This window comes from Stegodyphus dumicola, chromosome 11 (assembly GCF_044657685.1).
Source record: "Stegodyphus dumicola isolate Sdum_Otavi_A_Nest chromosome 11, ASM4465768v1".
Classification (NCBI taxonomy): Eukaryota; Metazoa; Arthropoda; class Arachnida; order Araneae; family Eresidae; genus Stegodyphus; species Stegodyphus dumicola.
Genome location: NC_140778.1, coordinates 110,578,896 through 110,723,074, shown reverse-complemented (window position 1 = coordinate 110,723,074; position 144,179 = coordinate 110,578,896). Strand labels below are relative to the sequence as shown.

The following is a 144,179-nucleotide window of genomic DNA, read 5'->3' as shown; positions in this document are numbered from 1 at the left end:
TCATCTATATTTACATCTTCGTCGATCTTCTTAAACTGTCCCCAAAATCCTAACCAATTTCGGGTCTCCCTATTGAATTTTTGAAGTTCCAACTTTGGTAATTTAAAGTTCCTTTTCGTGGAATTTTCTAAAATTCCAGGTGTAATTACAGGAGTGGAATTCACCATTTTGTTTTCTACTTTTGTTTTTAAACTGATATATTTATCACGATATGTTTCATTCGTGTCAAAATCAGCTAAATATTCACTTTCGTTTTGACCTTCCAATAAAAGTTCGGAAATTTGTGACTGAACTTCATCTAATCTGTTCAATTTTCCTTCCAACTGTAAGCTCAATACTTGAAGTTGATTAACTTTCACGTCAGGCTTTAGAATTTCAGCATCTAAAGTATTGGCAGTAATCGTAAATGATTGCCTTAGTGGCTTACGCTTTTTTAATAAAATTTCCATGATTTTAAATTCAATATGTCCAATATATTCAAATAATAAAGGATATAATCAAATAAATAATAAACTCACTTGATAAATTCCAATACGAAATCGATGTTTCGTTTTCAATCGTTGTTTCGTTTTCTTCAAATAGCCATTCCGTCCTGTCAAAGGACGCCAGTTGTTTGAAATTAGATCAATTTCTTGACTTATTTAATAACTTCTGACGAATGGTAATATATTTAGCACAGAAAACCTTTTTAATTAACAACGAACTTATTTATTTAGCATTCTAAACATTACAAAAGAATAACATTCCATGCGTTATCACGCTCAAAGCATATGTAAACAAAACATCACTGTTGCCACGAAAAATCTACATTATAATGAACATGTTAAATTATTGTGTATTAAGTGAGTTCGTGCACGTTCCTGAACACGTCCAATCCTAAGTGACGTAGCTCAAGGTAGTCTACTCAGACCGACTATATTCAACATCTTTATCAACGACATTCCAAAATCGCCCAGTGTTATTCTAGCACTCTATGCAGATGACACGGCCATCCTAACAAAACACAAACATTTGAATGTTCTGGTTCACAATATTCAGAGTTATCTCCATAGCCTTGAGCACTGGCTCATTACTTGGAAAATTAAAATTAACGTCGCTAAATGTGCTGCCATGATATTCACACGCTCCCGAATCCCGTACCCTACCATTAATATAAAGTTCTTCGATGATTATGTCCCCTGGTCAAATTCAAATAAGTATGTAGGAGTGATACTTGATTCCAAATTAATCTGGCGTCTTCATACTGATTATACACTCAATAAAGCGAAGACCGTCAGAACCCAACTTTACTCCCTTCAAGACCGAAAGAGCCCTCTGGCAATCAAAAAAAAAAGCTCTTCTCTATACTTCCATCATTTGACTAATATTTTGTATGCTTGCGCCATCTGGGGTGCAGCTGCAAAAACAGACATGAAAAACCTTCAAGCCTTCCAAAGTAGGACCCTACGTTTAGTCCTTAATGCAACCTATTATATCCGTACTGATGTGATTCATTCGGTTCTTAACATTAAACCCATAGACGTTGTTATTAAAAAACTTACTCAAAATTTATTCCTCAAAATTGAACAGACTAATAACCGCGCACTTCAACAGTTACTGCCCTACGATCCTGCTATTTGCAGCTCGCAGAAAAGACCTCGTTCCATCACGATTGCAGCAGTCATCCCCATTCCAAAACCGGGACAAAATTTAAACTTACCCGTCAATTACAGACCCATAAGTCTGTTATCCTCTCTCTCAAAGATCTATAAATTTGTCTTACTTAATCGCCTGAATGAATTCTGTCGGGATCAAAATTTACTAATCCCGGAACAATTCGGCTTCCGACCTAAACACTCCACAGTACACCAGTTACTCCTTGTAGTGGAATTCATTCATGAAGGCTTTCGTAAGCGAGAGAAAACTGGTATTCTCTATTTAGACGTTGCCAAAGCCTTTGACAGGACTTGGCATGACGGAATTATTTACAAGTTCATGCTGCTTGGTTTTTCGGCTCATCTCATTAAAATTATTAACTCGTACTTGACCGGACGCAGTTTCCGCGTGCGAGTTAACCACGAATTCTCCTCTTCCCGTCCAATCTATGCCGGCGTAGCTCAAGGTAGCCTCCTTGGACCTTCAATCTTTAACCTTTATGTAAATGATATTCATAAGGCCCCAAATATCGATCTTGCTTTATACGCAGACGATACAGCCATCATTTCACAACACTCCAACACCCTCCAGGTAATCTCCCAATTGCAGAGTTACCTTTCGGCCTTAGAACTCTGGCTCGGTCTGTATAAAATCAAAATTAATGTCGCAAAATGTGCCGCCACTATGTTCATCCGAAGAAATATCCGAAGTTTACCTAATTTAATGCTCTTCGGTAAACCCATTCCCTGGGTTTCTTCTTATAAATGTCTAGGTGTTTTACTAGATTCAAAATTAACTTGGCAGCCTCATATTCGCAAAATCATGGCGGGTGCAGCAGCTGTCAAAACCCCCTTACGCTCCTTTTTCGCTACAAATAGCGACCTTTCACTTGATAACAAAATCCTGCTCTACAAATCTATGATAAGGTCTGTTCTTACATATGCGTGTCTCATCCGGGGCCCATCTGCACTGACTAACAGAAAACATGTTCAAATTTTTCAATCCAAAATGCTTCGGCAAATATTAAAAGTTCCGTGGTTCGTACGGAACGAAGAGATTCATAATGACCTCAAAATTATGCTCATTAATCGCTATATACAGCGACTTTCGGAAAACATTTTCAAAAATATTCAACATGTTGCTAATCCTGTGCTTCATAGGCTACCCATATATGATCCTGCTGTTGCTTCTTCCCGGAAAAGACCCTGAGCGGTTCTTAACCAGGAATATTCAGCTCTCCCATTTAAAAGGGCTAGGTATGAGCACACTGACGGCCATGTGAATAACTACCTCTCGTTCCTTAATCCCCCCCGCCGCTAAAGTTCTTTAATGCACACAGCATTAACCCGAGGAACCCACTTTAACGTTTCTTTAATAAGAAACATCACAGTCTAAAAGGACTGAATTAAATTATTATAACCTTTGAAATGCCTTAAACTGCAAAAGATTTTTAAATACAGCTCTTTTCTTCCTTTAAAAAGGAACTTTCTCAGGCGTTTAACAACGTCATTTTCGGCCTTTAAATACCGCATTGAATAGCGATCAAAAACGAAACTTCTCCGTCCCAGCTGATCACTGGCAGAACTACTTTTTCGACCTGTAACCAGGTTCCCCCCTCCCTCCCACCCCTGAAGAAAGCTCACATGGACCTTATAAGAAATAGACTAACCCAAATGAGTTTTTTCCCTCGTCTGAGGCGTTCCCGGCTGTCACCTTGATCACATCCGGAGGAGTAGGGACAGGGCCGGCGGAAGAGGGCCTGCAAGGCCTTTTTTTGTAATAATTGATAATTTTACGAGATTTACACGCTTATATCCTATGAAAAGTACTGCAACCAAGTATGTGTTAGTTGCATTGAAGAGTTTTGTAGATGATTTTGGGTTACCAGAAAAAAATTATCAGCGATAGAGGAACATGTTTCACAGTGAAGGAATTTCGAGAGTACTGTCAAAATAATGGAATCAGTCATACACTCAATTCAACTCAACATCCAAGTGGTAATGGAATGGTCGAAAGAGCAAATCGAACAATTTTGGCTACGATTAAAACGAGTATGGAAAATTCGAATCAGAGAGACTGGGACAAAAAGATTAAGGATTGCGAAAGAAATCTAAACAATATGATAAATAAGACTACAAATAAAACTCCTTTCGAAATGCTTCACGGTTATTCACCAAAATTTAACGACGGATTGATGAGGATGATTACAGATGAAGACGCAAATGAATGGGAGAATCCAGTAATCTTACAAAATGAAGCTAGAAAGAGAATTGAAGATATGCAGATGAAAATGAAAGCAAATTATGACAAGAAGAAAAGCAATTCTTTAACATTCGAACGAGGAGAAATAGTAGTTATGACAAGAGTACCTAAATCAACTGGAGAATCAACCAAAACACAACAAAAGTATCGAGGACCTTTGGTAGTTACAGAAGTTTTACCAAGTGATACCTATACAGTGACTCAATTAGAAGAGAAGGTGAAAGGACATTTCTTTAGTACGACAGCTCATGTGAGCCAATTAAAGTCATGGCAGTGTCAAGCTGAATCAGAAGAAGACAATGATGATGGTGATGACATTAGTGTTACTGGGGATAACGATAACAACACGCCGCATATTACTAAAACTAGGACACGGAAAAAGAATAGAAAACGACGCTGAATCTATCTATATGACAGCTAAAGACTTTCGAACTATAAACATTAATATTACAGATTTAATTTTTTTAAATATAAGTTCTTAATGTTCCGAGGTCGTAACTAAGTCAGGATGCCCGAATGTAAACGCAACGCATTAATTTTATTTAAAATGTATTTTCACAATTGGCAACAACAGTTGTTTTCAGAACGACAATATTTTGAACTGTAATATTTTTTTGAGCAGTAATGTTGACGGTAATGTTTCTGAATAAAGCAAGTATTTAACAATTAATGTTTGACGGAATGTGTTTTTAATAAAGGAACTAATTAATTGCTAACAATACTTTTTCGCGTCCTCTTCTGGTTCTCTAGTAATAAGCTGAACAATGTCGGGAGGCAGCAATGAAATAAGTTGAGTCACTTGATTTTCAGCAGGTATATTCATTATTTTAGCTTGACGCTCAAATAACACCAGAAATAAACTTATTTCATCTTCTTTAGGGTTGAAACGTGGCATGACATCGTGAATTGTGATTTTTAAAGGCTGCTCAGGTAACTGCGTAGTTTCTACCGGCTGTGCTGTGGCAGCCATTGCTTCCAGCTGAAGTTTCTGTAGCTCAAAGGCTCTAATTCGCTCTTCTCTTTCACGCTCTTCTTTTCTTTCTCTTTCTTTTCTTTCGCGTTCCTTTTCTCTTTCTTCTCTTTCTCGTTCCTTTTCTCTTTCTTTTCTTTCGCGTTCCCTTTCTCTTTCTTCCCTTTCGCGTTCTTCTCTTCTTTCTCTTTCTTCTCTTCCACGTTCTTGTTCTCTTTCTTCCCTTTCGCGTTCTTCTCTTCTTTCTCTTTCGCGTTCTTTTTCTCTTCCTTCTCTTTCGCATTCTTCCTTTCTTTCCCTTTCTTCTCTAATTGCAGCCAGTAGTTCTCGAGTAAACTCCTCATCATAACCGGGACTTTCAGTAATCAGTTTATGCAACTAAGCAATCTTAAATTCAGGTCTCACGGTTAAACCTAACTCTTCTGCTAGTACTTTTAAATCCTGTTTTTTACTTCTAGCTAAGAATGACATGTTGACACAAGTTACCTTTATTAGGCTTTCTTTTGAAATTGAAACTAAAAGATCGTACTTGTACTAAAAATGTATAATTTCTGGCAAGACTTAATTTCTCAAATACGAAATTCACACTAACCAATTGGAGAGAATTATTTAAACAACTTTGCCAGGTTGGCACAAAATACTATAATACTACGTCGGGGTGAAGTTTTAACTCACTATTCACAAGCCTCGTTAGCTATAACTATATAAACACCTTTGCCAGTTAGGCAATTACCCACGTCAGTTTGACGATTTTACTATCTATCTCCACGCCTCGTTGGCGATAACAAGACAATTTTTGCCAGTTTGGCAATACAACTTTTAGAATATACAATTTGTAATACGTCAGGATGACGTTACTATCTACCACACGCCTGGATGGCGAGAACTAAGAAAAACCCTTTTTCCAAATCTACAGTATAATCAAATCACATTACGTCAGTTTGACGTTGCTACTTATTTTTCACGCGCCTGCTTGGCAACAAATTCAAAAACTCAGCTAGCAGTTCTTTTTTTTATATATAAATGCCGGGATGGCTTACACATATCATTTATCAACATAAAAATTCAATACAAATAAAAGTAAAGCATAAATAATAATTTCAAAATATTTCTTTACCACAAATATCAATTATAAATTTAAGCTGAATAATTTTGGGGTCAGTTATTTTAAACAAAATCTTACACGATAAACTATAATTCTGAAACAATCTATTAAAATTCAATAAAAGCTTTTTTTAAGAAACCAAAAGTTATTCTTATCTTCAGAGATCAGCATTATCCTGTTTTGACAGATTTTTTTTTTGCTCGGACGCGAGTTATAGAAGCACAGAAGATAACCTTTGAATGATCTGCTTCAAATCTGGCTTTAAAACGGCAGACTTCTTACATCCATTTCTCCTTGAAATAAACAAACTCAGCAATTGGTATTAGCAAACTTGTTCTAAAAAATTCAGCAAATTTCTGGGATTAGGAGACCAGCACCATCGAATTGATAATTGCACTCCTAATTTCCAGTATCTCGGTGGAACCTCCAATTTATTAAGACTGTAATGTATTTTGCAGTAATTTACAAAACAGACAATCTTCTTAGTAGAACATAAATTTTATTTCTAGTTCTCGGTGATAGACAAATTTTATACAATTCTTAAGTGGCAAAATTTCATACTACTCCTAGCTGTTAAAATCTTCAGAATACAAAATCTTTTTTAAAACAATATCTCTCGTTGCTGAGTAACGGTTTGATACAAATATGGCGTTGCCACTTCAACAATAATTATATTTATTTATTAAATAACAAGATATTACAATCTACTGTAGAGATGATTTTGCCAAAACGTTTAACCCCAGTTCTGACACGTTCCCTCTGTCTGCGATTTCGAATGAGTAGAATCTTGGATTTGTTTGGCTGAATATACATTTTCCAGCGACTACAATAGCAGGGATTTTGGCCTGAATTCTTGACAAGGCATACTCTGGTTTTAGAGACTTTGGGGGCTATCGCTGTATCATCAGCGTAGCTGGCTGCGAGAACATTCGGATCTTCGGAAAAGCATGGGAAATCTTTGCTATAGATGATGTAAAAAAGTGGGCCTAAAATTGACCCTTGAGGAATACCTGCATAAATATTTTTGACACATGAAGTTGCACTTCCAACTCCAACGGTGCAGATTATATTTTCAAGGAAGGACTTGATAATGAGAATCAGATTCCTAATGAATCCGAGATGACTTAGCTTATAGATTAGCCCTGGATGCCAGACGCGGTCAAAGGCTTTCGCCACGTCTAGCATCAGGATAGCAACACTCATTCTGTTGTGCATAGCCGCGCCGATGAACTCCGTGAGCCTAATTAACTGCGTTGTGGTAGATAGTCCTTTTCAGAAACCGTACTGGTGATCAACGAGAAAATCCAAGTTTTCTTACATTCTGAGATAAATAATACGTTCCAGGATCTTGCTTATGGAGGACAGCAGGCTGATGGGTCTAAAGTTTGCCGGGTAATCCCGTGTTTTCTCTGGCTTAGGAATCATCAGGATGCTTGCTTGGTTCCAGAAAAGCGGGAAATAATTTTGATACAAACATGCGTTGAGAATACCTGTTAATTTTCATATGGTCTTAAAAGGCATGTTTTTCAGCATCTGGTTCTTGATCTCGTCCTTTCCTGGAGCTTTCTTTAATTTTAGTCCCTCAATAATGTTCTGCACTTCTTGCGGCGTGGTTAGTTTGATCGATGGTTCCGTTGAAGGGGAGTGCAGCCATTGATCGTTATGGTAATGAACTTGAATGTCCGAACTATGATCTGAAGGGAAGGAATTTGGAATGAACTGTTTAGAAAGGTGCTCCGCAAATAGTTCCGCTTTGTCATGGTCGGAGTAAACAAATCCGTTATCGCATTTGAGCGGGTTTCTAGCAGAGCAGGGGCGTTTTAGCGTTCTTGTATGACGCCAGGTTCGTCATTGATCTTTTCTATCTTATCCTGCCATAAGCTAGAACGATGGGCCTGAATCTTTTGCTTGATCGTCCTATTAAGCCTGTTAATTTGGGTTTTGATAGCAGGATCCCAGGTGAGATTGAATTCCTTTCGGAGATGATTTCGAAAGCAGATTATTTCGCGAATATTGGCTGGAAGCGTGTGCTCATGTCTGACTCGGTCAACCTCAGTCGTAGCTAGGGACTTAGCAGAATGCAGGTACGAAGGAAAGTCTTTTACAGCACGTTCACTACCCGAAGTGCTTTGTAACGATTCACAATTAAAATCAGTGGTCATCAAAATATTATGATAAAGATCCCAGTCAGTATGCTTAATTGGCGGTAGGTTCTTAGCATTTTCCACTCCAAGGTAAGCAAGCACAGGTACATGATCAGAAGACAGGTCACATGTTACCGTAATAGCCATGGGAATATTGAATGTCGTAATAAAAATAGCCAGAATATCTGGCCGACGGTTGATCATATTAGGCCTATAGGTAGGCTCATGCGGCAGATGCAGAAAAACAGGGTAATTACACACAAAATCATGCACTATGCGTCCGTTATAATTAGAGTTGCGGCATCCCCAGTCGAGATGCTTGGCATTTAAGTCGCCTCCTAGAAAGGTGGGGGAGTCCGAGTTAATAAGTCCATCCAGAATTGCAGCACTGAGCTTGTTTCCAGGGCTGTTATACACCGCACAGAAAGTGACTTTCCCAATGTTGGTAGATTCACCATCACTTTAACACTTTCCATACCATCACAATTTTCTGCACGTTTCAGATAAGAATCCAAAGTCCTTTTAACATATATGAGCACTCCGCCACCACGGTGGTGGAATCTATCACTACGGTAGCTGAAATAATTGGCTATCCTTAAGGAGTGCAAAGGGTTAGCATGGGTTTCTGTAATTAAGCAGATGTCTACGTCATTTTGCTGGATAAATTCATGAAGTTCCGGTATCTTGGAGGTAACATTCTACGCGTTCCAGAGCAGGATCCTAACAGGAGAACTTAGCCGAGAGGTATGATTATCCATGGTTGGGAGAAGCTGGCCTGACTGTGTTCTCTGTCATAGAGGCGGTAGGAATTGACTTCGCTACATCAGCAAACATTGACATGGCTGTTGTGAACTTTTGAATTACCGCATTAGCTTCGTCGAGCTTTGCTTGGAGCTCACTGAGTTGTGGGAAGGCTGCTTGTGGCGCCATCTGTAGGAAGTAGCATTATATTGTTGACTACTCTATCTGCATATGATATGCCTTTTTGCACAAAGGATGAGCGAGGCTTGGGGTAGAACGAACAACCTTTAAAACTGGCCAGTATGGGGAAGTCCGCAGTAGCTGCACTTTGGTGGCACATCCTTGGGCTTGGTGCAGTCACGAGACTCATGCCCTGACCACATTTGACACACAATGGTGCGTGACGGCATTGACTTTGAGCATGGAAAATGTCTTGGCATCGGAAGCACTGAGTGATACCACGTCGACCTCTGTATCTTTCAACTGTTATCTTTAGCCTCATAAGATACTTTAGATGATTAAAAATGTCCTTGGTTTTCTCATTCCTTTCTAGCATGACCAGGAATAGAGGTATGGGGGCAATTTCAGGACCTTTTCGGCGAGACATTTGTACTACTTTTTTAACAGCATATCCTTCTGCGATGAGAGCATCTTGGATATCCGTAACTGGAGTGTCAATCGGAATACTGCGAATGACGGCGTTGATGCTTTTGTCTTCAGCAAGCTGATATTAATGAAATTTATTCTTTTTGTCGTCAAGGAGGTCCGTGATGTTACGATAAGTCTCACTGGAATAGAGTTTGATTTCAAATTCATCTACGGCTTTCATCTTTGCATTAAAGTCACTGTAGCCGGAGTTATCCAATAGATCAGTAATATCCTTCCATTTCCAGTTTGAGTCCTTAATGACAATCGGCGGAAGCTTCGAACTCCTTTTTGGAAACTTAAATTAGTCCTCTTTAGGATCACGTGGTATGTCCTGCATCTTCTCATTTGCAGGTTTCTGTGTAGAGGAATGACTAGCTTCAGATACATGAGCATCACTTATTTGCCCAGCCGGGCACGTGACCTCATCTGTAGTACCGATAGGCTGCACCATGCTTTCCGTCTGGGACGTACTTGCAGCCGGCTTCTCGGATGTCTCACTAGATGGCGCCACTTTAGAGTGGCTACTGGCCGCTACTTTAGATGGGTTTGTGGAGGAGATTGCATTCGGTTTTTTTTTATGAATCATCAGCTTTTGCAGCCCTCGGTTTCATCCTGCGTTTTACTGCAACATTGCCTTGGGTAGTTGAGTGAGTAATCAGTTCAGTGCCATGGGTATGAACGTTTTCGGGAGGAAGCTGAGTTAGCACATGGTATTGGTTTTTCAACTCCAATTCGGCTGATTTTTGAGGACTGAGCGGTCGTTTAACACTCTTTGGGGGGGGGGTAATCCATTCCATGCTTGATTCCACATCGTTAGAATGGTTAGACTCAGCTTAAGAGGCGTTTGGATGGCTAGATGAGGAGGTGGTTAGGCTTACAGGTACGCGAGCTTGTTCGGCCAAATCTCTTTCCGTGTTATGTATTATATTCATAAATCTGTTCACGCCAATTCAACTTGCTCACAGGGGGTCAGGCTATCATTCCTGGAAGTCAGTGCATGAAAGCGATCCACAATTTGCTGAATAATTTACGTTTTCCAGATCAAGTCCAAGTCAAATCCAAGTATAGAAACTCAAAGCTAGGCAAGAAATAGGGCACGCAAGGACCTTTTACAGTCCCCAGAACACGAAGTTCAACGGGAACAAACCTTCTGCATGTGTCAACAAGTGCAGAACTATGCGAGCAGTTAGCAGAGTAGCGAGCTATTCGTATTTGTTAACTCGGTTTCTTTTCTAATTCTTCATGTACAGTAGTTGATATTAAATCAATAAAATTATTGTGTTTGGAGTAGTACCCAGCGAAAGGCGAATTTAATTGTCACTATGAAAATCTCGAAAACAGAGAGCGGTCTGCTAAAAGAATGACTTTGTCTTCTATTTCGAAAATCTTTGATCCACTTGGTTGGTTAGCATCTTTTATAGTTGCGGCAAAAATCTTGCTGCAACTATAAAAGGTGCTAACCAACCAAGATAAAAAAGATATGGAAATTACAAATCTCGTGGGATGATCCCTTGCCAGATGAAATCAATCAAAGATGGAAAATCTATTGTGAAGATATCGCAAATCTTGAATGCATTCGTATTTCTAGAAGAGTATTATTGCCCAAATCTACAAATGTAGAACTTCATTGTTTCTGTGACGCATCGAAGAAAGCTTAGTTAGTGATTTATTTAAAGTCTTCAAATAATTCTTCAGTTTCTCTGCAGCTACTAACATCAAAAACTCGTGTAGCTCCCCTGAAAGTAATTTCTATTCCTCGTTTAGAACTCTGCTCTGCAGTTCTATCAGTTCATTTGGTTCAAGCTGTGCAGAATTCATTGCAAATTTATGTTGACGATATTTACGCATGGAGTGGTTCAATGATAGTTTTGTCATGGATAGAATCAGAACCCACACGCTGGAAAACCTTCGTAGCCAACCGCGTTTAAGAAATTCAATGTCTTACCGTCATCGCATTGGAATCACATAAAAGGGAAAGAGAATCCAGCTGATTGCGCACGTTAAGCAGGGAGTGTATTCGCTTGCTGGACGCTGAGCGTGAAGGTGCACAGTCCCCTCGCTCTGTGCTAAGCATTGCTGTTAATTTCATGTGTTGAATGTTTGATCAAATAGCCTGGCCCAGTAAAAGTATGCAGCCACAGTAACTCTCATTCTTTCTCGCTTGACTGGGTTCGACCACGTGGTTCTACAGGTTGGTTGATTTTGAATATCAATCAAGTGCTCTGATTGGTAGCTGATAGCAGGATTTTTGGTGCTATTTTTCTCTGTCTCAGTTTAACAGCTCTTTTATTAGCTATATTTTATTGTGATATTAGTATTGTTTTATAATAATAATTTTCTTATTTGGTTGTTTGGCTCTACAAGTCGCCTTCCTAGCTTGCGCCTCGTGTGCTTGTTAAAGGTATTGTAGGGGTTTATCTGCTCATCCGCAGAAAATCTTCTGGGGCTTTTAGCGGGGCGTGGGTTTTGCTGTTGCGGCGCTTAACCGTTGTGTGGACTGGCTTTTGATTTTAAAACATGTCGGGTTTGAACATGGAAACAGAAGTCATTGAGGCTGACATTGTATTATTCCAATATAAGATCACTAGAATTGATGAAAGATTAGTGAAAACAAGGCTTCGGAAACTGATTTAGTCATGCGCGGGAATTTAGAAACACGCATGCTAAAGAAACAAAAATATATTGAACTGTTCACTGATGAGGGTAATCCAGCCACTATAAACATATCCGAGAGCACGTCTGCTGGGGAACATGTATTTGTCCCCGAACATAGAATAAAAGCTAAAGGTAAAAGATTCAAAGCTAATCATGACACTTCTCATTCTGAAATTTCCCTTTCCAATAATTTTTCTATATTAGAAAACTCGAATGAAGCTGAAAGTGAAAATGATTGTGGTCTTCGCAAAAAGATGGCGAAAATCAATAGCTCTCAAAATGATGAGACCAGAGTGGCTCCTATGAATGACAGGCCCGCTGAAGAAGAACCAATCAATGACAGCGCAGCTGACCCACAAGAATCAAGTGCTGTTGACCTACAAAATACTGCCACTGAGATGGAGGATTTTTCCTTTCCTAAGAAAATTAGTGTAAGACCTCCTCCGATTGTAATTAGAGATGGGAAATACAGCTGGAACAAATTAAGAGAAATGTTTAAGGAAGCCTATATACCCTTAAAACAAGGTAGAAGGATAGTTCAAGATCATTATGAGTTAAAAGTACAGGATATTGAAACTCACATGGTATTAACTGCATTTTTAAATGAGGACATTAAATACCACTCTTATATTCTGCTAAATAACAAAACTATCAAAGCTGTAATACGCAGCCTACCAATTGATACCTCTGAGAAAGAAATAGCTGAGGAACTTACAAAACGGAAATATTCAGTTATGAAGGTTAATCAGATAGTCTCAGAAATGGGAATAAAATCAAATTCCCTTTATTCTTATTTAGAGACCCACCAGCGGCCGAGCGGTAAAGTCGCTAAACACTAGTAGTTCGGTCCGAGGTTCGAATTTTGCGAACGGGCTGGCTGCATGGGCGTTTTCGTGGTTTTCCCCATGTGTGTGTGTGTGTGATTATGGCAAAGCCTCGAGGGCTATCTGCCTAAGAGGATGGATGCCTTCGTGGAGGACTTTCTAAGGGAAACTGGCTCGTATACACGTTACACATGGGGAAAACCACGAAAACGCCCATGCAGCCAGCCCGTTCGGGGGATTCGAACCTCGGACCGAACTACCAGTGTTCAGCGACTTTACCCCTCGGCCGCTGGTGGGCGGTTTTCCCCATGTGTAACGTGTACCGAATTCTTCTACGTATAGGCCACTTATTACTAACCATACTCCCGACATCCTGGACTTTATTATTTCGAATACGGGCATCAGCATGACTATGGAGGTGCATGAAGCGCTCACTTCTGATCATCTTCCTATTGTGGCCACCTTAGGAATTTTTAATGAACCCACTGATAAGTTCATTCCCCATACCGATTGGAGACTATTCATAATATAGTCAAGAAAAGACTCCCGAGATTCAATCCACTAAAAAGCGTTGCAGACATTGATATGGAAATTGATATGTTCACTTCTTGTGTAAACGATGCATACCAAGAGGCCACAAAAGTAATCCTGCAGACTAACAACATTACAAGGCTTCCCAGAAATATTCGACAGCTAATTAAACAGAGAAACAGGGTCCGGAAGTGCTGGAATCTCTCCTGCGATACTGCAGTTAAAAATGAACTGAATCGCATCAGCAAGAATATTAAAAAAGCAATCCATGATTTTAAAAGAGAAAAATGGGATGATAAGATTGAGAAATTAGAGTCGTACAGTGACTCGTTTTGAAGCTTTACGAAAAATCTCAAAAAAAAAAACTCATGAATGGGCTAAGCCAATTACCCACAATGGTCTTGTTGCCTACTCTGATGCTGAAAAATGCAAAATATTTGCGAATCATCTAGAAATGCAATTTTTACCAATTCAAGCCCTGTGGATGTCAACTTTGCCTCCGTAGTGAAAAGTAAGCTTATGGACTGGCTTAATGAACCAACTGCAGGTAATATCTTTAGTCTCACCTCCCCAAAAGAAATTATAAGCATTATTAAGAAGCTCAGGCTGAGAAAAGCTCCCGGTATGGATGGAGTCAGTAATTACATGCTTCGTAATTTGCCCCAGAATGCAGTATAAAAGCCACAGTTTTTTCCAATCATGATTTAATATACTCATTTAAGCACTTTTTACTGCATTTGGCGAATTTCTTTCACGCGTAATTCTTGTACAAACATCTTTACTTTGGTAAAACGGTAAAAACTCTAGGCACAAAATTTATGAACTTAATTTTGCGTACAAATAACGTAAAATTAAATAAGATTGATAGTACGTGATGCTTTAAAATAAACAAGGTAAAATTAAACAAGATCTGATAACATTTTTTTAAATTTAATGATCATTTTCAGGCAGTGATTTTCAAAACTAACATTACAAAACAATCATTTATTTGATCATATCATCATTAACTTATTAACATTAAAGTGAAATATTTATTTTAGTAATTTATAAAATTCGGAGCATAAAATTTTCTGAGTGTGATAAAAGGGGGAAAAAAAAGGTAAAATAAAATCTAGAAGCATTCAGATTTTATATTACGCCCAAAAGGAACCTTTTCTTAACGTTTTGGTGTTACCTATATTTATTTAATATCTTGTTTTTCGCCCGTAAACCACATACATTTGAAAACAGCATATCGTTAGAATTTCCGCACTGGAGATAAAACTGTTATTTTCCGTACAGTGCTCGCTCTGAACTCGTTGAGTTTGTTAATCAAAGTTTCGTTAAAGTTTTTACAAAATATGAAATAGATTAAAACAAATTCGGAATTCAGCCGTCTAGATGCCAATGTTCGGGGGGAGGGAGGATTACATGATTCAAAATTTGATGGTTCTAGATACTGTCGTTTTTGTCACAGTGCGAGAAACATACAGGTGTTCATGCAGATTCTTCATTATTTAATTTCTTTAAATATAATACAGGATGATAATATTTGGTAACAACAATTTGCAAGGAGACACGGACATTTATAGTAAAATAGCGCAAAATGCCGCTTCGAAACTAACAGCCTTTCTAGGCTACCGTCCCTTTGGGCGAATAAATTAAATTAACAGTAAATAAAAAAAAAAAACCTTATGCAGAACTAAAAATAAATTTAAAACAGAATCACTGCAAAATACAAGCAAAATTAATTATTATGGTTAAATACAATTTTAATATTAGAATTAAATGTATAAACATTTTTATGGAGGCAAAAGTGTTTATCACTATGATGTATTATGAAATTTAATTGAAATAAAATTCCTTTATAGAAATTGTGCTATAATACTCATCTACAATTTTAAAAAAGCAGCACAATTTAGAATTTTAAACAAAACTTTCAAAAATTCGTTTTTAAATATTTTGGTATTTTTTACTTATTTACACCAATAAAAAGCATAAAAATTGCAAGAGAAAATTGTTTGTTTGAAATTTTCTATTAGTTCAGATTTAAAATATTATTTTCTAAAAGAAGTAGTTACAAATTTCCTTACAGCATAGGAAAAGCTAAAAAAATATCCAGTCCTGAAAGCATGCAATTGCTTTATAATTATTTGGAACGTAAATTATGCTTGAGAAATATGGTAAATTTTTAAAAATCAATCTCAGTTTCAAAAATAAAAATATGTAGAAATTCTAATTTGTGAAATGAGGTGCTAGAACCAGCTTTTTCTTGACAATTATACACGCTGCAATAGGCAACCAATGTTAAATTTCTGCAGGTCGTCCCTACTCCTCCGGATGTGATCAAGGTGACAGCCGGCAACGCCTCAGACGAGAGAGAAAACCCGTTTGGGTTAGTCTCTTTCTTATAAAGTCCATGGTCTTGGAAAGTTTTCTTCGGAGAATTCAGGTACATTCGGCTGGGGATTCTTGTATTCGCTGCAGCCCCTATAGCTGCTCACGTGGCAGAGTCCACAAAAATATGCACTTAGGCATATCCTCCGGTTTCATATCACATTCATTACTTCCGTGCTGTTTTCCACACTTCACCAGGTTACTGCAACAGTACCGCTGGCATCAGTAGCATTCTGCGGGCCTTTTCTTAGGGTTGATTTTTTTCAATAACGATGTTAAAGCTGAATATTTTACTTATCTGGTGTATCTTGTTTCCTTCAGGGGTTCTTTTAAGTTCTAGGAGATAGATGGAAGAAGGTTAGGAGATAGATGGAAGAAGGTTAGGAGATAGATGGAAGAAGGTTAGATAGGTTGATTTTCTTTCCTTCATGACTTTTTGTAAACTGCTTCACTTTTAGAATAGGGAAGTTCTTGAACTTCAGGTTTTGGACTATTGCATTTTCTGTAATAGTGGCTGGGAGGTTCTTCATTATAACGCGGATCGGTTTTTCAAATTCGAGCTGGTAGGAATGGAAGGGTATTTTCTTATCTAGCAGGATTTCACTCATCAGACTGTAGTCGGCCAGGTTCTTGGTGTATACAAAAATCGAGTTTGCCCTCATTTGGGAATCGTGGGCTTCAGCACAGTGCATCGTGAACAATTCGTCCTGCTTCAACCAATCCGTTTCATTTTGGGAGAATACAATCGATGGGGGCGGGCTCACATCGCTGGCTCCTCCTAATGGGCTTTCCTCTGCAATTTTCCTGAGTATCTGAAATCGATTTTTCTGTGGTATTTCCATAGAGACTGGCTTTTCTTGAATTTTTACGGTCTTCTTGGGGGAAATCCAATTACCTTCCTTGTCAGCGGGAGTGGCGTTTTGTTCCGTACGTTGTCTTTTGAAGTTTTCTTTGCGCATTCCATCGCTAAATTGCCCACTTGTTTAAGGAACTTAGCAGCCCTTAGTCGTTCTTCAAATTCCCTGCGGCGCGTCAGGTGTTCCGTTCCGAATTTCTGTAGAAGCAGCTGTATTTTTTCCTCCCCGTAGTCCTGAATTAATTTCTGAAACTTTTCCTCTCGGGTTCCTTCCTCCTTTGCAATTTCCATCTCCGATACAGCGTTGTCCTTTTTTGCTTTCACCTTTTTCTTGAGTCTAGGGTCCTTCAGGAATTCTTCACGTTTCCATGTGGATGGTAGCGAGAAGGTCGAGAGTCCTGCGTTCGTTCAATCGCTGACTTCATCGTCTGTATTAACTGCCTTAAAAAAGGACATACTTTCCGTGTAACCCTAAGGGTCACTCTCAGAAGTCAAAGCAGAACTCAATCTAAAAACTAGAAGTACAATAACCGACCGCCTACGGGACTGGGTCAGTTCAAAGTAAGAATCGCGGAGCTAACCACAGTGTGTGCTACACGCTCGGAGTCACAGCTCGAAATCAAAATAACATTGAAATACAAATAAATTATTTAACTTCAGTAAGAAGAAGATAGATTCTGTCAGAGAGCGTCTAGCGTGAAGGTGCAATTGCCCCTCGCTCATGTTACAGATGAATTCTTAGCCGTATTGCCCATAGAAGGTTAGCTCAGGGTGAATTTCGGTTCATCGAGAGGTAAAACAGGCTTCCCGGGCTAACGTGCTTTGCGGCTACTACTTTTGCATATTTTCTTTTCTGCTTTTCTCATTGGAAAATGACCGACAACTTGATTGACCTCCTTAGCGACCTCTCATCTGACTTAGAGGCAAAGGGTGAGGAAATTTCCGGTGCTCAAAAAGAGGACTTGGAATTCTTACGTGCCATGCGTGAAGCCACGAACAAATTGCTGCTTCAACGGTGAAACCGCATCAACCAAGCCACTAACCCACGCCATATGACTAATTAATCAACAGAAGGACGCTACTAAAAGTAAAGTTATCCCACCGAAACCCGTTATCACGGAGCCGACTCGTATTTCACTCAAGCGAGCACTCAGCCCCACACCGAAAGATGAAGCACCAGCAACCGTCAAATTAAGTTTTGCTGATGATTCTGATAATCCTAATGAGATTCTCCTTGATATTGACAGCCCGGAGGAAATCTGCTAAGAAGAATTCACGACAGTTACTAAGAAACATAGACAAAGGAAAAAAGGACTTGGCCGCACACCTGCAACCATTTCCCCCAAAAAAACCTATCTCCTGAGAAGCAAGCACTCGCAAATCCCATGACTCCTGATTCGGCATCGCTGATCTCTCAAGCCTACCACCAGGCAATCGGAAGCTTTACTGCTGATGCTATCCATGGACCTTACTCCATGATGCTATCACGACAGAAGCACAAGCCCCTCCCTCTGACCCGCAATCCATAGGAAAGAATTCTAGAATGCCTACATTAACTCTTTGTGGTGCACGACACTTTAAAGTCGGTATTTAACAAGAAAAGTTGTATGCAGTCTATCTAGGTCTAAAGGAGTATACAGATAAAATTTTGTAAAAATTGCACTTACCGTTTCAATTCTGTGGGTGTTCCATCAGGTGGAACACTGCACTACCAGAGCTCTTAAAAGTGCGACTAAGCGAGCATTCCAGTGAAGCACGGAAATTAGTAGAAGCTTATGTATAGTAATGAAAAAACAATGTATTATGGCTGTATATATGGTTTTCTGGATATACACAATATTCTTGAATATATATGGATAAATGAGATAAATATATGTATATACATAAGTCTTACATGCAAAAATATTTACAAATTTTTCGATTTCATAGCTTCGTGAAATTTTCAAAGCATGTCACATCTTTTTGATAGAAGCACAAAACAACTTTGCAAGTTTTCAACAAAAAACTTGTTTTGTGCGGCTTCTGTTCCGTGCAACAATATGTTTAGAATTCCAAGTAAAAAGAAACACAAAAGAGAAAAAGAAACTCTTTCCTCTTCGGAAAGAGTTTTCCTGCCATTTATAGAAAATTAATAATAAAATATTAACTGCAATTAATATTAACAGTAAAGAAAAATAAGCTATAAGATATACATACACAAAAAATATCTACACAATTAATTGTAAATAAACGGGAATGAGACTTAAAGGCGATAGCAAAATAATTCGCTCAGCTCCCCTAAGTAAAGATGACTCAAGCTACTGATAAAATTCCCGCCTGAAAACTATTCATAAAATTTCCAAGATGCTTTCATAGCACAAACCACACCTCATCCTTCAAGACTGCTTTGTTTGACTTCATTCCCCCAAAACAACATAAACAGAAAACATATACAAACATATATTTAATGATTCTACGCATGCTTTTTGTATGAAAAATGTAAAAAAATATATAACAAATAATATAGAGTACATCCATCAAAATTATACGGATTGTTTTTGAAACACTTTTTTTTTTTTTTTTTTTTTTTTTTTTTTTTTTTTTTTCCGTCACCAAAAAATATAGAAAATTATTGGAAAAAAAGTAAAAAAGATAATAGAATAGTAATAGAATTTTAATATAGACTTAATAGAATTTTAATAACACATCATAAATGAAAATTCTGGGTCTCCTTGCGATAAGCTGCAATTTACTATTTAAAAAGAGAAGTTTGAAGAATATTATAGAGGTATTTTTATCCATTTACGGTTGAATTTAACGGTTCAGAAGCAATTCAATTTGGGTGTTCCATGTGGTGGAACACTGAGCAACAAAGGGTTAATCCTTCGTGATGAACATTTTAACTGTTATAAACTGATGCATTTACTGCAATCCCACAATATCCAGGAAAGTGATTTCTATGCTGAAATGATCAAAGAGGGAACAAAAATTCAAGTCTCAAATCCTAATATTTATCGTCAAATTGCCAAAGTATTTAAAGATAAAGGGATTCATTTTAACGCTTTTACCCTACCCGAAAGAAAACACCTTAAACTAGTAATTAGGAGTATGCCAGACTACATTAACCCTGAGGACATTCAAAATGAATTGATCGAAAAAGGACTTAAAGTGGAATCAGTGCGACAAATGACCAGACGTCGAGAAGATGAAGTCATCAAACTACCCCTGTTCCTACTGACTCTACTTAGAACTGAAATATTAAAAGAACTGCGACATGTGCAGTAGATACTAAAAGAACTAAAGATACTGAAAGTTGAAGCATACCCGTGGCAGAGCTGGGCCCCTACAATGCTTTCGATGCCAGGGTTTCCACCACACCCAGCAAAACCGCAATCATGCACCACGCTGCGTCCGTTGCGGACAGGATCATGAATCATGCTTATGCAAGAAACTTAAATCAGACACGCCATCATGTGCAAACTGCTCTCTTTCGCATACAGCCAACTTTAGGGGATGTTCTAAATTCCATAAACCCAAGACTACTCCCAAACCAAAAACGTTTGCGGATCGTGCAGTGATTAACAAAACTTACCTATCCGCCGTCACATCTGGCTGACACCGGACGTTATCAGTGAAGCAAAAAATGTATTGCAAAACCTCACGGAGCTAGTCCTGTGTTGCATCAGGTTCTTCTATTTACAATAAAATTAATGTAAAATTCCTTACCCGCTGCATCTTCAGTGTTCGCGACGCCAGGCTTCTAATAATCACGTTTTCCAGTAAGAGTTTCTATTAGAATTAACATGCCATCTTGTCTTTTACTTATTTATTCAAATAAAACACTAATATACACTATTTACAAGGTAGGTGATAATTATTTTAAGACAGTACATTTTAGTTGTTTTTCTGAGTCTGAAGTTTCGTCTTTACGTTCCTCAGAGCGGTTCCAATCTAGCTTCGTTCTCAGAACTCAATTAGAGAGAAAAAGAAAAGGAAGAGATGCCCGCCATCTAGTGGCAAGAATGAAACATCCTTTCTTTGTAAAAGAACTGGGCTTCAAAAAGAAGAAATTGAAAACGATGTCAGAAACTGATACAGAGGAAAAAACGCAAAGTCAGCGCTCGAAGGATGTCATTTCCATCGACGAGATTATTCAAACAGTAGGAGTAGTGAATGCAGCCACTTTCATGAAATCCTTAATAGAAATAGGAGCCATAAATGGACCGAAGGAAACTCACGAATCCACAGGAAATGAAGAGAAACCTGACGAGGCAATCGCACAGGAAGAAGAAAAATGGATTTCACCAAGAAAAGTTGCAAAAATTCTGCTGAACGCAGAACCGATGGAAATTGCCCAGACCAACAGGTTTGAAAGCTTAGAAGCAAAACAAAACGATGAAAGATGCAGAAATTAGTGCAGAAACAAAACCACCACCCATAGGTTTTCAACAGGAAAAAGTAGATTGGATGAGTATGGAAGAAGATTTCAAGAAAATATGCGAAGAAGAATTCGATGCACAGATGAAATAAAAGCGATTTTTGTTTACGTAACAACGACAGATGATTTTTAGAAAAGCAACATAGCTGATGAAAGAAAGAGGAGTCCCTTACCATACGTTTATGATGCAACATGAGAAACCGATAAAAGTAATTTTGAAAGATCTCCCGGGAAAAATCACAGAAGAAGCGATTTTTAACGAGCTGGAAAGACGAAAATATTCGATTATGAAAGTAAAACAATTTAGAAGAAGCAGGAAAAATAATTTCGAAAATTTGCCCATATGGCTACTAGAATTGAAGAAAAATGCTAGTGGAAATGCGATCCATGCACTAAATAACATGTTTAGCTTCAACATAAAGATTGAAAATACACTGGTTATCATAAATTAAAAATCACAAAAATTGCGATAACTGCCTCAAAAGTATGCCAAACCATGTAAAATTTGAATATGTGGCCAAGTAAGAGTAGCTGAGTAAAATTCCAATATGCAAATTAATGGCGCAGCACTCGGAATACGTCATCTGCGAGGAGCATAAAAGCCCATGTTTGAGAGCAAGCCCACGTATTTCACTGTGATAGTGACATCAGAAATCTGAGATAGCCAATTCGTTACAATGATCTCCAGACATCATTTGCCTACAGAACTACGATAGAAAGCCATTGGGAGATTAGAGGGAGGACAAAGTGAAACAGAAGTGGCCAGATGGCTAAATACGAGTCCTTCTGTGGTTCATAGACTTTAGATGCAATTTCAAATCACAGATTCGGCACCTAGGAGGTTCAGACAAGGACGGCCAACTGCTACGACTTGCGCCGATGAGCGATATTTCACATTATGTGCACTCAGGAATAGAACCGCTACTCCGACTCTTCTTAGATCCTCCCTTGCTGCAGCCACCGGAAGGTTGGTGTCAACGTCAACTGTGCGTAGAAGGCTTCACGAAGGTGGTCTGTATGCGAGGCGAACAACCATTTGCGTGCCGCTCAAGTCACGCCATAGGAGGGACCGTTTACAGTGGGCACGACAAAATGTCCACTGGACGCCTGAGCAATGGAGAGCTATTCTCTTTACGAATGAGTCCAGGTTTAGCCTAGAACGCGATAGTAGGCGTTATTTGATATGGAGAGAATCTGGAACCCGTTATCATCCGTCAAACATCCGTGAAAGAGATGCATACGGAAAGGGCAGTGTCTGTGTTTGGGGTGGCATCTCTTTGGATGGACGCACAGACCTCCATGTTTTTCCAAGGGAAACCGTGAATGCTCATGTTTATAGAGATGACATCCTTGATGCTTATGTGCGCCCATATTCCGGGGCAATAGGTGATGCTTTCCTGTTACAGGACGACAATGCAAGACCACAAAGGGCTCGCATTGTATATGATTATCTTCAACAGGAAACAAGTATGCGCATGGAGTGGCCAGCTCGATCCCCGGACTTGAATCCTATCGAACACATTTGGGATGCTTTAGGGAGACGTCTAGCTGCTTTCAATCCGCCAACTTAGACCCTTGCCGCGCTTGCAACTGCTTTGCAAGAGCAATGGCTCTTGCTTCCTATCGAACTGATAGACCGCATAATTGAAAGCATCACACATCGCTGTTTGTGCTATATTGCTTCTAGAGGCTATTATATTCGATATTGAAGGTACTTATAGTATAGCAAACTGACATCTTCGATTTGTTCGTTTTATACATGCGCTAATTTCTATACTACCATAATTGTCTGGTAATTTCTTTTTATGTTATTTGGTACCTTACTATGTGTTGTATATTGTGGGTTAGTTTCATAAAATTCTATATGTAACTTTTTCAGTAATCGCGATTTTTGTGATTTTTCCTTAATTTATGATAACCAGTGTATATAACCCAAGGAAGAGACTCATACAGTGCTTCAGATGCCAAGAGTGGGGTCACTCGCAACATCTATGTACTAATAAAGAACGTTGCTGTAATGCGGAGAAGAACATTGGAGTAATTTATGCCCATTAAAGAAAGAAGAAAGTCCGATCTGCCTATTTTGCAAAGAAAAGCGTGCCAATAGCTACCGTAGGGTAGCTTCTCGCATGACTATTTCAGAAATTACCTTTAATTTTATGTAAAAAAGTACTCGATTTAGAGTCTGAAAAAATAAAAAATGGTTTTTAAAAGACATTCTTTTTAAAAATTTCAGAAAAGAATTTTTTTTTTCCCTGATGAGAAAATTCTTTGTGATATGCAAGTGCTTTGAACTATAAGTATATTTCAGAAAAAAATTATATTCGCAAAACATGGCATCATTGTACTTATGCTATCTGCCATATTTAATTTTTAATACTTAATTGTTAAAAAATATAATGTTTTTATGGAATATAAAGGAATATTTATGGAATATAAAATTATTCGCAATCAATGGAAATACTCTTCTAACGGTACTCTTTTAATCAGGTTTCCTGAAGTAGATGAAGAGGAAAAAAGGGCTTTCCTTTAAATTATCATAGTAATCGAGACAACCCTTTCAAGGTTGCATATAAAACTGATTCGATAAAACCTGTCTGGCGCGGAGCATTTTGAATACGTTTCCCACTAGACTTTTGACTATTTAAATCAATATTGAATTTTGATAAAATTAGAAGAAATGGTTTCTTTTCGTGTTTTCGTATTTTCTTTTATATTTGGAGTGTCTAGGTTAGCTGATATATATATTTTCTTGTTAATATGTTAGTAAGTTAGATTAGATTATAGACTGCTGTTTTGCCTAATTTTAAGTTTTATATTGATCTCCTTTTCTTCTCTTTTGGCATGTTGAATATGCTTATTTAAACATCAGAAACATTTTAATCTCGATTTACGTATAACACGCTGAATGTCACCATACTCATTTTTACTTCCTTGTACGAAGTAAAAAGGAAGTATTGTAACCCTCGAAAATTTTGAGGCATCATATTTCAACAAAAATATCCATTTTTACTGCTATCGAATGCAATTTAAAGATGTTTTTGCGGGATATCTGTACGTAAGTACAGAATAAAAGACTCTTTTCCACCCAAAAAATTATGAAGGTAATTTTTCGTGGCGTCTGTACGTACGTATTTCGCATAACTCAAAAACGAGTAACCTCAGAATGTTGAAATTTTGTATATAGGACTGCTATAGCATGTAGATGTGCACCTCCTATTTTGGTTGCAATCGGCAGCACCAAACGTATATATATATACACTCTGTTAACCGGCTCAGTGATGTCAGTTTATTTACTGTTATATGTTTGTAAGTTGTGCAAATTTTTGCTTTAAAAATGATTGAATTATGTTGTTCTTATCTTGCGGTTAAGGTTTCTATGCCTTTAGTAAATCTGCATGCAATATTTGTGGAGTTAGCAACAATTTAAAAGTTGTTTAAGTGCAGCTGAGCCTAATTAATTTTGTGTTGGCGGACATGTTTGTTTACATTTGAAACTTGACAAAATATGTTGCCAATCTAGAGAAACTAAGCTTCGCAACAACAAAGATAACGCCTTCTTTTATTATTGCGAATTAAATCATGTTTAATTCATTCTGGAATTTATTCGAGGAAATAAGTGTTTAAGATTTACTTCGTAATTTTTAATATAGATATTTTGAGTTTTTATGTATTTTTGCCTTGTCGGGAAGTGAAAAGTTGTTCCTTTTTTGTTTTGTTTGCTTAATTTCTTTTATACATCGTTTTAGCTTTATTATAGAATTTGAATAGAATATATGGCAACGATTTAATAATTCTTCAAATGATATAAATTTATAGGCATTCTGAGTTATAATATGAACGAAATGTAACGCTGCTAAGTGAACCTAGCGCCAGAATGTCGCTATGGTAAACAAATATAGTGAATTTTAAAGAGTACATTTATTTTATTGTGGTTTATGCGCTTTCGACGAAGTAGATTTAATTCAATGCGATAAGTTTAAATGAAATGCAAGAAAAAATGTGTAAAAGTTAATATTCCGTGCAAGGAAGTCATGTAGTGTACACAACAGATTTTTTTAATTCCCATACTCACTTTACGAAAACGGCAAACATTTTTAATATATCTCTACATATAATTAAAGAAAGAGTTTGTCTGTGTGTGTGTGACTTTCCTTCGTGCTACGCGTAAGCTAATAGACCCAGGGCTGTGAAATTTGGTACATAGGTGCATCTAGACAAAAGTCAGTGCGCCTCGAAGCGATTTTTCAAAATTCGAAAGAGATTTTCTTTTAATTTTATCTTTTTTGATGAAATTGCATCGTTTGGAATAGCTTCATTCTTTTAGAAATGTGGTTTTGGCAACAGTTTCTCATTCAATGCTTTGTATACTGGACTGCTGACTGTTTTCTCTTGAAAATATGAGATTTACTGCTTATTTCATTGTAATTGTTTTATATCATGTTTTAATTATATATAATTTTAATTATATAAAAAGTTTTGCCTGATTTTTTTAGGAAACAAAGTTTTTAACTTCCTTTATACCATTTGAATTCTTAAGATTTTGCAACAGGAAGTGAGTTAATTTATTAATTAGGATAATTAATATTTGTGTTAAGGGATATTGCTTATTTCATTGTAAAGGTTTTTTTATATTATAATAATTTTTTATTGAAGTTTCTGTTTTATTCTTTTTTCTTTTTTTTTAATTGCTTTTTTTCTTCTTTTCTATTTTTTTATTTTATTTATTTATTTATTTATTTATTGATAACGTTGTTCTGCAGAGTAAAATTCTGTGCAATTTTTAAATTTAATGTTTGGCATTTTGCTGGTACATTTAAAAGCTAGACGAAGGCTGGCCGCTTAGCGTTTATTAACTACGTCAGAGAAAACTACGTAATAATAAAACGTAGTTTTCTCTGATATATGTGTTTACTTAGTCTTCCTTTCAAATTAAAATATTAAGCTTATAAATTAACGTCCCTTTAGAGAGGAAGCTTTACGTCTCATAGATGTTCGAATACTATTGAGATTGCCAACTGGTTTATCCTTTTATTAGTACTGCAAATTAGTATACATTTTTTTTTTTTTTTCCATTATCGCAAACTGCTTAACACTATTTTGTTTTAAACACTGTTTTTCGAAGAAGTGATGAAGATTACGAAAGATTAATCAAATACCGATAAAATATATTTTAAATAGAATAATGATGCATCATTTACAAATATGCAAGTTCTCATTTTTGCTATCAGATGAGTATTCAGAGGAATGTCACTGGCATTCGATCATCTCCTCCCTCGTTACCAAACTATGTCCCCAAGTTAGTATCAAATTTCGGCTTTGACTTCAATCCATAGAAGAATTATTATCTTAAAATTTAAACTTCTACTTCAATTTACTCGTATATTGAACTGATAAAATAGTAGTAGAAAGAGGCGTAAGTTTAAAATTTCAATTGATTTCAGTTACGAAATATGCTTATCGCTGATGTAACATCGTACTTTTGTCCTTGTCAAAGGCAATTAAAGTTCAACCACTTCTTTTGAGCAAGGACGAATGGTACAGGCTTTTCATGTCTTTATCACATTTTTTTTTAATGAAAACTCGTTTATAGATAGAAGCGTTCGCTGTTTGAAGCGACGGAATTTCCTTTATCGTTTTAAACTGAGTTCACAAATTTTAATGAGAGGCGTTTAGATTTCAGTCGGCCTTTGATACAAGATGACGTTCCAGCCTTTACCTTTCGTGCTGAAAGGTCTGACACCAGAGTTGGAAACTAAAGCTTTCTTAGAACTTGGAGAGACACCTAGTGTGAGAAACAATGCATTAGAAGAACTGAAAAAGCTCATTAGAAGTAAATACAATCTATTGCATTTCTTATTTCGTTATGTTACATAGTGAAATTACACGTAATGTTACATGGTAATCATCTCCCGTTGTTTACCATCTCTATAACCGATATAAATTTTAAGAACCAGAATTATAACTGAACAGTAATTTTAAGAATATAAATGTATGTCGGCGCGGACGGCTATGTTTTTCTCTTAGAAGACTACATTCTAATGAAACAAAGACATTACCAATATTGATTCGAATTTCCCCGAAACACCTCAGTATAAGCTTAAAATATTTTCAAATATTCTATGCATTAAAAAACACGAATTACTAGAAAAAGGCCTTTTTTAATTAAAATGATTTTTATGCGTTTCTGAAAAAAAATTTGATCCTTATTTTAGAACAATGTACTTTTGTAATTTTAAACGTCGTCTGTGACATAGTACTCTTTAAATTATTGAATACATTTTTGAACTGTTTTCATTAATTTTATACATTTCCTGCCTCTGCTGATTGATGTTATTAGATACTTTACAAGTTACCATCGCTAATAAAATTATGACGAAATAGTAATCTTTTATCATTATTATTCAGAATTAATTATGATGAAATCATAACCGTGAGAGTATGTGGCCATCTCAAATAACGAGATTTTCAAGAAATATTGTATTCTTGCACAACCGGCCTCCTCAGTTACTAAAATTTCGTATTTTAACCTCCAGTTCTATTTCTCCTTGAATTATTTGTTTCTTGCATTCGTGTATAGTTCATTATTTTGTTTCAATTTCATTATCCTGAATTTTTACATTTATTTATTAAATAATTTACAGTATCTTGGATTCTTAATTTTATTCATTTCCCCCCTCTACTTGCATAACCTGCTAGGCTGTCTTTTTGTTATGCTTCATCTAAATTCAAAAGCTACAGTACTCCTGCACTTTTCCCAATTCATATTTCCTTTGTTGGGCTATTTTTCTTATAATGTTTTCATTTTTCACTTAACTTTCAATAAAGGATTATTGGATTATTTGATATTCAGTAAGAATAATTTTTGCCGAATGCCTTATTCCAGTATACCAGTATCAGTATGTCGAATGTAGAATGATATGTAAATCAAAAATCTTGGATAGCAGGAATAATTTTTATAAGCTCCAGATCCTGTTAAAAAAGTAAAATAGTTAAGTTTTAATTTAGGAAAGCATAAGATGATGAATTTATATATGAAGTTCAAACAACTTTGAGGGGGGAAAAGTGACTGACTGTATGAGAAAATAAAATAGGAATGAATGAATGGTGTGTATATCGGAAATAGTGTAATAAAATTTATAATGTAACGTTTTGTAAATGTTTTTGCGGAAGCGAGGAAGATAGGACTTTAATATATAAAACATGTTTTCAGTATTTTAAACGGTTATTAACTTCGAATATTTGTTGAATAAATAAAAATAAGCAGCTTGCGGAGTTTTTTTGTTTTTCTGCATGATTGTTATGATTACTTTTTAATTTTATTAATATAATATCTTAATCAAACAAATGGTTCACGATACATAATAATTATTAAAAGGAAAATAACTTTTTCTACCTTTCATAATTTAACGTTTAATATTTAGTCAAATATTTAATCACAATCTAATTACAGTTGGATGTAAACATTTCCAGTTGTACACACCCCATTTACAGTCCTATTAGTATACACTTTATTCAAGCTTTGAACTAACGTCATCGTGTAAAAAGAATTCGGTTCAACACAATGCTGTAAAAGAATCATGCTTCTTACGGATTCATGTTAACATTACAACGATTTTTGAATTATTAAATAATAAGTTTATTTTTATGTTACAAAATTTATAAGAGAATCATTTTGGCTTTAAATAAATTTTAAAATAACTTATATTTATATCTTAAAAGAATTAATTGAATTAAGGAAATTAACTTCCAGTTATTCTTTGAAGAAAGGAACCTAACTAAAGTATTTATTGAAACTAAAATTAAAACTATTTTTTTTTTCAGGCTAAAAAAAAAAAACTAACGTTTACATCTCATCTCCAAACTGTGAAATCTATTTCCTCCGCATTTTCTACTGTCTTTGGCACACATAAACAAATCTAGACTCTACTAATGAAGCTGGGGCCCACCAGCGGCAGAGCGGTAACGTCGCTGAACACTGGTAGTTCGGTCCGAGGTTCGAATCCCGCGAACGGTTTGGCTGCATGGGTGTTTTCGTGATTTTCCCCATGTGTAACGTGTATACGAGCCAGTTTCCCTTAAAAAGTCCTCCACGAAGGCATCCCTCCCTTAAGGCAGATAGCCCTCGAGTGCTTTGCCGTAATTTAATAAACCAAACCAAAACTAATGAACCTGGCAACTTCTCACTTAGGCGTGACATAATACCAGCACAGAAGAAGGGTAAAGATTACCCTTTATTATTTTCAACTATGAACAGAAACGGACATATTTCGTGCTTTATAATAACACCGACAACTTGCTATGGAACTTAAGCGTTGTTGTACAAATTAGTTCAAATCTAAAAAGAGTAGTACTGGACTAGCACCTTAAGTTACGACTAAACTAGGTTATCTCGACACCCTAACAGGAGTGATTCAGGTGGCCGAAAGGCGTATCAGCAATTCCGCATAACAGGTCAGAAACGAAACGTGCGCTGGCTAGCGAAAACACGTTCTGAATAAACTCCAAGATTCACCCGTTTAAATACTCACTTCACTTAACTTTAAGTTAGCATCCTGTTGAGGAAGTTGAGGAAGTGTAGCAAAAATTTTAATAGTACGTTAATTGAACTAAGGGAAATCCCACAAGGAAATGGTAACATTATCAGGTTCAGTGTTCCTCCTTACTTGCTTTGGGAACATTAAATGACCTGACTCGGAACAGGGAGCTTACTAAAGCTATGTTCAATAAATGTGGGAAGTAGACAAGATACACAGGAAGGGTATACGAAACCCTTTATTTTTCTTGCTTTACAATGATTTCCGGACTTCGGAATACAGAGACCAACCACTTGTGGTCTGAACGTAAGAATATAAAAATATTAACTAAACTCTAACTAAACTAACTTTGGATTAATAAACAAATGCCTACTTGAAGATTGGCCGTATATTAACAGAAAAGCCGTATGCAGTACAGAGAACTGTTAACACTACGATACGTTTAAAATTATCAAGAGGATTAAACCTCTGGCCTTGAAGGCAACCAGCAACCGAGTAAAACTACTATGGCAAGCGCCCTGCTTCTAATAGCTCCTTTTTCTCTCTTGCTTGGCAAAAAGCCACAACTTAAGTACTTGGCGTTCGCAAGACAAATTTGCATAAATAAGTTAAAGCTTTTAATTCTGGTCGGAAGTAGAAAATAAGAAGTGATAGTAAAGATTTAAAATAAAATAAACGTTAGTAAAACTTAAGATCCTTACAACATAATTTACTTACTGGTAGAAAGTACATGCCTGTTAAATCTTTCAATCAAGTTATTAACAAAGAAGACTTTGACTTGAAAACACTCATCAGTGTAGATCAAGGATGTCAAACTCGCGGCCCACAACAAATATTTTTGCAGCTCGGCCAATATATCGGCAAATAATAATATATAATAATAAAATAACATATCGACGAAGAAAAAAATGAAATGTTTACTGCTAAGTAATTAACGATAATTTATTCAGTGTTGTTAGATTACTCACAGCGAGCTGACACACACACTACTTAAATTACAAATGCGTGTGAGTAGCTTGCGTTCAGCTACCTTCGGCTTTTGGGGGACACGTGCACTCAGAACTTGTACGCATCCCCCGATAGCCGAATGTGGCCAAACTCATGGTCTCAGTTTTCCAATCATAGTTTTGTACGATATATTGGTGCATGCATGTGCATGCACTTTGCTTTATTATTAATTATTACTTATATTATATTGTTACGGATTTCATAGTTATTTATTTATTTAGTTTTTTTTATTTAGAAGACCCTCGAAGACAATTTTTTTTTTTTTTTTGTTGTTTGTTTTGTTTTGTTTTCTTCGATTTTTCTCAATACGTATTGACTCAGTACCCAGCCATATGCAAATGGAGGTGATCGAGATTCAATGCAACTCAAATTTGAAAGCAAAATTCATTGAAGTGGGCCTGCCTGAATTTTACAAATATTTACCACCCAGGTTTGAAAATACTCGAAAATTCGCATATGAAATTATTTCCATGTTTGGTAGCACTTATCGGTGCGAGCAGTTATTTTCAGTCATGAAAGGTAATAAGTCTCCTATTAGAAACCGTATTAATGATGCTCACCTTGGGTCAGCGTTGAAAGTTATCACTGCAAACAAAATTTCTCCCGAAATAGGAAAGATAATAGCAGAGAAGAGATGTCAAGTATCAGGACGTAAACATTAAATTTTTCTTGTTCTTTTCTATATAAATATATATATATATATGTGTTTATTATTGCATTATTCGAAATGAATCTACGTTTCTATGAATATTGATTTTTTTTTTTTTTTTTTTTTTTGGCCCGTTTAAAGTTAAACCTTGTTTGTTTGGCCCAAGTGTATCTATGAGTTTGACATCCCTGGTGTAGATCTTTATTTATTGGGATTAAGAAATTAAGAAAAGAGGAAAAATTCGGCAGACCTTTTCTCTGAATTCAATGAACTACCAAACTTTGTTTTTAAGCCGTTGGTTGGGTGAGGAAACTACTGTTTCATCTCGCTTCTGCCCTGAAATATTCAGTTCAAATTTACTTAAAAATATCTGCCAAATGCGATATTTTCAATAATCACCTACTAGCAGGTCATAACATGTGCCTGACTTCTTAAATAAATAAAAAAAAAAAGACAGTCAGAAAGAAAAAAATGAAAAGAGAGAAAAAGATTTCACTTTGGTTGAGTTGCTTAAGTCGTTCAATATTCTGCCTCATTATAACCATTTGAATTCTATGTGCAAAGCTAGAAAAATGGAAGCTGTATCTATTTCCCAATATTAAACTACCTTTTTTATTATCTAACTAAAAACACGTTTTCGCAACTGTTTCTTATTTGTGCAAAAAAACCGAGGGTTATTACAATGAATGGATTTTCATTGTTATATCTAGCAGTAATAGTCTTTATATTTCCTTCACACTAATAGTGCGCCATCTATACGTACATACACCAACCAGAACAGTCATTTCATGAAAGATAAAGATCATTGAGATAGGTAATAAGGAAAAGAACATTATGAAATTAGTCTTTCATTTTTCTACAGGAACTACATAATATGATTCTGTCAATATCATCATTTTCTTTAAACTGATAGTTGAGAAACTAAAATTACTGACCAGTTCATTTTACATGCACTCAAATATCCATTCTAATCTTTTCAAAACACAATGAAATTTAATAAATATTTCAGATAAGAAAATAATTTCTTTTCCCAAAACCATTAATTTAACGAAAAGAGGAAGTAAGATTTCGAGGAAAATTCAAGTTTGAGAAAATAAGATTGCTATCAGTTTTGAGCTATGTATTATTATTTTAGCTGTAGATTCAAAAGAAAGCAGCATGCATGAAAAAGGATTTATAAGAGTTGGTTTTACTAAACCATTCTTCTCATCCTTCCAAATTTCTGATGCAAATGAAAAAAGTGAAATAGAATAAAATTTATAATGTAAATACTGATGAGTGCGTATCATTCAATAAGGATTTATGCCTGAAAGAAATCAAATCTTATTTCATGCAATATTGATACTAATGCCGCTGAAAGTGACGAAGAGTTTGAAACCAAAATGAATACGATCAAATATTAAAGCATATTGAATAAATAATTTTAATTTAAGAGATAGTGATGGATAAAGCATAGCTTTTAAATTGAGAATTTAATGTAAAGTATTTGCTCGCAGAAAGGCAAAATAAATGCTTCTTTCTGATTAATTTAAGTAAAACTGAAATGTACTTTAAATACAATTTATTTTACTCAATAAAAGTAAGTTTTTGCACAGGAGTGCTATATTTTTTTGGAAGGCTCCCCAAAAATTTCAAATAGGGTTCGTTCTAATTGTATAGCTGATGCAAACGCAAACTTTTAAAGTATAATAAAATTTCAAAATTTTCTCAATGGAATTGAAATTTGACAGAAATTATTTTGTGGGTTAAAGCATGGTCAACAAATGACAGTATGATGCTGCACGGTAAAAGAAGGAAGCAATGTTGGTCACAAAGTTGGTCACAAAGTTGGCAGCCCCACTGTACACATAAACCAATACTTTCTTAACTAACTTCCCTATTCTACAGATTCAGAAGTTGCTGTTTAAACCGTCTTAGGGCAGAGATTTTTAATGAGTTTTTGGAGAAGTAAATATGCTAAACTAATTGTAATTAATCTCCTAGGGTGAAAGCGCAGTATGGGGATTCGTATGTGGTGTCTGCCAATAACGTTATGGCAAAAACATTACTAACTGAAACAGCGTATGGGAGAAAACTTTGTCGCGCAAGTGGGAGATAAGAATAAAAGAAAACATTGCAGTTTTAAAAACGTGGTAGTGAAAACGTGGTACTTACGAATTTATGAGCACAAGAATTAATATTTTTACTTCTATATTTCATAGCTTTGTATTGACTAAGAAATTGTTACCGAAAAACAAAGAATCTTGAGCATTCAAACTCTGGAAATTAGTCATAATTGAGGTTATTTGTAGCTGTTAATAGGATTTTAAACTTACGTTGCTAAGTACTAAACGCCATTATTTAATTTTCTTTTTTTATAAGGACGAATTAGTCGATTTTTATGGAAAAATTACATAAAAAAGGGTAGTACTTGATTTTCATGCACCACCGCAAGATAAACCGCCAAATTATGTTAAAAAAAATCTGATGTGCACACCACACGACTTCCTTGTATTGGAATATTAAATTATACGCATTTTTTCTTGCATTTCATTTAAACTTATTGGATTGAATTAAATCTACTTCGCCGACAGCGCATAAACCACAACAGAATAAATGCATTCTTTAAAATTCACTCTAGTATTTGTTTACCATAGCGACACTCTGGCGCTAGATTCACTTAACAGTATTAATAATTATATAACAGTTAACTTATATAATAATTTTATAACGGAAACTAAGTTAACTGCTATATAATCCAATAATTATATAACAGTTAACTTATATATTTCGTTTATATTATAACTCATAATGCACAAAATTTATATCATTTAAAGAATAGAATTATCTAATTGTTGCCACATGTTCTATTCAAATACTATAATAAAGCTAGAATGATGTATAAAAGAAATTAAGCAAACGAAACAAAAAAGAAACAGTTTTTCGCAGACGATTGAGTATTTCTCATTTAATTAATTCAGTTAGTTCTCACTTCGCGAGAAGGCAAAAATACATAAAAACTCAAAATATCTATATTAAAAATTACGAAGTAAATCTTAAACGCTTATTTCCTCGAAAAAATTCCAGAAAGGATTAAGCATGATTTAAATAATAAATGAAGGCGTTATCTTTGTTGTTGAGAAGCTAAGTTTCTCTAGATTGGCAACAAATCCACTAGTCTCCTGTTTCAACTGTAAACATCAATGGACGCCATTAAAAAAGGCTTAGCGGCAATTAAGCAACTTTGAAATTGCTGATAATTCTAAAAATATTGCACACAGATTTACTAAAGGCATAAAATCCTTAACCAGAAGATAAAAACAACATAACTCAATCATTTTTAAAGCAAAAAAATGTACAATTTACCAACATATAAGAGTAAAGAAACTGAGATCAGAGTAACAGAGTGGATATATATATAAATATATTTATATACGTTTGGTGCGGCCAATTGCAACCAAAATACGAGGTGCACATCTACATGTTTTAGCAGTCCTATATACAAAATTTCAACGTTCTGAGGCTACTCGTTTTTGAGTTATGCGAGATACGTACGTACGCACGTACGTAGATACGTTCGTACAGACGCCACGAAAAATTCTTTCAGAAATAATTTTAAAGCAGTTTTATAATTTTTTTGAAGGAAAAGAGTATTTTATTCTGTCCTTACGTACAGATATCACGCAAAAACATTACTTTTTATTTGAATTAAGCTTAACAGAAACTCACTCATTCGGTGCTCAGAATTTACCGCCACAACTTGTGGCTAAATAACTTGAATAGAAAATAAAATAGACAATCACAATAAAAGTGAAGATTAGCTAGATGACAGTCTCTTTCTTTATTTATCTCTTCAAACCGCTACTAAAATAGTGATTCCAAACTCACTTAGATTTGTATATACGTCATTAAAATTTACATTCTGGCAGGAAACTGAAATCAGAAGGTAAAGGAAAGTTTCTAAAACTAAAAATAATTGGTTAGAATAAAATAAGGTTGTAGAGATATTAGGTACTCTTTAGATGCAGGAAAGATGAAAAATTAGCAAAGCCTTCGGCCGAGAATCGAACCACGGAACTCTCAATTACACGTTGAGCGTGCAGATCACCACACGACGAAGGCATGCCAAGAAAGTGGGAGAAATATCTTATAAGGTCTCTACAGATTTATTGTTTTTCTTCAGTCTTTTTATTTCTATTTACTAAATTTCGCTTTTCCGAAGGTAATGGAACTTTTTGATTTCTTAATAACCATTAATTATTTACCACCGAACATTTTATTTTCAGGTTATCACGACCTCAAAATTGTTACAGCTGAAAAACTATATGCTGCAGCTTTGTGTATGGGCTTATTGACAAATAGCATAGAAGCTTCTCAAGTGAGTGGCGCCGTTTTGATCTGCGATTGCAAAAATCTCTCATTCGAGATGCTCCGGACATTAGCGCATCCGTATCGACTCTTCTTTGAAGTTTTTGGTAAGTGTACACTAAAACATTTGAATTTGACAATTTGATTTAAGGCCCACCAGCGGCCGAGCGGTAAAGTCGCTGAACACTGGTAGTTCGGTCAGAGGTTCAAATCCCGCGAACGGGCTGGCTGCATGGGCGTTTTCGTGGTTTTCCCCATGTGTAACGTGTATACGAGCCAGTTTCCCTTAGAAAGTCCTCCACGAAGGCATCCCTTCCCTTAGGCAGATAGCCCTAGTGTGCTTTGCCATAATCAAATACATACACACACAATTTGATTTAATCCATTAATATGCTGAGAGTATTTAACATAATTGAACCGAATTTTATAACTAGAAAAAATCACAAAGTAAATTTTGGGACTTTTTACTTCTCTCAATATCTGTCAACTTTGAATTCTCAATATATTTCTAAAAATAGTATATATATATGTGTGTGTGTGTGTGTGTGTGTGCGTAAGATGAAAATATGTGGTATTATCCCAATAGGCGATCTAACTTACTTAAATGTGTAGTTATTTTATGGATCGATACGCCACGAAAATTGTTGTTTTTACACATTTTTTCCCTTCCGCCATTTTATTCAAATTTGCATGATCAGGTTTATTAATATTTAATATCAATAATTTTTTACTTTTTGCAAAATATTTATTTTTTGGCTGTGTTTTATGCTGCGAATAAGAAAACTTTCAATGTGTGAATGAAAAGGTTAAATATTTTTAAAATTATATTAGCTGGTTTCAATATTTCAGTGAATTACCTGACACTAATATTACTAAAAGTGAGCCCCTAAATGTTATGGATATAGATTATGTCAAGAATTTCGCGCATATAGTGAATGAAACAGATATGAGGTAGGACAAAATACATCCGATTTTGTACTGATGTATTTAGTTGTTTCAAAACTTTTTACAAACAATTTGTTGTAAGCACAGTATTAAAAAAGAGAGATAGTGAATTTAAAAGAGATAAATTAAACACTGTTGGCGCTTAAGATAACGGTTATTTCATTTGCTTCTTATTTCAACTCTCTGTAATAGAAACGTGAAATTTATTTGAAAGTAAATTAATAACAAAGATTCGAAGACAACATTTTAAAAACTCTTCGCAAATTCAACGGAAAATTTGCATGTGAAATAGACGATAAGCATGAACACTGCTTTTACAAACGAAATTATCTGAAAATGAAGTGGCGTTATCTAATATAAAAACTAAATAACGAAATTCGGTAGATCGCCAGTTCGGACAATACCAAATATGTACACTGAAGTGCCATTGAATTAGGGATAGCTAGTGAATAACGAGTTGGGCCTCTTCTGGCCTTTATAATGGCTGCCAAACGATGAAGCATAGATTCAATAAGTTTCTGGAAGCATTTTACGAGAATGGCTTGCCAAACTTTGGATAGAGCTGTCTATAATTTATGAAGATTCGCTAGTGTTGTGTGATGAGGTTTCAAATCTTTCTCCAAAATGTCCGAATGGTGCTCAGTAGAATTTAAGTCAGGACTTTTAAGTAGCCAATTTATGACAGAGAAGTTAGAAGAACGCTCATCCAACCAGGCAGTAGTCAACCGGGACTGTGCGACGTGCAATGTGCGAGGTTGCTGGGATACTCCATTTCCGTGTGAATGACAGGACTACATAAATGGATGAAGATGATCGCCTAGCAACTCTACGTGCCGAATCATATTGAGGGAGGTTTATACAAGTATCAAATATCCCAAACACTTCCAAGAGAAAACATCCCAGACCAAAATGAACCATTAAGCCAACATGGTCGACGAATGATTAAGCCACCATGGCCTACGAATGATTAAGCCACCATGGCCTTGAATAGTTCCAATCTGCCATACAGGGATCATGGCTTTATGAGTCTGACGCCATATTCTCAGCCTCCCATCGGTATTAATTAGTCGGAATCGAGTCTCATCACTCCTTGCTACTCATTTCAAGTCCACTAGAGTCTATTCTCTGTATTCTCTTGCCCAGGCAAGAAGTGCAGCTCGATGGCGGGCATTCAGCAAAGGTACTCTTGTGGGTCTACGGCTTCTGAAGCCCATATGGTGAAGCGAGCATTGCATGCTCCTTTTACTAACTGTACAACAGTCGCCCTGATTCAGCTGGGTGGTAGTTTGAGCTAATGTTTGGCTTCGTTGACTACGTATAATACGGCGGAGCCGTCTCACATCACGCTTATTCTAGGTTAATCATCTTTTGGAATTTGCCCGATCGCTAGTTCTTTTTCTCACCTTCGATGTATTCCTGGTATACTCTTGACACTGTCGACTTTGAAAATCTTATCCCGCTGAGGATTTTGGAAATTGAATGGCCCATGCATTGAGAGCTAACTATCAGTCCAAGATTGAAGCTGTAACTAAATCAGAAGTTTTTCCCATACTGGTAATTGAAACGACAGTAGATAGAAAATTACAGGTCTGCGCCAGGAGGGCCAGAGGGTCAGGGGGCGTTGCCAATGACGTCACACAGAGGGCGGGATCAAAGGCAACGTCATCGCACTAGGAGGCGTGGTCACGAGTGGAGTTGAATTGTTGGTAGATTGCTGGTTGAGTTGTAGACATCCTGCTTTTCATTTAAAGTTAGTTTTTTTATATTGGCAACGGGAAATATTTTCTGCATCTTAATTTTGATTATATAGCGATGCTGCCCTCTATTAATGAAAAAGTGAATTATATGTTTTAGAAATATATTTTTTAAGTCTGGTGTTAAAATTATTCAATGCGCGACTCTGAAAACAATGTAAAAGAAACAAATATAAAAAACACTTTCCTTTAATGAAACTACAAGACTTTTTTTTTATCACTCAATTTTATTCTGATACTTTTATTCTTTCTAGTTTTCCATGAAACTTTAACTTATTTCTCAGGTTTTCTGTTCATAATAACATATTCATTGACTGTCATATTTTTTTTAATACTTAACGTTTCTAATTTCTAATATTTTATTTAATTTTCACATACTATTTTTTTTTCATACCATCCATACCATTTCAGCATAACCTGATTTTTAAAATATATATTATATTCCACAAACGTTCCCACACATGCTGTTTATTTGTTACACTACTTAATTTTAGATGCAATTTCACACTTATTTTAACGTTATAATGTTCAATATATTCTGAATTTTAACTTCATTTACTTTTTTTAAACCACTCTAGTATTCTATACACACTTTAACTTAGTGGTATGAAATTGTATTTAAAAAGAAACGTTTATTTTTCGTGATCTTAGTTCTTTTACTAAATTTTCTACAGAATTTCTAATTTCTTTCACGTGTTTAACAATATCTTCCTTACATTACCGAATATTTTTTTTAAAAACTTAAGTCTATAACTCTTAATTGCTTTTTTTTACGTTCACGATTTCCCTTCTGTGTTTATATTTCTTAATTCGAGTTTAACTTATTTATTATAACGTTTTTATTTCTGTCTCATCACTCGTAATTCCAGCATTCTATCCCTTTTTATTCATTTTAACAATATGAATTGTTTTCATTTACTCCATATTCAAATATTTCCTTGCAATTTTTAAAATACTTGTTTTATTCTCCGATCATAATAGATCATCTACAGGTTTTACTCAGAAATTTCCATTCACAACTTTACAGTTTAATACCATTTATATCTAAATGTATTCCTTTCTCTTATAGTTCTATGGTCTTCAAAGTGTCTAACATCATGTTTAGTTTTAAATCCCGATTACCTTTAAGTGTGTTGATAATTTTCATTTCTAATTTTACAAACACATTCAGTGTTTCATCCACACATACCAAAATATTTCTTACATCTTCTGATATTTAGTCTATGTCATATTTCAGTATTTCAAATGAATTTACACTGCTCACATTATTATTTTTTCATGTTTTAGAGACACTGACTATACTAATTTTACTATTTTTCTTACACTAATTGCATCTATGTCAGCACTCATGATAAACTAGCAATTGTTTTGCATCACATGCATAAATAATTTCTTAAAACCAACTTTTTCAATACCGTACTCAAATTACTGTTTTCCAGATGGGAAATACCAGTATTCTTTGGTTTTACTCTGTTACATCTTTTTAAATTTTAACATCTTACTTTTAATTCTAACATACATCTTTTGAACAGTTTTTTTCTTTTAATGATAGCCTTACCTTATTTGTTCAAATTAATTCTTTCATTCACCTTCTTTACTACCTTTCAGTACCTTCATAATTCACTATGCAAACGCAATGTCTTTCACTGACATTCTGTTTAATAATACTACAAGTTTCCTTAATTGACAAAAAGCGAATTATTTCTCAGTTCAAAATAGAACTACTATATTTTTGTACAAACATTACCTTTATCCATTCAAGACACCCCTTAACCTGTAACTGACGTAGCAATAGGAAAGGAGACTCTTATCATATGCTCTTTCGACATTTGAAGTTTCTAGAACTTCTTTGACAAGTATATAAATACCATCAGAAAATATACTTAACATTTTTACCCAGTTTAAAGGCAACATACTGTTATAAGAATGGTTTTAGTTAAATTTATAAGACAAATAAACACATTTTGTGCTAAATAGGCATAAACATTTAGATTCAGAATATTTCTTTTAAATCCGATGTAAGACTTGAATTTCATTCATGATACGGATTGTCTCTTGATTTTCTTTTTGTTTACCTTACACTAATAGAAAATTTTTATTTTACAAGTTCAGCTTTTAACTAAATAAAAAATACGATACACCTGCTGTTTTTAAGAAAAGGTGTGGTGTATTTAATTATGGCAAAGCACACTAAGGCTATCTGCCTAAGGGGAGGGATGCCTTCGTGGAGAACTTTCTAAGGGAAACTGGCTCGTATACAAGTTACACATGGGGAAAACCACGAAAACACCCATGCAGCTAGCCCGTTCGCGGGATTCGAACCTCGAACTACCAGTGTTCAGCGTCTTTACCGCTCGGCCGCTGGTGGGCCTCTTTTTAAGAAAAGGAACTTTGATATATTTCTGGAAATGTAAATGCTTTAGAGTTTTCTTTCAATAACGTTGATTTTCATTACTTTACTAACTTCAATAATTCTCTTATTAGCTAATATGAATGAAAGAAGATTGTCAAAAATGTGACATATTATAATTCTTACGAACATACGTACCTTTACCAGCATACAGATATTACCGATTGAAATGAAGAAAGATACAGATATTTTACTCCAATCTACATTAAATTAAAAAAATATTTAAACTTTCATATATCCCAAAGAATAAACGAAAACTCAATAGATATTGTCATGTTTGTATACATGAGATAAAAGTTTTATGTATGGTATTTAAAGTAATGCTTAGAACTTCATAAAAGCGAACATTCACTATGTTAATACACATATCATCAGTTATTTACATTAATCAATGTAATATTAATCATTACATGTACTATATGCATATATATTTAAAGTTTAAATTGTCTTACAATTGAATAATTAACTATTGAGAGAAAGAGGTTCATATCTTACACTATTTAATTCACATGGAACAAATTTTTCCATCAACCACATTAAACCACGTTTATTAAATTCGCCTAAGCTCTTTTATTTCTGCATTTTCATACTCACGACACATTTTAAATGTAACTATTGATTACCATTTCAAACACCGATATCATAACTCAGTGTAAAACTACATCATAACTCATTTTTTCCTTACTAACTACAATTTTATATATTGAAGAAGTACATCTAAGACATGATCATTTTCTATGTTCTAGCAAATCGATTCAATTGCGAACATACTATTAAGACTTGCGATTTTAGAAGACTTGCATGTATTAACGATGTCAACGTTTCTTCGTTTTTGTAAAATTCGCATCAAACCATGTCGCATTCGAATGTGGTGTAAGAGATCACTTTTTCTTTTAAACACTTGTAAACAATGGATGCAATTTATAAGAAGAGAAGTATCATGCTGTTTCGAAACATCATCATTTGCATATTTCTGTTTCTTTTGACACCAGCAAAATTAAAAAAAAAAAAAGGTTCGTGAGATTTTCTTCAAATTCTGTTTTACTTGAAAAAATGTCCGAACATTCAATACGATGTAAAGATTCATATTGTTTAAAATTCTTATGCTTACTAAATATTTTTTATCATGATTTACTCTTAAAAGTAACTTTATAAGTTTTCATATCCTTTTTACATGAAAAGAACTTGTGATTATTCACTACAAAATTCTATGACGAGAAGCTTCGCGACTTTTCAAACTATAAACTTAAATTTCTTAGGACATACACTACATCTGATGTTTCTTTCATGAGATTTCAAATATCTCTTCAGATTACTCGTATTCAAGAAACCTTACAAATATATCACATAAGTTCAGCGAATAATCGCTTCATAAACTCTTAAATTTTCAACACGAGTGAATCACTTGAAGCATATACTGCACTGTAAACATACAACACATAAAAAAATTGTTATAAAAAATAAAAATACATTCATTTCACCAAGAAGCTTTTCTATTTAAATACATTTATTTATTTCCAAAGAACAAGTTTCTGTATTACACATAAAATACACTTAAACTTTTCTTACATTAATTAACATCAAATTAACAGCAATATCCATTTACTGAAATTTGATATACATGTTTGCTTTAAAATTAAAACTAAAATTTCAATATATTTCTATTAAAAAAACATAAGAAAAAAAATAGTCATAACATCAAACAAACACAGAAATTTAAATAGAATAGCTGTACTTATATTAATGCATTTTTATAATCTTTATAACATTTCAATTCAAAAAACCTATCACAAAATAAATGAAAAATTTTTTCTGCCTTAAAGAATCTCTTATATTTTTAAAATTAATACATAACAATATATTTAATTCTATCATCAACACTTATTAAAATGCAATCATGTCTTATTTGTGAAAGATGATTTACAATGCAACCTTCGCATTTAAATAGTTTTTTAATCACTGAATTTAATTCAGTTTTGATAGAGTTTATGAGTTCTTTAAAAAGTTCATCATCATCACTTGCCATATATGAACAATTGTTTTTACATTTGATTTGCAACGGTAAAATAATTTCAAAAATACTTTTATATAAAGTATTAGATACATCAGGAATAATTTCTTTCAATTTTTTTAAAATATCACAGTTTACTTTTAGGTATGTAGGTTTTAGTTTAAAAGAATTTTCATCTTGTTTAAAAACTTGTTGAAAAATACATTCACCTTCTTTGTTGAAAACTACCAACTCATTATTGCAAATGATGCTGGCACTCGTATAAACAAGATTAAATTCATATATTTTTGAGGAAAATTCTTGCCATGTTGCAGGAGTTATAACAACACCGCGTGTAGTAGGGTATAATATTTTATTTTGTTCCACACATTCACGTAGATGAATGTTCATTCTGTTTTCAAACTGATTTATGGACACAAAATATCCCCAACCAAGAGTTCACTGTGCAATCAACTTCGAACTTTCTTTTTTCTGTTCTCGATTATTCGGCATGAAGATATTTTCAGGAACAGATTTCATATAGTGGGCAAACCAGTCATCCTCCGGAAGTTCATCCTTATTATTTTCCAAGCGTCGTTTTTGAATTTTCGAAATTTTTATGTTTCGGAATGTGATAGTAATTCTAGGATCTTTAACGTCAGGTTGAGAGGGTATTCCGCGTATCCAAAATTGATTCGTTGGGGGTTTCATTACAAGGAGAGTTCCATGAGTTAAGTCCACGCTTCGAGATGTGAAATTTCGCCTGGTAAATACCATTTGACGTTTTGCACCTAAACTGATGATAGGTATATCACTTTCAGGTTTGAGACAAGTTTCATTGTCTTTATGCGTTGAAATTTTCGCCACTCCGTCGCCAATAAAGCAAAATTATATTTTTTGCCAGTTATCTTTTACATTTAGAAGAGTTTGAGTCCATGGTTCTGCACAAATGCTCGTTCGAGAGAATTCGTAACTAAGTCCTTCATCACCAAAACCGAGTACTTTTCTTCGTGGAACATACTGAGTCCCATTAATTTCAAAACTAATATTTTTAAAATCATAATTTGATAGTTCATCTAGCAAAATATCAGCTTCATTTTGTGAATAAAATTCTTAGTATAATTCCACATTTAACTCTGTATCACATATATTCCTCATATTCGCTTTTGAATCTAACGACAATTCTGAATGATATAGAAATACGTAGCATTCTTAAATAGCAAAAATTATCTAAAAAATACATTAACGAAATGATTTCATCAACACTTATAGTAATACATTCTTGTCATGTCTTGTTTGTGAAGCCAGTCTTTCCGGCGTCATATGTGTAAAAATAATCATGATAGGATAGTGGGAAAGAGTTATAGTGTCCTAATGTTGTTACTCTGAACTTCGATATTACATACATGCATAAGGAGAATCTTAAAAGCATCATCCACTTATCATGATAGAGTAATGGAAAATTTCTAAAACTCTGATAATCATACGCGAAAGAATGTATTATCTTAAGGTTGTTGTTGCTATTCCAAGTTTGACAATACATACAGAAGTGAAAGAAGATCCATGATAAGCGCGCTTATCATGGATAGAAAGAGAAAAAATAGAAAATAGAAATTAAATAGAAAATATAAATAGAATTAAATAGAAATTAAATAGAAAATATAAATAGAATTAAATAGAAATTAAACAGAATTTAAATAGAAAAGCTTCTTGGTGAAATGAATGTATTTTTATTTTTTATAACAATTTTTTTAAGTATTGTATGTTTACAGTGCAGTATATGCTTCAAGTGATTCACTCATGTTGAAAATTTAAGAGTTTATGAAGCGATTATTCGCTGAAGTTTTAGTTATGTGATATATTTGCGAGGTTTCTTGAATACGAGTTATCTGAAGAGATATTTGAAATCTCATGAAAGAAACATCAGATGTAGTGTATGTCCTAAGAAATTTAAGTTTATAGTTTGAAAAGTCGCGAAGCTTCTGGTCTTAGAATTTTGTAGTGAATAATCACAAGTTCTTTTCATGTAAAAAGGATATGAAAACTTATAAAGTTACTTTTAAGAGTAAATCATGATAACAAATATTTAGTAAGCATAAGAATTTAAAACAATATGAATCTTTACATCGTATTGAATGTTCGGACATTTTTTCAAGTAAAACAGAATTTGAAGAAAATCTCACGAACCGTTTTTTTAAATTTTGTCGGTGTCAAAATAAACAGAAATATGCTGATGATGATATTTTGAAACAGCATGATACTTCTCTTCTTATAAATTGCATCCATTGTTTACAAGTGTTTGAAAGAAAAAGTGATCTCTTACACCACATTCGAATGCGACATGGTTTGATGCGAATCTTACAAAAACGAAGAAACCGTGACATCGTTAATACATGCAAGTCTTAATAGTATGTTCGCAATTGAATCGATTTGCTAGAACATAGAAAATGATCATGTCTTAGATGTACTTCTTGAATATATAAAATTGTAGTTAGTAAGGAAAAAATGAGTTATGATGTAGTTTTACACTGAGTTATGATATCGGTGTTTGAAATGGTAATCAATAGTTACATTTCAAATGTGTCGTGAGTGTGAAAATGCAGAAATAAAAGAGCTTTGGCGAATTTATTAAACGTGGTTTAATGTGGTTGATGGAAAAATTTGTTCCATGTGAATTAAATAGTGTAAGATATGAACCTCTTTCTCTCAATAGTTAATTATTCAATTGTAAGACAATTAAACTTTAAATATATATGCATATAGTACATGTAATGATTAATATTACATTGATTAATGTAAATAACTGATGATATGTGTATTAACATAGTGAATGTTCGCTTTTATGAAGTTCTAAGCATTACTTTAAATAGCATACATAAAACTTTTATCTCATGTATACAAACATGACAATATCTATTGAGTTTTCGTTTATTCTTTGGAATGTATGAAAGTTTAAATATTTTTTTAATTTAATGTAGATTGGAGTAAAATATCTGTATCTTTCTTCATTTCAATCGGTAATATCTGTATGCTGGTAAAGGTACGTATGTTCGTAAGAATTATACTATGTCACATTTTTGACAATCTTCTTTCATTCATATTAGCTAATAAGAGAATTATTGAAGTTAGTAAAGTAATGAAAATCAACGTTATTGAAAGAAAACTCTAAAAGCATTTACATTTCCAGAAATATATCAAAGTTCCTTTTCTTAAAAACAGCAGGTGTATCGTAGTTTTTATTTCGTTAAAAGCTGAACTTGTAAAATAAAAATTTTCTATTAGTGTAAGGTAAACAAAAAGAAAATCAAGAGACAATCCGTATCATGAATGAAATTCAAGTCTTACATCGGAATTAAAAGAAATATTATGTTTATGCCTATTTAGCGCAAAATGTGTTTATTTGTCTTATAAATTTAACTAAAACCATTCTTATAACAGTATGTTGCCTTTAAACTGGGTAAAAATGTTAAGTATATTTTATGATGGTATTGATATACTTGTCAAAAAAGTTCTAGAAACTTCAAATGTCGAAAGAGCATATGATAAGAGTCTCCTTTCCTATCGCTACGTCAGTTACAGGTTAAGGTGTGTCTTGAATGGATAAAGGTAATGTTTGTGCAAAAATATAGTAGTTCTATTTTGAACTGAGAAATAATTCGCTTTTTGTCAACTAAGGAAACTTAAACAGAATGTCAGTGAAAGACATTGCGTTTGCATAGTGAATTATGAAGGTACTGAAAGGTAGTAAAGAAGGTGAATGAAAGAATTAATTTGAACAAATAAGGTAAGGCTATCATTAAAAGAAAAAAACTGTTCAAAAGATGTATGTTAGAATTAAAAGTAAGATGTTAAAATTTAAAAAGATGTAACAGAGTAAAACCAAAGAATACTGGTATTTCCCATCTGGAAAACAGTAATTTGAGTACGGTATAGAAAAAGTTGGTTTTAAGAATTTCTTTATGCATGTGATGCAAAACAATTGCTAGTTTATCATGAGTGCTGACATAGATGCAATAAGTGTAGGAAAAATAGTAAAATTAGTATAGTCAGTGTCTCTAAAACATGAAAAAATAATAATGTGAGCAGTGTAAATTCATTTGAAGTACTGAAAAATGACATAGACTAAATATCAGAAGATGTAAGAAATATTTCGGTATGTGTGGATGAAACACTGAATGTGGTTGTAAAATTAGAAATGAAAATTATCAACACACTTAAAGGTAATAGGGATTTAAAACTAAACATGATGTTAGAAACTTTGAAGATCGTAAAACTATGTGAGAAAGAAATACAGTTAGATATAAATGGTTTTAAACTGTAAAGTTGTGAATGGAAATTTCTGAGTAAAACCTGTAGATGATCTATTATGATCGGAGAATAAAACAAGTATTTTAAAAATTGCAAGGAAATATTTGAATATGGAGTAAATGAAAACAATCCATATCGTTAAAATAAATAAAAAGGGATAAAATGTTGGAATTACGAGTGATGAGACAGAAATAAAAACATTATAATAAATAAGTTAAACTCGAATTAAGAAATATAAACACAGAAGGGAAATCATGAACGTAAGAAAAGCAATTAACAGTTATAGACTTAAGTTTTAAAAAAAAATATTCGGTAACGTAAGGAAGATATTGTTGAACACGTGAAAGAAATTAGAAATTTTGTAGAAACTTTAGTAAAAGAACTAAGATCACGAAAAATAAACGTTTCTTTTTAAATACAATTTCATACCACTAAGTTAAAGTGTGTATAGAATACTAGAATTGTTTAAAAAAAGTAAATGAAGTTAAAATTCAGAATATATTGAACATTATAACGTTAAAAAAAGTGTGAAATTGCATCTAAAATTAAGTAATGTAACAAATAAACAGCATGTGCGGGAACGTTTGTGAAATATAACATATAAGTTAAAAATCAGGGTATGCTGAAATTTATGAAAGGTATAAAAAAATAGTATGTGGAAATTAAATAAAATATTACAAATTAGAAACGTTAAGTATTAAAAAAGTATGACAGTAAATGAATATGTTATTATGAACAGAAAACCTAAGAAATAAGTTAAAGTTTCATTTAAAACTAGAAAGGATAAAAGTATCAGAATAAAATTGAGTAATAAAAACAAATTATCTTGTAGTTACATTAAAGGAAAGTCTTTTTTATATTTGTTTCTTTTACATTGTTTTCAGAGTCGCGCAGTGAATAATTTTAACACCAGACTTAAAAAATATATTTCTAAAACATATAATTCACTTTTTCATTAATAGAGGGCAGCATCGCTATATCATCAAAATTAAGATGCAGAAAATATTTCCCGTTGCCAATATAAAAAAACTAACTTTAAATGAAAAGCAGGATGTCTACAACTCAACCAGCAATCTACCAACAATTCAACTCCACTCGTGACCACGCCTCCTAGTGTGATGACGTTGCCTTTGACCCCGCCCTCTGTGTGACGTTATTGGTCACGTCCCCTGACCCTCCTGGCGCAGAACTGTCATTTTCTATCTACTAATGACTTATTAACAACAACCATAGTACTAGCTGTATGTGCATTTACCACAACTTCCTCACGGGAGCACAGATGCCGAGCAGCACTATAAAATTTGCATAACCATATCTATCCCTAATTCAGTCACACTTCAGTGTAAATCATCTTTGTGATTTATTTTAGCAACAACTTCTGAATTCCTCATTTTTAATTTGGGTATTTCCTCTCTATATTCAAATATAATAATAATTTTTCTGGATTGCGTCATTTCTAGATCAATCTGTGTCACATGGCTTGCTTAACATTATGACGTAGCTAATTCGGAAACTAAACTCAAAATTTCGAGAACTGAATATTTCCTCTTAATAAGCACTCTAAACCTCTTAATAAAACTCTAACCTCTAACCTAACTCTAACTCTCTAAACCAAAACCAAACCTTCTCTTGGTGAACCTCCATACTGGATTATTTCGCACTTTTGTTTCTGTCTCTGTTGCCACTTTGATGCTGTTTCGCTGTGCTCTCTTCTTATCGCAACAGTATCATAAATGTAAATATTCCTGAATGGGCACGATTAGAGTGCCATGTAAATTGTGGCTGTAAAAATCAATTGAAATAAAGTTGAATATTTAATCTTACTCGGCTGCCAAGTTGTTCTTCAGTATGGATGTACGTTCTATGCTATCTACGTGCTGCACCATCAGTATTTCAATATTTCTACGTCTCAGCATTCTTACTTCAGTAATTCTAAATTTGTTTTCTATTTAATTTTTTATTTGAAATAATATTTACTAAAATTATGCTTTATGTTATTATCGATATGTCTTATTTACTTATTTTGTGCAAACTGGAAAACCCCACAGCTTTCTCCTAATACAAATATATCCATTTTATGAGCACATTAACGAATTAAGTTATTCTCACCAATGGTTAAGCTTTGCTCAAGCAGTTACATACAAAGGCCTCCGTTCCTCATTTAAAAGCAACTAGACTTTCTGAAGCTCCCTAAGGGCATTCCAATTTTTAAAAAAATTAACTACACTCCATTATGTTAATAATAATAATAATAATAGTAATAATAATAATAATATACGAGAAAAGTGAAAGTTTTCAAATACACAATAATGAAAAGTTAAATCATTCGATATTATAAATTCCAACTGTATATTTTCATCAAACCGTACTACATTAAAAAATTGAATATAGTGATAGAGTAACATGTTAAAATTTCAAAATAGGATCAATTGATAAATAAATCATTGATAATATTATTCAGAGAAAGGAAAAGAGAAATTTTTTCCTCATCCACAAAACTTGAAGTACATTGACCTTCAAAGCTATAGAATAATTTTGGCACATTTGAAAACGCTGTTAAATCTTTTGAATCATAAACAGAGGATGGATTACTTTTGAACCAGCTAGTACTAGGTTGCATTTTTTTCTCTGATGAATTCCATTATGCAATCGTCGATTTGAAGAAATGGTTAATTAATTATGTAGACATTGCTTTGATTTGAAAATAAAATTTGTAACACACTTGTTTTAGAACGATTTGCAGAGAGCAGTGTCAATACCTTGAGAGTTAGGAGAATTGGAAGAATAAATTTTTCCATTGGAGTTTTGAAACACTGGAAACCATCCTGTCCGACTCAACTAACAAATTTAGAAATACTGAGACGTATAAACATTGAAATACTGCTGGTGCAGTACGTAGGTAGCATAGAAAGTAGATCCATATTGAAAAGAAAACTTGGCAGCAGAGTAAGATTAAATATTCAGCTTCATTTCAATTGACATTTGCGGCCAAAATTTAGATCGCATTCCAATCGTGACTAACGAAGAACATTTACATTTTTGATATTATTGCGACACGAAGAGAGCAGAGGAAAATAGCGTCAAAGCGGCAAGCAAAAGTGCTCAATTATCCAATATAGAGGCTCACCAAGAGATACGTCATCAGCGTTACACAAGCCACGTGACATAAACTGATCTAGAAATGACGCTAAGCAGAAAAGTTATTACTGCTTTTGAGTACAGGCAGAAAATACCCAAATTAAAAATGATGAATTAAGAAAATATTGTTAAATTAAATTACAAATCCGATTTACATATTTTTATCTTATATAGAGAGAGAATTATTCTTCTTGTATAGAAGCAGATGCACTATAAAGCAAAACTCATTTTATTTCTTTGCTAAAAGCATTATCATTCGCATGTAACAAGATTATTAAAAACTATGTGTACGAATAATTTCCTAGGATTTTTCTAGGTATAGTTCCATTTTAGAACCTTTCCAATCATATGTAAAGTATCTGGAGACAACAGTAATATCTCTCGCTCATATTTAATAATTTAATTCTTTTAATGTAGAATTAATTCAGATTTTAAAATTGAATAATTTGTTTGATTTCAGCGTTGTCTTCCTTGTCGAATTAAAAGCATCCATTTGGTGAACATACCAAGCTTTTTCAATACTTTCTACCATATGTCAAAAATTTTGCTCCCTAAAAAGCTTCAAAAAAGAGTAAGTGATTTTACTGGTTGTTGCATTTTTTTAATATTTAAATTTGTTATGGCCTTTAATTATAAATCTAAGGGTTGTCCCACTAATTATTTTTTCATATTATAATTGGATGAAAATGAAATATATCATTATGTTATTAAGATAACTGAGTAATATTAAATAATTAAGGAATAAAAACTAAAAAATAAAACTTAAATTTGAAAAAAAATTAAGTGTTACTTATTGGAGTATGATTAAGAACAGTATGTACAAAAGGATTGTTTAATAGAAATTTCCATGTTTGGCCCATTAAGTAAATGCAAAATATTAAATTTATGGGAATTTATAAGTCACATGTATGGGAATTTAAAAATGAAGGGAAAATGATCTCTTCTGTTTCGCAATAAAACTTTCTTTAATTTTCTGTATAGTCATTTGGAGTTATAGTCAAATACAAACCTCACATCTTTATTTCATAGAATTTGCAAAATCTGTTGATCAAATCCTGTGTAATTGCATGCCGATTCCTGTAATCCTTTCATTTTCAGATCCTGGTAAAGGATAAGCAGGGGTAATAAGGGAATAATGGTTCGTTGCAGTTTCTCAAGGAAGAAAATTAAAATAATTGAAAACAAAATTCTTAGGCATGTCTTATTTGCACCATACGTTTTCACTAATGAACAAATTCGTAAAAATCTCAAGACTGATGTTATTGATGCATACCACATGCTCAAATTTGTGCGATTTTAATAATTAAGTTGAGCAGTACATTTGAGTGGTATCTTCTGTTTCCTTGTGTCTTGATAACAGAAATGCTCAATCCTTAGAGAGCATTATCATAATGAGCAAAAAATGTGAACCAGCAGTGAACACAAATAGACCTATATGAAGTTCCGAGATCTTTTCTACATATTCTTTGAACAGTTACCCCGACCTCCATTAAAGATATTCAGCTTGGTGTTCCCTTTTTGATGATTCCATCCTAAAATATGAAACCGCTTTAGTAGAAATAAGAACTTTCATGAACAGTGAGAGGCAAGTTGTGTGTTTCTGTCCCCAAAGATCAAAATATGTCTAGAATCACAGTTTAGGGGCTATATTTGCACACATCAATAACCAATACAGCTTCCTCTGAACATGATGATGATATCACTTAATGATTTTTCGGGAAAATGAAGTTGGGACACAAACCATTGGTTTTCTTTCATAAAATCAACCTCATTATAAATGTCTTGCAACAATGGAATGATTAATTTGAAGTCCTATAGCAACCTCATGCAACACCTCCTAACAAAAGAAAACCAGAACACTAGATCGTGACGTCACGAGCAGTCGTCTGAGTCGAAAATCCGAGAAGGCAAAGAAACGAAATAAATTACACGCTAGTGCCGTACTTAACATTACTTGCTTTCACTATTTGATATAGATATTTGAGTTGGATTCCATTCAAAGATTCAACATTTTTGTTGTTTATAAACAGTACGATTAATATTTCTCGGATTTTAATATATTAAGCAAATACACAAATACGATTTTTTTAAACTCTTTGGCCAAAGATAAATGGTAAACATTCATACCTTGTAGGTTATTTTCAAAAATAACATTAATAATAATATTTGTTATATATATTGACTCGTCAAACATAGATAAATTACTGTTTAATTATAAGATTAAATTAGATTACTTTATACATAAGAGAGACATTGATGCTAAATGGTTGGCGGCAAGTGACGAGCGTGTGACGCAGCACCAAGCAGCACAAATACCGTGCACTTGCCTAGCTAGTCAGGTGAAAGGCACTGCCATCTATCGGCAAGCAAAGTAATTAATATCTAACAATATTGTCCATGATTAACTAGAGACGTTTACACTAAAAATATTTTAAATTCTAAAAACTGCTTCACAGAGAAGCATTGCGAAATACAAAAGAACTTGTTCCTACAAATCTACGAACAAACATATTGTGCATGAAGACAGTTGTTACTGGAATATGGTTTAATTTCTATCAAAATATCTACTTCCCTGCTCATTAAAGAATAATTAAATTTAAAAAAAAAGATTGTTGGCGTTCTGTAAAAAATATATACTTCTTTAATATCGTCCTTTTTATATCATGATTTAAATAGTATGAAGCAACACTTCCAAAATTTAAAAAAAAAAAAAAAAAAAGTTGCCTCTTTTCACACTTTTTTGTAGTTTTAAGTATAAATTTTATAATAAATACATTTTTGTAAGGAAAAATATCTTACTATGACACATAACATTATGAAATATATTAAATATATAATATTATGAAATATATTTTGGCAGAAGAAATGTCTTAGTTGAACGACAATGAATAATTTATTTATTTCAAAGTTTAACAGTATAAAATTTTATGTAAATTTAAGAATTTTCTACTTTTGTTTCCAGACTAACTAATGTATACACATCCTGGAAGGTTAACAGCAGGAGTTAATAAGTTAAAATCATCAATACTGTACAAAGCCCGTAATCCGGACTCGTCGGGACTTCGGCGATTCCGGATTAGGGATTTTTCCGGATTATAGATCATCAGTTTAAATCTGGTAAGATGGCATGAAGAAATTATAAAATTAAAAATATGAAACCGTAATTTATGAAATAAAGAACAATTATGATCTAAAGGGTTTAAAAATTTACAAAAAAAAAAAGCTTAATATTTATTTGTTTACTTTATTAAACATTTCTTTCAGTGTAAGTTGTTTAAGTTGCTTCGTTTTTTGTGCTAATACTTTCTCTTTAATTCTATAAACAGACATAATTTCTTGTTCAGTCCCACTGTTCAAGTCCTGTAATTGCTGTGTCGAGAATACCAACTAACTTGTGAATCGAAATTTTTTCGTTTTCAATAACCTCTCTGTTCTTTTCTTGGGCGTTTTCGTGGTTTACCCCATGTGTAACGTGTATACGAGTCAGTTTCTCTTAGAAAGTCCTCCACGAAGGCATCCCTCCCCTTAGGCAGATAACCCTCGAGGCTTTGCCATAATCACACACACACACACTCTGCTACTTTCTTCACTATCGGAAGCGGTACATCGAAACATGCTTTCGCTTTGGAGATCCTTTGGTAGCTCCAGAATTGGAAACTCTTTTTTACATAATCGAAAGTTCAAGCTTAATTTTTATAAGATTGCTCTAACAGTCTGCAAAAAATAATAAGCCGGATCCAATTAGAAGATTAAGGAACAGCGCAATCTGCAACATTAACTGAAATGCCTTAGAATCACTAAAGATAATTTTAGCCTAGCTTATACCGTCCGTTATACATTAAACGCGCATGCGTAAACGCATAACAAAAAAAAATGTTTGTGGCTTTGAGGTCCGGATCATAGATCATTCCGGATAATGGTCGTCCGGATGTACTGTACTAACTCAAAAAGGAATTTATGCTTTAATCTCATAATTTAATATTTTAAGTTGCCATTCTTAATGTTGCCTTACAGTTTTCTAATATTCATGGGGAAAAAATTCCATATTATCTGCATACAAGTTACTACTTATCACTTCATTTTTCTTCAAGTCAGTAATTTGTCTTTAAAAGTAAATATTATTAAAATGTACCAAACTTTAAACATAACATGCTATGTATCTTGCAAGTTTCAAATAAATTAGTATATTAGAGATTTGTTTAGCAAATAATTCAACAGTGCAATTTAAATTTATTATTTAAATCTATAAAACCAATAATATTAGTTGTATATATACGTAATTGTATTATATTAGTTATATATACGTAATTGTATTATATTAGTATATCAGAATTTGAAAATAAAGCTTCACAAATGAAAAATAATAATGTTTTAATTACAGTTTTAAGCAAACTGCCAAAACAACAAAGTAACGCTGAAGTTAAAACATAGTAACATCTTTTCAAAAACACTCTTCAAAGTTTTAAAACAATAAATCTCTAGCCATTTCAAATGAATTTTCTCAGCATAAAATACATTTAAATGATCAAGAGAGCACATTTTAAAGCTATTAATTAATAGTGAATTCACAATATACAAGCAGCAGCTATTCAAACTTTTGATGAACTAGGATATGCACATATAAAAAAAATGAATCGAGTTGACTGAATTTTTTTAACATATGCAAAATGTTGCAACTATCAAATACACTGTTTATATATAATTACAAAAACTAACCCAAATCCATATACTAAACTGCTCTGAATTAATTTACTCATAAATATGAAGTACAGTCAAAAGTCGTTAATTCGGACACCCATAATCCGGAATGATCTATAATCCGGACCTCAAAGCTACAAATTTTCTGCGCATGCGTAGACTTGACGCATGCGCATAGGCGTTTACTCATGCGCCTAAGACCTTCACGGCTGCGAATATGCGTGTGCGCATGCGCATAATACGTTATGCGCGTTTAATGTATAACGTATAATTTAATGTATAACGTATTTAATGTATAATTACGCATGCGCGTTTAATGTATAACAGGCGGTATAAGCTAAGCTAAAATTATCTAATTCAGTTAATGTTGCAGATTGCGTTGTTCCTTAATCTTCGAATTGGATCCGGCTTATTATTTTTTGCAGACTGTTAGAGCAATTTCATAAAAGTACGCTTGAACTTTCGATTATGTCAAATAGAGTTTCCGATATATATTTACTAATATGTAAAGGATCTACAAAGCGAAAGTATGTTTCGAAGTCCATTAAACAAAAAGTGGAATTGCTGCAAAAAATGGATAAAGGCACATCCTTCGTTTCTCTCACAGAATTGCACAAACTCGCCATCGAGCACAACCTCGGGATTGAGCACCCCACTGTATTTGCCTATGTACACATTGATCTATTTTCACTTCAAAAAATCAGAGAATTGTACAAACTCGGCATTGCGCACCACATTTGCTTTGCCCGTTATCACATCGAACTATTTTCACTTAAAAAATTCAGAGAACTACGCAAACCCGGCAACGCGCACAACCTCAGCACTGCGAACTACATTTGCTTTACCCATGTATACATCGATCTATTTTCACTAAAAAAAAATCTGAGAATTGCACAAACACAGAATCGCGCACAACCTCGGCATTGTGCACTACATTAGCTTTGCCCGTGTACATAGCGATCTCTTTCATTTAAAAAATCAGACATTGAATAAACTCAGCATTACTCATATATTCAGAAATCTGCTTTCTCTTCAAAGAAATCGGAGAATTCCAGAAACTCGAGCATAACCAACTCCATTGATTCGAGTGTTAAAAAAAATGTTTCCAGAAAAATTGCACAAAATGAAAATAAAGCTACCAGAATAAAGTAACCACCGAACATCCAAATTGCCGTATTTGACAAGCATCCGATATTTTTCTTAAGTCAATAATAATAAACGAAACTTAGCTTAATGTTACGCGAGACCCTTCACTTAAAAGGACTGTGAACCACCACAACAGGAAAATTCAGGCCGGCATCATGGAATTCAGGTCAAGTAATTGGGATAATCTTTTATCTTTAGAGCATTTTAGCACTGATACAAGCTCTATGTGGAGAATTGTGAATGCGATGAAAAAAGATAGGACGTATCACATTGCTCCAATTAGTCACATGGAATCCACCCACTATTCTGAACAAGACATAGCCAATGTGTTCGCAGAGAAACTTGAGGAAACATTTAGGCCCAACCCCTCGACCAACCCCCAGCACGAACAGAAGGTTCAAAATGTCGTTAACATGCTCAAAAACAGAGATAATACGAATTATATAAAATTCATTTCACCGAAAGAAGTCTATACTATCATTAAACATCTCAATACCAAGAAAGCTCACGGGTTTGACGGGATCAGCAATCGTGCTCTGAAAGCCCGCCCTCCGAGGTGTATAGTGCTACGTACAAACATCTTTAATGCTTGCATCAGGACGAGTTATTACTCTTCGCAGTGGAAACACTCGATTATTATCACTATACTGAAGCCGGGGAAAGACCCCTCACTTCGAGACAGTTATCGTCCTATTAGCCTTCTTCTGGCTATCGGAAAAATATTTGAGAAAGCTTTAAACAACAGTATTACAGACCACCTAGAAAGATTGGATCTGATAGACCTGGCCCAATTTGGTTTCCGAAAACACCACAGTACAACCCATCAAGTACTAAATATCGCTGAGTTTATCACGAGAGCTTTTTGCCACAAGACTGGTGTGGCAGCATGCTTCATAAACCTTGAGAAGGCCTTCGACAACATGGACCTTATAAGAAATAGACTAACCCATTGGGCGGGGCGCGCGTCACCGACATGTCGGCAAGAAAGAGTAGGGACAATTTGGTTTACGTTAACGCTGAAACCTACAGCGTTTGTATCACATAACTCTTTTTAATTATTAAATGTGATACGTTGTATAGTCATGAGATTATAATTGCCACAGTTCTTTCCAAATAGGATTTAAAATATCTCATTAAAGCACTTTTTACTGCATTTCGCGCATTTTTTTCACGCGTAACTCTTGTACAAACATCTTTACTTTGCTAAAACGGTAAACACTAGGAACAAAATTTATGAATTTAATTTTGCGTACAAATAACGTAAAATTAAATAAGATTGATAGTACGTGATGCTTTGAAATAAATAAGGTAAAATTAAACAAGATTTGATATTTTTTTTTTATTTAATGACCATTTTCAGGTAGTGATTTTCAAAACTATAATAACATTACAAAACAATAATTTATTTGATTGTATCATCATTAACTTATTAACATTAAAGTGGAATATTTATTTTAGAAATTTATAAAATTCGGAGCATAAAATTTTCTGAGTGTAATGAAGGGCAAAAAAAAAGGTAAAATAAAATCTATAAGCACTCGGATTTTATATTACGACCAAAAGGAACCTTTTTTTAAAGTTTTGTGTGTTACCTATATTTATTAAATATCATGTTCTTCGCCCGTAAACCACATACATTTGAAAATAGCATATCTTTAGAATTTCCGCAGAGACAAAACTGTTATTTTCCATACAGTGCTCGCTCTGAACTCGTTGAGTTTGTTAATGAAAAATTCGTTAACGTTTTACAAAATATGAAATAGATTAAAACAAATTCGAAATTTGGCCGTCCAGATGCCCATGTTCGGGTGGAGGATTACATTATTCAAAATTTGATGGATCTAAATACCCTCGTTTTTGTCACAGTGCGAGAAACATACATGTATTCATGCAGATTCTTCATTATTTAATTTCTTTAGATAAAATACAGGGGGATAATATTTAATAACAACAATTTGCAAGGAGACAAGGACCTTTATAGTAAAACAGCTCAAAATGCCGCTTCGAAACTAACAGCCTTTCTAGGCCCTTTAGGCTAATAAATTAAATCAACAGTAAATTAAAAAAATCTTATACAGAACTAAAAATACATTTAAAAAAATAATCACTATAAGACACAAGCAAAATTAATTATTATGGTTAAATACAATTTAAATATTAGGATTAAATGTATAAACATTTTTATGGAGGCAAAAGTGTTTATCACTATGATGTATTATGAAATTTAATTGAAAAAAAATTCCTTTATAGAAATTGTGCTATAATATTCATCTACAATTTAAAAAAAGCAGCACAATTTAGAATTTTAAACAAAACTTTCAAAAATTCGTTTTTAAATATTTTGGTATTTTTTATTTATTTACACCAATAAAAAACATAAAAATTGCAAGAGAAAATTGTTTGTTTGAAATTTTCTATTAGTTCAGATTTAAAATATTATTTTCTAAAAGAAGTAGTTACAAATTTCCTTACAACATAGGAAAAGCTAAAAAAGTATCCAGTCCTGAAAGCATGCAATTGCTTTATAATTATTTGGAACGTAAATTATGCTTGAGAAATATGCTAAATTTTTAAAAATCAATATCAGTTTCAAAAATAAAAATATGTAGAAATTCTAATTTGTGAAATGAGGTGCTAGAACCAGCTTTTCTTGACAATTATACACGCTGCAATAGGCAACCAATGTTAAATTTCTGCAGGTCGTCCCTACTCCTCCGGATGTGATCAAGGTGACAGCCGGCAACGCCTCAGACGAGGGAGAAAACCCGTTTGGGTTAGTCTATTTCTTATAATGTCCATGTTCGACAAGGTCTTTCACGAAGGACTGATTTACAAGCTAAATAACTTTCTTTTTCCTGTCAGCCTTGTAAAATTAATCATCTCCTACCTAAAAAGAACGTTCCAGGTGCGAGTTGGAGACTCCCTTTCCATAAGGAAAATCATTGCCAGTGGCGTCCCGCTAGGGTCTGTTATTGGTGCAAAATTATTCAACATTTTCGTTAATGATTTACCCAACTCACTGAATGCTAAAACTTTGAAATATGCAGACGACACGGGGATTTTATCGGAATCTAAAAGCCCCCAATTTTCTCTTACTAACCTACAGTTTCACATCAACATAGTATCTGCTTGGTGTCAACTTTGGAGAATTAAAATTAATACCGCGAAATGTAAAATTGTCCAATTCCGTCGCTACAGAAGAAATGTCACTTCGAACACGGATATCAATATAGAGAATGATGTGATTCCAGTTTGCTCGTCCGCAAAGTACTTGGGAGTTACCCTAGATGATAGGCTCATCTTCAATGAGCACGTAACCAACCAAGTAAATAAAGCAAACGGAGTTTTCATGTCGCTTTATACTGTTATAGGTAGGAAATCGAAATTGAGTTTAAAATCTAAACACATGATCTATCTCACTATGATTAGGCCAGTTATGCTCTACGCCGCCCCAGCGTGGGCAATTGCCAATAAGACGAATAGAAGAAAACTAGAAGGTCCTTCAAAACAGAATTTTGAGAGCCATCACTAACGCGCCCTGGTTTGTACGAAATAGCATCATTCACGCAGACTTGAAAATAAAGCCCATTCCTGAACAAATCCTCATGGAGGCGCACAACTTCTTCGAAAAAATGGATAATTCTCCAGTGCACACGCTAATAGAACTCGGTAATTATGGCCCTACGGTGGACAGCGTGGTGAAGAGACCTCGGTCAATTTACCATAATGCGCGGTGGTGATGTAATAAGTAAATAGTGTACATATGAAGTAGTGTTTTGTGCTCTATTTAACCAAGGACTGTGTTACTGCCAAAATTGGCTATTTGCCTGGAAGCAGGCTAGAGACTGAATTAATTAATATGTGTTAAGGACTGCGTATTCTGTGATCTCACCACGCCCACTGCTGTGGTTCTACTCTTGATTACCTGCTGGACTGCGCACCCTATCTCAGTAACCTTACGCTACTATCCTGACGGAATGCATCATGCATGGACTTGAATGCTGGATGATTTTGTTTTCCAAGTACTAATTTCCTAATTTTTGTATATTCAGCTTGACTTTGCCACGGAATGATTGCACCTTGTTCTAATGTCACGCCCCCGGGCGAGGTGCAGTAGCACCTTAATGTACTAAAAACCGTGAATGGCCTTCATAGGCGGCACAGATTGAACAGGTCAAAACTCAAAGTAGTTGTATACCTGAGGTGAATCAGACCTAAATGCCTTAGGGTCTATAAAAAAAATTTCTTCTTTTCAACCCTTCGAGCCCACCAGCGGGCGAGCGGTAAATTCGCTGAACACTGGTAGTTCGGTTCGAGGTTCGAAGCCCGCGAACGGACTGGCTGCATGGGCGTTTTCGTGGTTTTCCCCGTGTGTAACGTGTATACGAGCTAGTTTGCCTTAGAAAGTTCTCCACGAAGGCATCCCTCCTCTTAGGCAGATAGCCCTAATGTGCTTTGCCATAATTAAATACACCAAAGACACGAAAAATACACCCTTCGAAAGAGCTGGCAGTGGGGGGGGGGAGTACCGATTTCAGCGTGCTCCTCTGGGCTTTCTTTCTTTCTCGGCTGAGGGGGGGATGATTTTGCTCTGCTGGCTGAGTGGGGGAGGAGAGCATCAGAATTCTTGCTCCAAAAGGGAGGCAAACTAATGTTGGAAACTGTTTCTGGTGTTCTTTGCTCTCCTCATGCAACAAGATGGCGGGAGGCTGTTGGAACCAAGGAGGTTAGAAAACATGGAGATGGCATCCCTGCTATTGGAGTACAAAGAAAGTGAAGCAGGGGGAAGGAAATAAGCCACGCCACGTGAGGGCAAGAAAATGATTACCTCACTGGTTTCAAGTTCTCAGTGTGTTTTCTGATTTTGTATGCGTAGATGTGAAAGGCCTAAAAGGCAAAGAATTGTTGCAGCGAAATAATGTCTACATTTCTGACTTCATGTCCATGTAAAAGAATATTTTAAAACGTGCATAAACAAGTAGAATAATCGAAATGTGTGTTTCAAAGGCCTTCAAGAAAGAGTTTGAGTATTTTCTTTGTGTAAAGTACACGAAGAAACATATATAGTTCTCAGATTTACCTTTTCATAGTAATAATAAAACTGATATTCGTAATTAACTTATATGAGATGGCGAAACGATAAGTAAACAAGTGGAGGGCGTGGCTAGCTCTCCATGGAAAAGAAAACAGTTTACTTTAATGTCTGATCATAATTACATTGCAGGTTTTACCTTTTATGTGTTAATTTTAATTTGTGCTCAAGTAAATATATAATAACTGGATTTGATTTTTAGTCAAATTTGTTGTTAGAGTTTTAAAATAAAAACGTAAAATTTACATATTTCTATCATTGTTTATTCAAATTAAGTTTTTTCGAAACATAAGTAATATTTATAACATGAAAAATTTGAGAATTATATATACTTAGGAAAAGTAAATTATAATCAAGTTATAGTTTGAGTACATAGTTACTGTTCTGTGTTCACAATACTTTTAATTCATTAATTACAGCATGCAATTACATAATGTAGAAATTATTGCGATTACATAAATTACAAATTATATTAATTACAGAATGTAGAAATAAAATGAAATGGCGAGAAAAGTAAAAGAAAGAGGACCGAAAGAATCTGCGATCCTTTACGAGCGTTTAATACGCCTTTCTCATGTCGAGTTTTAATAACAGATGGCGCTACGAACGTTGAGTGATAAAGACTCAAATCTGTAAGACTACCTACAGCCTGGTTACTATGGCAACGACGCTTCCGTTCCTCTGTACTCGTTTGGCGGGAAAGTGAGTAAGCCATAAAACACTTAAACACATCCCATCAGTTGAACAAAAGGACCTGCTGTCATTTCTTCCGTCTGTGACTCAGACTGCAGGGTATGTTTTGAACAGGAACAGAACTTTTCCACTTTTGTGTTGAATGAAAGATATCTGTGAGATACGTGCAGCAGTCGCTATTTCTTTTCGCAAAATTTGTTCATCACGCTTTTCAGTGTTGCGTAATGTTTCATAATTTGCCGTTATTCTGCGGAAGAAAAATGTTTTTAAAAATACTAGATTTTTAAGCATTTCGGTAATTTCATTGCGACATAAAAATTATATATAAATGATTTTATACTTGATGATATGTGTATACATATATAGCATGCACATAATATTCAATTTACTCATCCATCCATAATATTTCATAAATTACCATCCATAATATTCCATAAATATGTGTTAGCACTTTCCAGAGCTTTATATATATATTTTACTTGTATTATAAAATCATATAACACTCCTAACTATTATTTTTTTACTTCAAAAGTGGATAAATCATTATAAAATTTTTCTAGTACACGGAGAAATGGTCTATGTATCCATACACATAAACGTAGTAAAAGATACTATTCTTGAATTTGAATATCTTTGGCAGCAATATCAAGATGCAACGAAAATTCGAAATCAATTAATAACATGCATTTTATTACAAAAACACTAGCAGGACGTATTATTTGCACAAAAAAATTAGTGTGGAAATAATTTGCGGCACATTATCTGAGATCCGCTTTGAATGAAAACTACATAAAGTGTTATAATGAACAATCAGTTTCAAGATTTGGCTTGATACTGAAATGCATAAAATCAAATTGCGTTTCTATGTTTCAGGTTTATAAAACACAGCTGATAATTGAAGGAGTATCAGGTTTATAAAGTACAAGCTGATAATACATGATAAGGGGAAAGAAATTCGGTTGATCTTTACATTATGGTAACTTGGCGATTTTTTGGCGAAAATTTGGCGACCAACTCTCCTACAGCAACCCTCTATTTTTTTTCCCCCGCCGCCATTTTGTCTTCACGAAGTAAAGACATGTTTCTTTTCTTTTTATCTCCTGAACACTTCTTCCAACAATCTACTAGCCGAATTACACTTCTGCTAGAAATTTTATCAAACAAAACTGCTTAATCATGACAAATATTCACTGCAAAATTAGGAAAAACTGCACAATACCATCCTCCTTACGCATTTTTAAAATAACAATACACATAAACCATGTACACGCCGACTTATTTTTACTTAAAAAAACATCCCAGAATTGCACAAAAACGGCATTGCGCACACTCTTCACTATATCCATGTACACTGCTTTTTTCTCATAAATTAGAAAAATTTCACGAAAATACATGACAATTTTCTCAATCTTTAAACCCGGTAAAAAGAACATATATGAAATTACCTGATCGCGAAAAAGTATTTACCCTTTACAAATATGAACATTTCCACATATAAAATAAATAAAATATCCAAAAACTTTTACCTCTAAATCATCTATTACATTATACACCTCACCAACGAATTCATACTGCAAGCATAACAAATACTTAGTATCAAATATTTAAATTATTTCCATGCACGTTTATTTCAACTTAAACGTATACCAAATTCCTACAAGCATAAAATTCACAAAATAACTATCATTTCATTAAAATATCACTGAACCATGTACACGTCGACTTATTTTTACTTAAAAAAACATCCCAGAATTGCACAAAAATGGCATTGCGCACACTCTTCACTATATCCATGTACACTGCTTTTTTCTCATAAATTAAAAAAATTTCACGAAAATACATGACAATTTTCTCAATCTTTAAACCCGGTAAAAAGAACATATATGAAATTACATGATCGCGAAAAGTATTTACCCTTTACAAATATCAACATTTCCACATATAAAATAAATAGAATATCCAGTGGCGTAGCGAGAGGGGGGCAAGGGGGTGCATGATGCCCCGGGCGCCGCTCGTACAGGGGCGCCAAATGGTCTCCAAACAAGATTTTCCGGAAAATTTCAGTTTTTATTTTGATCGATTTCTGGAAAATATATTTAAAATTAATAACTATTGTAATATAATTAATTATTTATTTTCTTGATTTGTGTAATAAAATGCTTGCAGTACATCAACCAAAACGTTCTTTCTGACTTCTTTATTTCTCCAAAGTAGAGATATATATTTAAACGAAATGCACGTATATCTCTCGCTTTTTATTTTAAAACGATAACACGACCTTGTCCCGAATTTCTCAAATATATCCAGTTTCCAAATTCCGATTCCATAATCTGGAAATGACATTTTTTGAGATTAGTAACGCTTCCGCTACAATGGATTGCGTTTGACTCTACTGTAAACGTCTGGTGACCTTCCTGGCTACTGATTCAACTAAGTCATCTTGCTGAGACGTCGTATATTCACTGCTACGAAGCATTCAACGCATGTGAATTGTTTTTAATCTTCTATTACAAAAAGGAATACTGCAGGTCGTTCCTTACTCCTTATCTAAAACGCATAGTTTTCGACGTCACAGACTAAATTTGCATATTCCCAACGTTGTAAACGTTATAATTTTCCTTTATAAGCTCTTCTATTTTCTTTTGTTCAAAAATGTTATCGATTATATGGTTATTTCATACCGAACCCACAATACACCCTAATTGTTTTGAGCAGTGAATGTGACTGCATGACGTTACTCCGTAGTAGAAAAGAAAAAGAACCTAAAACTCCACTGCAGATCTATAGAGAATATGTTTTTCCAAACCTAAGAGTCGCACTTTAAATACTTCTTACTATGAACGTTCGTTCAGCAAATTAAAATAAATTTTCACATATTTACAATCAACGGTGGGACAAGATCCCCTAAGTGTGGAAAGAGAAAAATTTGAAAGGATCGACTTTGATGAAGTAAATGATAAATTTGCTTCTAAATTTTCAAGGTAAGAAAAATGTATACATAATAATTAATTTTATTCATGTATTATATTATTAATAATAAATATAAGAGCCCGACCAAGTCGAGGTGCACGTGATTGAAGCGAGATGAGGACAAATTAAAATTTTTAAGTTGGCTGGTGGTGTGTCTGACAATTTTAGATCTTTGGCACTCCAAGCATGATGGTGTCCAGTTGGCTGTGTCCTTTTGCATGCTATTCCATACGAAACTTTGCTATATCAGTTTCCTTGAAGCCTTGATGCCAGGATGTGACAGACGATGTAACTGACTAAAAATGGCATGGCGAAACACGGAGGGAACATAAGGTCGAAATCTTGAATCCTGAACATCACAATAAAGTGATTTTCCAGGTGACAGCTGCATAGGCTGCAAGCTGAGATTGGTGGAAGATTTCCTCTTCAAGAGGGTTTGTAGTTCTGAATCCCGGTGTTATTCATCCGCAAGGGCAGCAAAGTTTATTGGCGAAGGAACGGCTAGTTCTTCAATACGAGACAAGATGTCTGCTACAATATTCTGCGAACCCGCAATATAACGGATATCTGTTGAAAACTGCCCTATGAAGTCTAGGTGTCTCATTTGACGAGGAGAAGCTTTATCCGAACGCTGCTGAAAAGTATAGATTAAGGGTTTGTGATCTGTGAAGATCATGAAAACGCGTCCCTATAGCATATGCCGATAATATTTGACAGCTTCATAAATTCCTAATAATTCGCGATCGTAAGGGCTATATCTGGTTTCTGCTAGTGAGAGTTTTTTAGAAAAATATGAAAGTGGTTTCCATAATTCTTGACCTTTTTTTTTAAACTGCTCCTATACCTGTCGTTGATGCGTCAACGTGTAGAGATATTAGGTTATTTTTTGGAAGCAGTAGAGATGAAAAATATGCAACGCCTTCGCCGGGAATCGAACCGCGGAACTCTGGAGTACCGGCCCAGCGTGTAGAACCACTACACCACGAAAGCATGCTAGGAAAGCGGGAGTCCCTCACCTTATAAACATAGAGTGATAATGGTTTAGATGCGGAAGGATACTGCAAATTTGTTGCCGAAATTAAATCATTTTTCCTTTTTTTTAACTCTTCGCGAGATTCTGCGGTCCAGGTTATAACACGTTTATCGTTTTTCTTGATTCCAACCAAAAAGGAATTTAGAGGTGCTTGTATGGTTGCTGCATGAGGTAAGAAACGTCGATAAAAATTGAGCATAGCAAGAAATCTTCTTAAGTCGTAAGTCCTTCACTGTAGATGGTTCGGGCATATCGCGGATAGCGGTGACTCTATCTGGAAGGGGTCGAATCCCATCAGAGGAAATTTCATGACCAAGAAAGGATACTCTTGACTGGCCAAAAACGCATTTGGAAGGATTAAGACTGACACCGTACCTCTGAAAACGTTCAAAAACTGTTCTCAAACGTGAAAGGTATTCTTGCTCTGAAGAGGAGGCGATTAAGACGTCATCAAAATAAGGTACACAAAAGTCGAGGCCGTTTAGCACCTGCTTCACGAAGCGTTGGAATGTTTGAGCAGCATTGCATAAGCCGAAGTCATGACCGGAAACTCAAATAGTCCAAAAGGCGTAATAACCGCAGTTTTTGGAATATCAGCTGGCTTAAAGGGAACTTTGTGATACACCTGCTCAAGATTAATGGCTGTAAAAATAGCTTTTCACTCGAAAACTTGCATACAGCCTTGAATGTGAGGGATTGGGTAACGATCAGGAATTGTAGCTGCATTTAACTGGCGATAATTGCCACACGGGCGCCAGTTACCATTTCGTTTCCGAACTAGATGGAGCGGACTGACCCTAGAACTTTTTGAAGGACGGCAAATTCCCTGTTCCATCATGTATTGAAGTTCCTCTTTGGCGGCTTTAAGCTTGTCCAGAGTTAAGCGTCTTCGTTTAGCGGCAATCGGAGGTCCGGTAGTTTCAATATAATGTAATACATCCTGCTTGGGTTCGGAAATACCCATAACTGGGCGCGTGTTTGTAGGGAATTCTCTGAGAAGTTGATGCCATGGGGGAGTTACCCGAAATCAGTTTAATGCTCAAATCTTGACTATTGCGAATTACTCCCGGATAAGTTAAGTTGGTTGTGGAATCTATCAAACGGTGATTTTTAAGATCGGCAAGCAAAGAAAATTTTTGAAAAAAATCTGCGCCAATAATAGAACTTGAAACAGTAGCAATAGTGAATGGCCATTGGAAGTTGTGGTGCAATCCTAAATCAACAGATATCAGGCGTTCACCAAAAGTTTGAATAGGAGTTCCATTTGCTACATAAAGTTGTAACTTGGTAAGGCGCTTTTGTTCGTGAAAGTGTGGTGGAACGACAGAAACATCAAAAAACAAGAACGACAAGAAACTTAAGTCCGAATTCTTTTCGATGAGAAAAAGGCGTGCAAAATTCCAGCCGCTGTCGTTCACAACTTCAAGCAACGGCCCTTCTCGTTTCCTTGGTCGTTATAACGACACGGTGGGCGGCATTTGTTTGCCTTGTTTCGAAATTTGTGGTGGTAAAAACAAATACCCGGTCATGAAAAATTATAATAAATTCATTGTTACCGGTGATTTTAACTCTAAACATCCAAGCTGGGGCGCAGGAGATATTGATGCAAGAAGGCGACTGGTATTTGACTTTATCGTCTCTAATAATATAATTTTACTAAATGATTTGAGTTTTCCTGCAACTTTCAAATCTACCATCGGTGAGGTATAGACTGATCTTGTTATGACCTCACCAGGTTTGTCTATCAATTCTGGAGCTCTGCAAGTTCTGATGGATGAGAGTCTTAGTGATCATCGTTATTTGCAGTTGAATTATGATGAAAAATATTCATTGTGCTCCTAAGATTGTTTTAACAAGAGATGTCCACCGGATTACAAGGTATTGTTACAAAATTGCTCCAATAATGCAGAAATTTAAATTAGTTAATTGAAGTGTGAGGACTCTGATATGAAAAATTTTTGAGGATCTGTCTATCGATGTTAAAAAGAACTTACGAACAAAACAAAAGGGAAGTAAGCAGATTTCGTGGTGGACTCCACGACTTACTTGTATGCGACGCCGGATACGTGCTTTGAGGAAAAGTTTGCAAATTTTGAATTTAACGGACAATATACGTAATAAAAGGAAAATTGCATATAAAAAAGAATTGGCAACTTATAAACGTCTAATTTTGGAAGACAAAATTTGAAACTAAGAAGAAATTTTTTCTTAATAATCTTTATTATTATAATGGTTTTTATCGAATTGCCTCTGAAAAAGTGAGACGTGCTGTTGCTCTGTATAATCCTCAACACGCTGACAATTTGATTGAACTCAATAGACAGAAGCTTTTGCAATCACTCAAATTGGGAGCACCTGAAGATATTTCATTAGATGAGGATAGACTTTCTGATTGCCATTGGATGACGCTGTAATTACAGAGGCAGAGATCAGAAGTGCAGTTGAACAAATAAGGCGTCGAAGCGCTCCGGGCCCGGACTGTTTTAATCCTATATTTGTTCACATTCTAATTTTTACATATCTGGATATTTTTATATTGCTTTCTAATTACTGTTTTAAATTTTATGTGTTTCCAAGAAATTGGAAAATCGGTCGAGTTGTTTTAATTCCAAAGCAGAATGACAGATATAGACCAATTGTACTTTTGAGTGTTTTTGGAAAAGTGTATGAAAGAATCTTGGTTGAGAGATTGAAGTTTTGCTTGAATAGTAGAATGATACTCAGTCGGCGACAGTATGGTTTCACAACTGGCTGTTCTACATATGATGCATTATATGATACTATTGACTTTATTAGAAGCAATAAGAGTTCGCATCACGTAGTGCTGCTGTCCTTGGATGTTTCGTCTGCATTCGATTCAGTGTGCTGGAACTCTATTTTACAAACCATGATTAACCTTAAATTTCCAAGGAATTTGATTCAATGTTATAGGAGTTATTTTAACAATCGCAAAATCTTGTTTAATGCTTTTAAGGATGAGACTGCAGAGATAGAACTAGAGATTTCCATTGGTTGTCCGCAGGTCTCCTGCAGTGCTCCCCTGCTCTGGAATATCATATTAAACAAATTTCTTATTTTGGAATTCCCCAGTTATGTTAACTTTATTGCATATGCAGATGATCTTGCTGTTCTGATGTATGTTGCATCATTGGAAAAACTCCAGAAATCATTTGAGAATGTTATGTTAAAACTGGAAAACTGGAGAATCGGCGAGGGTCTTGAATTCAACTTAGAAAAATTTTTGCAATCATTTTCCCGCGGGCTGGGATCAAAGTGAGAGCTCCACAATTTAGATATCAAGGAAAAAGAATAAAGTTTGTTGATGTTATTAAATATTTGGGAGTCAAGATTGATTGCAAGTTGACCTTCGCAGATCATTTTAAAACAATTCATCGGCTCTCAGATGATATGTTAATGTTTTACAGGAGATCCATTTTCTAGTGAGACACTTTGTAACAGATCATGCATTCTTAAAGATATTCTGAATAATGTAATTATCCCTAGGGTTTTCTATGGAATTGGTGCCTGGGGATCCAGTGCCGGGGATTTGGTCAGGTTGAGGAACAGACTCGATGCGATACAGAGGAGCTGGTGCTTAATGACTACAAGATGTTTCCGTACTGTCTCAGCTGAGGTGCTCTGCGTTCTAGCCGGCACGCCGCCTCTTTCAATTTTATATAAATGATATTTTGAAAAATTTTTGTTCAGAACTGGTAGACTTGATTTTAAATTGTATAAAGATATTTTGATTACAAGGCATATGTTTGAAAGAATTAATAATATTTTGGTACATCCTTCTGATTTATGTGTTTTTGAATTTGATTGTAAACTCCCAATAGTCGGAGAATTGGATATTTATGCTGACGGGTCCAGGCAAGATGATGTGCAGCATTTGTGATTTATCATTATGGAACTGAAATTGAAAATAAAAAATATAAGCTTAATAATTATAATTCTGTATTTCAATCGGAATGCTGTGCTTTACTTATAGCCCTTCAATGGGTTAAGAAAATTTTGACTTGTGTTAATTCTATTCATATATATACTGATTGTATGTCTTTGCTTCAATCCTTGACCTCGGCCCGTCCTACTAATTTATTATATTTGATATTAAATGTCTATTGAAATTTTTGATGCAGAATATGTGCATTCATTTACACTGGATAAAAGCACATGTTGGCTTTTTTGGAAATGAAAGGGCCGACGTGCTGGCTAAAGAGGCGACCACTAATGATGATTGTGAATATAAACAGAAATTTCTGGTTTGAGAAGTTATGCAATTAGAAACATGAACAATTTTATAATGATATTTGGAATACTACTAGATGGAATGAATCAGAGAGGTGCGTGGGTCTTTTGAAGTCTATTAAAATTCAAAATGGTATGCGACCAATTAGTAATATTGATTTAAACCAGTTTTTAACTGGGCATGGAAGATTTCCCGCGTGCCTCTCGAGATTTAATTTACAAAATTCAGACTTGTGTGGTCATTGCCATCAAGCTGGTAACGCAGATCACTTCTTGAATCTTCCTTATTGGAAAATTTGAGAAAGAAATGTTTGGGAGATAAGTCATGGAACTTGAAAATCGTAAAAACATATTCTAAATGTGCAATGGATTTGATCAATTCTAATATTGAATTTGGAATATTTGTTTAGTATTGTGTATATTTATCTTTTGATTATATGTATTATATTTTCAGTTATGAGTATTTATAGGTTTACTACGAAAATTTTGAAATTTTTCTGTGTAGTGTTTTATTTAATGCATTGTGGATGTTTTGTACATGCGGTATTTCGAAGAGATGCAGTTGATTGTTACATAGATATGGCCTTGCAAATGTTGAGAATCCTGATGGATTACCAGATTTAAATTATCGAAATTAGTGGTTTTGAGTTTTAGGATTTTGATTTTTAAATTTTAAATTTTATGGAATTTTTGTATTTTTTAATTGTAGTTTTTGATTTTAAAATGTTCTGAAATTTTAAAGTTTTAAAATTTTTCTTATATTCTGTTCTTAATGGAGTAATTACTAGGGTTTTAATATGATACATGGCAATCTTAAATTTTTCCAGTTTCGGTTATTGGCAGTCCTGGAGCTTTTTTTCTATGATTATTAAGGATAATTAATATATTTGAATTCAGATAGTAGTAGGACTATTAAAGTAAATTTTTAAAATAAATTAATAGTTTAAATAGAATTATGATTATACAAATAATATGCTATTAAAGTAATACTGTAGGGAATTCGGTTTGACCTTCTGCAGGTTATTTAAATTGGGAATTCCTCGATGGCTTTGGACCGCCTGTGCCTGTTCCGAAAATTCATGTGAATGAATATTTCTTGAGAGTTTCGGCCACTCTGTTTGCTCGTGGGGTTTTTCATTGTTTTTGGATTTTGCATGTTGGTGTTGTGCTTCGTTGTTTGTATGTCTCTTCCTTATTTTTAGTTCGTTAATTAACCTCCAATTATTTTTAGATAATTAGCTTCTTTTTCTCTCTTCTTTCCTTTTTTTTGGTCTTGAAGAGGTCGACCTTTCATAATCATATGGTCATGGGACTAGGAGGATTGGGTCTTCCCTGTATTATGACTATTATGACTCGGAGGAGGGCTTTGATAATGTTTCCTCAGTTGGCTACAGCGTGTATTTCGACCACGTGATGCGGAGCGGTTGCGCTGAAAAGGTTCAGCTTGGATGACTACTAATTGAGCAACCTGTTTGGACAGATCATCAATATAAGCTTGTAACGCCACAATACCTGGACCAGGAGCCTGCACTGCGTGTATTTGCGCTGGAATGGCCATCTCGTGAATTTTATCAGCGATTTCGGGAAGATTTTTAAGTGGCTCGCTACTGGCCGCTAAAATAGTTTGCATGTTAGATGGGAGTCTATTCATCCATAATGTTTTAAGAATGTTATCCGTTAGGTTACCGGCGACTAAATCTGACATTTTAGACAGCAAGTGAGAAGGCCTCATATCACCCAACCGTAAATCATGCAACAGCTGCTCGATTTTAACTGTCTCGGATTCTTCATAAACAGAAATTAAATTTTTTTTTAAAGATTTGTATTTGTCCGTCGTCGATGGATTCAAAATTATTTCATGAGCTGATTGCTGTACCTCTGATTCTAACGCAGCGATCACTGTATAAAATTGAGTTTCGTCGGCAGTAATGTGACTCAACTGCGCATCCAATTGAATGAACCATAACGATGGGTCTCGGCAAGAAAAAGGCGGTGGCTTAACTGCCACTCTCGCCAATTGCGAAGCAGCATCGTTGTCAACCACTTTAGCTCAATCAAATATGCACAATAATAATATGTATAGAAAAATAATGAATATGTATATAGTGACACAGTTTCTTGGTACTCGAAATCAGAGAAATTGGAGGCTCAAATGCAGCAGACGATACATATATTCGCTGAAATTATGACAGAAATATGTTGACTCACCGGAATGCGGCAAAAAGCCTGAAATGACAAGTGAATGTCTTATGTGCATCTCATCACACTGGATAACTTACTGCTGCTCAGAATTTAGACATATAAACTCCATACTTGTGCAACATTGAAGGTTGCCATTTGTAATAAATACGTGTCACCAATTATGGTAGTACAATTTTTTGAGACAGATCGTTAAACAATTATAACAATTGAATGAAACAAATATTATTTTTGTTTTTGGTTGCTATGGGTTATCAGACTGGCAGAGTTGAGTTGTAGTAGGTAAGTTGCCACATATCTGTGTATCTATAATGTATATTAAACTTTTAATTGTTTAAAAACTGTATTTTTTAAAAACACTTATATAAATATGTAAAATAAATAACACCTTTTTAACTAATTCTAGATCATCGTAGGTCAGATTTTTCCGCCGACACAGGTACATTTCCGAATCCAAGGCTAGTGCAGTTAGGTAGTGACTAATCTTTATATATTTTTGAGTATTTTATGGCAGATTCAGCATTTTATTATTATTTGCATTATTTTCTTATTACGAATATATTCTATACATTATATTACTGAAAGTTTTTTTTTGTGGGGGGGGGGGGCGCCAAAAAGTTATTTTGCCCCGGGCGCCAGTTACGCTTGCTACGCCACTGAGAATATCCAAAAACTTTTACCTCTAAATCATCTATTACATTATACACCTCACCAACGAATTCATACCGCAAGCATTACAAATCCTTATTATAAAATATTTAAATTATTTCCATGCACGTTTATTTCAACTTAAACGTATACCAAATTCCTACAAACATAAAATTAACAAAATAACTATCATTTCATTAAAATATAATTAAATTCAAAAACACTACTTAAAATATAAATGAGGACATACATTAAATTAATAAAAATTACCTTACAATCCTAATTACTTTAAACTAAATCATTGCTAATAACAATTTTCCAAATAATACCAAATTCCTTTCCACCTTACATTTACAACAATGCATAAAAATAATTAAAAATACTAACTTACCTAATCTTCTTCAGAATCTTGATTACGTGGCGGATACACTTTTCTTCCTTCTGTTTCAGAATCTTTAAAATCATACTTATCTTTCAAAGCAAGATACCAGGTAAAATAAATAACATAATAAAACATCTTTATTTCTCTCTCGCACAACCTTAAAAAACATTTCTTACTATCCTTTTCAATACCACTAAATACCCATTTCGAATTCACTTTACTTACGGCCATGGGATCCAAAAATTCACAAACACTATTTCACACAACACAGAATAAAACCAAATACAAAATTCCCAGATTTTTCCCGATTAAAGAACAGTAATTCGTCCATTAATATCACATGACATATCCCATGATCTCTCATTTCCCTCACACAAAATAATGCGTAATCAGAACTGAATACTACTCACGTTCTTAACAAAGTCTAACTAACCTAATCTTCTTCCGAATCTTCCTTACATGGTGGATACACTTTTATTATGGATTCAATAAAATTACTGAACGATTTTTTTTTTCCAAATTTTTCCTCCAAACTTCCTCCGCTAAATAAAAAGCAAAATTCTCCTTGTCGCAATGCCTAGGAATGGCGCTTTTTATACCACTCCAGGTGCCCTCTATTGTGTTGGTATGCGCACCACTTTCCGGATCTTTAAAATAATACTTATGGTTTACAGCAAGATGCTGAAACCCTTCATCTTCCAAACATTGATATGATTTCCAACAATCTGAAATAATTATAGTACCCGGTAAAATATATTGTTTTATAAAACTCAATAAACAATCTTTACTTCTATCTCGCACAACCTTAAAAAAACATTTATTACTACCCCTTTCAATCCCACCAAACACCCATTTTCCTTCCACTCTCCTACCTCTCTCATACTTCCGCTTCCCAAACTTACTCTCATCAATTTCCACAATCACATTCATACCACCAAGCATACCCATATCATTTTCGCAAAATTCCACGCACACTTCCCTACAAAAAGAATTCCAATCAGCTGCAGTCCTACTACTAATTTCTAAATCCGAAATCCAATAGTCAACTGGTAATCTATTCACCCAATAATAAGAAATCAATAAAATCTCACCCATACTCAAACGACTTTCAGCAAACCACGTACCCTTCCTTATACTCCGTTTCACAAAATGTGCATTTTCACCAGATTTCTTGCACCGCCATTCAAACTTATCAGTAATATCCTTCCTTTCACACAATCTCATTTCATTCCCACATTTTGGAAATTCATACTTATCCGCGATTAAACCTACACTCATGCACCATTCAACCAATTCTTTTGAATTATCACACAAACGTATTAAAAATTTCGAATTCACTTTAGACAGCGCCATACAATCCCAAAATTATTCAACCCTACTTCACACAACACACAATGAAGCTTAATACAAAATAATGTACATCCACAGATACTTGTCCAAATTCCCCCCTTTTCCGATTAAAGAACCGTAATTCGTCCATTAATATCACATGACATATCCCATGATCTCTCATTTCCCCCACACAAAATAATGCGTAATCGGAACTGAGTACTGCTCACATTATTACCAAAGTCCCAGGTAGTAACCTTTATCGCCTCCAAAATGTCGCCAAACTACCAGTTACCATATTGTAAAGATCAACCAGAAATTCCTAAATTACAAAATTGAATATTATATTTTAGTAAAGTAAAATGATACATATTATAGATACATCCTAAAAAACGATAATATATATATATATATAAATATATTGCATATCGTTGTATATCGTATATATATAATGTATTTATATGTATATCTACTCTTTTCCGGATATAACTGTAATTGCGTACTGTGCTGGTTTATCATCTTCCTGTAGCGATGCATTTGGATTTGCTGTGTATGAATCTGTTTCATTGATCAGGAACAAATAGGAAACAGAATATTGAAAATTGAATTTGTTTTAAGCATTAGTAATTTATATATGTTAGATTGACTAAAAGGAGTATATTCATGCATAACGTATAATAATACTTTTTGGCAATCACCTTTCTAGGATGATCATTTTTGAAAATAACCAGTACTATTGATAACATAAACACCGGTACGATCTATCTGCCTAAGGGAAAGGATGCCTTCGTGGAAGACTTTCTAAGGGAAATTGACTCCTAGACACGTTACACAGGCTAAAACCACGAAAGCGCAACCAGTCCCTTCGCGGGATTCGAAACTCGGACCGAACTACTGGTGTTCAGCTACTTTACCGCTTCGTGCCTCATTTCAGAGTGGATTCGCTATATATGAAACAGAGCAATGTGCTGTTACCGTATTTAGCAGCCTGCCTTTTTCCTTTACCTACCATAAAAAAATAAAATAGCAAAATTATAACAGCGTTTCTAAAAAGATGCTTTGCGATATTCTCATTAAATCTTTATCCTTCTGCGCTACTAAAAACGAAGTACGATTATTTCAAATTCAAAATTTTATAACATTACTTTACAGAAAGTGATCTCATGTCTTTAAAAATAAAACCTCACATTTGTTTCTACCCAAGCGGCTTACTTTCTAGACAAAGTAATTTCAGTGTAACGTACGTTCAATTTTATCTAACTTTGAACGAAAAAAAAAAAACTATGTACATAACAGGCAAAGATATTAACAGCACATAAATTTACTCAATTATATTGGATTACCAGAGGAGAAAAAAATAATCCGATGAGATAATTCTCTGAGAATTCATAAACGCTAAATTAAGAATAAATTTTATAAAATGTTTACTAATGAATACATGTATTTGCATAGTAAGTTTCCTTTTTTAAAAAATTTTCCATCTTTATCACGTTTATCGAAGTGTCCTATTTAACTTCACAATTATGCTCCGAAATTTCATTGCTGTAGATTGGATGATTACCAATATATAATCCTACTAGTAACCAGGGCCAGTATTAGAGATTTTTGCTGCTCACTACAATATATGTGGATCTTACTTCTGCCACGCGCCGCCAGTGGCTGAGTGGTTAAGAATATTGATTACTGGAAGTTCGACCTAGTTTCGGTTCGATCCCAGGCGAACCAGCTGGCTGCATGGTTTGTTTTCCTGTTGTGCAACATGAATACGAGCCAGTTTCCTTCAACAATCAGGCTCACCCGAGGCCGAGCGATTAAATTCGCTGAACACTGGTAGTTCCGACCTGGGTTCGAATCAAGGCGAACGGGCTGGCTACATGGGCGTTTTCATAATCTTCCCCGTGTGTAACGTGTATGGGGAGCTTTGCTATAAACTAAACTAAGCCTTCAGAAACTTCCTCCACGAAAGCATCTGCTATCTGCCACCTCGTGGCTTTGCTATATTCAAAGAGCCTAACCCAAATTCTAGCACTCAGTTCCTCTCTAAATTCTAGCGGGCAAGCACTAAAGTCACCTATTACTGGTAGTTCAACCTCGGCACATTATCTGAGTTTAGCTTTGAATGAAAACAACATAAAGTGTTATAATGAACGATTAGTTTAAAGATTTCACTTGTTACTGAAATGCATAAAATCAAATTGCGTTTCTACATATCAGATTTATAAAGTACAGCTGATAATTGTAGGAATATCAAGTTCATAAAGTACAGCTGATAAATACATGAGAAGTGGGAAGGAATTCATAAAATACAGAATTTAATGGTTGTAACGAAAATTTTAAGCACGAACATTCTTCATAAAGTTATGAAAACAAAAAAGCAGTCAGTACCTTTAGTGCGGGTAGTAATCACTACCAAAAACCTATGCATTTCTGCCAATTTTTTTGGTAGTTTTTCAAAACCTTCGGCCCGGAAACTTGGTGGCTCGAGTTCAAACACAGGTACACCTCATTTCGGACGTCTTGTGCAGAAGTGAAGATAAGACCAGCAAGATGTAGCTGCAAGTGGGAAAAAAAGGTAAAAGTACGAACGTGCGTTGTCAGGGTTATATGGTGGGTGTGGTGAAAGATCCCTTTCGAGTCCGTACAGAGGCCAGCCGGTGAATGCAGACACATATGGTATTTATTATCTTGATGGAACGTTACCTTTCTGCGCCGGAACTCAATTCGACTCTTTTCTTTGATAGCAGCGTCGACATGCACTAGCATCTCGTTGTATCCTTTACTGTCAAGGGTTTTACCTTTTTCCATACACTATTTGTGATTAATACCACGGCAATCCCACCAAATACAAAAGAATGATCTTTTTGTTAGTCAAATTACGCTTTACGATGCTGCCGACAGACTCACGGGCGCAGATCAACTAAATTTTTGGCCTATGTTGTTGAAATAAATTTATTTTTCAACACAAGTGACTATCTGGTCCAGAACTTTGTCTTTGCGTTGATATTCGAGAAGAATAGTACAGGCTCGAACATGTCTGACCTTATCTGCTTGAGACAGCTTATGCGGCGCACAGCTGACGTTTATGTGATGCCATAGTGCGACTAACGGAGAGATTCATTTTTATGGATAATACCACAGCAATCTCACCAGATCCAAAGCATGATCTTTTCGTTAGTCAAATTACACTTTGCGACGCTGCCGACAGGCTCACCGGGCGCAGACCAGCTTCCTTTTCGACCTGTAATGTTTGTGTAAACTTGTCTAACTTTGAACGAAAAAAAAAACTATGTATATAACACGCAAAGATATTACAGAACATAAATTTACTCAATTTTATTGGATTACCAAAGGAGGAATAAATACTCAGATAACTCTCTTAGAATTCTTAAACGCTAAATTAAGAATAAATTAAAATGTTTACTAATAAATACAAGTATTTTAAATAATAAATTTTTCCATCTCTACATATACCACGTTTATCGGAGTGTCGCATTTGACTTTACAATTAAACTCCGAAATTTCGTTGCTGTAGATTGGATGATTACCAATATACTTACAATCCTACTAGTAACCAGGGCCACTATTAGGGATTTTTCGTTGCTGTAGATTGGATGATTACCAATATACTTACAATCCTACTAGTAACCAGGGCCACTATTAGGGATTTTTCGTTGCTGTAGATTGGATGATTACCAATATACTTACAATCCTACTAGTAACCAGGGCCACTATTAGGGATTTTTCGTTGCTGTAGATTGGATGATTACCAATATACTTACAATCCTACTAGTAACCAGGGCCACTATTAGGGATTTTTGCTACTCATTACATTATCTGTGGCTCCTACCACACGCCACCAGTGGCCGAGTGGTTAAGACTACTGAATACTGGAAGTTCGAACTGGTTTGGGTTCGATGCCAGACGAATCAGCTGGTTGCATTGTTTGTTTTCACCGTGTGTAACATGAATACAAGCCAGTTCCCTTCAGCAATTAGGCCCTCCCGCGGTAGAGGAATTAAATCGCTGAACACTGGTAGTTCCGACCTGGATTCGAATCAAGGCTAACGGGCCAGCTGCATGGACGTTTTCATAATTTTCTCCATGTGTAACGTGTATGGGGAGCCAATTTCACTAAGAAAGTTCAACATGAAGGCATCCTACTGTGCTTTGCCATAATAACCTAATCTAAGCCTTCAGAAAATTCCTCCACGAAGGCCTGCCATCTTAAGAAGGTAACCCTCGTGGCTTTGCTACATCCAAAGAGCCTAACGCAATTCTAACAATCGGTTCCTCCCTAAATTCTAGCAAGCGAGCCGCCGAACACTATTAGTTCATCCGGAGTTCAAGCCTCGATGAACGAGTTGGATGCATGACCGATTTTGGTGTTTTCCAAATTCACCTGCTTTGGTGTAATCAAACTCTATAATTCTAAACAAACTGGCGTTCGGTTCGGCTCCAACGGCTCTAGCACCACGTTCCAAATTATAATTACAGTTCAACAAATAAATGTCTGGCGTATACATTCGAATAATCTAAGTAAAACAAAAAAGAGCTTTTTAATTTCTTCCACAACCAAGCATGCATGCACATAAAGCGAATAAAGAAAAACTTATGGAGTGCAATAGGCTTCTAATCCATAACATATTTAGTTAGTGATCGCCATCATTGGGAGCTATAAATATGTTATATTGACGGGAAGGAGAAAATTTTACTTTCTGAGTGAGCTAATTCAGAACTAGTGTTATTTCATCTGTCATCTCAAATTTAGGATGCCAAGTTACGTGACTAAAAAAAAAAAACCTAGTATTTATATGAAGCTTGATAAAAATCAAAGTTTTGAAGACGGTATATGTGATCACGTTCGGTTGATTACCATTATGATCAGCAAATAACAACAGCAATTTACTGATGTCTTTCTTATCTTTATATTCAGATGTAGTTTTCAGGGCAACTAGAGAAAATTTATTAATTACTTTTATTATTTTTGATACTTTATACGTACGAAGATACATATTTGTAGGAAGAGAGATCTAAATATGATATCCGAACAAATAAAAATAAATTGTGACGTGAAGACCCTAGAGATACGGCTTCTGATTGCTTTTCAAATTTTTACCATATTAGTAACGATATAATCGAATAATCTTTCAAAGATTATTGTTTACCGATTTTAGGTAACAACTAGAAAACCTTTTTTCGAACTTATCCTCAAACAATTTTGCTATTAGTAATGAATACTGCTGTATCAAGAATCAGGTACGGCACTATGCATTTTGCTGACTTTGTACGCAATAAATTCTGTTGTCAAGTGCCCTTCCCCCAAAATTCTAAAATTTTATTGCTTGATGCTTCACTGAATTTTACAATTTTGCTGTACCTAAATTCTGCTGTACCGGCAGTGATCATGATTTCAAATCCCCCCTCCCCGAGATTTACTGTGTTATCTGAAAAACAGCTCACAAGTTGCTAAAAGTAGCTATAAAACTGGTTCCACAGCTTTTAGCAACGGCCTCCCGCTGTGCGTTTGGAAACTCAGCTTTTGAAAGAAAAGGAAGGGGAATAATTTCTCCCTGACTACAGTATAGATCAGGTCCGTGACTTTGTTTGAGCTACTACAAAATGTTCTGAAGTACACTTTTTTCTGTTTCGGCAACATTCATCTTGAGAATTCAACACCTGTTCATTAGCCCTTAGTAATCGACAAAAATGCTTTTAGAAAGTGGGTTCATTGATACCAACAAAATGGTTGGTATCAATGAACTGGGGATACGTTAGTTTCAGTTGTTGGGTTCAAATGAACCTTTCAAATAGTAAAAAAGTCCTTTTGCATAATTGAAAGGATTTCATCTGAGAATAATTTTTCTACTTAAAAATGAGTTTTGCAGTACTTTTTAAATACTACTTGTATTTTTATTTTCGAAAATTTTCATAAATATTGTAATTAATTATTTCCAATTTTAATAACTCGCAGAAAAAACACAATTTTCAGGAAATTTTTTTATTATGGTTATTCAAACTTGTACTAATATACAGCATCTTTTATATTCCTTATACATTTGACACTGCATGCTTCAACCTGCATGTAAGTTTCTCTTCCTTAGTAACTCCTTACCCAGAGACGTCTCAATGAAAGCCAAATCATGCACAAAATTAACACCTGAAAAAAAAATATATATGATAAAATATTTTTAATACCATATTCTCGACAACAGAGTACATTACATACCCCCCTACCCAAACAAAATTGAAAGAAATACAAATTTCTAACAGAAAAATGCATTTTCAAACAGCTGAAATTGTTTCACAAATTAATAATGCAGATAGAAATGTAACATATGGCACTATTGCCACTCAGTGCAATCTCTGCATGTCCTAAATTCTGCTGGCTGATGTCTTTGTAAGTTCTGAACATTTTTTGCTTCTAAATTCTACTGCTCAGTGCCCTCTGCTAAATTATAAAATTTTGCTAAGCAGTATTCTCTAAATTCTAAAAATTTTGACTACCACTGGTTGCACAGGCCCTGATCAAAGCAAAGAGGCAAGATGCTACCTGCTATTGATAAACTGCATTATAAATATCACAGATCTAAATAAATGTCAGTTTTATTTCCAAAACAGAATTATCTCACAGCTAAAGCATTGCCTTTGCAGAAAATCTTCTAAATGGAAATAGAATTGCTTCCACATTACGTGTGCAGAATCCCAATAATTCATTATAAACATAGTTCCAAACCATAGTTAGGCTTAGAACTCACATCAGTATTCTTCTTGGAAGTCTTCCTAAGGAAATGGTAGTATATTCAGGGAACATGTGAGCAAAATCATGACAGTATATCACAAGCCTAATTCTTGACCATACATACTAGAAAGATCACAGAAATTCCTCACAAGAAGCTAGATTCATATAACAAAATTTCACAATATTTAGATACAATGAATATCTGGAAAAAATTGCATACCAATATATATATATATATATATAAGAACAGTTATGTTCAGCAATGATTTTGTACAATCAGCTAAGAACATATCTTTATAAATAGATTATTGAACTGCAGCCAAATCCATAAGAAATATCTTTCACTAGAAGCAATATCTTTCTGTAAAATTCTTAAAAATGTAGTATAATACACATGCAACATATGGGATATGGGAAAAAGCAAGGACATTATAATCACTAGCATAGTTTATACCCAAATGAGTCGCAGATGGTGGACTATGTGCTCACAGCTGATTATCACTAATGCAGATATATATCTACTAATATTTAGAAGATGATGTCAGATCAGAATTGCATGAGAAATAAATCAAAAAACATCAAACAGATGCAGGAAATTGGTTTCAATCTGAAATACAGCAATAAATGGAAGGAAAGGTCTTAAGAGGTATCACTGAGAAGCCAAATGGCTAAACGGCAAATTCAAGTTAGAATTTTCAATAATTAATGTTGGTCAGATTAATTTGGAATAATTCTGCCTTCATATGTTTATTCACCTCGCCAAACTCTTTATTATTAAACAATATTTACAAAATATATGGAGTTTATCTACAAATTCAAATACAGAGATTTCAAAATACAATGTTTGTACTGATACAATAAAGCTAAACAAAAATACTTATTCATACCCAGAAAACTCAAATATACAATTGTTATTCAGAAGAAATGCAGTGAACAAAAAAATAAACACGAGACTTATAAAAGATAAATATCATTTTCCTTTTCATAGATACGTTGCATATACTTAATTATACATTTACATCCTTCAGCATTGTGAAGATAGTTTTCGAAAGTTTCAAGGAAAGTCTCTTTTTGAAGAAATTCACATTAATACATGATATGCATAGTATCAGCTGTTCTAGACCCACATAACGATTATCAACATTGAATTATGGCTGACGTTACCAGCTCATTTGAAGTACTGCCTGTAATGGCACATGATTTTACGTGATTCATGACAGTACTGATTCGTGATGGAGGTGAGGTGAAAAGTAGTGATAACCGTGTATTACCAGAAGAAGAAATGCAGCCATGTATATCGACTAGAAGTGAATCCTGAGTGAGCATGTTTGAAAAGTCTTAGCCTTTTGTTAGAGTACGCAGGGAAACAGGTCACATGACTGTTTCCCTGCATACTCTACTTAGCGCATCAACTGGGAATTCATGCAGAGACATCTTGTTCATTGGCTGTGTACGTTCCGTTGTTTAAATATAGTGGACTGTAAATTGACTTGATATTACTTCAGTATAGAACCCAAAAAACCTCAGACTCATAACGTTGACCGAAACTTCTTTATTGACTTTCAAATAGTAAATTAGTTGAGGAACGGCGAAGACCACACAAACTCCGACTTCAGTGGCGGCTTACCAACACAAACTCAGAAGAACCTCTGCCTAGTTGAAACTCCAGTAATTCACAGCAACCTCGAAGCTCTAACCGCGAGCTTTAAAAACCTAACAAATTTGCGTCTGCGCCGCTCCTCGGTACAAAGAAAGAAATACAATTTGCATAACATCGAACATACCCCCAGCTTTGAAGTCCCAAGGGGGTTCAAACAATAAATTTAAACTGTTGAACTGCATAAACCTGAAAAATAAAAATTAAAGTCTCTAAATCAGGAATTAAATGGCAAAGCGCATAGCTTTGCTATAGGTCGTTTTATTTCACCATTAGACGTGCGTAAACTCACCACTCGAACTTTCTCATCCAGACCGGGATACACTTTAATAATTCTACCTAATTTCCAACGTAGCGGAGGTAGATTTTCGTTCTTAATAAGAACCATATCACCAATCTTCAGGTCTTGTTGTACCTTGCACCACTTGGGTCTCTGCTGCAATCTAGATAAACACTCACTGCTCCAACGATTTCAGAAATGTTGAAATAACCTTTGCACGTTCCTCCAACGGTCACTGGAGCTCATGGTTTCTTGAATGTGGTTAGATTCTGGAATAGCGCTTAAAGTCGCTTCGGTTAAAAAGTGTCCTGGTGTTATCGCCTCCAAGTCGCTACAATCACTTGAAGCTGGTACTAAAGGCCTAGAATTAAGACAGGATTCAATTTGGGTTATTAATGTCAAAAATTCCTCGTATGTTAAAATAAGTGTTCCTAAACATCTTTTTAAGTGATGTTTCATAGACTTGATACCCGCTTCCCAAAGCCCTCCAAAATGAGGGGCAGAGGGAGAATTAAATAACCATTTAATATTTTCTGAAGAAATATAACACTGTAGCTGTTCATCACGTTGAACAATAGAAAAGGCTTTCCTTAATTCTTTATTAGCTCCTATAAAATTCGTTGCACAATCACTGTGAATTTCACACGGTTTGCCTCTACGAGCTATAAACCGCTTAAGTGTCGCGAGGAATGATTTTGTTGAAAGATCTCCAACTAAATCTAAGTGTATTGCTCTTGTAGTAAAACAAATAAATAGACATACGTAACACTTAAAGATTTTGACTCCTCTACCAGGACGATATTTAACGTTAAATGGTCCTGCTAAATCAATCCCTACACGAGAAAAAGCTCTACTTTGAGTAACTCTTGAAGCGGGTAAATCTGCCATTAGCTGAGTTGCAGTTTGCGCTCTAACCCTACGGCAGATAACACATTGGTTTATACACTTTCTTATAATATCTCTAGCATTCACAATCCAAAATCTATGTCGTATGACAGAAGTGAGTAGCTGCGTACCTGCGTGAAGATACGTGTCATGATAATGCTTAATAATTAAACGCGTAATGTTGTGATTCTTAGGTAAAATCATAGGATGTTTCTGATTATTTGAAACTGTAGAGTTTCTGAGCCTTCCGCCTACACGCATTACTCCCGCGGAATCCAAGAAAGGACTTAAAGACAGTAATTTACTTGATGTCTTCAAGGGTTTACCAGATTCTAAACAGAATAATTCTTCTGGAAATTCGGCTCTTTGCACAATCCTAACAATCATAGAAGTAACTTCACAGAATTCTTCAGTAGATAAATAACCCTTTATACGCTCTGTATGTAACTTACTACAATTATTTCTAAATCTTAAACACCACGCTAACACTCGACATAACTTTAACCATGATGAAAATCTTGAAAACACACTAGGCTCTTCAAATTTGGAAGCATTTGAACTGAAACTCTTTTTCAATTCCTTCAACATAACTTCACCCTCTAATTCTACACTTGAATTTTGCTGTACATGAATTAGGGATTCGTTTAACCACTGCGGTCCCTTCATCCATAACTCACATTGTAGGAATTCTGATGGAATAAAACCTCTGGTCCCACAGTCTGCAGGATTTTCTTTCCCAGCAACATAATTCCATTGAATACCTGGAACAGCTTCCTGGATTTTTGCAACTCGATTTGCCACAAAAGGTAGCCAACGGCGAGGTTCGGACGAAACCCATGCCAATGTAACCCGCGAGTCGGTCCATGCGTAAATATTGTTAATAGGCAGTTCTATGCATGATAATACTGCATGTAAGAGGTTGGTTAAAAGTAACGCAGCACACAACTCTAGTCTCGGAAGAGACTGGGTTTTTAAGGGCGCTACTCTGGTTTTCGATGTCAGAAGGCTGACTTTGACTGACGAATCAAGGTCGATTGTACGGAGATAGATGACTGCACAATAAGCCTTTTCTGAAGCGTCGCAGAAAGCATGGATTTCTATAACTACTGCCTTCGGACTCAAGACATACCTCGGAAATTGTAAGCTTGAAAGTAAGGGCAATTCTAGATAGAAACGCTTCCATTTCCTACTTATTCTCTTATCAACGAGTTCATCCCAACCCAGCTGTAAGTTCCATAACTCTTGTAATAATATTTTCGCGTATATTATTGTTGGCGCTAACCATCCCATTGGATCAAAGATTTTGGCTACTTCTGATAAAATAGTCCTCCTAGTAAACTCTTTATCACTTATGCATACCGAAAAATGAAACGTATCACTAGAGTTGTTCCAATTAATTCCCAATACTTTTACTTTCTTGTCACTGTTTATTTCAAGAGAAATACTGGATTCTCGTAAGCACTCGGGAATATTCTCTAAAATAGCTGAACTGTTTGAAATCCACTTCCTTAAGCGAAATCCACCCCTTTTCATCATTTCATTCAACTGCTGAACTAGAACATTCGCTTCCTCTTCACTTTGTGCCCCTGAAAGCAAATCATCAACATAAAAATCACGAAGGGCAATTTTTGATGCTAAAGGAAATCTCACTTGTTCATCTAATGCAAGTTGTTTCACTACTCTAGTAGACAAATATGGCGCACAGGCAGTCCCATATGTAACTGTCATTAATCTAAATGTTCTCAAGGGATCACTAGGACCATCCCTCCAAAGCATTCGTTGCCAATTTGTATCTTCTGGGTGGACACGAATTTATCTGAACATCTTCTCTACATCGGCACATACTGCAATTTTGTGAGTTCTAAACCGTAGAAGAATTGGAAACAGCTCTTGCTGAACTCTTGGCGCAACCATCAAAATATCATTCAATGAAAGACCCGATGACGTTTTAGCCGAAGCATCGAAAACAACTCTCAGTTTAGTCGTAGTACTTGATTCCTTTAATACGGCATGATGAGGCATGTAATACGTAGAGTCAATAAGAATCTCTCCCTCAGGCACTCCCTCCATATGTCTCAGCTCACGGTATTCCCTCGTGAAATCCTTATACTGTTCATATATCTGAGGCCTTTTTAGAAGTGAATTTTCTAAAGATTGGAATCTACGCATAGCTAATTGTCTGGAATCTCCAAGCTGAGAAGGCGGAGAGTGAAACGGTAATTTCACAGTATATACCCCACTTTCCTCTCTCGTATATGTAGATTTGAAATAATCTTCACATGCTCTCTCCGATTTAGTAAGCATGTCAAACGTAGGTACAGCATCCAATTTCCAAAAGTCAGACAGCATCTGATCAGTTTCCACTTGTATATTATTAACATAGATAGTAGGATTAATTTCTGTTGAATTATTCACACTACCTGAAATAATCCATCCTAGTTCAGAACGAGAAGCTACCGGTTTACCTTCTTCGCATTTAATTATTTCTCCCTTTAAAAGAGGTAAGGCAATATCTACGCCTAAAAGTATATCAACAGGCCCACTTTTGTAAAATGTTGGATCTGCTAACATTAAATCATTATATTCCTCAACGTACTTCTTCTCCAATGTAAAATGCGGCAAAGTTCCAATAATTCTATTGATGATAAATACTGGTGTTTTAAATGACACTTTCGCCGGAAAATGCGGAACGAAGTTTATTTCCGTAATCCCATTAGTTTTCGTATCCAAAGACCCTAAACATGAAATAAAAACTTTGGCCTTTCTTCTTGCTAACCCTAGCCTTTGTACACAATCTTCTGAAATCAGGCTTGCTTGACTGCCAGGGTCAAGGAGGGCTCTACACAATTGGTATTCACCCGATGAATCTAACACTTTAATAACAGCCGTACATAATAAAACTTCACTCTGAAAATTAAAGTCTGAAACACAAGATTTAATTAGTGGACTAGAACTCGCGATATTCTCCCCTGACCCAGCCGATTGAGCGCGAGGTTCTGGCCCAGGGAAAAATGGCTTAGCCGTCACTGATAATTCATTCGAACTGTTCGTAACTCCTTTACGTGCCTTTGGTTCATTTTGAACTCTTTCGAAATGCAGTAGTGTGTGATGATTTTTAAAGCACTTTTTACATTTATGTGTACTTCTACACTCGAAAGCTTTATGGTTTGAAACCAAACAATGAAAACAAACATTATTTCTCTTGACAAAATTAACGCGTTCCTGAACATTCAGCTTTAAAAACTTATTACATTTAAAAACTGAATGACCGGCTTTACAATACGTACACTGCGCGCGAATCTCTGAAGCCAATGAAGTTAATTTGTCTTTTGTAACTTGTTTTTTAACACCTTGCGGTTTACCTGCTTGCAAGGTTCTGGCATGAGATTTCAAGAACTCTAGCAGATTATTAAGTGTTGCTATTTCCTCACTCTTTAATGTTCTTTCCCACCATCCTCTCGTCGAAGAATCCAATTTAAACTGTACTATTAACATTAAAATAGTATCCGTGAATTGCTCCACTTTGAATCCTAGATTTTCAAACGAACATACACACTCTCTTACAGTGTCTACTAACGCTAATATCTGACTAGGAATTTCAGATTGTAAATTTGATAAATACAAGATTTTCTTTAATAACGATGAAAGTAATTCTCTCTTATGTGAAAATCTTTGACACAATAAATGCCACGCTATTTCGAAATTCCTGTCACAAATAGTTAAAGCTTGAACAATCCGCAAAGCATCTCCTTTTAAAGAACCCTTTAAATATTGTAGCTTTTGTGCACCTGATAAACGGTCATTATCCACTATCGCCGTTTCAAATAAATCAAAAAATGATAACCATTCTTCAGTACTGCCACTAAATACAGGAAGAGTTAGCTTAGGTAAGCGTATACTCGCTATTTCACAAGGTTTAGTTTTAACACTAATGTCTTTAACATTCTTAACTCTGGTTAGCATTAAAATTAACTCATCAACAGTATCTTGTATGACCTGTTGTTCTTCTATAAATACATCAATATCTTTTTCTTCACACACTACAAATATGTTACTAAAAATATCCGAAAGTTCGGTCATTAAGTCATTTAATCTAGATTTAAAAAGTTCCAACTGATCAACATCAGCAGAATCGTAAGTCACTGCTATTTTCTCTTTCAGTTTACTTAACTTAGCTTTGGCTACACGCTTTTTAGTCTTAAGCGTTGTAAATTCTATTACCTAATAAGAAAGATAAAAAAACACACTGACTCACCAAATTTACTGCGACTCCGTAGCTGAAGGACCATAAAACATGTACGTTCCGTTGTTTAAATATAGTGGACTGTAAATTGACTTGATATTACTTCAGTATAGAACCCAAAAAACCTCAGACTCATAACGTTGACCGAAACTTCTTTATTGACTTTCAAATAGTAAGTTAGTTGAGGAACGGCGAAGACCACACAAACTCCGACTTCAGTGGCGGCTTACCAACACAAACTCAGAAAAACCTCTGCCTAGTTGAAACTCCAGTAATTCACAGCAACCTCGAAGCTCTAACCGCGAGCTTTAAAAACCTAACAAATTTGCGTCTGCGCCGCTCCTCGGTACAAAGAAAGAAATACAATTTGCATAATATCGAACAGGCTGCTTGTGGATTCCAGCACAGTCTTGCAGGAGATGTTTGAAGTAATCATGTGATTTGAAGAGATAGTCCTTTTGATTGATGGAGCTTATCTATTGGTTGTCCGAGGACATGTGATTGACGCTCTTCACTTGAAGGCTGCATGAAGAGAGGGTAACAAATATCTTGCCGTACAAATGCAGTAAAAACATAAAAATGAAGATGAAGAGTAATTACAAACTAAAAATTTTAATATGCAGTTGCCCTTAAATTTTCTATAAATTTGTTATATCATTTTTAAATACTTACCTCATGAGAAAAAGTATTTCGAAAATTTTTATAATTAACACGCACGAAAGTGACCTTTTAGTCAGCTATATGCTTTTTCCTTCGGGTGCTCTAACTGTTACTATTTCCAACATGACTCCCTCATTAATTATTACTTATTAATAATTACTAAATTACTTATTACTTAATTAATTATTACTTACTTATTACTAAATTAAATTCTACCTTTAAAGAGGAAAAAAAAAATTTGTTTTTCCCTCTGAATTTTACATACAACCGAATATAATTGCAGAGGAATGATGAAGTATAGCAAAATATACAAAACATTAGTCCTTAAATCCAACAGATTTCCTGATTTTCATACCATCTCGAATAATAGATTTGACGTTAGGTACAGTATCAGAATTTTGGGTATATGAAATGTGAAATGGTTTTTTATTTTCAGTCACTGTTTTTAGTAATTTGTTCGAAAGTAACAAATAAGCTGGTTTCAGTCTGTCAATGAAATGTTAACTTGTCTGTCCTTAATTAAGACTCAGAAATATTTATCATATTTCTCCACCACAAAAATTGGTCCCTCAATAAGCAAATTCAAGTGCCTTTTTCACACGTTCAGTTCTCACAAACATATGAGAACATGATCTCAAGTCTTTATGCATAAATATTTTACGTTTGTTAGCAGTTGATAAACTGGTGCTGATCCATAAAAGACAGTAAATTTGTTACAAATGGTTCAGGTTTAGTTTTAGTGGTAGGTAGTCGAAAAACTCACATGGTAACCTTATTTGCATAAAATATACCATTTGAGCTACAGAGCGATTAGTATCAGGACATATTGCAACTCTGAATCCTAGAAGGATTTCTGTCCATTTGATGTTGCTGTGAGCCTTTATTGCACTTTTTTAAGTTCTGAGAAACTGCTCAATATTCCCACTGCAATATGGGTGGTATGGAGTGGAACGTAAAACTTAGCACCATATACTTTTGCAAGGCTCCTGAAAGGCTGCGACTCAAACTGTCTTCCTTTATCTGAGATTATGGAACTAGGCACAACAAATCTGCTAATCCAATGATTGTAAAATGCTTTGACAACCATTTCTCTTGTGATATCTGGTAAAGAAACTACTTCTCCCTAACAGGAAAAATGGTCAATAAATGTCAGATAATACGTCTTACCAGCAGATGGTGGTAATGGCCCAATCAGGTCAACTTGCACAATACTTAATCTAGCATCAGGTGCTTGGAACTCGGCTATTTTATATTTTGTATGCCTGTTGACTTTGCTCCTTTGACAATTAACAGGAGTTTAAGTCTATTCGTGAATTTCTTTCTTTATATTTGAAAAGATAAATTTTTCAGTCATCTCGTTGACAGTTGTCCTGATACCAGAGGAGCAAAATTATGAATTTGATGAAACATTTGTTGTCTAAATTGCTTTGAAATAAAAGGTCTGATACTGGTTGTTGAGCTGTCACATCTTAATGTTTTCCAAAATGCTAATGTAGATGATTTAAATTTCAGGCAAGCACTACCTGTCATTAAATGTTGCAATTCTTCATTATATTCTTGAGCATCTGCTACTGCTTCATAGCCAGTAACTGAGACTACTTCAACTGCAACTAAATTTTCTTTGGCATCAATATGCTGAATATCAGTTGAAAATTCCGATATATACTGAAGTTGGTGTTGTTGTCTGGGTGATGCCTTCCCATTCTTTTGCTTCTATGCATATGACAGTGGTTTGTGATCAGTAAGTATGATGAATTTGCGTCCTTCCGATACATGTTTAAAATGCTTGACAGAAAAATATATTCCTAAGAATTCTCTGTCATAGGTACTATAAACCTTCTGTGCATTATTTAATGTTTTAGAGTAGAACACAGTAGGTTTTCAGTCATGTTCTTGTTCTTCCAATTGCTGCAATACTGATCCTATAGCAAAGTCTGATGCATCTGCACACAAAGGGTAATCCATTGGGAAACACAAAAGGGCACCATTGACTAAATCAGATTTGCACTTCTCAAACTGGTGAATTCCTTCATCTGTGCAGGCCTACCAGCGGCCGAGCGATAAAATCGCTGAACACTGGTAGTTCGGTCCGAGGTTCAAATCCCGCGAACGGACTGGCTGCATGGGCGTTTTTGTGGTTTTCCCCATGTGTAACGTGTATATGAGCCAGTTTCCCTTAGAAAGTCCTCCATGAAGGCATCCCTTCTCTTAGGCAGATAGCCCTAGTGTGCTTTGCCATAATTAAATACACTAAACACCTTCCTCTGTGCATGGAACTTTACAATGATCTTTTTTTATCACCCTTTAACATTTCGTGTATGACTCCTTGAGTTTCTGCAGCATTTTTCAAAAAGCATCGATAAAATTTTATCATGCCCATAAATGAACAAAGCTCATGTATTGTCGGTAATTTACATTGCGGATTACTTCAACCTTTTCCGGCAGCGAACAGGAACCTTCTGTGGTTATGAGGTAACCCATAACTTATGTTTGATATGTAATACATAATGTAATGTCCCACCACATTACCCATTTCCAATCCTCAGATGTCCAGTGTCTTTTCTCGACACCATTGAACATGAAGTCTTGCATGCCGGGCAGAACTGAGTGATTTTCTTACAGGCACCCGACTATGCATTCCTATCCCTCTGCAATTCGCTGCGCATAGTTCTAGCTGAAATTTGTTGGGAAGAGCCTTGGTTGACGATTTGTGATAGTTGAATCCGTGTTCTGCCGTACAATTCATCGGAGATGCCGCCGATCACTGTCTTTGAAAACTATGCTCGAACTGCAGTTACATCTTTTAGAGAAGGATTCGAAATCGATGCCCCCACTAAACGTGCACCAACAATAAGCCCTTTTTTCAAATGGTGAACAATCTGCCGCCTTTTTTTCCCATTTTACTTCATTCATCATGAAAAGCACTCTTACACCTTACTTATACTGGCATTTTAACCAAGTATAATCCACATCATAGAAAAAATTTGGATATTTCATCCCCAGCATGCATTCAGATGAAAATCTGAAAGGTTTCTTATTGATTGGCCAGTGTGTGTATTATTATATTATGCAACATGAGGCAGCATTAACATGTGGAGCTGGGAAGGCTTCTAATGATCACCTTTCTTGTGAGAGCAAGATGCACTGAAATTTGATGTCCTTACTTTTTAGCATGGTTATGAGTTTTGTAGACAAGCGGATCATCCACGTTCAAGATATAAGCAATCATCTTTCAACGATACTCATTTTTGTATATCTTCTTCTCAAATATCATTGTATGGATGTCTTTCCAGCTGAATCAGGAGTCCTGAATTGTGATAGGAGTAATGCAAGCCACTTGTTTGGTGTAGCAGAATCTATCTTGATTCTCCTGGGTTGCATCGTTGTCAGTGTACATGTCAGGCTGGGTACTGGCATTTCTATTTCCATCAGCTTTTTTGCAGCATCAAAAACCTTCGTTCTCATGTTAGCAGACACTTTCCTTACTCTTTCTGGCTGGTGACAAATAGTTTTATTTCTTCTTGGCTCACCGCCGGAATCTGAACTTCCGCCGATCGGTTTATAGCGGCTATCATCATTTAAATTTTCTTGAGAAAGCTGTAGACACATACATGCATGCACAAATTTAGCTTCTCTAATTGGCTATGGTTTAGACCCTCTCTCGCAGGTGTGAATGGAACTCCCACATTTTATGCCTTATGATTATGCGTCTATGACATTTATACCATCATCTGAACGGAGCCTTAGGATGGCATACTAAGAAGATGCAATGTCTTGTGGGGATAAGCAATTTATACTCCTAAGCCTAAAAAAAAACTTGAAAAAAAAGATCACATGACTTAAATTTGTTGTCTAATTGCTCTAACTTGAGGCACATTACGAGAGGAAAGCAAAGGTAGTAATCAGAATTATTTAAAAAATTTTATCCTTATATTTTTCTTAAAAATTCTGTAAAATAATAAAATTTTTTGGCTTTCCTCAAATAAATACGAGGGTTGGAACTTTAACAGTGCCAACACAGCTGAAAAAACGCTACGCAACAAAACCAAAGAATATCGCGTGTACCACACGTAAATTACATACCTACCTTACCTCTCAGCAAAAAGACTCGTCCTGCCTACGTCACGTGCATGCGGAATGACGCGAAGAACGGATCCTTGTATTAGCTCGCGGTCTAAAGTATGTGTTGTCAGGATGTTTTCAAAACAAGAACAATGTTGTTGGATAAAAATTGAAAATGCCAGAGGTCGTACAGCACGACAGTGTCATCAAGGGCTTCAAGAGGCTTGCGGGGAATCTGCATTGCCTTACAAAATCGTAGCAAGATGGGTGAAAGCATTCAATGAAGGACGCGAAAACGTGGCAGACATGCTGCGGCCAAGTCGTCCTAATGTCAGCGATGTAGACATGCAAGCTGTTGCCGCTTTAATGGACAGTGATCGTCGCCAAACGATTCGTCAGCTGGCCGGACAAACAGGATTAGCGCATACGACTGTCCTGCACATTCTTGAACGAATGCCTGTCCATAAGAAAAATTGCTTCACGATGGGTTCCACATCAATTGACGGAAATGCAGAAATGGCTACAATACGATGCTGCCCGAATCCACCTGGAGCGCTATGAGCGCGAAGGAGATGCTTTTTTACGCCGTATCATTACGTTGGATGAGACTTGGGCCCGATCGTACCAGCCAGAACTGAAACGCTAATCAAACGAATGGCGTCATCACGGGTCACCACGACGTTCGAAATTTCATCAGAACCCCTGCAATGTGAAAGTTATGATGATTCTCGTGTACGACTGTGATGGTGTCCTCCTAACGCATACCGTTCCCCCACAGCAGACCGTCACTGCGCAGTATTACTGCTCATTTTTGGAGCATAATCTCCGACCAGCTTTGAGGAAAAAACGGCGACACTTTCTGAAGAGCTCTCCTCTCATTTTGCATGACAATGCTCGGCCGCATGCACCGCAAGCTGTGACTGATTTGTTCATTTGATGGGGCTGGGAAGTGCTTTACCATCCACCATACTCCCCAGATCTATGCCCTTGTAACTATGACTTAATTCCTAAGATGAAGGAACCACTTCGTGGCACTCGCTTCCAAACTGTTCCTGAGATTCTTGCGACAGTAGACCGGTCCATTCAAACTATCAACAAAACAGGCGCTGCTACAGGTATTCTGCGACTTCCACATCGTTGGAAACGGGTTGTACACAATGCTGGCGACTATATTGAAGGACTGTAAAACATGGTGACATGAATCACTTTTGTATTCCTTGTAAATAAATAGTTGCCACTATTAAAGTTCCAACCCTCGTATATATGGAAAAAATAATAGCCACATAATCAAAGATTTCATTTTGTTATATTTTATTAACAAAATTTAAATTATTAAAAATCTCTTTCATGAAGGGAACATAAAACATCATGAAAACAATGAAAAAGAAGCAATATTTAAAAAAGATAGTAGGCTTATTGATGAGGCTCCCATCAAAAGAATCGAACCCCAAAATATTTTCATTTGCTTCAGTGTCCCGTCTGAAAATTTCACTGATTTCAATGAATATATTTTTTAAAAAATCTTTTATTTTCAAGTTCTTTCATGCAAAACGTCCAAATTTGGTGCAAATCAAATTCATCCCCCTCTTTTTGATAGCTACAATATTATATTTAACAGTTTTAATAGCTATCAGTATGTAAACAACATAATGTAGCACCATAAAAGAAAAACATAAATGATGACATTTTAATTTTGGCATAGAGAAATATATATTTACCCCAAAAGAGAGCTTGTATTTCTACCTTCTGCGTCAGAGTCAATAACTGAAATGTCCAGATCAGAACTGAGAAGAAAAGAACCATAATTAGTTTAATATGGATACAATAACACGCCGACCAAGTATTAATTTAGAAGTCAAGCAACAAAAATCAGCATCATATTTTGAAATATTCACTATTTGAAAATATAACGCTGATTTTGGTTGCTTGACTTCTAAATTAATACATAATTAGTTAACCATAATTAAGTAACTGTAAGAGTTTCAATATCATGCACAGCTAATATTTATTTTAGAAATAAACCAACTTACCTCAAGAAAGCCTGGTTTGTCTTAGGAACATTAGCTGTAACTTCTGGCGTAGAAAAGTCAAATTTTTCACTTCCAAACCTAAGAATGAAAGAAATAAACTGCTATGACATAATTAAAAAAAACACGAATAAATAAATAACACATAAAAAATTTAAGCATTAAGCTATGTATGACTAACACCCATCTCAGACAGTGCGACAGATATTGCTGTATACTGTTTCGCCATACCTATATATCGTCGTAGCTATTATATCATGCTGTATAACCACAGTTTAGAAAAATTACAAAAAGTGTTATTTATATCTATCTAAAATGGTACATTAATACTGTTGCGTGCGTACGGGTTCGTTATGAAATGAATGCACAAGTCCGATGAAAAATGAACAAAAATTTATTATTATCACAACAAAAATGCTTAAATTTTCTCAAATTATCATGCAGTATTACAATATCTCACAGTAGTTATTTTTTAACTACTCAAATATCCAATAGAACGTAATTCAAAACAGCTGAAGAAAGCTAATCCGCGAATTCGCTACAATCAACAAGAGCAGTTTTCTAAACAACAACAAACTAAGCAAGCAACTACTAACAAACTGAGATGTTTTCCTCCTTTTATAACATTTTAAAATCACGCGCTAGAATTTTCCAGTACTTTCTCGAAATGAAAAAAGAGCTATTTATTTATTTAACGCACGCGCTCTTGTATTTTTAATTTTCCAGCTTAGCTTCCTTCTTTTAATATTCGTCACGCGCTGCACTGCGCGGGAAATAAAACCAATTAATTTATAATTGAACTAACATTAGCTTTTTAAATACCAAATTCGTAACACTGCCCCCTTCCAAAGGACTGCACGTCCCGGGCAGTACAATCCCTGGACAGGAAGCTAAACTTACAACTGTGGCATAAACATTACATTACAATATCAAACAATATAAACAATAAATGCAATAACTAACTTAAACAAATCAAATGCTATCAAATACTAAATACAAAACAAATACTAAATACAAATCAAATACTAAATACAAATCAATTACTAAATACAAATCAAATACTAAATACACATTTATAAACAAAAAGGACCATGGTCTGATACTATTTACAATTATTTACATTACGTACTATGGTCATAGTAATAAGCTAACCTGTCGTAAGAGTTCGAAGACTCACGGATCCGAACCACGACGTCATTCGTGTTCAGCACTGTACATGGATCATCCGAAGGTGACTGTAGTCTAGGACTGAGTCCTTTTCGTTGAATCGGGTTCCACAACCACACCTTGTCTCCTTTGTTGGATCTATGTCCAGTAGCTCTCGCGTTGTATCTGGTCTTCACTTTCTCCGTCGCCAAGTTCACTCGCTTTCGTGCGGAACGGTGCATCACTTCAAAACGGGCCTTGACATCTTGGATGTGTTCCTCAGGCGATGAAGGCGCATCCGTACGGCGATGAAACAGGCGGTCACAAGGCAGACGAAGGTCTCGACCGAAGAGCATCTGAGATGGAGAATAGCTGGTAGTCTGGTGTTTCTTTTCGACCCTAGCATGATTTCGGCTGTTCCTCGAGCTGGTTCTTTCGGACAAAGCGTCGGCATTTCCAGGTGAGGATCTCTTCTTAGGATGGATAGTCATGTCTTCAGATCCTGAAAGCAGTTTGTTGTTCTTCAAGTCTAAGGAAAAATTGTATTTCCTTAAAAAGTCCAATCCGAGTATGCATGGATCTGTAATATCCGCCACATATGCCGTGTGATGGTAGGCGGCACTTCCAAATGTGATTTTCACGTTTAACTTCCCAGCTATGTCGATCTTTTCACCAGACGCAGTCTGAAGGGTAACACAGGATGGCGTCCAAATAAGTTTATCTTTAAACTGTTCAGCTAAATCTTTCCTAATGATGGTAACATTAGCTCCTGTGTCAATGATCATATTGCAAGGAACTCCATCGATATTCCCATTGATGGACAGTCCGTTATTGTTGCCACTCACTATAGAGATCTTAAGCGCTTTAAAACAGGGTTTTTCATTATCTGGCAACCTCAGTTCCTTGATATGGTCATTAATTTGTTTCCTGCGTCGTTGCTCAGAAATTTTCTCAATTTTCGTACCCTGGGGTGTTCTGCAATTCTTTCGTACGTGGCCTTCAGCTCCACAGTTCCAGCACTTTGGTTTCTTGTCAGTCCTTTTCCTTCCCGTGGCATCTAATTGTCTGTTTAAATCGTATGCCTTATTTTCCGTGCTCTGGGGAGTTCTGCAGTTCCTTCGTAGGTGACCTTCAACACCGCAATTCCAGCACTTTAGGGTCGGTTTTGTTTCACCACTATTCCGTCTCAAGGCGTTCAGTTGTCTAGTTAAATCGTCTAGACGAGCAGTGACTTGATCCCCTGGCTCCTGGACTTGAGCAGCTCTGACTGGATGGCGGTCTCGACGGGTGGCTTGCTGGGCTGCCTCAAATTTCATGGCATACACTAAAGCGCTTTTCAGATCTTTAACATCCGCCATTCGCAGTGCTTTCTGTATTTCAGGGTCCCGGATGCCATCGATGAAATATTGCAGGGACAGGATTTCCCTTGTTTCTGTCGGGCACTCTGAAAAGGCGTGATGTGACAGCCTTTCAACATCCGTGGCGAGCTCCTGAAGCGTTTCGGTGAGCTTCTGTTGACGAGATTTTAATTGGAGCCTGCTGTAGTCTTTTAAACATTTCTCGCCGAAGCGCAGCTCCAAAGCGCCGGATAGAGCTTCGAAATCTAGCCTTTGATTTTCGGGAAGCGTCTGCAGGATATCCGCTGCGTCTGCTCTCAGAGAAGCGGCGAGATGACAGGCCTTAGCTTGGGAATCCCACCCATTCGCATCCGCAACGATAGAAAATTGTGTCCTATACACCTGCCAGGAGGTCTTCCCATCATATGTAGATAGTTTCAGAACGGAACGAGCAGGCATCGATAAAAATTTGAAACCTTCAGAATTGTTTCCTACCGTCGCTATGCACTTCTTTAGGCTGTCAACTTCTTTGGCGACGGCAGCAGAAACCCTATCATCAATTTGTTGTTCGACGGCAGAAACTCTCTCTTCTATATGTCCAACTTTAGTTTCAACCGCGTCTATTCTGCCTTCCATAGCCTCAAATTTATTTTCTATTACGCAGGTAATTTCTCTTTTCATTTCGTCCTGACCTGCTTTCATCTCATTTTTAAGAGATTTCATCTCTTCCTTAACGGATTCCTGGCCCAATTTCATTTCTCCTTTAAGGGATTCCTGGCCCAATTTCATTTCTTCTTTAAAAGATGTTTGGCCAGCTTCCATCTTTTCTTGGAAAGCAGCAAAAGCAGTAATGAGCTGTCTCAATTGTTCTTCCATCCCTCTTGTTATTGGCATTCAAATCCCACTTCTGACACCAAAAATTGTTGCGTGCGTACGGGTTCGTTATGAAATGAATGCACAAGTCCGATGAAAAATGAACAAAAATTTATTATTATCACAACAAAAATGCTTAAATTTTCTCAAATTATCATGCAGTATTACAATATCTCACAGTAGTTATCTTTTAACTACTCAAATATCCAATAGAACGTAATTCAAAACAGCTGAAGAAAGCTAATCCGCGAATTCGCTACAATCAACAAGAGCAGTTTTCTAAACAACAACAAACTAAGCAAGCAACTACTAACAAACTGAGATGTTTTCCTCCTTTTATAACATTTTAAAATCACGCGCTAGAATTTTCCAGTACTTTCTCGAAATGAAAAAAGAGTTATTTATTTATTTAACGCACGCGCTCTTGTATTTTTAATTTTCCAGCTTAGCTTCCTTCTTTTAATATTCGTCACGCGCTGCACTGCGCGGGAAATAAAACCAATTAATTTATAATTGAACTAACATTAGCTTTTTAAATACCAAATTCGTAACAATACATACATGATTTGTAAGAATAAATTAGAGGGCTCTGCGAATGAAATTCCTTCCAATTAAAAATCGTAGGAATAAAGAAAATGCAGGAATTGCAAATGCAGAAATGAAAAAGGGATTATATTTTTTGCACGGAATCCAAATGACATATTTTTCAACATTTTAGAAATTTCAATATTAATTTTAAGGGCTTAAAATATTAGGCCCCTAAAAGCAGAATATAGTTCTTAAATGTTCAGACAATCAATCACACATCTGAACCATAATTAAAAAACATGTACATGAACAGAACTGAGGACTTCTGTTTGCAGAAAGTCTGTCACATAACATATGAAAAGTTTCTTACTGGTAGATTTTTTATCAGACAGATATTTTATTGTTATACAGAGAAAGCATTCACTCCCTTTCTACTAGAGATAATTCAATTTGGACAATGGCAAAAAGGCTCAGCAAGCCTGAGCGTATTGGTCCCATTCTTAGCACTAGTATGGTTTATGCTCAAAATACACAGCAGATATTTTCTAATTATTTGCATCCCAATATCAATTCAATTCAGCTTTTGGTGGAATTCACCATTTGTGACATATTTTTCAAAAACTACACTTCACAACATGCATACATGACAAATACACAGAACCATAAATAAGCAAGCAATAATATATATTTAGATATAAATTTTACTAAATGATCATAAAATGTTCCAACGCTAAAAGAAAGTTTTAACATCCAAGTAAATGACAATAAAAAAAAGCAAGTTGAACAGCGAGCACATGAATGAAATGTGTATACACCTGTAAAAATATACCATAGGTAACTGACAATGCATTTCGTAGCAAACATATGACTATAAAATTTCTAATAATACCATGTAATGATGGTGAATTCAATTTAGATCGCAAGAACATGCTCATACTTTTGAAAAGATTCAATTATTTCAGCAATTCCTTGTGAATTGGAATTTACCCTTTCAATATTTCCCAACAATTTAGTGTGAATGGAGGAATAAATTGTTATAACAGAATTGAACAATTATTAGCATCCTCTCATACACACACATACAAAAAAAAAACTTACTTTGTAAAAAAAATCATCCGGGCAATGATTCTCCTTTGACACAGATGCAGTCGTATCAATAATTTCTGACCTTCAATAAAAAAAAAAAAAAAATACGCATATTTTACTTCGGAATTAACTTACTACGAAATCATAAACACGAGGTAGTCGATATAAAGAATAAATTATTTCTCACCTTTCGAAAACATCCGCTTGTTCGGAATCTTCCACATCTCGGGAATTTAATTTCATATTTTTTTTTTCTTGAGCTCTACGTTTTCGCTGAATTCTGGATCTTTTATTAAAACCAGTATGTTTTTTCGTTCGTCCTTGATATTTTCCCATATTTTTTGCTAACAGACCACAGTACAAATAAATGTAAACAAAACGAGTGCGGAATAGCAATGCAATAGGGTTGCCGTAAACGTCATTCCGCTGACAGCTGAGACTGTTTAGTGAAAACTGTGTATAAAGGAATATATGAAACGCTTCTAAATATTATTTAGAAAAAAATATGATTTATAACTGATATCAAAATCAATTACTTCGTGAATTTTTGCAGAAATAAGATTACAATGTTAAATTTTAACTCGTAGCGATATCTATTGATGACTTTGCAAACTACTCATTAAAATTACGTATTTCAAACTAATTTTTTTAAAATATAATATTTAAGTAAATTTCATTCCAAACCTTATTCTAACATTTTGATTGCAAAACTGACCTATTGCTTTATATTTCTGCCAAATTTCACGCAACATACTTTCTTAATTAGCGATTCTGCGTGTAAACAAATTTTTAGTATTGTAATGCTGCTGTAGCAGACCACCTTACGACTACCAGAAACAAAATTGGGTGTGGTTAGAGCACGTCAATCTTTCTAAGCCACGACTACTAAGGGCATGCTTTCCCCCTTTTTTGGCTTCACTTGGACTGCCAATGCCAATGATTTGAAAATTACGGAGTTCCTATGGTTCAAAACCATTTACCTCCTCATCAGAATTAATAAAAGCGAGCAGAAATGGGAAAAAATTTTGCATAAGTGAGTTACTTGATGCACACTAGAGGGAGCCACTGGCTCAAGAAAGTTTAGGGATAGAGATGAGATAATAAAAACTTAATAATCATAATATTTTTTTTATAAGTTTTTAGGTTTTATAATTTTTTTTGTATTTAATATTTTATACTTTTTTTGGTTTTTATAAATTTTTTGTACACAATACAACACTAAAGCAGAAAGCGGAGAGGAAAGATTTTAAGATTAATAGGCTCATTGGCATGTGGCTTGTGTAGGATAGTGCAAATAATAAATATGAACGCGTTGAAAATATTCATGGGCAGATTTTAAAAATCTGCGGGAGATGTGATTCTATGCGAACAGATTGATAACTTTGCTTGAAGATCTTGGTTGCAGGTAAAGATGGTAATAAGCAATTATATGGCAGCTCGCTGAAGAGACTTCCTTCCTTCATGGCGCGGGAGCTGGTACTGATGTAGAGAGGGCGTGTCTTGCCCTTTTAGATGGAGGGTAGATGCCGAACTCTCGGCCAATCACGGCTCTTGGTCTCTTCTGTGAGCTGCGAATAGCAGGATCGTAGGCTGGCATCTGCTGAAGTGCTCGGTTATCAATCTGTTCAATTTTGAGGAATAAATTTTGACTATGTTTTTTGATAAGGTAATCAACAGGTTTAATGTTAAGGTCCGAATGAATCACATCTGTACGGACGTACCAAGCTGCGTTTAAGGCCATACGTAAGGTTTTACTTTGAAAAGATTGAAGTTTTTTCACATGAGTTTTTGCAGCAGTACCCCAGATTGTACATGCATACATAAAGACAGGTCTTATTATGGAAGTATAGAGAAGGATTTTGTTTTTAATTGACAGATTGCTCTTTCGAGCTAAAAATGGGTAAAGTTGGGCTCTGGCACCTTTTGCTTTGTTGAGAACATTTTCAATGTGAAGGCGCCAGGTTAATTTTGAATCAAGTACAACTCCTAGGTACTTGTAAGAGTTTGACCAGGGAACATAGTCGTCAAAGAATTTAATATTAATGGAAGGGTACGGGAGGGGGCTACGTTTGAATATCATAGCAGCACATTTGGCAACATTAATTTTTATTTTCCAAGTGATGAGCCAGTGCTCAAGGCTAGAGAGATAACTCTGAATGTTTTGGACTAAGTTTTCCAGGCGTTTGTGTTGAGCTAGGATGACCGTATCATCTGCATAAAGTGCAAGAGTGATACTTGGTGATTTTGGTATGTCATTTATGAAAATGTTGAACAAAATTGGGCCTAAAAGTGACCCTTGGGGGACGCCGCTTAGTATAGGACGGGGTGTCGAAATGATAGAATTAACTCGTACAGAAAAAGATCTATTAGTGAGGTACGAATTAATTATATGAATTAAATGGGCCGAAACGTCAAGTCGTATGAGCTTGATAATAATTCCTATATGCCAAGTCCTATCAAATGCTTTGGCTATGTCAAGAAATAAAGCGCCAGTAAGCATTTTGTTACGAAACCCTTCGTGAATGAACTCCACTGTCCTCAGCAGCTGGTGCGTGGTGCAGTGTTTTGCTCGAAATCCAAATTGTTCATCAATCAGAACGTTGTGATTTCGGAGAAAATCATTCAGGCGTTTAAGTAACACAAACTCGTATATCTTGGATAACGAGGATAGGAGGCTGATAGGTCTATAATTTTGAGGGTTAGAAAGGCTTTAGCCTGGTTTTGGAATAGGCACAATAAGTGCTTGTTTCCAGCTTTGAGGAAAATAGCAATGCTGTATCATAAAATTTATAAGCATTACTAAGAAAAATAGATAGTGGGTGGGTAAATTTTTAATCATACGATTAGAAATAGAGTCCATACCAGGGGCTTTTTTGGGTTTGAGCTTGGTGGACTGCGTGCAGGGCACCTCCATGTATTCTAACTTCCTTGGCTATTGCAGTACGAAAAAAGTGAAGCCAGGGGGAAGAAACTAAGCCACGCCACGTGAGGGCAAGAAAACGATTACCTTACTAAGCGAAGTGAGGTAAAACGCCAGCTGGTTTCAAGATCTCAGTGTGTTTTCTGATTTTGTATGCGTAGATCTGAAAGGCCTACAAGGCACTGAATTGTTACAGCGAAATAATGTCTACATTTCCGACTTCATGTCCATGTAAAAGAATGTTTTAGAACGTGCATATACAAGTAGAATAATCGAAACTTGTGTTTCAATAGCCTTCAAGAAAGAGTTTGAGTATTTTCTTTGTGTAAAGTACACTAAGAAACATATATAGTTCTCAGATTTACCTTTTCATAATAATAATAAAAGCGATATTCGCAATTAACTTATAGCAAATCGATAAATAAACAAGGGGAGGGGGAGTGGCTAGCTCTCCATGAAAAAGAAAACAGTTTACTTTAATGTCTGATCATAATTACATTACAGGTCTTACCTTTTATGTGTTTAACTACATTTTATTTTGTACTCAAGTAGATTTGATTTTTAGTCACATTTGTTGTGTGAGTTTTAAAGTAACAACGTAAAGTTTACATATTTCTATCATTGTTTATTCAAATTAAGTTTTTTCGAAACATAAGTAATATTTATAACATGAAAACATGAAAAAGTTGAGAATTATATATACATAGAATAAGTATATTATAATCAGATCATAGTTTGAGTAAATAGTTACTGTTCTGTGTTCACAATACTTTTAATGCTATTATTCATTAATTACAGGATGCAATTACATATTGTAGAAATAAATTGAAATGGCGAGAAAAGTAAGGGAAAGAGAACGTGAAGAATCTGCTATCCTTTACGACTACCAGGAACAAAAATGGGTGTGGTTAGAGCACGTCAATCTTTCTAAGCCACGCCTACTAAGGGCATGCTCTCCCCCTTTTTTGGCTTCACTTGGACTCCGTGGAGGGCATCTCCATGAGTTCTAACCTCCTTGGTTGGAACCCTTCACTATCAATTTTACGAGCTTTTTTTAGTTCTCGGTGAATCTGGTTTTCACGTTTATTGAGAGATAATTTTTCTATTTTTTTGCTAGTGCTAGCTAAAGTTGTTTCAGCTTGTAGCTTAGCTGGTTTGGGTATTGATCTTTTAACTGGAGACTTTTGATTATTTTTGGCCGAAACTGTTTTATTTGTTTATTTATTTTTAGATAGAATTATCCGAAACATTTTTGTCTTTTGTCTGAGGATCTTTAGCTACGTTGACTTAATTTCTGAATGCATTCCTCCTCTGCTGAATAATGGCAAGTTTAGGTGCTTGGCAAGAGAGGTTAATGTAGAAAGAGTTACCTGGGATTCTTGCTTCACGCACTTCAGGTCAAAGCTGGCTAGAGGTATCGATCTTCTTGTCGGCTGAGGTTTTGCTCCAATTCTGAAAATCTGGACTTCAACAGGTAAAGCTGCTTAATAATGCATCAGTAGATTATCCGGATTGATATCGAGAGAGTTCGATGAATCAGGATCATTAGAAGCTGAGACAGGGAACGTAGAATCAATAGGCGTCGATCAAGGAGGTTAGAATACATGGAGATGGCGTCCCTGCTATTGCAGTACGAAGAAAGTGAAGCCAAGGGAAAGGAAATAAGCCACGCCACGTGAGGGCAAGAAAACGTAGTGAGGTAAACGCCAGCTGGTTTCAAGTTCTCAGTGTGTTTTCTGATTTTGTATGCGTATATATGAAATGCCTAAAAGGCACAGAATTGTTGCAGCGAAATAATGTCTACATTTCCGACTTCATGTCCATGTAAAAGAATGTTTTAGAACGTGCATAAACAAGTAGAATAATCGAAATGTGTGTTTCAATGGCTTTCAAGAAAGAGTTTGAGTATTTTCTTTGTATAAAGTACACGAAGAAACATATATAGTTCTCAGATTTACCTTTTCATAATAATAATAAAACTGATATTCGTAATTAAGTTATATGTGATGGCAAAACGATAAGTAAACAAGGGGAGGGGGAGTGGCTAACACTCCGTGGAAAAGAAAACAGTTTACTTTAATGTCTGATCATAATTACATTACAGGTTTTACCTTTTATGTGTTTAACTACATTTTAATTTGTGATCAAGTAAATATATAACTGGATTTGATTTTTAGTCAAATTTGTTGTGTGAGTTTTAAAATAACATCGTAAAACTTACATATTTCTATCATTGTTTATTCACATTAAATTTTTTCGAAATATAAGTAATATTTATAACATGAAAAATTTGAGAATTATATATACTTAGAATAAGTAAATTATAATCAAATTATAGTTTGAGTACATAGTTACTGTTCTGTGTTCACAATACTTTTAATGCTAGCATTCATTAATTACAGAATGCTATTAGATAATGTAGAAATTAATGCGGTTACATAAAGAAGAAATTATAGTAATTACATAATGAAGAAATAAAATGAAATGGCGAGAAAAGGAAAGAGGAAGTGAAAAATCTGCCATCCTTTACGACTACCAGAAACAAAATTGGGTGTGGTTAGAGCACGTCAATCTTTCTAAGCCACGACTATTAAGGGCTTGCTTTCCCCCTTTTTTGCGTGCAGGGCATCTCCATGAGTTCTTACCTCCTTGGCGTCGATATATACATCGCGTCCAAGGAGGTTAGAATACATGGAGATGCCGTCGTTGCTATTACAGTACGAAGAAAGTGAAGCCAGGGGAAGGACATAAGACACGCCACGTGAGGGCAAGAAAACGAGTACCTTACAAAGCGAAGTGAGGTAAAAAGCCAGCTAGTTTCAAGTTCTCAATGTGTTTTCTGATTTTGTATGCCTAGATCTGAAAGGCCTAAAAGGCACTGAATTGTTACAGAGAAATAATGTCTACATTTACGACTTCATGTCCATGTAAAAGAATGTTTTTACTACTACCAGGAACAAAATTGGATGTGGTTAGAGCACGTCAACCTGTCTAAGCCACGACTACTAAGGGCGTGCTTTCCCCCTTTTTTCGCTTCACTTTAACTGAGTTCTAACCTCATTGATCGCGTCAGGCTTAGGGATTAGCCGGCCATTGCTTCCGGCCAAAGAATCTGTAAGATCTCTCCTTAGAGATTCTTTGTTCCGGCTTCGCATTGTTCGGTGGCGTCGCTGCGGAGCTCATTACTCGTACGTCCTTCTCCATTAAGAGTCACCCTCCGAATCGATGATCAAGTGACGTTCAGCTAGAAACTAGACCGAACTAAAATTGGACGGCCTACTGTTACTGCGTCCTAGCTCGAACTGGAAATAATGCTGTTCTACAGGGATAGGTTTTTTACCGGAAACGCGTTTTCGTATAGCATTGATTTGTTAATCGATTCCGACCTAATTTTCAGAAATATGGAGTAACGTGCTTTACCATATTGTTCAGATAATTCTAGGTGCACAGCTCGTTCCATTACTGTCCATTTAAGTGTCAAACTCCATCACATTGCTTTCATATAATAGCTACGCTTCTTGCATAGCAATACGTAGCCTTCTTGAGACAAAAGCTATACTACGATATAAATATCTTTCATAATTTGAAATACTATTAAAATTATACAGTTTCAAACAACTGGTGGATATTCTCTACATATAATAAAAGAAAAAGTGTGTATGTGTGTCTTTCGTTTGCGCTGCGCGTATAATAGACCCACGGCTATGAAATTTGGTACATAGGTGCATCTGGACAAGAGCCAGTGCACCTCGAAGCGATTTTTTCGAAATTCGAATTCGATTTTTTTTTAAATTTTATGTTTTGTGACGAAATTGCGTCATTTTGAGACCTAATGGGCTATAGAAAAGCGAGATTTTGCTTTACATACTCCATTTTCCCATCGTCATGAAATGTAGGTACTTAGCTATTTTACGAACTTTAAATATAAATTTAATACTTAAATAAATTTCTTGTTTCAATAAATCGATTAAATACGAATTTATTTAACAAAGGGAGCTTAACATCTTTTCAACGGGATATTTTCTAAAAAAGTTTATTTTTAGATATGTACAGTTTATTTTTCTTTGATTTTTGGACACGTTAAACTTTCATCCTTGCGACTGCTTTTACAAAAAGAATTTTGGAAAAATTATAATATTTTGTATTTTAAAAAAAAAATTTAAAAGAAGCTTCCGAGTACACTTCTCACATCTCACATCTTTAAAAATGTGATTTCGGCAACAATTTTCCTTTCTTATTATTGTTGATGGATTTTTGATGAAATCCCATCATTTTGAATAGTTTCATTCTTTTAGAAATATAGGTTTGGCAACAATTTTTCATCGTATTTCTTATGTCACTGTTTTTAAGAGATTGGCATATTTCGTTGTAATTTTTTTTATATATAATACATTTTTATTGATTTTTTTTTTTTGATAAAGTTGTGCTTCAGAGTAAAATTTTGCGCGGAATTTTTTGTTTTTTGAGTTTTTTTCATGTTATTTTTTGCTTATTTCACTGTTTGTAAGATATTGAAAAGTTTTGCATGATTTTTTTTCTTCAACGGAAAGTTGGTTAATTTTTTAATAAGGATAATTAATATTTATATTACGGGATATAGCTTATTTCATTGTAATTTTTTTCTCTTGAAAATATAAGATAAAATATCATTAATTATACTTTGCTTTTCAGAATTTTTTGTTTTTTGTATTCTTTTATGTTATTTATTGCTCATTTCACTTTCTAAGATATTCAAAAGTTTTGAGTGATTTTTTTTAGTAAACAAAGTTCTTAACCTCCTTTATACCATTTGAGTTCTTAAGATTTTGCAAAGGGAAGTTTGTTAATTTATTTATTAGGATAATTAATATTTGTTTTAAGGGATATTGCTTATTTCATTGTAATTTTGTTATATGTAATAACTTTTTTTTAATGAAGGTGTTCTGCGGAGTAAAATTCTACACAGTTTTTAAATTTAACGTTTAGCGTTCCTTTCAGCCATTTTTCCGGTACATTTAAAAGCCAGACTAAGGCTGGCAGCGAAGCTGCTAGTACCTTATAAAAATTTGATTTTCATCTTTGTAAGGTTTAACAAAATTTATTTAAATTTCTATCTTTTCCAGACAGAGGATAGTGAATCTTCATTGCGAATACAATTTGTATTTTTCATTTCATTTCGAATTTTGTATCCTAAACACTTTTATGTTCTTAAATATGCTTTTCACATACATCCTGCAAAAGCTTAAAATTTTCCCTTCAAACTTTCACTCCGATAAGAAAATCGAATCAAAATACTCATTGAAGTAATATAGTATGGATAGGCGACATTTTTATCATTTGATAAAAAACACTTATGTATTGGAGTTTTTTTTTTTTTTTGTTTCTATTTCTTAGCATCGTGTAAAATAATGTCACCAATTGCACAACGTTTCCTTTTATTAAATCATAAATGCAAACAAGTATTAAGTAAAGTATTAGAAATTATTTAATTACAGCTCTCATAATGAGCAGTTATTTTTAATTCCACATTAGTTACCAAGTAGAGCAGTTATTTTTAATTCCACATTAGTTACTCTTATAGTTTCCTTCTCAACAGGTACACGCCCACAAAGCCATTCTACTGATTTCATTCAAACCAGAAGGTTAGATATAATACACAGAGAAGCCTTTGCAGTCGAAGTGCAGCCAGAAAGGGAGTGGCAAAGCATGCTTTTAGCAGGCGGGACTTGAAGTCATTTTTAAAAATACCTCTACCTTCAGTTGTCTTGAATTTTGAATATTTTGTTTCTGGATTTTAAATGATGTTATAAATAATCTTTAAGCTCAATCTGCTTTTTTGCAAGACAATTAAGCAAATATCTTTATAATTGTTTGACTAGACTCGGTGACTTTGTCAAAAAAAGTCTAGGCGAGAGAGTAGTGAAAACTTTGTGCCAGCCTTTTTGTGGTAAGAACCATAGAGTTTTCATGTACAATTACTTCAGTAGTTATACTGATGCAAGAAAGGAAAGACCTCCTCCGATCATCTGCCCAAGTGAAATGGAGCAATCTCAGAGAAAAGTTCAACAGACAGGGCGTCATGGATTATGTCGGCGTCTGACTAGAGACAAAATCACTCTGATTTTTTACTTGATTTATCACAGGAACCGAGCACTAGCTGTGCTCATGAAGGATGAGGTGCAGTTTAGCACGTTTAGACAGAAGAAAGAAACACCGCTTAAAGTTGTTATCCGCGGCCTACCTGAAGGCTCAGCAGTTGAAGAAATTAAAGCTGAACTTATAATACATGGATTTCCTGTACTCAGCGTCTCGCAGTTTACAAGAAAAATAAATGAACAGAAGTAAAGGTCCCAGTTTTCTTTGCTTTACTCAAGCGGAAGGACGAAGATACGAGCATTTACAGAAGGAAAACGCTACTAGATCTCCGGGTAGCTGAACTTATAATACATGGATTTCCTGTACTCAGCGTCTCGCAGTTTACAAGAAAAATAAATGAACAGAAGTAAAGGTCCCAGTTTTCTTTGCTTTACTCAAGCGGAAGGACGAAGATACGAGCATTTACAGAAGGAAAACGCTACTAGATCTCCGGGTCAAGTTTCGGCGATTTAGAGGTAACCGAAGAACGATGATATGTTTTAGATGCCATCGCTATGGCCACGGTCAGATTTTCTGTAATAATGCGCCAAGATGTCTGAAGTGCGGGCAGAGTCACCTGAACTACAGTGCAGACTTACCAAAGAACTGAAACCTATATGCGCGAACTGCAAAAAGGATCATATAGCCACGTGGAAGATGTGCGAATTTCGACTGAAAATTCGTGAACTTACCACCAAGAAGAAACTGAATCCAGCGCGGAAGACACTGTCAGACAATTCCCTTCCGTTGTCTGAATTCCCAGCTTTGAAAGATGAAAATCAGTCATCAAAATCCCACTCAGATGCATTATCTGCCATGTCGGGTAATACGATGGAAAAAAGTCTACAGTTAATTGCTCTTAAATTTTTAGAATTTGTGGATAAATGCAAGAAAATTGAATCTCCGCAAGAAAAAGTTCTATTTGGTCTAGGAATGGTAGAACAGATGATGAAAATCGATTTGTAATTTCTCCTTTTTTTACGGTAAGATGTTTTCACTAGTTTCGACTTTTAGTTCCAAGGCTTCCGGTGGATGGCGCCAACTGATGAACCCTTTTGCGGAATGCGCTTTTCGACCATGTCCGAAGATACTTTCTTATTACCGTTTTCGATGGAAAACGGATCATCTGAAAAGGAATCGTTGGAATTTCTGCGTTACGTAAATCGGCTAAATCCCACAAATATTAACATCATCAAAAAATGTGTTTCCATTAATGTGCAAATTGTTAAAAAGTTAGACCAGGCTCACGCGGATGCAGTTATCAAGTTCTACGGTGTGTGCCTAGAAAAATTACAAGCTGCTATCCAACGGGATTGTGCGCTCTTGGATACTCCAGTGTTTTTAGCGGATCACATAATTAGTGAAATTAAACAGAATGTGAAATTGTATCAAGAATACTCCGTGGACTTGCAAGGTAAGTGTGCATGGTTATGTTATAATCTGTACGACTCTACCAAACTTGTTTTAGATGTAACCTGTAATGAAAATGCTAGTAATTCTAATGGTACCAAAATTGTTAAAAATAAGAGAAAAAAATTCGGCCAAATATGCTAAAAGTAATGATAACGATGGCTTTCAAAAACCATCAAAAACTGCAAAAGGAGTTCGGCTGACTCAGCCTCAGGCTATCCTGCCTTTGCAAAACAAATTTGCCAACCTATCGGTTCAAAATCCTAATACTGAAATTTGTCATGATTTAGTAGATGAACATGTTAATGCTTGTATAGAAAATGTTGTTAAAAATTCTGATGTTGTATGTACTAATGCTTCTAATGATAATAATGTTGATAATGTTAACCATGTAAACCAAGCTGGTGATGTAAATCCCCAGTCAGGAAACCTGCACTCGCAGTATGACCTGCAAGCTCCCCCTCCTATTATGGTTAGGCCGAAAGTCGGCACTAAATACTATGATTTTTTGAAAGAGGTAGCTGCAGGACTACCAGACTGCAAGTTCTTTGGCCGGGTCACTGGCGAATTTTTAAAAGTACTTCCTACTACTGCCGATGATCATCGGACTTTAAGCGAATTCTTTCTGGCTCACAAGATTGAGCATTATGTAGTTAACCCAAAAAACAAAAAACCAGTCAAGGTCCTTATTAGAGGCCTCCCTATCGACGCAGATGTAAATACTATTGCAGAGGCACTGCGTGAGTTAAATTTCAATATTAACAAAGTCGTGCAATTAACGAAGTATCGCACCAAGGCACCCATGCCGTTATACCAGGTACAAATTTTCCCAGATAAAAACTTGGATGATATTTACAAAATTAAGCATCTGATGTATTTTAACATTATTGTAGAAAAATATATTAGCAAAAATCAGGTCCCGCAATGCCATAACTGTCAGAAATGGCATCATTCTTCTGACAATTGTCATGTTGCACCTAGGTGCGTTAAATGTGTGGGTTTTCATAAAACCGGAAACTGTGGTAAGCCAGGAAAAATTGAAAATCCTGTTTGTGTAAATTGCCCTGGGCCTCACGTGGCTTCGTATAGAGGGTGCCCCAGGTTCCCTACATACAAAAAAACTAATAAAACCAATAATACTAGGCCAGGAGTCAGTTATGCTCAGGCAATTAAAAATACTAACAAAGTCAGCAATGCCTCTGCCACAAGTGTCTCTGCGGATGCGGGTCAGGCAAAAATGTTACACCCTAACAAGGCTGATTTACCCAATTATGTAAACAAACCAAATCTCAGGCATGAAAATGCTCTTAAATCTAATTCTGAATTTATAAGCAATGATAAGAAAAATTTTAGTCATGGTTCAAATGATATTTTTGAACTCATGAACATAATGAAGGAAATCGAAAATATCTTCGGATGTAATTTAAGTAAAATTATTAATGTGTATAAAAGTAAACTGCCTGAACTCAGGAAATGCGAGAATATCCTGGATAAGATCCAGGTTCTGCATATTATGCTTGAGGAAATACACGGGCTCGCACAAAATGAGTAATCATGAATAATGACCTTATAATTGTAACATGGGACGCAAATGGATTGTACCACAAATTAGATGAATTACGCATTTTTGTAAATGAGCACTGTCCTGATATTTTACTCATACAGGAACACAAGCTTAGTCCACACACGAATGTCCAGATTGCCAACTACTGTGTCTACAGGCTCGACCGGGAAAGGACCAACAGCCATCCAGGAGGTGGACTTCTAATCCTAGTCAAGCGCTCCATCACCCATCATCACACAACACTGCCACAGCTTTTAGGCCTTGAAGCCATAGCTATTACAGTCACTACACTCACCTCACATCCACTCACTGTTATCTCTGCCTATACACCCAGCAACAAAAGATCACAAGCAAATATTGCGCAGGACTTTGAAGCGCTATTCCAACTTAACAGGAAAACAATCATAGGCGGAGACTTCAACGCACACCACCGCGCATGGAACTGCAGCAGATCAAACTACCTAGGCTCTGTACTTCACCGATTTGCCCCTGAGGCCGGTGTTACCATTGCAGCTCCAGACACACCAACACGCTACAGTGCCAGATCAGCGAATGTTCTGGATTTCTTCCTTCTAAAAGGTTGTTATCACAGATCCATTCAAACCCTCACCGAGTTATGCTCTGACCATAATCCGGTCATGATACAGGTGGGAACTTCTGTTTGTAGCACACCACACAAAAAGGCCTTTATTACTAACTGGGCAGGATATGCCAAAGCCTTAAACAACACCACATTACACATTCCAACAGCCACCACGGGTGATGAGTTAGATGCTTTAGTCCAAGATTTTACTGCAAATTTAACAACTGCCTTGGATGCAAACAGCATACCAGTTACTCACCGGCACAAAGCAACTGATCCAGAGCTTAAGAAACTCATACAAGAAAGAAACGCTGCCAGAAGGATCTGGCAAAGGCATCGATTCCCGGCAGATAAAACCACACTCAATAGACTGAATCATCTGGTCAGGACTTGAACCTACAAACATACACAACGCGACTGGACCAACTATCTCACGTCCCTTTCAGCAGACCCTGGCTCTGTCTGGAAGGCGACTGCTAAACTCAGGAGATGCTACACAAACATTCCGCCCCTAAACGGCCAACAAAATATTGCCCTCACAGATATTGAGAAAGCTGAGTCACTAGCTGATCACTATGCTTCTCAATTTTGCACAAACAACATTTCTCACCCTCAAACAGAACATCTTGTCCACACCACACTCACAGAATTCCTTTCAAAACCACGCACGAATAACATCACTCCTGTCAGACCCTCGGAGGTCTATGGCTACATCGAAAAACTGCTGATCAAGAAAAGCCCTGGCATTGACAAGATCTCAAACAAAATGATCAGAAACATGGGAACACTCATGTTGCTGAAGCTTACTTCTATCATCAATGCCATCCTAAGACTTGGACACTACCCAATGCCATGGAAGATTGCTATCATTGTACCCATCCTTAAGCCTGGAAAGCCTCCTACAGAACCAGCCTCCTACAGACCAATCAGTCTTCTGTCCTCGCTCAGCAAGGTGGCAGAGCATATCATCCTGACAAGAATCCAAGCCTACATGGATCTTAAAAATCTCATCATCCCTCAACAACATGGTTTCAGGAAGAAACATTCCTCTGTCCACCAGCTGTACCGGGTGACAGATTACATCTCTAAAGGACTGCAGGAGCGGCAGACCACAGGTGCCATCTTCCTTGATGTAGCTAAGGCCTTTGATCGTGTTTGGCTGGAGGGCCTCATGCACAAAATCATCACTCTGGGTTTCCCAGACTACATCACAGCCATCACCTACTCCTATCTTAAGGATAGACACTTTGTCGTTCGTGTAAACAACACATACTCAACCACACGGGCTATCAGGGCTGGGGTCCCACAAGGGAGCCTCCTTAGGCCCATCTACTATAATATTTACACGAACGATATCCCACAAACACCACACACCACCCTGGCTATGTACGCTGATGACACGGCAATACTCTCAAAAAATTCATCTCCTGGTCCAGTTATACAAGCACTTCAATCTCACATCCACACACTCGAGTCCTGGCTTACTGCCTGGAAATTCAAAATCAACGTAGACAAGTCGGAGGCGATCTGGTTTACAAAAAAAGTACATATCGACTTGGAGGATATCCTCATGTATAATACCCCTATACAGTGGACTAGGCACGCCCGATACCTAGGCATCACTTTGGATAGGCGACTCACATGGACCCCACACATTACACAACTTATTGCCAAGTTCCGTGCTCGTAAACGAACACTTACCCCCTTAATTAGCCGGAACTCCGTTCTCTCTATTAATAATAAGTTGCTCATTTACAAGACCCTTTTGCGTCCCATACTTTCTTATGCCTGCCCTGTTTGGGGATATACCAGCAACACTAATATCAACAAACTGCAAGTCTTGCAGAATGTCACTCTTAGGCAAATTTCCAGAAGCCGATGGTTCATTAGAAACGCGGCAATCCATGAGGAGTTGGAAATACCAACAATCCCAAACTATTTTGCACTCCTCGCTGAAAAATTCTATGAAAATATTCCCAATGTAAATAACTATTCAATTACTGTACCTCAATATGATTATACACTTGATGTTAATAGCAAGCGCCCGCTTGCGATCCTAAGACATCTAAATTAACCCTTTTTTCTGTTAACCAAATTATGTAAACACCTTTCCTTTGTTTTGTTTTATGATCTTATGAATAGATTTGTACTGCTACCTGACTCTTATTTTTGTAAATAATGTACATAATTCCTATTTTTTATTTTATATATGTTTTCCTACTATGTATTATTTAAGTATCTCTGGATTTATTTTGTATGTATGTATCTATGTGTGTTATTATGAGTTACCCAACTGTGTTATTTGAGTGGTCACACGGACGCTTGTTCGGACTAGCAATAGGAAATTTCTTTTACATGCCATTGCACACTTACCTCCGTCTAAAGGCTTATCAGCTCACTGGTTGTTTCTTCTGGACTCTGTCATCGGTTCGTGTATGAACTTTCATAGTGTTCGAATCTTCAAGTCAATTGCTCGATGTTTCATTGATTCGAAAGTCGCACATATTATCCCGGGATAGCGTTGTCACGCGGGCACCCACTTTGCGATAACTCATCGAGTTTGCCTGAGCCGAAGATACTTTCTTATGCCTGCCCTGTTTGGGGATATACCAGCCATACTAATATTAATAAACTGCAAGTCTTGCAGAATGTTACTCTTAGACAACTTTCCAGAAGCCGTTGGTTTATAAGAAATACGGCCATTCATGAGGAGTTGGAAATACCAACTATCTCAAATTATTTCGCACTTCTCGCAGAAAAATTTTACCAAAATATTCCTAATGTTAATAATAGCTCAATTACTGTACCTCACTATGACTACTCACTTGATATTAATAGCAAGCGGCCGCTTGCGATTCTAAGACATCTAAATTAATTCATTTTTTATAACCAAATTATGTAAACACCCTCCCTTACTTGAGCTTTATTTTGTTTTGATTTATGATTTCTTTTGATATGACTTGATTTGTACTGCTGCCTGACTTATATATCTGTACATAGTGTACATATTTCCTACTTTATCTCTTATGTATGTTTTCCTTATTATGTATTATTTAATTACCTCTGGAATATTATGTATTTATGTGTACTCAACTGTGCTATTATGAGTGGCCACACGGACGCTTGTTCAGACTTGTGATAGGAAATTTCTTTTTTACTACGCCATTGCACACTTACCTCCGTCTAAAGGCATATCAACTCTTATAGTGCTCGAATTTTCTATTCAACTGCTCGATGATCAACGAATCGAAAATCGCACACATCTTATCCCGGGATAGCGTTGTCACGCGGGCACCCACTTTGCGAAAACTCATCGAGTTTGCCTGAGCCGAAGACCCTCCTCTAACTCTCACCTCCCTCTTTCCAATTCCGACTCCTCCCACTTACCTTCCAGACCATGGACCTTATAAGAAATAGACTAACCCAACCGGGTTTTCTTCCTCGTCTGAGGCGTTGCCGGCTGGCATATTTTACAAGTGCACATCAGCGTAGCCACTCAGGGTGGGGTTTCGAAAATGGACCAATGAGATTCTATTGCTCTTATCATGCTAAATCTTCGTGCATGTGAGCATATGTCGTTTATGTTTTAATTTGCATTTGTTTCGCAGTTATAAATGTATGGCGTAATAGTAGAAAATCTCGTAATACTTTCGTTTTATGACTTTAATTAATTGCTGACATTTCACTTTCGCGATTTTTATCACGCATTATTATTTGGATTGATATTCGCGGCATATTATGGCTCTTTACATTGAGAAAATGACTCACGCTACAATTAGCCTCGAATATTACGCATTTACTAACACCTGTGGATTAACAGAATTCAAGTGTATAGCTTTTTTAATTGAGCAGAGAAGAAATGAAAGTGTTTGATGAGTATTTCTTGTGTAGACAGTATATTTATGTAAAGATAGCATTTGGGATCAGATGTTTATCACATATTTCTTTCTTCAGCTTATTTACCTTTTATTAAGTAATATTTCACATGGATATTTTTGCGGAGTGTCCAACATGTGTTTGTATTTATGTCAAATTCTTTTAATCAGGTAGTGAAATCTTCACAATTGCTTGTATTTGATCTTCGCAATGAAGATTTTAAATAAATCGACGATGCTTTAATTATTTTGTACAGAAAATTGCGTAGCAAAATATTTTCAACCATCTTGCTTAAATCATGGGACTTGCACGCGAAAGATCATGTGACATGACAGAAATATTACTGTATGCCCATTGGTCCAGCCTAGAAGCCACTCCCTCGGTGGCTATACAGATGTGCACTTGTGAAATATGCTGCCGCATGTCACCTTGATCACATCCGGAGGAGTAGGGATGACTTGCAGAAAGTTAACATTGGTTGCCTATTACAGCGTGTATAATTGTCAAGAAGAAGCTGGTTGTAGCGCCTCATTTCACAAATTAGAATTTCTACATATTTTTACTTTTAAAATTGAGATTGATTTTTAAAAATTTAGCATATTTATCAAGCATTATTAACGTTCCAAATAGTTATAAAGCTATTGCATTCTTTCAGGGTTGGATATTTTTTTAACTTTTTCTATTTTGTAAGGAAATTTGTAACTACTTCTTTTAGAAAATAATATTTTAAATCTGAACTAATAGAAAATTTCAAACAAACAATTTTCTCTTGCAATTTTTATGTTTTTTATTGGTGTAAATAAATAAAAAATACCAAAATATTTAAAAACGAATTTTTGAAAGTTTTGTTTAAAATTCTAAATTGTGCTGCTTTTTTTAAATTGTAGATGAGTATTATAGCACAATTTCTATAAAGGAATTTTTTTTCAATTAAATTTCATAATACATCATAGTGATAAACACTTTTGCCTCCATAAAAATGTTTATACATTTAATCCTAATATTAAAATTGTATTTAACCATAATAATTAATTTTGCTTGTATTTTACAGTGATTCTTTTTTAAATTTATTTTTAGTTCTGCATAAGGTTTTTTTTTTATTATTATTTACTGTTAATTTAATTTATTCGCCCAAAGGGGCGGTAGTCTAGAAAGGCTGTTAATTTCGAAGCGGCATTTTGCGCTGTTTTACTATACATGTCCGTGTCTCCTTGCAAATTGTTGTTACCAAATATTATCCCCCTGTATTTTATCTAAAGAAATTAAATAATGAAGAATCTGCATGAATACATGTATGTTTCTCGCACTGTGAGAAAAACGAGGGTATTTAGATCCATCAAATTTTGAATAATGTAATCCTCCACCCGAACATGGGCATCTGGACGGCCAAATTTCAAATTTGTTTTAATCTATTTCATATTTTGTAAAACGTTAACGAATTTTTGATTAACAAACTCTACGAGTTCAGAGCGAGCACTGTAGGGAAATTAACAGTTTTATCGTCAGTGCGGAAATTCTAAAGATATGCTGTTTTCAAATGTATGGGGTTTACGGGCGAAGAGCATGATATTCAATAAGTATAGGTAAAACACAAAACTTTAAAAAAAAGGTTCCTTTTGGGCGTAATATAAAATGTGTGTGCTTCTAGATTTTATTTTATCTTTTTTTTTTTCCCTTCATTACATTCAGAAAATTTTATGCTCCGAATTTTATAAATTACTAAAATAAGTATTCCACTTTAATGTTAATAATTTACTGTCATATAATCAAATAAATATGATCGTTTTGTAATGTTATTACAGTTTGGAATATCACTGCCTGAAAATGTCCATTAAATTAAAAAAAAAAAAAAAATCAGATCTTGTTTAATTTTACCTTATTTCAAAGCATCACGTACTAAATATCTTATTTAATTTTACTTTACGCAAAATTAGGTTCATAAATTTTGTGCTTAGAGTTTTTACCGTGTTACCAAAGTAAAGATGTTTGTACAAGAATTACGCTGAAAAAAATGGGCGAAATGCAGTAAAAAGTGCTTTAATGAGGTATATTAAATCCTATTTGGAAAAAACTATGACTCGTATAATCTTCATATAATCATACAATCATATATCATAATCTCTTCGCTATACAACGTATCACATTTAATAATTAAAAAGAGTTATGTGATACAAACACCATGGGTAGTCAAAGTCCCCAGGACTAGATACTCATCCACACTTCAATTTATGCCAATTTATGCCAGACAGGCAAAGAGCTCTGGTGGCCAAAACAGATACCTTGTATAAAGATTTAAAAATTGAGTATGTGGATGACTACCCACAGCTTACAAACGAAAAATTCTTTGCTAAAGCACGTGAATGCATACATCTAAGCTCTTTGAATGTGTTTAATTATGAAATTCTGCAAGAGGACTACGATATTCGCCCCCTCGCAGCCCACCTCACCCGAATTCAGTATTAACAGCACTTTGTTACAAAATAGGAGAACATTTAAGTTTGCCTTCAAATAATCAGTAAAATCCATAAACATGCACCAAAACATCAAAGTTCAATTAGACTTCGGTCAAAAAGAGAAAGTTCTTAAATAAGTAGAAATTTTCATTCACACAATATTAATTTGGTTAAAAACATAAAGTTCCAAAAATTAATAGAATTTACGTGCACACAATAATGACTTTGGTCAAAAACACAGAGTTCATTAAATTATGAGGAATTATAACAAAAAAGTCATGTCGTAAGAAGAACGTAAAGTTAGAATCGTAGATACGCCCATGTAGACGTGTCGAAAACGAAAGTAGTAGCACAGTTTCCACCTCGAATCTTGGAAATAAACATAAAGTTTATAGTCTTGAATACAAAATACATGATAAAATACGAAGAAAAAATGAACAATTTACATTTACCAAGATGCGTGTAGTGAGGGTCTTTTTACCACGCTTTCAATTGTGGGATCATAATCACACAGACTTCGGAAGGAGGAGTAAGCTGAGTTAGATAAATTTTCGAAGAAATTATGAGACAAGATTAATATCTGCTTATGCATGGCTCTTACATTAAGATCATGCTGAATATCAGGGTTTCTTATATACCAGGGAGCTTTCACTATGGAACGTAGAGTTTTATTCTGTCGAACATCAAGTTTAGCACGCTCTGTTTTATTGGTGGTTGCCCAAGTCGACACAGCACAAAGCATGATAGGCCTAATTAAGGTGAGATAGAGAGTTCTTTTGATTTTAAGGAATAATTTAGAGTTTTTGCTAGTTATGATAATGCTATAGTGCACAAAAAGCCATATTTGCTTTATTTGCCCTGCTTTCACATTACAGGCGAAAGTGAGCCGGTTATCAATAATAACTCCTAAATATTTGTAAGAACTTTCACGAGGAATAAACTCATTCTTAATTTTGATCTCATTATAGATGAATACACTTCTTCTGTAACGTCTGAAGAGAACAACGCAACATTTGCGTCAGTTTAAATTTATCTTCTAATCCTCACACCATTTATTTACGATCTACGATGCTAACTTTTAACTGCAATTCATCCATGGCGAGTACTGGGTTGAGTGAGTCCGTAAGGACGACGTGTCGTCTGCGTATTTCAACATTCTACAGTCAGAAAGGCTTAAAAGTCATTAATATAGATGTTGAAAAGACAAGGGGCGATGACCGCTGCCTGTGGGACCCCACTATAAATTATTTTCTTGCGAGAAATAGCATCTCCGAGTTTGACTTGACAAGTCCTGCGATTAAGATAAGAAATAAGGAGCTGAATGAAACATACAGGAAGCAGGAAGTTGCTAAGCTTGTGGATTAGTCCTGCCTGCTACACTCGATCGAAATCTTTTTCAAAATCGAGGAAGAACACAGCAACTGCTTTCTTTTTCTTAAAATTATTTGCAACATATTCAACAAGGTTAAGAACTTGGTGAGGAGTAGAGTGACCACTTCTGAAGCCAATTTGTGAGCTGTTGATAAGATCAATTGTTACCAAACCTGTCAGTCGGATTTTGAGGACTCTTTCAAAAACTTTCCCTAAAGCAGGAAGCAAGCTAATAGAACGGTAGCTGTTAAGCAACTTAGGATCTTTACCTGGTTTTGGGATAGTTATGATAATGCTATGTTTCCATTGTTGCGGAAAATATCTCAGTTTTATGCAGGCATTAAAAATTTTTATGAGCAGAACAATACATTTTCTGGTATTGTTCATCTTTGAGAGCTTTGAGAGCATCATTGCTAATTTCATCAAAGCCTTTTGCCTTTCGCACTTTAAGCTGTTTAATAATTTGCCTCAATTCTTTTCGATAGGTCAATTCAATAAAATTAGAGGGGTGCTGCTTTTCAGAGATTGAACAGAGAACTGAATTACTTCTTCGAACTCAGTGTTTTCATCGGAGTGTAGCTTGACATTTTTTCCTAGCTCTTCAGCCATTAAGTTTGCAATCTCAACTTCAGAGTGGTGCATAAAACCCATGTGATTAATAGGAGAGACAGTATTTTTTCCTGCTTGTTGTTAGATACCGGGCAATTCTCCAGACTGAATCTGGTCGTAAGTCCATATTTTCAAGTAAGAAATCCCATTTATCAGAGCGGAATACTTGGATATCGTTTTTAATTTTTCTGTTTAGATAAATTATGTGTCTTCTGTCTTGAGGATTTCGGGATAATTGCCATTGCTTCCTAACTCTATTTCTTCTTTTAATTAATTCTTTAATTCTAGTCGGGAGTGCAAGATGATTTACAGAATTTCTAGGAGAACTGGCTTCCTTAATAGCAATTTGCATTTTATGAGTAAGGAGATAGAATTAATTTTCAGTATCACCACAGTGATTGAAACTACAATTTCAGTTATAGTCCTTAAGCTGGTCGGTAAATTTCTAGCAGCATACTTTTACCTTTACTCACATTTGGTACTAACTACTGTGAGGTATCACCAATACATCAAATATGCCTTAGGCCTTTCACATTTTGTATCAAAATGAAAATGTACTATTGGTACATCTATCACCCAGAGGCGTAGAATGCATTCAAAAACTCTAAGGTTTGGAGTAAACTGGTCATGGGGAAGCAGAAGTTTCCATAGATCTTAAATTGCAAAGCAATCTTTTATCTAGCGCCAGAATCGCATTCAGTCTTTGGTAGATATTAATTAATTAAAAATTAGTAGGATTTTCATTGACACACAGTTGCCTTTGCTCAAAAGCACAAAGTTCATAAAATTTTGTAGAATTTCCGGACTCAAAAGTCACATCACATGAAGACACGTTAAAAATGTATTCGCAGATACATGGGCATATCAACGAAAAAAGTAACAAAATTATCTAGGAGCATATCATTCATTCATTATCGTTATTGCCGGAATATCGCTATTACAATGCGATGTGTCCGGCTCTTAACAAATCCGCCCGAAGGCAGCATGACGGTGAAAAGTCTGGACCATGGACCTTATAAGAGATAGACTAACCCAGTGGGCGGGGTGCGCGTCACCGACATGTCGGCAAGAAAGAGTAGGGACGATCTGGTTTACTTTAAGACTGAAACCTATGGCGTTTGTATCACGTAACTCTTTTTAATTATTAAATGTGATACGTTGTATAGTGATGAGATTATGAAAGCCACAGTTTTTTCCAAATAGGATTTAATATACCTCATTAAAGCACTTTTTACTGCATTTCGCGCATTTTTTCACGCGTAATTCTTGTACCAACATCTTTATTTTGGTAAAACGGTAAACACTCTGGGCACAAAATTTATGAACTTAAATTTACGTACAAATAACATGAAATGAAATAAGATTGATAGTACGTGATGCTTTGAAATAAATAAGATAAAATTAAACAAGATCTGATAACTTTTTTTTTTTTTTTTTTCTAATTTAATGACCGTTTTCAGACAGTGATTTTCAAAGCTATAATAACATTACAAAACAATCATTTATTTGATTATATAAACATTAACTTATTAACATAAAAGTGGAATGTTTATTTTAGTAATTTATGAAATTCGGAGCATAAAATTTTCTGAGTGTAATGAACGTGAAAATAAAATCCAAAAGCACTCAGATTTTGTATTACGCCCAAAAGGAACCTTTTTTTTTAACGTTTTGTGTGTTACTTATATTTACTGAATATCGTGTTCTTCGCCCGTAAACCACATACATTTGAAAACAGAAGAACTTTAGAATTTGCGCACTGGAGATAAAACTGTTATTTTCTGTACTGTGCTCTCTCTCAACTCGTTGAGTTCGTTAATGAAAAATTCGTTAACGTTTTACAAAATATGAAATAGATTAAAACAAACTCGAAATTCAGCCGTCCAGATGCCCATGTTCGGGTGGAGGATTACATTATTCAAAATTTGATGGCTCTAGATGCCATCGTTTTTGTTACAGTGCGAGAAACATACATGTATTCATGCAGATTCTTCATTATTTAATTTTTTTGGTTGATCTTTACATTATGGTAACTTGACGTTTTTTTGCGGAAAATTTGGCGACCAACTCTCCTACAACAACCCTCTATTTTTTTTTCCCACTGCCATTTTGTCTTCACAAAGTAAAGACATGTTTTTTTTCTTTTTATCTACTGAACACATCTTCCAACAATCTACTAGCCGAATTACACTTATGCTAGAAATTTTATCTAACAAAACTGCTTAATCATGACAAATATTCACTGCAAAATTGGGAAAAAGTGCACAATACCATACTCCTTACGCGTTTTTCAAAATAACACATACACATAAACCATGTACACGCCGACTTATTTTTACTTAAAAAAACATCCCAGAATTGCACAAAAATGGCACTGCGCACACTCTTCACTATATCCATGTACACTGCTTTTTTCTCATAAATTAGAAAAATTTCACGAAAATACGTGACAATTTTCTCAATCTTTAAACCCGGTAAAAAGAACATATATGAAATTACCTGATCGCGAAAAAGTATTTACCCTTTCCAAATATGAACATTTCCACATATAAAATAAATAAAATATCCAAAAACTTTTACCTCTAAATCATCTATTACATTATACCGCAAGCATTACAAATACTTAGTATCAAATATTTAAATTATTTCCATGCATGTTTACTTCAACTTAAACGTGTACCAAATTCCTACAAACATAAAATTCACAAAATAACTATCATTTAATTAAAATATAATTAAATTCAAAAACACTACTTAAAATATAAATGAGCACATACATTAAATTAATACATACATAAATACCCATTTCGAATTCACTTTAGTTCCAAAAATAAGTTTGGGATCCAAAAATTCACGAACTCTGTTTCACACAACACAGAATAAAGCCAAATACAAAATTTCCAGATTTTTTCCCGATTTCCCCTCTTTTCCGATTAAAGAACCGTAATTCGTCCATTAATATCACATGACATATCCCATGATCTCTCATTTCCCTCACACAAAATAATGCGTAATCGTAACTGAGTACTGCTCACATTATTATCAAAGTCCCAGGTAGTAACCTTTATCGCCTCCAAAATGTCGCCAAACTACCAGTTACCATATTGTAAAGATCAACCATTTTTTTTAAATATAATACAGGGCGATTATATTTCGTAACAACAATTTGCAAGGAGATGCGGACATTTATAATGAAACAACGCAAAATGCAGCTTCGAGCTAATAAATTAAATTAATCGTAAATAAAAAAAACTTATGCAAAACTAAAAATAAATTTAAAAAATAATCACTTCAAAATACAAGCAAAATTAATTATTACGGTTAAATACAATTTTAATATTAGAATTAAAAGTATAAAAATTAAGGAGTCAAAATTGTTTATCACTATGATGTATTATGAAATAAAATTGAAATAAAATTTCTTTATAGAAATTGTGCTATAATACTCATCTATAATTTTAAAAAAGCAGCCCAATTTAGAATTTTAAACAAAACTTTCAAAAATTCGTTTTTAAATATTTTAGTATTTTTTACTTATTTACATCAATAAAAAAGCATAAAAATTGCTTGTTTGAAATTTTCTATTAGTTCAGATTAAAAATATTATTTTCTAAAAGAAGTAGTTACAAATTTCCTTACAGCATAGGAAAAGGTAAAAAAATATCCAACCCTGAAAGCATGCAATAGCTCTATAATTATTTGGAACACTAATTATGCTTGATAAATATGCTAAATAAAAATCTATCTCCGTTTCAAAAATAAAAATATGGAGAATTTGTAATTTGTGAAATGAGGCGCTACAACTAGCTTTTTCATGACAATTATACACGCTGCAAGAGGCAACCGCTATTAAATTTCTGCAAGTTGTCCCTACTCCTCCGGATGTGATCAAGATGACAGCCGGGAACGCGTCAGACGAGGGAGAAAACCCATTTGGATTAGTCTGTTTCTTATAAGGTCCATGGTATTATATCGCATTTACACTACGCGTACTTTCTATTTTCTCTTAAAAATAACAGAATTGTTTATTATTATAAATTAATATCAAATTCTTTACTTTAAATTTACATTTATAACATTTAGGCGTTACTAAAAATAAGTATAAGAAATTGTTTATATTTAAAATTACCATGATACAGTGAGCGAATTCTACCAATTGCTAAAACGATGAACGTCGTAGTCTCCAATACCTGTATTTCAATACAGCTTCAATATTTTCAAAGATTTTTAAGCTTTAGTACTTATACAAATAAATTTTTTTTTTAAATTTAAATTCATATTGTGGAACATTTCAGTTTCATCATTTTTACAATTTACCTTATTGCTACATAACGGCATAATTCCTCACATACCAGTAATTACACAATTTTCATTATTTTCTAAAAATTTTAAAGATTACATTAATTAAAAAGAAGAATATTTTTTATTGCATATGAAAATCATTACACAGCTTTCATATCAGCTTCTAAAATTCCTAAATCCCGCCATATTCTCTGTAGGCGAACCAGAATTCTACGCATTAATAATTATAAAAAATCTAATTTCTCACAATGAAAGAAAATAATATAAGAAAATAAATACTACAAATATGGAGCACTAAGCAATGCTTCACATACGCACACATACACATATTATCAATGAACTCATATTATCAAGTGCGATTAGGATACCCAAACCTATGTATTAAAATATTGAAGTAAACATTACTTATAGGGTCAACGTTTACAGTTTTGCTACTGTTAAGTAGATCGTCGGACTATCGATATTTATCGTAAGTCGGAAAGCATTATCAACATATCAAAACCAAACAATTAAAAATACAATTTAAATAACAAAAAAGATGTCTGAAATATGATTTAAAATTAACACAACAATACAAATTTAAAATACACAAACGATACGTTAAACACCGCACATAAAAAAGTTGCATCACTGCACGTTATCACACACAACCTCGTTTTGCCTTGCACACAACTATCCGTATTCCCTCGAAAAACATCAAAGAATTGCAAAAACTCGGTGTCCATGTGCACATCCATCTATTTTCACTTAAAAACATTACAGAATTGCACAAACTCGCCATCGAGCACAACCTCGGCATTGCGCACCACACTAGATTTGCCCATGTACACATCGATCTATTTTCACTTCATAAAATCAGAGAATTGTAAAAGGTCGGTATTGCGCACTACATTTGCTTTGCCCGTTATCACATCGAACTATTTTCACTTAAAAAATTCAGAGAACTACGCAAACTCAGCATCGCTCACAACCTCAGCACTGCGAACTACATTTGCTTTGCCCATGTACACATCGTTCTATTTTCACTTAAAAAAAATCTGAGAATTGCACAAACACGGCATCGCGCACAACCTCCTCATTGTGCACTACCTTAGCATTGCCGTGTACTTAGCGATCTCTTTTCACTTAAAAAATCAGACATTGAATAAACTCTGCATTACTCATATACTCATAAACCTGCTTTCACTTCAAAGAAATCGGAGAATTGCAGAAACTCGAGCATAAACTACTCCATTGATTCGAGTGATTTAAAAAAAAAAAAATGTTTCCAGAAAAATTACACAAAATGAAAATAAAGCTACCAGAATAAAGTAACTACCGAACATCCAAATTGCCATATTTTTTTGACAAGCATCCGATATTTTTCTTAAGTCAATAATAAAACACAAAACTTACCTTCGCTCCTCTTTTGCATCCCATCATATTCTCCACAAGCACCCCACCCAACACCACATTCTTCTTCAAGCATAATGCACACTATGCACACTTCCCTACAAAAACGTTTCTAATCTGTCACCCTATTTTTAGCAATACGTAATTCCGATCGTATAAAATCATTTCCGCACTTACCCAACCACATGTAGGTAACTGGCAAAACACCACACATGCTCAATTTACTTTTTGCAAACCACAAGTGCTGTGGAACAGACCTGGTAATTCGATGCTTACATTCGCCTCCAGTAACTCTACACATCCACTCAAAACCATCTATACAGTTCTTTCGCTCTACTAGTTTCATATCAGTTTCATAAACTGGGCATTTCTATGGTCTTGAAATCAAACGTTTCTCCATACATCCCTCAATCATGCTTTTTTTACCTGTTCGTTCCAAGTGAAAAAAAAAAAAAAAAAAAAAAAAAAAATCCAGATTCAGATAACCATCCATTGTGCAGTAAGCACCGAATCAGACACACACACATTCTCTCTTTTCTGTATTTTGAGGAGTTACGGTTATAATTTTTAAATCATGCATTCAATATTTTCAATCGTTTGGTATCTTAATAATACATTTGTGAGAAATAACTCATTGCGTTAAATGCTAACACTACCACACAACACACAAAAGGTAGATTTGTAATTTAAAAAATCTCGCGTAGAACATTATAAACCTAACATTTTAACTCAGTTAAAATATAATTTAAATTTTCTTTAAATACGAAGCTATAGCATACTTATAACTTGTTTTTAAGAAGAGGCGTAACCAATATTACGTCATAAAAAGGTATGCATGGACCTTATAAGAAAGGTCCATGTATAATACATATTCTTATAAGGTCCATGTGATGTCACAAGCTTAGTCCCACCCATTTATGGACGTCACACAGCTCCGCCTTCTCAACTTTGTTGATGCAGCCTATTCTGCGGTTTTACCTTAATTCATTTCAGGAAACGATATAATAAAGCTTTTAATTTAACAACTCTGTAAGTAATTAATAATCTATAGTTAAAATCCTTTGTAGAGTAAAAAAATGATAGACAGCAATCAAACGCTTCTTCCGTGATTAAAAATTAGAAAACAAATTAATAAGATTATTTTCTGAATTCCAGATCAGCGTAAGGTTTCTTAACATTACTTTTACTAATTGAGATTGCATACATTAGTTTGTCCTCAGTTACTACCCCATTAAAATTTTATTTCATTTAACAAATGTTAAGAAAGAGTATTTCATCTACGAATCGAGAATTTCGTCTTCCATCTTAACAAATTAAAAAGTTTATTCAAAAAAATATTCAAAAGCCAAAATTAATATGTATAAGTTCTAATTTTCTGTTTCTTTTCCAGATGTTTATCCATACAAAGGATTTGTCAGACTTTCATATGCAAGTGCGCCCCGAAATTCTCCCAGAAGAACTTGGAGGAACTTTAGGTCCCATAAATAATGCTCAATATATGAAATTTTTCCTAAGTAAACAACATTATATTGAACAAATAAACAATGGTAGGCTTAAGGCTGAACCCTGATATGATTCGATAAATTATTTTGATTATGCAAGGAAAAAGAAGAAGAATTATTCGGAAGATAATGACTGCCTCCTCTTTTCAAATTTTAATACATTTATATACTTTCATTTTATATTTAGAATTATATACAGTATTTTGAACAATGACAATAGTTTTACTGAAGTGTTTTTATACTGCCTCGATTTTAATGTAATGAAACTACCGAATCAATACTGAAAAATGAACAAATTTTCTCTTTATAGTAAGGTGTACACGTTTTTTTTTTTTTTTTTTTTTTTACGTGCAACACCAAATTTATTAAATCAGGAAGTAAAATTGTGCTTCGGAGCATCTGAATTCATTTTATAACATTTAAAAAGTAACGAATATCAACAGAAGAGAAAAAGAGTAAACTGTGTTATTGTTTTATTCCTCATCACGGAACGAGTATGACAAAATATATTCAATTATTTTCACAAGTTCGAAATTACAGTTATGCTTTCGTGATGCATCAAAATTCATGCTGTATTGCAATATTGATAAACAAGCAGTATGTTCAGTAAAGTTGTTTAGTAGCAGAAACATGTTTCTGACTTACGAGTTATAGTTTTATCATATCATAGTTTAATGACAACATCTAAATTTGGAAAATTTCAAGTTCACGTCCAACTGAAACTATAAAATTCAACAAAAGGAGTTCTGGGAATATTGTTTAGTTCAAACTACTATATCTATTTCACAGAACCTTAATTTCTCTTACTAAAAAACTTCATAATGCTAGAAGTACTCGTAGAAGTGGTTTAGAGGCTATGCAGTATGTTTGAAGGGTTACTGGACAGACCTTAGTTTCGATGCTGTGAAAAAGGCCTGTCAAAATCTGCATTTTCATGAAAATTTTATCTCTACCATGTACAGGTTTCCTCGAGAACAAAGCCATATAATGTTTTGACCATCCCTACAGAAATGAAGAAGAAAATACCACTCTACTAACTCTCAAATCTTTCCATGTTCATCGTGCTTGTCAGTTCTCAAAAGAATGTTTCTTTGTTAAACATAAATAAGCACTCACACACACACACACATATATATATATAAACTTATTTATGCATCCGTATTTGTAGAATACACATGTGATGTTAGTGTGCACGTAATATTTCTCACCCATTCAATTATGGATCTTAACTTTTCACTTTGCTACCATAAAAACCTAATCAAGTTTTTGATTTATGAACATAATTTTAGTCAACTTTTCAGACGAGAGATGATTTCTTTTCTTAGTCCATATCTGGCCTGCTTTAGAAAATATCCATTCGCAGTGCTCTGAAGTAGCTGGAATACGTAATCGTTTTAGAAGGAGTTCATACAACATGGGATATATTAGTTTCCTGGACACTCACCACAATAAGGGATCATTACTTCTTGGAAATCCTCCAAGAGAGATTTATTTAATTCTACTATTGCAGCAGATCCCAAGTCCTGCACCCTTGAAGTTTGTTCATAGTTTCATCGAAATCTTCCCATATGGAACAGTTCTCACTAGATGTCGCAGCTGGATCTGACTGCTGTATTTGGGGCTTCTGGATATTGTACACCTAAAGTTTTCATTATTACAGTATCATTACAACATTATCATAGCATTCTTGGTCTTTCAGATCACCAGCGAAACCCTGTTTTTTAAAGCGAAAATCCAAGAAAGTTGCCTGCGTTCACTAGCTCATTGTTAGAGATAAGCATAAACCGCTCTGACAACACCTTCAGTATATCATCAAATAACAAATCTATTTCTTATAACAAACTCATGGCTTTGTTTCTGTTCTTGTAAGCTTTTATCTGACATGCCTTTAGTGATACTAATATTCCTATTTTGGAAAGAGAAACAGTTAGTTTATGGTGAAACTTTTTGTCTTACCTCGTCAAAAACTTTTAAAACTTCTGTTGCCTGCTTTATAATGTTCCAATCTTGATCTGAAAAACTGAATGATATCTCGCATAATATAGCAAAGGAAGAAATTATGATAACAACATAAACGTGAAAAGGGGACCAAGTTATTGATAAACAACTTTCGGTGTAGTCGCTGTCACCGACAAAAGAGTTGAGATCTACCGAACGGCAATCTTTTATCATAGCTGTAGAAATGTACAACGTTCTTCTTAAAACACAATTTATTACTTTCATTGGTATCGGATTTTTAACTTGTCAAGTTTTAATTGTCAATAAATTACGTTAAAAATTTGACTTCTCCAATTAGAAATTAGCTTGCCAAGTTTGAAATCCATTATCAAGGAAAGTAATAAATTGGTTTTTAAAAAATTTGAAGATCGTTGTATATTCCTACAGCTAAGATTATACAAACTGCTATGGAACTTGCCGTCCGGTAGATCTCAACTCTTTTGTCGGTGACAGCAACTAAACCGAAAGTCGTTTCTCAATAACTTGGCTCCTTTTTTCACATTTATGTTGTTGTTATGATATTCTTAAATTTTAAAAAGCTAAATTCAAGGTATGTTCTTATTTACACACTTAAATGAAAAAGCGTGTAAACAAATACATGACCTTCATTTTTTTTTCTCTTCTGGGTTTTTTTTTTTTTTTTTTTTTTTTTGCCTGCACTGGTTTATTTTGATGAAAATGAAATAAAAAATTTTATAAATGCTTTATTACATGAAAAGCACCTAAAGAAATACGTGACCTTCAATTATTTTTCTTGCGTTTGGGCTGCACTGGTTTCTTTTTATTAGCAATTAATATATTTCCCATAAAGAGGGAAATGTTGAGTTTACGTTGCACAGGTTTCTTTTTTATTAGCAATTTCTATAAGTATGAAAATATAGTGAAATAAGTGCGTTGGTGACGGACTGTAAACAATAATTATTAAATTGTCCACATTCCCCATGAGTATTTTATGGTTCAACCTCGATGATAATGTAGTTTTTGAGGTCGAAGATTTTTAACGGGACGTAAAAATAAATGTAAACAAAACGCTTAAACAGCTATTTTTAAATATTAAACAATATAAATGTTCAGATCTTATTTAAAATTATGGAATCCCATTTCCTATTTTATTTTCTATTGTTTTATTTGCTTCTGGCATTTGGTTCGTTACTTATATTTGAGTTTACTCTACAGCTTTTATCCTTTGAAAGCTGTTTACGTTCTTTTCGCGATATCGCTATAGTTAGTTTATTGCTGTAGTTAGGCTCTGAACCCACTACCAGAATGAAAGAAGAGCCGTCCTCCACTCTACCTCTGCGCTATCATTTAATCTATTATAAACAGGTTTTTATTCTTCACTTTCGGCAAAATGGTTGATGAGCATTTGAGTGGCGCGGAAACAGGCAATCTTTGTAACGCCATTTGTTGGGAACACTGCCAAATGCTCGTTACTAGTATTATTTAGCTTCAACTCGATAATAATGTAAATTTTTGGAAGTTTTAGATTTTTTTCCCTTTGTATATGCCTAATGATCTACCTTGATGACAAATTTCAAGTATTTAAGTATTCAAAAGTGGTCTAGGTTTTTGATTAGTAGCCGATCAGTGAGTGATAAAAATGACACTTTTCAGACTTTACCAGTTATATGAGATAGCTATATGAGACAGATTAATGAAATTTGGGATTCTTAGTGTTCAAGGGAGCTCTATTAGACATAGGAAATTGCAAGTTTGTAGGTCTAAAAGTTTATGAGTAATAGGCGGTCGAAAGTAGCTCGAACTGCTTCATGTAAGATGCACATAGCCGGTGTCTCTCTGTTCTTAATTTCGCTGAAACACTACCGTGTGTGTTGTGTTTTAAAATAGGTTCTTTGTTTAAAAAATGCCTTTTTTAACATATCATAGGCAGAATTCCAACTAGTCGTCACATCTTGTTTCAATTTGAGTTTACCTTTCTTTTAATTCTCCTGCATTTCAGCGAGTTTGCTTTAAGCAAATGAACTTTTTCAGAAATACATCACTACCTGTTTAACTGCCTCAAAAGTTTTCTGCAACGAGAACTTAATAGCTTGTTGCTTGGTTGATGGTTTGTTGGCTTTTAATGGCACAAAACCTTGAAGGTTATTATGCGCCAGACGAATGGTGAATAAAATCCAAAATGTACAAACACACTGTATCAGATGAACTGTTGAAATAAACCTGTAATGCTGATGAAGGCATGGAGAAATGACTTGGTGTTGTCAGAGCGGGAAATTCTCTAGCAACAGGTAGAGCAGGATAAAAGGAAAAAACTTCAAATAATATGGTAAAAAGAGATGTCTTTTAAAAATCTTATGAGGTTGATGTGAGGGTTTCTTCCAATGAGATCTGTTAAGTTAACATTCGTAGAGTTAAAATGATATTCACGTTTCTGACTAAAAGCAGGACAGCAGGTTAAAATGTGATTGACTGAAATGGGAGCTTTGCAAGTGCTACAAATACACTCATTATCTCCTTTCAAGAGATATTGATGTGTCAGTCAGCAGTGACCAATTCGTAGACGAGTCAGCAGTACATCCTCCTTTCGATTCCCAATTTCTCCAAATTGGGTTTCACCTGCCTTAATTTGTTCAGAGTCTGGCATTCCCAGAGTTCTTGCCACCTGGACAAGATCTTTGTTCTGATATAATTCCGTATGTCTGTAAAAGAGACATCATTTTCAGAGATTATATCACCAGATTTTGCTGCGACATAGGCGAGATCATTGCCTTTAATGCCAGCATGTCCAGGCACCCAGCAGTACGCAACAGAATAACCTGTGTTTCTCAAAAGGAGACATGCCTTTAAAATTTCGAAGACCAAAGGGTGGCTAGTATTTTTATTTATTGATTCAAGAAAACTCAGAGAGTCAGAGTAAATGATGAACTTTCTGCTATTCTGCTTAGAGATAAAGATTAAGGAATTCAAAATGGCAACAGTTTCTGCAGTAAAGGCAGATGTAGCCTTATGAAGTTTACTGCTCTTGATTTCTCTGTCACAAACAAAAGCTGCCCCAACATGATCATGATTCTTTGAGCGATCAGTAAAATTTACTTTATAGTTAGAATGACTGCTTCTATGCTCTAGGAAAATGTTTTGATATTGGACATCATTGGTACTGCTCTTCTTAAGTTCTCTAAAAATGGTAATTAGGTGAATTTTCACTTATTGCCAGGGAGCAATACCGACAAAGTTAAAGCTTTTAAGATGCAAATCTTTTAGGTTAAATTCTTCAGTCAGTGAGTGAATGTGTAGATCAAAAGGTGGGATACATGAAGGACGTGCTTGGTAGATACGCCAGTAGTGATCAGATGTCATGAGTCGGACAGGATGTCCGGCTTGTGACATTATTTTATAATGAAGATCAATGGACAACTGCTTGCATCTGAATTCCAGAGATGGTTCAAAACAGATGACATATAAGCTTTGGACTGGAGATGTTCTGAAAGCTCCTAATAGCTTGTTGAAAAAAATCAGGTTGAATGAATAAGCAAAGCATGGCAGCTGTGAGAACTTAAAAATAGCAGCATATGATTTCATATTTGGAGCGTTGTCAGTGACTATGACTACGATTTTCAAATTTATACCAAATTTTCTTGCAACAGCTTTGACCCAGATGGAAATAGTTTTCGTACTGTGCCTATCTTTGAATTGTGAGCATTCTAATAGATGTGATTTTAATTGTGTACTTTCATCTATAAAATGAGCCGTAAGCGCATAAAAACTAAGGTTATTAATATGTGTCAAGTCAACCCGTCTTCAACTATAGAAAATGGATGGTAGTCTCAGCATACCTTTTTTAAAAGCTGCTTGTCTAATGATCTATTCCTATTTAATGTGATCGGCTTTCTTACATTAATGAATTTACTTGTAAAGTTACTTAAATTGTTGTAAAGCGGTCGGCGGTGAAGAAAAGCTGGATTTAGATCCAAATTCAGAGTGAGAGGCAAACCTTGGACGGAGGTCTTCAGCAGAGTTGGACGCTGAAGAAGAAGCTAAAGCCAATACTTCAGATTGATGAGAAAGGATTTCCCTATGTTTTCCTGCGATTTCATCACCAGCTGACGGCAGCTTTGGCTGTCTTCCTAATCCTAACCGCTCAAACGATACTCTCGGGTGTTCTCTCTGTAAAGTCCCTTTTCACTTGGAGGCAGATCCCGAAGAGCAGGAAACTGTTTGCTGATAATACCAGCATTTCCCCCCTTTTTTTTTACCTAAATTGGCAAAATGATACTAAATATTACTCGTTCTTCCGAGCCGTAGGGACGAAATTTTGTTCTGCAGTCTTGAAAAAATAAAACATATTAGATGGAAAAATTTATATTTATAAATATATACTTATACTAAAGAAGATTAAGGAGAAATTCACAGCTCTTCGCTACAAGACGTTAGTAAAATAATTAAATAAATAAAAATATAATTTATTACTTTACATAAATGTTATAATAATATTGCATAAAAAGGTTATACTTATGATACAGCATTCAAAGAATCGAAGCGAAATTCAAAGGAAGAGCTCTGAAACCACAAACTGAAGACGCAGACGAAGAGCTGATAGTCAGAAGAGCAAATATTCAAGAGGAGCGAGATCTGGACTAGAGAAGGAAACCTGGAGCAATGAGTCCTAGGAAACTAAGTAGCTACTCAACTGAGTCCATTCCAGTCACAGAGACAGGTCTCAGAGAGACAGAAAAAAAAAAAAAAAAAAAAAATTCCAAGTATAGGAATAAACCTGTACACTTGAAGTGTTGAATGACATCCAATGTGGCAGTATGTAACAGTGGCATAACTTTGATAAAATAGCGATTTAACATCTGAAGCATAACTTTCATATCGTAAAAGAAATTTAACACATCTGTAGCATAAAAATTTTGGCATAACTTTCTCCTCGTAGGTACTACGGCTGAGTGTCCTCCTTCCTCCGTGTCTTGGAGCAACGGAATAACGGGGGCATAATAGTTGAGGCATATAACAGTAGTGGGCGGAGCATAGTTGCACTGACCAAACGTTGAAGTTTTATACACGTAAGACAAATTAAAGTCCTGCCTCCGGGGCGCAAAGTCCATATAGCTTTGCAATAATTAAGCAATAATTAACTAAATATAAATACGAGTAAACAATGAAAAGTAGAAAAAACATTAAATTCACTATGTACATCGATCACCATAACTCGTTATGGTGTATCGTTCTTGGTCTTTTGCAGGCGTTGAATGACTGTATAGTCATAATCTCCTATGCTACGTACAGCTTCATTTCCGTGATAATCACATTTGGTGTAGAAATTATGTGAGGCAATTAAGATCTCGCTATCTAATGGTTTGATTTTCATTCCACGATGTATCGCAGTGTTTCTTACAAACCACGGTGAATCTGTGATAGTTCTAAGAAATTTATTTTGCAATCTTTGCAAAATCTGACGATTTGATCTGGCTGTAGCGGCCCATGCTGGTGGGAGTTTGAACAATTATGTACAGCCAAACGCCAAATGTTTACGGAAAAGTGTACTTTGCTGTGATTGGTTGGAGGGTTATCTTTTTCACGCCAAACTGGACCTGGCGCCAAATACGTAAATCTAGTAAAAATAGAAATCGTATTCCGCCATTTTCGTCGGTGAGTGTTTTTTCTGCACGTGCTAATTCTTAATTTGATTTTGTTATTTGTATTATTTTTATTATGTCTTTGTCTAAGCAAACAGGAAAAGTGAAAATACTTATAATCGGAGATTCGATGATAAAATATTTAAAAGAATATTTATTGCTGAATTTACTGGATTATGAAGTTCATTTTCATTGTTTTCCGGGTGCTACGATTGAAAGGTTGACACGCAAGATAACCTTGATAGACAATAATTTGAGTTAGTTTTGGTTCACGTTGGTACCAATAACTCTTGTGACACTTTGGATGATATTCATCATAAATATGATTGTCTGTATAATGTTATTGAGCGTTTAAACCCGAAGATCATTCTCTTTTCAGGTGTCCTCCCGTGTGAACGAAATTTATTCGAGAATGGTTTCAACCCGTACAGTTTAAAGAAGCTGAACAGAAAATTAGCTCGGATAAACACTAATCTTTTCGAAGCATTCAAAGGCCGAGAAGCTTTTTCCTTTTGCAGATCTGGTGAGTACTATTGGAGTACTTGTCTGTCAAGAGACGGATTGCATCTGAACCGTAAGGGTAATGCACAGCTTGGGAGAATTTTTGTGAAGGACATAAAGAGCGTTTTGAGTGTGAAATCCCTTCCAAAGGTAAGTGCTACATCTTTTTCCTCTGTATCTGCTATTGAGTTTCCAGCTTTATCCACTGTTTCAGGAAAACATCCTTCTGTACCTATCACGATTTCGGATAATTATCCTCGTGCTTCTGTCATTTCAGATACTTCAAGTACTCACTCTAAACCTCTTTATTCAAGTGTTTTGAAACGGGTTTCTTCTGTTTGCAGCACTTTGGATAGTCATCCTGATACTTTAGGCTTATCAGATTCTAGTGTTTCAGTTTTGTGTGATCCTTCAAGTGTTCCTTCGAAACCACTTTATTCAAGTGTTTTGAAACTTTCGCATGTCTGTACTACATTGGATAGTCGCCCTAATGCTTTAGCATTACCAGGTGTTTTGACTGATTTGGATAACCATCCCAGTATTTCAGTATTGTTGGATTCTCCTGATGTTCTTTCTAAACCTCATTATTCAGATGTTTTAAAATATGGTTCTACCAACACGTCTTTGGATAATCATCCCAGTGGTTTCTTGTTATCGGATTTTCCAGTTCTTGAGCCTATAGCCGACAGTGTTTTGAGTATTCTTGACATCACTGCACCAGTTTCTCAGAATTCCAGTACTCCATCTGTTTCTCATTTTTCTGCTGATCCAAGTGTATCTGTTTCTCAGCTTTCTGGTTCTTTGTATCCTGTTACAGTTGCTTCTGAGCTTGCAATTAATTCCATTTCATCTGCTTTATCAGATTTTCCATTTTTTGAAAGTGCTGTTAACATTGGTCCAAATAATGTTGATGCCATTGCATCTGTTCCTCAGTTTTCTGTTGCTTCTGTGCTCAATTCTGAATCTTCTGCTTTTCAGGTTCTCACCTATTCTAGTTCTCCTGTTTCAGACTCGGCTTCTTTCATCTCATCAGATCTTACAGTTGTTGATCTTCGATCTCTCGGCTGTTTTTCAACCATTTCATCGATTTCACTTTTTGAAGATGATAATGAATGTTCAAACTTTAAGTTTGGGGGTGCTAAGAGTCCAAATAAATCTGAAAATAACAATAAAATTGAACTCGTGAGTAATTATGATAAAGAAAATTGTGCTTCTAATGGAAAATCTAAGATTTGCCCTAAATGTAAGAAACCTTTTTCTTCTAAACAGTCCTTATCTAATCATAAACGTAACTGTAAAGGTATTATAGAAATGAAATATCCCAGAGTGTGTGAAGTTTGCATGAAGTCGTACTCCACTAGACAATCATTTTCCAATCATAAAAAATGTTGCAAAGCACCATCAGCTGAATGTATTCCAAAAGCATATATTTGTGACCGGTGTGAGAGAGATTGTAAAAGCCGCAGTAACCTTTTTCATCATAAAAAGATCTGTAGTATTAAAAATCCTACATCTAATAATTCTAAGCCATGTGTTATTCCTGATTGTAAGGAAATATTTTGTTCTGATAATGAATGTAATAAACATTTGGCTGAATATCATGATTATGAGATGGCTATGCAAGAACTTACATTTTCATCAATAGGAGAATTTCAATTCTGGTTAGAATCGCATAGTAAGCAGACATTCAGTTCTTATAAAAAGTCTGCTGGAAGTAGGTGTAGGAATGATAAAACTTTTCATTATTACTGTTGTCAATTTAACGTAATGCATAAAAAGAAAGTTCCTGTTTCCAGTAGAAAAAATCTAAAAGATACTTTACCTTCCAACTTTAAGTGTCCGTCAAAAATTTTAGTTTGTGAAGAATCGCACCTTGTCACAGCCATATTTTATTCGAATCATAATCATGAATTGTCTTTTGAAAATAGCAGGTTCCACCAACTTAGTCAGAGTTGCCGTAACAAAATTAAAGCTTATGCACAGTTAGGTGTATCCACGGATCAAATTCAAGAATTTATCAGAGATGGAAGTGGACTGCGGGATAATAGGGAGGGCATATATGATAAAGATGTATTTGTAACACGAAGAGTGATAAACACTTACAAAAAGCGGTTTATGTTCCTTTCCTGGTGATGATTCACTTTCAGTTGCCACAATAGTTGAAAAACTCAGGCAAGAATCATATGATCCAGTACTTATTTATAAACCACAAGGAAAGCCAACATTGTACGGTCCAAAAGGGCTTAATGAACTTTCTTCTACAAATGAGTCTTTTGCATTAGGATTGCAGACTAAACAGCAGAAAGATATGATGATTAAAGGTTGCTCCAGGATTTTATGTATTGATTCTACTCACAAAACAAATCAATATGATTTTTATTTATTAAATTTAATCGTTCCTGATGTGTTTGGTAGTGGTTATCCTGTAGCGCATTTCATTACAAATCAGTTAGACCAGGATACAATGTATAATTTATTCCTTAGTATCAAATGTGTAATACCAGAACTTTATGTCAATTGTCTTATGACAGATGATGATAAGACTACCCATCCTGCATTTGATAAAGTATTTGGTCCTGGTATTACACATTTGTTATGTAAATGGCATGTGCATCGTGCTTGGCAACGTAATTTGTGCCGAATGGTTTCTAATCAAAAACTTAAAGATGAAATCTATTTTAATATGGTAGTATTACTTGAAGAAACCAGTGGTGAAAATGTGCTTTAGCCCACTGCTTGGCGATTTTTAGTAGCGGCGATTTTTTGAAAATCGCCAGTAAACGTTGTATAAACAAAGTTGCGAAGGCGGAGCTATGTGACGTTCATAAATGGGTGGGACTAAGATTGTGACGTCACAATGTATTCTCTACAGATGTAGAAATAAGTATACTAAATTTTTTGTATTTCAAACTATTAAATACGGTAAGTTAATTGTAACAGTTATTAAAACTGTAAACAACGTCGCAGTCTCTCATACAGTGTGAATATTTTTAAGCTTTAGTATTTATACAAATAAAAACAGATATTTTTAAATTTTAATTTCATATTGCGGAACATTTTAACTTTATCATCTTTACAAAATTACCTTATTGCTACGTAACGACACCATCTCTTACATACTAGTAAGTAAACAATCTTCATAATTTTCTAAAAATTTTTAAGCTTTATATTAATAAAAAAAGGAAAAATATTTATTATTGAATATCAACATCAAACACAGCTTTCATTTCCATGTTTCTTAAATTCCTAAACCACATTCTATACTTTCGTATTAGAATTCTACACAATAATAAATTTAAATATCTAATTTCTCACAATGAAAGAAAATATTAAAAATAAGCAATTTTAAAAAGAAAAAATATTTTCACTTACCCTTTTCAGGAAAATAAAAAGTCTTTTTGACAATGACGGCACGTTTCCCTTGCATTTCTAATAAAGTAATAAATTTACATGTACATTCACTCACCTCTCTCAGCATCACAGATAAATCCATAGCGATTATTTATTTAACGAAATATATGCAGAAAAATGGCAAAAACACACAGATAAATCCACTCGATTGATAACTACCACATAAGAACATTCAAACGGCAAATGAATTAACTGCTCAAATTACGAAGTAAAAATTCCAAAAGAAATCGTCTGCTTGGAAATTCTTTTTAACTACAAGTATAGTTTGGAAAGCATAAATTATCGTCTGCTACTTGACAATTTGTCTTCGGACATTTGTGCTCTTTCCGAAGAAATTTATTCGTATCTAGTTATTAAAAAACGCTGTGAAAGCCATGGCTTTTCGATATCTAAAGCTACGATAGGTAATATTGTCAACGATAGGAAATTATAAAAAAGACAACAAATATAATGAAATTAAAAAACAAAATAAAATCTGAAATTTAAGATTTTACATTACGCCCCAAAGGTGCGTTTTTTTAAAACTTTGCGTGTTACCTTTATTAATTAAATACCATGTCCTTCGCACTTAAACCGTAGAATTCAGTTCAACAGCAATATCACAAAAGAATTTTAAAATAACCATATCTTTAGATTTTCCGATACACAGTCTCGCGCGCTGGAGATAAAAATGTTTTTATCTGTAGAGCATTGTCATTGCTTGCTTTAAAATTCCTCAGTATGTTAATCAAAAATTCGTTAAAATTTTACAAAATATGAAAACGATAATAAAACAAATTTCAAATTTGGCTGCCAGATGCCCATATTCGCAGGAGGATGACATTATTCTAAATTTGATGTTTCTAGGTACCGTTGTTTTATCAAAATGCGGGAAACATACATACATTTATGAAGATTTTTAATCGTTTAATTCCTTTAAATATAATACAGAGCGATAATATTTGTTGGCCACAATTTGAAACATCGGCTTTTCCCATGTACACATCGATCTATTTGCACTTAAAAAACATCCCAGAATTGCTCAAACTCGTCATAGCGCACCACATTGGCTTTGCCCATGTGCACATCGATCTATTTTCACTTCAAAAAATCTCAGAATTGCACAAACTCGGCATTGCGCACCACATTGGCTTTGCCCATGTGCACATCGATCTATTTTCACTTAAAAAAATCCCAGAATTGCACAAACTCGGCATTGCGCACCACATTGGCTTTGCCCATGTGCACATCGATCTATTTTCACTTAAAAAAAATCCCAGAATTGCACAAACTCGGCATCGCGCACAACGTCGGCATTGCGCACTGCATTGGCTTTGCCCATGTACATATCGATCTATTTTCATTAACAAAAATCAGAGAATTGCACAACGTTAGCTTTTCCAATCTTCTAGGATTGAGCCAAAAAGAAATACAAAATATTAAAATAAGCAACTTTAAAACGAAACATACAAGAAAAATTTTTTCACTTACCCTTTTCAAGAAAAATGTAAAGTCTTTTTGAGGGGTTTTATATATGAATTTATCTTCCCAGGGGGAAACCCTTTTGGATCCCCCCTCATCTTTAAATAAATTTACAAACGTTTATACGCCGTTTCCGTAATATATGCAGAAGAAATGCTAAAACCCACAGGGGGGGAAACACTCGATTAAAAAAAGAAACCACATAAGAACATTCAAAACGCAACAGAATTAACAAGTAAATAAATAAATAAAATAAAGAAATGAAAGCTTTTAGATTTTACATTACGCCCAAAGGGCGTTTTTTTAACGTTTTGCGTGTTACATTTCTTTATCATATAATGTTTTTTACACTTAAACCATAAAATTCAGTTCAACAGCAATATCGTAAAATAATTTTAAAATGAGCATATCTTTAGAATTTCTGATACACAGTTTTGCGCTCTGCACGTAAAATTTTTTTTTTTTTTTTTTTCCCCGTACTGTGTTGCAGTTGCTCGCTTTGAAATCTTTCAGTTTGCTAATAAAAATTTCGTTCAAGTTTTACAAAATATCAATCAGATAATTGAAAAAATTCCAAGTTTGGGCTTCCAGATGCCCATATTAGGTTGGAAACGTATGTTATTCAAAATTTGATGGCTCTAGGTACCGTTGTTTTATCACAATGCGAGAAACATTTATGCAGATTTTTTAATTTTTAATTTCTTTAAATATAACACAGGGCGATAACATTTAGTGGCAACAGAATAACAACACAGCTTCAAAACATCGGGTTAGCCATGTTGGCGCGTTTATTGCCCATTGAAAAACAATCGCCAACCAGTGGGCTAAACCGCATTTTAACCAAACCAATTCTGCTCGATTCATAGTGATGATGGATAATTTCCTTCAGAAGTTTCGAACTATTGCACCATCTTTTATACAATATTTTGAAGAACATTACTATAGCCGTGCTATTCTTTGGTCAATGGCCCATAGAAACTTCCCTCATGCGTTCACAGATACCAATATGTATTGTGAATCGTTTCATAATAAATTAAAAACTACATATTTTAGACGAAAATTTAACAGGCGTTTAGATAAATTAATTGAAGTACTTTTAAAAATTGAAGAGGATACATACATGGCTCACAGCTATAAAATTAAAACTAATTACAAGCAGAGTACTTGTCCACCTACATATAATAAGCGACATGATTCGGGAATAAAAATTTTAGATAGTGATGTAACAGGGGCTGGTTTTTTGTTGTGGATTGTAAAATCACAGACTTCTAATATTCAGTATACAGTTAAATGCTTATATGAGTTATGTCCTCAAACTGATCACTGTTACTCTAAATGTATTAGCTTATCTTGCCTTAATTTGTGTAGTCATTTATATAATTGTAATTGTCCAGATTTCAGTCCATTATGTAAACACATTCATAAAGTACATTCAGTCAGACAAAGAGATCCATCCTTCTTCGTAACAGATACTTATAAAAGCGAAAGCTGTTCATCAGCCATACAAACAGGTACAAAGTCTGTTATTTTGAATGCAGTAGCATGTAACTTAGAACATAAAATTGATAATTGTAAGACTTTAATATCTGAATTACAGGTTATGCTGTCTAATCCAACAGTTAAAAAAATATTGTTGCCTACTATAACAAAAAATTTGAAAGAAATTGTTTCTAATTGTAAAGGTGTAATAGAGTCGAACTATCTGAAAGAATTTCCTGACAAAATGCCATTTGTCAGTGTTCCCCCAAATTTAAAATTAGCCCGTCAGACTTTGTTTCGTACAACTGCTTCAAAAAGTGCAAAGTGTAAAATTTCAACTTACCTGAATATTCAGAATAAAAAAACCGTTAAAGAAGATTTATTAGGCATTAATTTAGCGTGCACAATTAATAAAAGTACTTTTACTCCCAAGCTTATTGATGAGGATATCTCAAAATGCATTTTATATGTTGGAGAAACACCGCTAACATTTTTGGATGTAAAATCTCTGGATCCATACATTCCATGTGAGGAAATTCAAACATTAAAATCTGCATCTTTAAATTTTCAGCCTGGTTGGCTCAGTGACAATGTTATTGATGCTTTCCTTTTTATTAGTCTTTGTGGTTCTTCTTCAGTAGCAGCCAAGTGTTATCATACACCTTTCTTTCAATCAGGTAGTAAAGATCAAACTGTATGGCAAAAAGAGGATTTAGCTTCTGTTGATTTCTTTTTTATTCCAGTTCTTGTAAAAAATAATCATTGGGTTTTACTGGTAGCAAGAATTAAAGATAAAATGTTTCAATTTTATGATCCGCTTGGTTTTAACTCAGTTCAAAATTCAGTATCTTCATTAATTCAGCTGTGGCAAAAAGTCATAAATAGTATTTTAAACATTAGTGATAGTTAGTGTGTTTCATTTCCAAGTCACACTGTTCAAAATGATGGTACGAATTGTGGTGTATTTATATGCTATTTTGTGCATCAACTTAGCCGACATTTGGATATTGATCAGCCTTTTAATACATATGATTTCAGAAAGTTTATTTATACTAGTTTAGGTGGGAAGGTAAATGAAGGAAAGTAAGTTCAGGAAATAATTTTGCATGTTTTAATGATAAGAAACAGAAGACCAAGATTTTTGAGTTTTTATTCCTACACCAAAGTACATTAGTCAGGTTATATGGTTTCATCTTACACAATTTTAATCTGTTTCATTTTTTAATACCTTCATTATGTTGAAATAACAGTGGCTTTCTGAAGCTTGCCAAAATCTTCTGCAGGTCATGATTTAAAATGTTTAATGATTTTTTTAGTACAATTTAATATTCATGTAATAAAGTTTGTTTTAAGAAAATTTATTTTTGCTTTATTTGTATAAAAATACTGTGTCTGTATAAAAAAAACCATGAATCTGTTTAACCA

The 144,179-nt window shown here is 34.9% G+C and overlaps 1 protein-coding gene and 1 long non-coding RNA gene across 5 annotated transcripts; one reads left to right on the top strand and one right to left on the bottom strand.

Moving 5' to 3' along the window:
• The first annotated feature begins 35,616 nt into the window (after positions 1–35,616).
• LOC146994239 (clavesin-2-like) lies at positions 35,617–128,518 on the top strand. Of its 4 annotated transcripts, none has more exons than XM_085827090.1 (3): positions 35,617–35,812; positions 50,711–50,821; positions 128,196–128,518. In XM_085827090.1, the coding sequence occupies exons 2-3, from the start codon at positions 50,783–50,785 to the stop codon at positions 128,373–128,375; spliced, it is 219 nt and encodes a 72-aa protein (XP_085683216.1). In that variant the 5' UTR covers positions 35,617–35,812; positions 50,711–50,782; the 3' UTR covers positions 128,376–128,518. The 4 variants fall into 4 exon arrangements, with proteins under 4 accessions (XP_085683216.1, XP_085683218.1, XP_085683217.1 ...); XM_085827092.1 differs by lacking the exon at positions 128,196–128,518 and adding an exon at positions 69,387–70,624; XM_085827091.1 differs by lacking the exon at positions 35,617–35,812 and adding an exon at positions 46,452–46,588.
• Positions 80,671–102,557, bottom strand: LOC146994240 (uncharacterized). Its single transcript, XR_015044092.1, has 5 exons — positions 100,399–102,557; positions 100,224–100,293; positions 95,245–95,322; positions 94,933–94,998; positions 80,671–80,845 (listed from the first exon to the last, which is right to left on the bottom strand). It is a non-coding gene; the product is annotated as an uncharacterized LOC146994240 (long non-coding RNA).
• Positions 128,519–144,179: the final 15,661 nt, after the last annotated feature.

Excerpts from the sequence above, each read along its gene's own strand:
- LOC146994239 (XM_085827090.1), top strand. The coding sequence starts at position 50,783 with ATGTCAAAAATTTTGCTCCCTAAAAAGCTTCAAAAAAGA. Across the intron at positions 50,822-128,195 it reads CTAAAAAGCTTCAAAAAAGA|ATGTTTATCCATACAAAGGA; the intron begins GTAAGTGATTTT and ends TTTCTTTTCCAG.